The sequence below is a fragment of the Chlorocebus sabaeus genome, chromosome 5 (assembly GCF_047675955.1).
Source record: "Chlorocebus sabaeus isolate Y175 chromosome 5, mChlSab1.0.hap1, whole genome shotgun sequence".
In the NCBI taxonomy this organism is placed as follows: Eukaryota; Metazoa; Chordata; class Mammalia; order Primates; family Cercopithecidae; genus Chlorocebus; species Chlorocebus sabaeus.
Window position 1 is genome coordinate 52364970 of NC_132908.1, and position 144179 is coordinate 52509148.

A 144179-nucleotide genomic window follows, 5' to 3' on the forward strand; every position below is an offset into this window, starting at 1 on the left:
TGGCCTTTCCTTCTACCCTGGGGATGACCCCACCAGCCCCAGCTCTGATGACTGGGCCTGCCCTTCCATCTGCCCATATGTAGGGAAGAATCATTCATTTCTTCAACCATTTATTTGTTCAACAGATATTTATTGAGCACCTACTATGTGTAAAACCGTGTTCTAAGTACTGGAAACACAACTGACATTCTAGTTCAGAAATCAATAAAGAAGTCAGAAATTAAAATAACAAGATTGTTTCAAGACAGCAGTAGCTGCCAGAAATGAAATAACACAGAGGTGACTCATTTTAGGGGATGATCAGCCAAGCAAGGCTTCGCTGAGAAGGCAGCACTGGAGCTGAGACCATAAAGATAAGAAGCTTTGCAGTTTCTTATCTTTAAGATGGGAGGTTTCTCGGCTAAGATGTTTCTCAGCTAAAGTTTTTCACTATTTCAGTCAAGACTTTCAGGTTGCAAGTGACAGCAACTCAACCCAGGCAGCTTTAAGCAAAAACAAAACAAAACTCAAGGGTTGACAGGAGGAGATTTATTGGCTCACAAACTAGAAAATGAAGGAACATCTGGCTACAGGCAGGGCTGGGTCCAGGGTTTCCACTGATTTTTTGGCTCTGTTCCCATTGGAGAAACTTCAACCTCGGGAAACCTCTAACCTTAAAGGTAGTTCCAACCTTAGGTCAGACCAACTTCATTTATAGCTGAAAGTGTAGGTGCATCCAAAATATAGGCATAACTCCTAGATGCTGCAAGTTCAATTCCAGGCAGCCACCATGAAGCAAATACTGCAATAAAGCAAGTCACACACAATTTTTGGTTTCTCAATACACATAAAAGTTATGGGCAGGGCATAGTGGCCCAGCAGTTTGGAAAGCTGAGGGGGCAGCATTGCTTAAGCCCAGGAATTTGAGACCAGCCTGGGCAACATAGTGAGACCCTGTCTCCACAAAAAAATTAGCTGGGCATGGTAGTGCATACCTGTGATCCCAGCTACTCGGGAGGCGGATGTGGGAGTATCACTTGAGCCCAGGAGGTAGAAGCTGCAGTGAGCCATGATTGTATCACTGCACTCCAGCCTGGGTGACAGAGTAAGACCCTGTTTCAAAAAAACCCAGTTATGTTTACATTATGTTATAGTCTATTAAGTGTGTCATAGCATTATGTTTAAAAAACAATGTACGTACTCTAATTTAAAAACACTCGATTGCTAAAAAAAAAAAAAAAATGCGAACAATCATCTGAGCCTTCAGTGAGTCATCGTCTTTTTGCTGACGAAGAGTGTTGCCTCATTGTTGATGGCTGCTGACTGATCAGGGTGGTGCTTGCTGAAGGCTTGGGTGGCTGTGGCAATTGCCTAAAATAAGACAATAATACAGTTTGCTGCATCGATTTACCCTTCTTTTCACAGAAGATTTCTCTGTAGCATGAAATGCTGTTTGATAGCATTTTATCTATACTAAAACTTCCTTCAAAATTTGAGTAAATCCTCCCAAACCCTGCCACCACTCCTTTATCAACTAAGTTTATGGAATATTCTAAATTCTTTGTTGTCATTTCAACAATGTTCACAGCATCTTCACCAAGAGTAGATTTCTGTCTCTAGAAACCATTTTCTTTGCTCATGCATAAGCAGCTCCTTATCTGTTCAAGTTTGATCATGAGATTACAGCAATTCAGTCACATCTTTAGGCTCTACTTCTAATTCTAATTCTCTTGTTATTTCTATCACATCTGCAATTACTTCCTCCACTGAAGTCTTGAGCCTCTCAAAGTCATCCATGAGAGTTGCAATTGACTTCTTCCAAACTCCTGGTATGTTGATATTTTGACCTCCTCCCATGAAATCATGAATGTTTTCATGGGCATCTGAAACGGTGAATCCTTTTCAGAAGATTTTCAATTTACTTTGCCCAGATCCATCAGAGGAATCATTATGTATGACAGCTATAGCCTTATGAAATACATTTCTTAAATAATAAGACCTGAAAATCAAAATTACTCCTTGATCCATGGGCTGCAGAATGGATGTTGTGTTAGCAGGCATGAAAACATCAATCTCATACATCTCAATCAGAGCTCTTGGGTGGCCAGGTGCCTTCTCAATAAGCAGTAGTAGTTTGAAAGAAATGTTCTTAAGGGCCCAAGATTTTTGAATTAGCAGGCAAGCATTGGCTTCAACTTAAAGCCTCTAGCTGCATTAACCCCCGACAAGAGAGTCCGTCTGTCCTTTGAAGCAGGCGTTGACTGCTCATCTCTAGATATAAAAGTCCTAGACGGGATCTTCTTTCAATAGAAAGCTGTTTCATCTACATTGAAAATCTGTTGTTTAGTGTAGCCACCTTCATCAACGGTCTTAGCTAGACCGTCTGGATAACTTGTCACAGCTTCTCCATCAGCACTTACTGCTTACCTTGTACTTTTATCTTATGGAGACGGCTTCTTTTCTTAAACCTCATGAACCAACCTCTGCTAGCTTTAAACTTTTCTTCTGCAGCTTCCTCACCTCTCTCAGCCTTCACAGAATTGAAGAAAGTTGGAGCCTTGCTCTGGTCTAAGCTTTACCTTAAGGGAATGTTACGGCTGCTTTGTTCTCCTATCCAGACCACTCAAACTTCGTCTGTATCAACAATAAGGCTGTTTCACTTTCTTTTAATTTGTGTGTTCACTGGGATAGCACTTTGAATTTTCTTTAAGAGCTTTCCTTTGCATTCACAACTTGGCTACCTGGTGCAAGAGGACTAGTTTTCGGTCTCTCAGGGCTTTTGACATGCCTTTCTCACTAAGCTTAAACATTTCTAGCTTTCGATGTAAAGTGAGAAATGTGCAACCCTTCCTTTCACCTGAACACTTAGAGGCCATCGTATGGTTATTAATTGACCTCATGTTGATATTGTTGATCGTAGGATATAGGGAACCCCACAGAAAGGGAGAGAAATGAGGAATGGCCCGTCAGTTGGTAGAGCAGTCAAACACACACATTCACAAGGGTGATTAAGTTCACCCTGGTATATGGATTAAGTTCACCCTGATATTCGCTTTCACTCGCGTCCGTGTGAAGAGACCACCAAACAGGCTTTCTGTGAGCAACAAGGCTGTTTATTTCACCTGGGTGCAGACGGGCTGAGTCCAAAAAGAGTGTCAGTGAAGGGAGATAGGGGTGATGCCATTTTATAAGATTTGGGTAGGTAAAGGAAAATTACAGTCAAAGGGGGTTGTTCTCTGGCTGGCAGGGGTGGGGGTCACACGGTGCTCAGTGGGGAAGCTTTTGAGCCAGGATGAGCCAGGAGAAGGAATTTCACAAGGTAATGTCATCATTTAAGGCAGTGACTGGCCATTCTCACTTCTTTTATAGTGGAATGTCATCAGTTAAGGCAGGAACCGGCCATTGGGATGTATATGTGCAGGTCACAGGGGATATGATGGTTCAGCTTGGGCTCAGAGGCCTGACATTTGTGGCACTTCAAAACAATTAAATAGTGACATCAGAGATCACTGATCACAGATCACTATAACAGATATAATAATAAGGAAACATTTGGAAATATGGCAAGAATTATCAAAATGTGACACGGAGACATGAGGTGAGCACATGCCATTGGGAAAATGACATCAATAGGCTTGCTTGACGCAGGGTAGCCACAAACCTTCAATTTGCAAAAATGCTATATCTGCACAGCTCAATAGGGCAAAGTGTGAATCAAATGAGGTAACCTGTACCTCCAGCTAAACTCCCAGAATTAATTTTCCTTGGCTCCAACGGATTCACAAGCCAGTATCTGAATCATCACCTCGCCAAGATGTCTGGATCTGCTTTTTAGCCCAGCCCGGGTCACATTGCCACTGTAGAGCCAGGAGGGGGGTCATATCTGCTGAACTCAGACCTAGAGTTGGGGAGAAGTGACTTCCCAATGGGAAACTAAGGGGCAGCTAACCAGAAGTAGGAGAACAGGGTCTTGGGAAGGCTTACATGGCAGATGGCCACTACCTCCCTCAATGTTCTGTCCCCTGCTTAGCATCCCGCATTGTCATTTCTGCGTCTTCATCAATAAAACACCATCTTAATGCCACTGTACCCCAGCACCGAAAACAGTGTTCATCAAAAACTTCCGGAATAAATGACAGAATTCATGTCAAATCACGATGTCTTCTAATCACAGCCCACGTAGTTTTCTGGGGCTGCTGTAAGAAAACACTACAGACTGGGTGGCTTACAACAGAAATTTATCCTCTCAGAGTTCTGGAGACTAGAAGTCCAAACTCAACATGCCAGCAGGGCCACGCTCCCTCTGAAGCCTCTGGGGAAGAATTCCTTCTTGTCTCTTCTGGCTTCTGGGTTGCAGGCAATTCCTTGTCTTGCAGGCATTCCTTGTCTTGCAGCTACATTGCTCCAATTTCCGCCTCCATGGTCACATGGAGTTCTTCTCGCTGTGTGTCTCTGTGTCCAAATTTTTGTCTTCTTATCATGATAACAGGCATTGGATTAGAGCCCACTCATCTTAACTTGATTATAACTGCAAAGACCCTATTTCCATGTGAGGGCACAGTCACAGGCATTAGAACTTGAACATATCTTTTTGGGGAACACAATTCTATCCACTAAACAGCATTTTTGCCTCTACATTAAGATTGACTAAAAGATGCTGCAGTAACAAACATATCCCAAAAGCTCCGTGGTTCGTTGTATAAGACTTTGTTTTTCACTTACGAAGTCTGTAGTGGGTCTAGTTGCTTTCACTTTATGACTTTGCCAGATCAACAAGGGGCTCCCAGGGTTACCATGGCAGGGGAAGAGAGATTTACAGGAGTGCACAGGGGCCCTGGAGCATATTGCATGTGCTCACCAACAAGCCCATTATCATCAGATACTGCCTGTTCTCTGCTTGTCCCCTGGGCCATTCTAGGCCCCAAGTGAGGGTTCTTGGAAGTCACACAAGAAGGAATTTGAGGCAGTCCATAAAGTGAAAGCAAGTTTATTAAGAAAGTAAGGGAATGAAAGAATGGCTATTTCATCAGATCAGCCCCAAGAGCTGCTGGTTGCCCATTTTCATGGTTATTTCTTTATTATATGCTAAACAAGGGTTAAATTATTCATGCTTCTCCCTTTTAGACCATATAGGATTACTTCCTGATGTTGCCATGGCACATGTAAACTGTCGTGGGGCTGGTGGGAGTGTAGCAGTAAGGCTGACCAGAGGTTTTTCTCATCATCATCTTGGTTTTGGTGGGTCTTGGCCAGCTTCTTTACTGCAACCTGTTTTATCAGCAAGGTCTTTATGACCTGTACCTTATACCAGCCTCCTATCTCATTTCGTGATTAGGAATGCCTTAACTTGCTGGGAATGCAGGCCAGCAGGTCTTAGCCTTATTTTACCTAACCCCTATTCAAGATGGAGTTGCTCTGGTTCCAATGCCTCTGACATAGTCACTGCTGGGCACAGAAACCTCTCTCACTGAATGCTGCTTCTGCAGCCATTGCTATCTCTGAATGGGCACCAAGCCTGTACACTGGAAACCGATGCCCCTGGAATGCCATAACCACAGAGGCTGTGAAGAGGTACAGTCAAAGCTGCCCTCTGCCAGAGGAGCCCCAAAGCTATGTTATGTAGACCCCAAAGATTTTCCGAAAAGGTTAAAACTCAAATTGGGCAAGTGTAAATGAGCAACACCTAGTGAAGGAAGTCACATACAAGGCAATACAACAGAGAGTGGTGAGGTCTGTGGCAAACCATCTAAAGGGAGCCGTCACTACTCAGCTTCAGCAAATTACTGCCATATGGAAACTGGCATCCAGTATTGCTGGATTTGGGGGAAATTTTTTTTATAAAAGAAAACCAGAAAGTCAGATTTTTACATGAAGTTTCCCAAATTTCAAAATGCTGTTCAGGCTGGATTCAGCCCACAGGCCACGAGTTTGCAGCCCCTGCTTTAGTGAGACAACTTTTTCCATTTTCACTCTCAGCTCTCAGCTCTCCAACTTGGCTCTCTGGCTATTCACAGGACGTGGACACGAGCCCAGTGGGGCTGGGCCAGCAGGCAATCCCCCTTCCCAACTGACCTCAGTCTTGCCCTCTCCAAAACAGCCAAGGTCTCTCACTGGGTCAGGCTGAAGGGCCTGGTTCCCTCCTGCGGGGCAAGGTCCCTCCCAAGAGGCTCCTTTAAAACTGACTCTGGCAAGTCAGCAGCACACACCCCCCTTCAGACAAGCCTGAACTTGTCTGAAGCCCACTGAGACCCAAGCCGCAGAGACTTTTCCAGCTGTGATGATCAAAACTCATAATCGTGACCTCCAAAGGCCTCCACAAGCGTATTGCTCCTGATTCGTTCAGCCCCTGACCTTGCTTCTCAAACGATTCCCTGCTGAACCCCAGTCCTATCTGCCCCCTTCCTAGGCTGGTCCTTACTGACCCCTCCAGCTCCATCCCCTCACCCTGTGCCCTACCTTTTTCAGATGGAAAAAACTTCCTTCTCCAGTGCCTCTTGCTGTTTTTCATCTCTGGGCCATTGTCAATGTTCCCTAGATTGTGCCCAAAACATTTCCCATATTCCGCACCCAGCACTCCACATCTTTAGCTCTTTAGGTCTCAGCTCAGAAGTTACTTCTTCCAGGAAGTCTTCCTTGATTGTCTTTGCTAGTTTAGGGGCTGAAGTCAGGTGTTCCCAATAGCCTGCGAGGGTTTCCCATCGCAGCTTATCTCTCAACTGTCTTTCCTGAGAGAGGGAGAGGACATTCTTCAGAGAAGGTTGTCACGGGGAGAACCTCAAAATTGACATTCAACCTGACAGGCCATGTGGATTCTTGGCTTGGCACAGGAAAGGGTTCAAGAGTGAGTGGGGAGTTCCTGGAACTGAGGGCTCCTCCCCTTTTTAGACCATATAGGGTAAACCTCCCCACATTGCCATGGCATTTATAAATTGCCTTCGCACTGCTGGGTGCTTCCTTTAACATACTAATGCATTATAATTAGCATAAAATGAGCAGTGAGGATGACCAGAGGTCGCTTTCTTTGCCATCTTGGTTTTGGCTGGCTTCTTCACTGCATACTGTTTCATCAGTGGGGTCTTTGTGACCTCTCTTTTTAAACCAGTCTTGACCAATTTCTATCTCATCCTGTGACTGAGAATGCGGACCCTCCTGGGAGTGCAGCCCCGCAAGTCTCAGCCTCATTTTACCCAGCCCCCTGTTCAAGATGGAGTCGCTCTGGTTCAAACGTCTCTAACGCGGGGCCCGTGACTACTCTGTTTCCCAAGGTATATCTAGCATCTCGCACTATGCGAGGCCAAGTTAAGGCTTACACATTTGCAGAAGGAAAGAGGTAGCGAAGCAACCTGGGACGTTCCACTGTTTCTGTTTCCATCTCTCTATCTCTTTCCATCTCTGTTCATCTCATTCCTCTCTGTCCCCATTTCTAAATATCGAAAATTTCTGTCTCTGACCATCTATCAATGTGGCTGATCATCTGTTTCTGACCATTCCTTCCCGTTCCTGACCCCAGGGAGTGCAGGGAGTCCTGGCCCAGCCGGCGTTCCTCCAAGTAGTACCGCTCTCTAACCTCAGGACGTCAAGGGCCTAGAGCGACAGCGCCAGATGTTTCCCAGCAAGGGGTTCTGAGGCTGTGCGCCCAGATCTCGAGAGAGGGAAGTGGGGTGACGAGGTCGTGCACTGAGGGTGGACGCGGAGGCCAGAAGTAGCAGGCGGCCGGGGAAAAGAGGTGGAGAAAGGGAAAAAGAGGAGAAAAGTGGAGGAGGGCGAGTAGGGGGTGGGGCAGAGAGGGGCGGGCCCGAGTGCGCCCCCCGCCCCCAGCCCGGCTCTGCCAGCTCCCTCCCAGCCCAGCCGGCTACATCTGGCGGCTGCCCTCCCTTGTTTCCGCTGCATCCAGACTTCCTCAGGCGGTGGCTGGAGGCTGCGCATCTGGGGCTTTAAACATACAAAGGGATTGCCAGGACCTGCGGCGGCGGCGGCGGCGGCGGGGGCGCGGGGGCCGGACCATGAGCCGCTGAGCCGGGCAAAACCCAGGCCACCGAGACAGCGGACCTCGGAGCGCAGCCCTGAACCGCAGAGCAGGCTCCAACCAGGCGGCGACGCGGCCACACGCACGGAGCCAGCGACCCCCGGGCGACGCACGGGGCCCGGGAGCGCAATGATGGAGGCGCTAATGGCCCGGGGCGCGCTCACGGGTCCCCTGAGGGCGCTCTGCCTCCTGGGCTGCCTGCTGAGCCATGCCGCCGCCGCGCCGTCGCCCATCATCAAGTTCCCCGGCGATGTTGCCCCCAAAACGGACAAAGAGTTGGCAGTGGTGAGTTGCTGCGCTGGCCTCAAGGAACCAAGTTTAGACAAACTTCGGAGGCAAAAGATGGGGGTGTCTCTCCCCCTGCCCTCGGCACTGGGCACACAGTGTGGGGGAGGGGCTTCGGTAAACAGCTTGAGGGGTCTTTGGCAAGCTATTGGAGTGATGTCTTGCAAACGGTGGGGGATCTTTTGTAAGCAGAGAAGACCTTTCATAAACAATTTGGCAACCTTCAGGATACAGCAGTAGGGCGAAAAACAAGCCAGAGAGCGGGAGAGGGGTGACCTGGCAAACTACTGGAAAGGGACTCTTATGTAAATGACGGGGACCTCCTCTAGTATCTGGGACATTTGGCAAGGGGGGGCGGTCTTTGTAAACAATTTTTGGACACATCTGGGCAGTTGCTAAGGGCTCTCGCCAAGCGTCTTGGTAGGCCTTTGGCAGACAGCTAAAGGGGTCGTTTTTGCTAACGTAGGACTTTGGGAACGGGGCTCTGGCACACAATTTGGGTAAATTTATGCGCGCATAAGGATGGGAGGGAGCTTGACCAACGCAGGGCTTGGCAAACTTCTAGGAACCTTCAGCACAGATCCGGAGAGGGGTCTTTAAATAAACAGCTCAAGGGGGCCATTTGGGAAGTGATTGGGGCAGGAGGGAAGCAGAGAGCGCATCTTTTTTCACCTGGCTTAATGGACAAATTGGTCAAGGGCTGGGCCTCGGAAAGTTTCCTCGAACTTCTCCAAAGGGTCGGAGGAAAGAAGGAGAGAGCTTGCCCGGCAGGAGGGAGGAGGAGTGGGGCAGGCGCTGGAGGGCCCGGCGCGTGGGGCGGGGGCGGACTGCGCTCCGCTCGGGTCGGAGAGCGGCCAGCGAGTCCTCCTTCCTGGCTGGGTTCCCAAACTGCGGTTCAGATGTTGTCTTGTGAGCGTGCGCGCGCCTGGCTGGAGGGACACTGAGCCTGGCCGCAGTGTTGCGTAAGTAGGGCCTGAGGAGGGAGGCCAGCCAGGGACCCTTCAAGATGTCCTTTCCACTCCAGGGGATATCTGCTCCTTTGTTGCCTCAGCCACCCTGCCCTCCAGCCTCCCCCTCAACCTGTCCGGGAGAAGATGCCCATGCCCTCTGGTCACCCTAGGAACTCCTTCAGGAGATGACACCTACCCTCTCCCAACTCTCACCCTTTCCAAGCAGCTAGGTCTCAGTCACCTCTGGATAGATGGGTTGGGGAACCTCTATACATTTTTAGAGGGCTACTTTTTTCAAGGGTCTGGAGCTGGCTAGCATAATGATGTGGCTGTTGGGTGGGGTTGAGAGTGGAGCTGTGGGACAATGACAGAGCTACTTGGGTTCCTTACCCTTTTTCCAGCCAATGGGTCACAGGATGAACCCCTAAATTGGGGTTCAGCCTGGGGACCACATGGGTTCTTGGCGTGGAACAGGAGGGAATTCAAGAGCCAGCCAACAGAGTAAAGTGAAAACAAATTTATTAAGAAGCTAAAGGAATAAAAGGGTGATTATTCCATAGGCAGACCAGGGAATGGGCTGCTTGAGTGAGTATACACATGGTTATTTCTTGATTATATGCTAAACAACGGGTGGATTATTTAGGAGTTTTCCGGAAAAGGGGTGGGGAGTTCCTGGAACTGAGGGTTCCTGTCCCTCTTAGACCATATAGGGTAACTTCTCAATGTTGCTATGGCATTTATGAACTGTCATGGCGCTGGTGGGAGTGTCTAATGTATTTAACATCCTAATACATTGTAATTAGCGTATAATGAGCAGTGAGCACGACCAGCCAGCGGTCACTTGCATTGCCGTCTTGGTTTGGGTGGGCTTTCTCCAGCTTCTTTACTGCATCCTGTTTTATCATAGGGGTCTTTGTGACCTGACCTGTGTGTTGTGAAATCAGTCCTGCCAACCTCCTGTCTCATTCTGTGACTAAGAATGCCTGCCCTCCTGGGAATGCAGCCCAGCAGGTCTCAGCCTCATCTTAACCAGCCCCTACTCAAGATGGAGGTGCCTGGTTTGAACACCACTGACAAATGGAAGTCTGTGTTGTCCAGAGGCAATGCAGTGGGGGCTTAAGAAGATAGCTCTGGACTTAGACCGCTTGGCTTCAAATCAAAGGGTGCATGAACTAACTAGCTGGCCTGGTGATGATCTTGGGCAAGCGACTTCTCAGTTTCTTCATCTGCAAACTGGGAAATTCCGTATCTCAGGGTTAAAAGAAAGGTAATCTTAGGTGCTTACCTAGCACATGGTAAGTACTCAATAAGCACTAGCCATTATTCCTATTATATTATTATTATGTCCTTGATTTCCCCTTTCCTAACTACTTCCAACAAGGCTAGGACTATTGTCAGAAGATCTCCTGGCTCCTTTCACCGTTCCAACAGGGCACTTATCACATGCTTCATTTTGGTTTTATTTGTGATCTATCAGCCTCCCTGCTAGGATTGAACTTTAGAGACAGAGCTGTCTATCTTGTTCACCAATTTATCCTCAGCAGTAGCACTGGGCTTGGTACGTGGTAGGTGCTAAAAAGTATTTGTTGACTAAATAAATGTGTCCGTTGCTCCCTGAACCTCTTTGCAGGGACCTGCTCAGTTTTGGCCTCAGTTTGGGCAAGGTCAGTTGTATGGCTCCTGAAGGACAGCACTGCTTTATTTTTGCAAATGGCTGATTCAGGATTTGAACCCAGGTTTGTCTGCTGCCAGAGCCCATGCACATAGTCTTTAAATCTCTTTAGAAGAAAAAAGGAAGAAAAAAGTCCCCAAGTCACCAGCTGCAAGGTAGATAAATGAGTTGATAGAGGTAAAGGAAGGATGCTGGAGTATCACGTTTCATAGCACAGGCTCTGGACCCAGATTGCTTTGTCCCAAATCCGAATCTACCATTTGTGAACTGTGTGATCGTAAGCAAGTTTCTTAACCTCTCTGTGCTTCAGTTTCCTCCTCTATATAATAGGGATAGTATATGTACATTATAGAGTTTTGAGCATTAAATGAATTAACATATTCTGACTTTCGTGCCTGGGCATATAGTCAGCACCCAGCACCAACAAGCGGTAGCTATGCTCTCTATAGCTGTATGTCCTGTCGCTCAACTAAGGGGTGCCAGTGCTGATTTGGGAACCCGGTACTCCACCCAGTGCTCTGGGACCCCTGGCTTATATCCTGTCTGGACTATGGCACTGGGTTGGGGGCTGATTGCTACAGCCTGCTTTGGTTAATACTGTGCCATCCTAATGTGGCTGCTTGCCTTGGGGGTGTGCATTTCTTTCAGCAATACCTGAACACCTTCTATGGCTGCCCCAAGGAGAGTTGCAACCTGTTTGTGCTGAAGGACACACTAAAGAAGATGCAAAAGTTCTTTGGACTGCCCCAGACAGGTGATCTTGACCAGAATACCATCGAGACCATGCGGAAGCCGCGCTGCGGCAACCCAGATGTGGCCAACTACAACTTCTTCCCCCGCAAGCCCAAGTGGGACAAGAACCAGATCACATACAGGTGCCAGGGCCGGGCTTGGGGAGGCAGGGCCATTGGGCTGAGGGACACGAGTCTCCTTGACCCATGCATTCTCTCCACTCAGGGGATCCATGAAGTATCTTTTGTAAAGGCTTGGCATCTTAGGGAGTTTCAATACACAGTTCTTAGAAAATGAAGTCAGACAGACTTGAGTTTCATACTTGCTAGCCATCAGACATTGGGTTCCTTTTCAGTGCTGTGAATGTTGGCTTTCCAATCTACAAAATGGGGCTTTAAAAATGCCCTTCCTCACGTAGTTGGTTGGGGAACTAACCTAGACTGAACTAATACAAACAACTTCTATGATTTTTGACACAGAGCAAGAGTGTAGTAATGCTAGCCATTGTTATTGTTTTTAGATGAGGTCATTGGGATGGGCAGAAGGAATGTGATGATTGGTAGCTAATTGGGTTTAGCAGCCCAATTGGGTTATAAATCGTTGCTAATTGGGCTGAGAGCTGTGCTCTGTATGGCTGCTGCTGGGTTCCAATGGTGAGATCTTTGCCTTATGCCCCATAATGCACTACTTATGGCCCTCCCTCACCAGCCAGAAGTGACAGATGGAACTCCTGAGCTGGGACCTAAAAATGTTGGCTGGCCTGGGACTCCCTGGGTCTTCAAGGTATCCTTGGAAGTTTGTTCTTGGCAGTGAGCCCTGCCCAACCTACACACACATACATGCAGGCATATGCTCACATATACATGCACATACTTGTGCACCCTTCCCATGCTTGTACATATACTTGTATGTTCACATACACACACACTCAAACTTTTTCACATATCTGTGCACACACACATACTTGCATATGCACACACTTATGCCCATGCATACACACTCACATGCATTTCTACCACCTCCAGGATCATTGGCTACACACCTGATCTGGACCCAGAGACGGTGGATGATGCCTTTGCTCGTGCCTTCCAAGTCTGGAGTGATGTGACCCCACTGCGGTTTTCTCGAATCCATGATGGAGAGGCAGACATCATGATCAACTTTGGCCGCTGGGGTAGGCGGAAGATGGGGCAGAAGAGGGGTCAGCAGGGAACAGCGTCGAGACTAAGGGGCGAGATGGACATTAGAGGGGTGTGGGGATCCTGAGGGCAGCTTAGATAGGACAGTAGATGGTGTGGACCCTGGGGGTGGTTTAGATGGGGGCAACACAACACGGAGTGGACACTGGAGAGCCACGTTGACATAGGGGCAGATGGTGTCCTGTGGTGTAACCTGGAGGCCGTCTAAACCCGAAGCAAGTGGCCTACTATGCTGTCCAATATGGCAGCCATTAAGTAGAATATACATGGCTATTTAAATTTAAATTAGTTAAAAATTTAAAATCGGTTTCCAGGTCACACTGGGCACATTTCAAGTGCTCAAAAGACACAGGAGACTAGTGGCTACTGATTTTGGACAGCAAAGACAAAGAATATTCCTCTTATCACAGAAAGCTCTGTTGGATGATGCTGGTAGATACTGAGGAAGTGTAGATGTATGAGAGTGGTTTGGAAACAATGGAGCAGTGTAGACATGAGAGGAAGGGTCATAGAACCCGGGGCCAGGTGGCCATGTGAGTTTATGATGTGAACATTGCCAGTAGCACAGACATAAAGGTAGGTGGTATAGACACCGAGTGGTAAGTGATGAAGGTAAAGAGCATGGGAAACAGTGTAGACAAGTGGATGGGTGGTACAGGCCTTGGTGACAAGGTGGGCATGAGGATTCGTGTTGTAGATATTGGTGACAGTGTGACATGAAGGCAGGATTGTGGTTAAGAGGGCGGTGTTGACAAGAGGGTGGATGGCATAGACACTGGGGATGATGAGGATGGGGTGAGGACACTAGTGTGGTAATGTGTGTATGTGGTAGGTATAGTGTCATGGTGGTAGTGTAGACAATGAAGGTAGCGGATATGGATACTGGGAGTCATGTAAACCTGGGAGAGCAGTGTAGACCATAGGATGGTAACAACCGGGTCAGCAGATCTCTACTGAGCCCCTGTGTTCGCAGTCCTGGATAACCCCACTGGGATGAGGGAAGGGGACAGATGCTGGGTGGACCGACAGGCTCCACATGTAGATGGGGTGGGAGGGGTTTCAGGGTCTAGGTGGCACAGCTAGAAGCTAAGACCCAATGTGTGTTTCAGAGCATGGCGACGGATACCCCTTTGATGGTAAGGACGGACTCCTGGCTCATGCCTTTGCCCCAGGCACTGGTGTTGGGGGAGACTCCCACTTTGATGACGATGAGCTATGGACCTTGGGAGAAGGCCAAGGTGAGAAAGGGGCCCTCTGCATGCCCCAGACCTTCTCTCCTGTCCTCTCTCCACTCCATCTGCTTGGACCAGGGAGGTGGGAGGGGAGGAAAGTCACACATCTGGGTGAGTCAGAATCTTGGTCTCCAAAGAAGGCATGGAGAAGTCCAACCTCTCCCTTCCATGTCACCCTTTAGTGGTCCGTGTGAAGTATGGGAACGCTGATGGGGAGTACTGCAAGTTCCCCTTCTTGTTCAATGGCAAGGAGTACAACAGCTGTACTGACACTGGCCGCAGCGACGGCTTCCTCTGGTGCTCTACCACCTACAACTTTGAGAAGGATGGCAAGTACGGCTTCTGTCCCCACGAAGGTGAGCATCCACTCTAGTCCCCAAGACTTTCTACCCCAAGCTTCCAGCTTCCCTGGCTCCCCACTGTGCTCCACCCTCCGCACTCTCCAGTACTGGCTGGCAATGCCAGTCAATGAGCATCCCTCCAACGTCCTTCACTCAGTTCCCCCCCATCCTGATCTGAGCCATTGCTGTTTCTCTCCCACCAGTACCATGATGAACATAATACTTTAATTAAATCAAGTCGATTTTTTTTTTTTAAGTTTCACCATTAGCAATCATTTAGGAGTCACAGATTTGATGTACTAATTATTTATTTCTTACATATATTGGAGTAAACTTAGAACTACTACAATGCCCAGTGGTTCTCTCTAGAACCAGTCTTTATACTTCAGTCAAGATTGATACTTCAAGGGCATGAGGAAAGGCTTGCTGGTAGCTGGAAACCTAGCAGTGTGATAAGGAGGCAGGACTCAGACCAGGGCTGGACTCAACCTGGTTTGCGAACTCCATCCGAGGAATTTCACCTATTGCTCCAGCCTTGGTCCTGGTGCTGCCTCTGCTAATGCGTGTGTGTGTGTGTGTGTGTGTGTGTGTGTGTGTGTGTCTGGGCACAGGGGCTATACCATCTGCCTCTCTTGGGCACTGTCTTTTTCTGTCTTCTGTGTAGCTTGTGTCTGCATCTCTGTGTCTTGATAAATACTTTAGGCTTGACTCAGTATTTGTGTTTGTGTGCTTGTCAGTGCCTGAGACACAACATTTTCAGAGATTTTGAAGCCACATGGGGGAAACCTTTTAAAATGGGGTATAGATATTGACATACACACTCAATCCTTTCTAAAAATATCCTTAACACACTTCATAGTCATGACGGTGTATGTAACTTCATAGTCTATGAAGTCATCATATTTGACAATTCTGTAGATTGAAAGCCCAGAAAACCTGGGGAAAATGGAAAAAGGTCCAAAAATTTTTAACACCATCTTCTTTCCCATCTCACAAAGACTCTTTAATCTACATAGACTAAAGACTGTCTTTTTGTCTGTAATTTTACGTCTGTGAATCTCCCTAACCCCATTGTAACTGAAAACTAGGCACCAACCATCTTCACAGAACAAAAGAAACAAAGAACTAGTTAATCCCCTTCCTGTTTACGCTTTTATTACCAGAGCTAAACTTTATATTAAGTAAGAGTTTAAGCCATTCACCATTAATAAGTCAGAAATTTTGAAATAAAAATATTTTTTGTATCTTGCGTTTCCCGGTAGGGATTACATGTGGCATTAACCCTTCCCTGTGTCACCCTTCTGATAGGAACAGAATGCTTTGATGATAGATAGATGTGGAAACAGCTGTATTTCATAAGTTTGGGAAGGGTTATTCCCTGTATTGGACATTAGTTATTTACTTTGTGCTTAGCCAGATGCAAGTACGCACAACACGCACGTGTCTGGGTCTCGAGGCAGAGATTCTTGTTACTCAGCCCCTGCTGACTGCTGAGTCAGTGTCTGATTCTTGCCATCCTTGTCAGGGGAATTTGGGAGGAGACAGGGGCTTCCTGGGTGGTAGAAATGCGGCTGATGGGAGGTCAGAGGCAGGGGGCTGGCATTGGTCAAAGTTAACACTTTGCCTTTCTCAACTCTGAGGCCACTAAGGTATCTGGACTCAGTCTTGCCTTTTCTCTAGGTGACATTTTTTTCTGGCATTGCAGGACAAGGTCTTTTGGTAGAGAGAGGAGCAGTGAGGATACAGGGCTCCAAGTTCTGTGGTGGGAGGCCAGGGACTGGGCTCCATTCTGGCCATGGTGGAGTTAACGGGGGCTGGTGAGGTCACCTCTGGCGCCGTTGTGCACAGATGGTCCTTGTTATGGACTTGTGGTTTTGCTAGTTGGCAATTCCAGAGACACACCATTTTTTAGCTTTGGGTGGATGAGGGGAAGACGGGGAGAATCCAAGACACACAGGCCAGGCTCTGAACCCCACTCCCTCCGCCAGCTTTCCAGTTATGGCCCCTGTCTTGAAGATGTCAAAGTAGAAGCCCAGAGTGTTTAGTGAAAGGAACCTGAAGGCACCACCTCCCTCTTCCTCCCTCCTCCTCTTCTCTCTTTCTCTCCCTCCTACAGAGACTGCAACAAGGCCATCCAGGAAGGGGCCTGGGGTTGACAGGAGGTAAAGCTTTCTTTCTGTGTATGCGTGTGCACACACACATCTACATGTATGAGAGTGACAGACTGAGCAAGAGAGATGGAAATTGGTGTGTTTTGTGTTTTTTAGTTACAACCTTCATTCACTTGTTTCATTTATGTGACCATGAGCAGTTTGAGAACCAGCTTTGTCCTAGCCTTGATTTCTCCACCTATCAAACGGAGAGAGATTCTCGTGGTCCTGCCTGCCATGACTGATATATTCATGGCATACATCATTATTTCATGAAATTTGCATGGTACAGGCATGGACCAGGCAGTGTGGACAGTGACCTTGGGGCTGAGGCAGGATTCTAGAAGCCCTTGCTATGTGCCCGGTGTCAACCATTTTGTTGTTGGGTGGTCCATAAGATCCCAGGGGAGGGATTGGGATAACCAGGGAAGCAGGGCTTCTCTCTGGGAGCTCAGAGAAGCAGCTCCTTACCAACCAGTAGAGATGTTTTCTTAATATTTTAACAATGCATCAACTTCACTGATGTGAACCGGCAGATGGGCAGCCAGCCAGCCCTATGCCCATGGAGGTATGTCTCATTCATATCCTTCTCTCTCTCCCCTACCCCTAGCCCTGTTCACCATGGGCGGCAACGCTGAAGGACAGCCCTGCAAGTTCCCATTCCGCTTCCAGGGCACATCCTATGACAGCTGCACCACTGAGGGCCGCACGGATGGCTACCGCTGGTGCGGCACCACTGAGGACTACGACCGCGACAAGAAGTATGGCTTCTGCCCTGAAACCGGTGGGTGCCACTACCTCTCCCTCCCTCAGGGCCCAGCACCTGCTGTCTGATAAAAAACCCATAAGACTCCCTGTGCCAACCTCCTTTCCCCAAGACAGGGATGCTAAGACATCTGTGCGAATGACATCCACACCCAAGATGTCCGTGCAGCTGGTCAGGATACTTGTCGCCTGGTATGGCCTGGACACTGAAATCAGAACAGACACTGGGTATCAACAGTTGAATTGGTGACACCTAAATGTCGGGCCTGCTCAGGATTCTCTGACTGACCTGCATCCCTTTTCTCGCAGACTCTCTGGCAGATACTTCTCTCTCCTCCTCTCTGACCCTGCAGTCTCTCTTCCCTGCCTTTCCTGGTCTGTATCTCCACCTTTTAGTCTGTTTTTTATTAAGAGCTCCTTGCTTTCTTCCCTGTCCCCCTCCGTTCCTCCTCTCCATTTCTCCCTCCTTTCCTTCTTCCCTTCCTCCAACAGGAATTTACTGAGTGCCTGCTTTGTGCAGCAGATACAGAGGTTGGTCTCAGAAAAGCCCTGCCCAAGGGGGCTCACCGTTGAGGAGCGTGTGCTGGTGCCATCAGCTTCATCCAACTCCCTTTGCCCCTAGCCCATCTGCCGCTTTCCATGGGAGGCTCATTAGAACTCTGGAATCTGGCTTCCTGGGTTTGAATTGCAGCTGATACTTCCTAGCAGTGTTGGCTCAGGGAAATTTCATCATCTCTCTGATCTCCTGTTTCCCATCCATGAAACGGGGTGCCATTCAGTCCCTCCTGCACAAGGCTGTTGTCAGGGGTGGGGTGAGATGAGTCTAAAGATACAGTGCCTGGGACTGAGTCTGATTTAGGTGTGGCTTGCTAAGGTCAGCATCATGTCATTGCTTCCTGGTGGTAGCCTCAGACTCTTTGCTGTGCCTTGACCTGTATCCCTAACCCCACAGCCATGTCCACTGTTGGTGGGAACTCAGAAGGTGCCCCCTGTGTCTTCCCCTTCACCTTCCTGGGCAACAAGTATGAGAGCTGCACCAGCGCTGGCCGCAGTGATGGAAAGATGTGGTGTGCGACCACAGCCAACTACGATGACGACCGCAAGTGGGGCTTCTGCCCCGACCAAGGTACGAGGCCCTGGTCATTGGACAGAGACCCTGGACATCGCCCTTGCCCCTAAACTTGCTCCCAAAACCTTTCTGAGACCTCACCCACTTCAAGCATAGACACTGCCCCCCAGACACCCACCTACCCAGACTCGCCCACCTGGGCTGAGACAATGCCTGTCTCTGGTGGAGCCAAGGTCTCTGCTTAGATACTGCCCATCCAGGTGGAGGCACAGCCTCCAAAACCAGACCCTGGCAGACCAGATGCTGCTACCTGCCTCCTGGGCAAGAACCGGCCTTCTTGAGGAGTCACTGCTCTTGCCTTCCCCTTCAGCCACCCTCCAGGTGGGCTTGTAACTACCAAAAAATGGCTGAGTTCTGACAGGTTACCAGAGAGACAATTCTCCTGAGACATTCCCACTGCACAAAGAGGTGCCTTCAAGGATCTGTGGGCAGCAGAAGAAAGGAAAAAAGAAACAGCCTCATGCTTGAGCTGACCCCATGGTCCACGCAGCCCTGGGGGAGCTCCCAGAGCCCTCCCTCCCCCATCAGTCAGCACCATCTGTTACCAGGTGTAAATGGTGGGTCCTTGTCAGTCCTGGGTGCTGAGGATGCAGCTGGCTGGGACAACTCTCTGCCCCCTAGGACTCACAAGCTGGGGGGAGAGAGTGCCCAGGAGACAGCTTGTGACCTCACTGTGTGCTTGGTTCAGTGAGCAGGGTGCTTGGGGCCCTGTGCCTACTCCAGGCACAGGGCCCAGGGTTACAGGGTTACTTAAAGCTCCCTGATGGCCCACAGTGGCCAGGTGAGTGGGCAGGTCCAGGGCCTGTCAGAATTAGGCAAGCCTGTCTTTGTGTCACTTTCGTTCTTTATAATCATCATGAGATGGAACTTGGCAGATGTCAGTGGACAGAGGCTGGCCAAAGGATGTTTTCTTATCCGCTGCTAAATTCCTTGCTAGGACACATTCTGATTTTACCAGCCTTCTACCTAAAGGTGGGATTCTCCATCTTCCTGAGTAGTTCAAGGATCCAGAGCTCAGTGACTCACCCAGGGTGAATATTATAGTCTCCTAGAGTTGCCATGACGAAATGCCACAAACTTATGGCTTGAAACAAACTCCATGTATTCTTTCATGCTTCTGGGGGCTGAAGTCTAAAATCAAGGTGTCATTAGGGCCATGTTCCCTCTGAAGGATGTGTCACTCCAGTCTATGCTTCTGTCATGATATGGATGGCCGTCTTCCCCCTCTGCCTGCCTCTCCTCTTTTATTTATTTATTTATTTATTTATTTATTTATTTATTTATTTATTTTTTGAGACGGAGTCTTGCTCTTGTTGCCCAGGCTGGATTGCAGTGGCATGATCTTGGCTCACTGCAACCTCCGCCTCCTGGGTTCAAGTGATTCTCCTGCCTCAGCCTCCAGAGTAGCTGGGATTACAGGCATGCGCCACCATACATGGCTAATTTTGTGTTTTTAGTAGAGACGGGGTTTCTCCATGTTGGTCAGGCTGGTCTTGAACTCCTGACCTCAGGTGATCCACTTGCCTCGGCCTCCCAAAGTGCTGGGATTACAGGTGTGAGCCACCGCACCTGGCCTCTCTCCTCTTCTTATAAGGTCACAAGCCATATTGGATTAAGGGCCCACTCTGATCCAATCTGTCTTCATTTTAACTTGCATCTTAATTACATGTGCAAAGACCCTATTTCCAAATAAGATCACATTCACAGGTCCCTAGGGTTAAGACTTGGGCAAATCTTTTCTAGGGGGACACATTTAACCACAACAGGGTGTGACAGGTTTTGCTCGCTGGCTGTGGCTCAGCCTGTGCAACCACGCTAAGCGGGAATGGTTTCTACTGCTTTCACTTGGGCAGAAATGGTGGTAACATGGGGCCAGCCTGTCCCCACTATCTTACCTCTTCAGAGAACCTGAGAAGCTGGGTTTGTAGAGCTCATCTTTTATAGAGAGACACAAAAAGCCAGGAAGCAGGATTTTAAAATGAATGGGGTTTTAAATAAAAAATTCACAGATACTACTTGTCCTCTTCCTTTATAGCACATCTGTCCTGATACTAACCTGGAAAGAGACAAGAGGACTTTGGCTGACCCCACTTGGAGGCAATAGGCACTAATCCCAAAATTGTGTATTAATCCTAGAAAAAGCAAATCAATACATGCCGCTTCCAGGGCTCTCAGCCTTACTGTGGGGCTGTCCTCAAAAGTCTGCTTCACTGGGTCAGGTCCTGACTTCTCTCTCATCTCTCCTCCTGTCTTTCAACCCTCTCCCCTCCCTGCAACCCTCAGGGTACAGCCTGTTCCTCGTGGCAGCCCACGAGTTTGGCCACGCCATGGGGCTGGAGCACTCCCAGGACCCTGGGGCCCTGATGGCGCCCATTTACACCTACACCAAGAACTTCCGTCTGTCCCAGGACGACATCAAGGGCATTCAGGAGCTCTACGGTAAACCTTAGGGGGTGGGGGGTAGGATGGGGGGAGGTCATGTAGCCTGGGATGGAGGCCCAGGGGTTGGAACCAGCAAGATCTCATCCAGCCAGGAGTGCTGGAGACAAGGGCAGGAAGCGGGAGTGTTGACCTAGTCCTGGAAAGGCAGAGCAGCTCTGCAAGGGAATACTTGGATAACTCTTCTCTATCTGAACAATGCTAATATCCATGTCACTCTTAGCTCTCCATTTCTGGGTTTCTCCCATTTTCTAGGTGAGTAAGGTCACCTGGTGCAAGGTTACACAGGTTTGAGCAACCCAGTGGAGTTTAGAATCCAGAAGAATAGCCACGTACAGGACAGAATTTTCCATCATGTGGAATTACCTTAACAATAGGCGGGTGGAAGCTTCTGGTTTTCATAATAAGCTTTGATTTTAGTATGTAATAGAAACAGAACAACCAGTGCCTTAAGCCAGTGATTTACTTGTTGTTGGTGCTTACAGTGAGGCTAGAGTTTAAAAAGTCTGTTCATTTTTTTTTTTAATGAAATATTTAGCCGGCCAGGCGCGGTGGCTCAAGCCTGTAATCCCAGCACTTTGGGAGGCCGAGATGGGTGGATCACGAGGTCAGGAGATTGAGATCATCCTGGCTAACACGGTGAAACCCTGTCTCTACTAAAAAAAAAAAAAACAGCCGGGCAGGTGGCGGGCACCTGTAGTCCCAGCTACTCGGGAGGCTGAGGCAGGAGAATGGCGTAAACCCAGGAGGCGGAGCTTGCAGTGAGCTGAGATCCAGCCACTGCACTCCAGCCTGGGTGACAGAGCGAGACTCCGTCTCAAAAAAAAAAAAAAAAAAAAAAAAAAGAAATATTTAATGGTCCTGGTGATATCTGAGCCAGGCCAAAATAGTGAAAATGGTGCTTGAGTGATGAAGTTTGGGGACCGCTAGACTCAGGAAGAAGCCCAAGGTCTACCGTGAAGGGTGCTGGGTTCAAGCGTGGCCTCTGCCCCTCACCAGCTGCAAGATATTGTGCAAGTCTTTATACCTCTTTGGACTCAGTTTCCTCATCTCTAAAAGAATTGCTTGCCATGAAGAGTGCCCCACTCTCAGTGCTGGACACACCAGTGGCCCCCTGACTGCCCTGACTCTTGTGGGTCTAAGAATCTGAGCTTTGGGTTTGAGTCCTTGGGCAAGTCACTCAACTTTTCTGGGCCTCAGTTTCCTCACCTGTGAAATGGTGCAATAATGATACCCAACTCTCAGGGATATAGAGAGGACTGATTTGGGTGACATCAGTAAAAAGCGTATCTAAAGTACAAAAGGCCCCAGGACTCCCAAAGTCCAGGCATCTTCTTGTTATCTTACGGAGCTTACACTAAGGCCAGAAGACAATTTCTTCTGACTCTTAGCAGATTGGGTGGGCACCCCTGGGGACTCAGCCTGGTGGGGAAAACCTTTGCAGCTGCAGAGTCTAAGGTCAGGTGTTCTCCCCCAGGGGCCTCTCCTGACATTGACCTTGGCACCGGCCCCACCCCCACGCTGGGCCCTGTCACTCCTGAAATCTGCAAACAGGACATTGTCTTTGATGGCATCGCTCAGATCCGTGGTGAGATCTTCTTCTTCAAGGACCGGTGAGTGCAGGAGCTTGCTTCTTGTCTTCCTTGTCTCCTGTCCTCTGCTCTTATACCATTATTCTTTTCCCTCACTCTTTGCTGAAGACCCCACCAAGTGCTTCGCAGAATGAGCTGTATTAGGCAGTTTCTGCTGTGTATCAAACAACCTCCAGGTTTCAGTAGATTTTTTGCACCCAAGCATTTTGTTTGCTCTCTCATAGTCTGTGGGTCTACTAGTTATCTTGGCTTCCAGCTTCAGTTTGGGTTCAGGTATGCTCTGCCTGTTGTTCTCATGGGATTAGCAGCTACACATGGCAGATGACATGGTGCTAGAGGCCAAATTGAACTACACAAGTGCATTTAAAGCCTCTACTCACATCTTGTCCGAGAATATTCCACTGCCTGAAATAAATCACATGAAAAATCCCAACACCTACCCTCGAGGGTGGTACTGCAAAGTCACATGGAAATGCACATGAATACATAATCCTAAAATAGAAATGGAGGGAAGAATTGGGAACAGTAATTCAGTCTACAACAGGCCTTCTTCTAGAATGGCGTTGCCCTCAAATGGCCAGATTACTCTGTGTATGGGTGGTGAGTGACTGCAGAGTAGAAAGAGGTGGTATTCTACCTGCTATAGATAAAAATCACCACTCAGTTGACTAACGGCTGAGGTTTACCGTAATGTCCTAGCTCCCTGGAGAATGGCAGGCAGTATCTAGGACCTCATTAAAGGGTCTGTCCTTCCATTCTTCTATCATCCATCCATCTACCCATCCATCTATCCATACCTGTATCTTTCCATCCATCATCCAGCCAGCCAGCCAGCCATCTATTATCCATTATTTATGATCCAGCCATCCATTATTCATTATTCATCCATTTATTCATTCATAGAGTGTAGTAGTTAAGAAAATGGACCCTGAAGCCAGGTTGTCTGGGTTAGAATTCTGTACCTGCTACTTACTGGTTATATAATCATAACCACGTTAATTAAGTATCTTCTTTGTACCTTGGTTTCCTCATTTATAAAATGTGGCTAATATTCCAACCTATCTCCTAGGGTTATTGTAAGGATTAGATGAACTTAGCGCTGAGAACAAAAATAATGCCTGACACAGAGTAAGTGTATTCATATTAGCTATTATTATTGACAAATAATTGTTCGACATCTACTGTGCCAAATACTTTGCTAGGCTTTAGTAGCTGGAGGAGGAAGAATGATGTTCTTGGGACAGTGGGGTTGGGGGCTGCTAGATCAGTGTTCTCAAAGACAGGAGTGTGGGCCTCCCATAACAGAACCACCTAGAGTGTGAGTATTAAAAGGTGGGTTTCTGCCCCCAGAGTGTGAGTATTAAAAGGCAGGTTTCTGCCCCAGCTTCAGACCCTCCTGACTGGAATCTCTGGGGATAGGCCCCAGGAATCTGCGTTGTAGCAGATTCTCCCAGTGATTCTGATGCACATTGAAGTCTGCATCACAAGTCCAATTTGAGAAATAGGTATATAGAGAACTGAATGGCAGGATCAAAGAAAAGTGATCGCAGAGGCATTAGGTGCTTTTGTGGGCACATCCCAGTCAAGGAAGGCTTCACAGATGCAGCAGCATTTGAGCAGAGCCTTTAAAGGAGAAGCAAGAATCTGATGGGGGTGACAAGTTAGGAGGTTCTTTGAGACAGAGGGACCTGCAGAGCCAAGCCATAGTGATGTGAAAGTTTCTGGATTAACCAGCGAGAATCTGGTGAAGCTAGAAGATGTTCCATAAACTTTCAGGAAGGATTTCCTCTACTCTAGGCACTGGGCCAGATTCTGGGGTGCAGATGCTTTGCCCTTCACAGGGTCTGCTGGCCAATGGGGAAATGGCAAGAATGCAATGAGAGATGAGACTTAGAATGTAGTGAGAAATCAGGTCCCATCAGGCCTCGAATGCCCAAACCAGGGTATGTAACAGCAGATGTCAGCGCTGCTCCGCAGTCCTCACTGTAAGGATCTGGCAATGTCCTTCATCTGGAGCACCTCCCACTAAGAAAACTCTGACCACACACGCAGATCTCAGATGTGTGGGGCCTCGGAAAGGATGCAGAGCCCAGACCCAGGCTGGAGCCATCCCTGGCCTACCACATCACAGTTTTCTTTCAAAAGGATCTTGATGAATGTTTAATGGGCTTGTTTGATTAACCAGTAAATATTAAACATCAACCACGAACAAGAATTGCTGCTAGACACTGGTGAGGGTGGGGGTCGTGAAGGACAGTATCACAGGGTGATTAAACTCAGACTTTGGAGTCAGATCTGGATTTGAATCTTGGTAATAACTAATTTACTTAATCACTGATGTAGTAATAACTAAGTAATCTGAATCTTGACCTCTCTGAGCTTCATTTGCTAAATAAAAATTGTGACACCTTCCTATGTTAGGATGTTTTGCTGCAAAAACAGAGATGATCCCTCTGCAAACTCAATCCAGCCTAAACAGTAGAAAGAAATTGCTTTCATGTGGTACAAAGTCCAGGGGTAGAACTGCCTGCAGGGGCAGAGAGAGGGTCAGTGACTTGATGTCTTTGTCCACTGCTAGCCTCTGCACTGAATTCATCCTAAGGCCGGTTCCCCGTTATGGTCACAAGAAGGCTACCAGTGGTAATTGGGGCTCTAATCCCTCCCCTCTCCCAGGAAGTGAGAGAGAAAGAGACACGCACAGATACGCACACACAGACCCCCAGATGTGAAATAAGTCTGTGTGTTCCGTCTTAACACTACTGTAAGTCATATGGCAACTGCTGAATCAGTAACAGTGCCAGGGAATGCTAAACTCTGACTGGCTTAGACCAGTTCTCAAACTTTGGCATGCATTAGAATCATCTGGAAGGCTTGTTAAAACACAGATTCTGGGCCCCGAGCCCAGAGATTCTTATCTGTAGATCTCTGGAAGGACCCAATCATTTGCATTTCTAGTAAGTTCTCAGGTGCACAGATGCTGCTGGGCAGGAGACTGCACTTGGAGAACCAGTGGCTTAGACCAATCAGTATCTACCCCTAGAATGGGAGTTGGGGACCCAGGGTCTGAGGAGGTGAAGGCTGGATCATAAATGTGGAGTTTTTGTGAGGAAGGATGGTGGGGAAATAGATAATAAATGCTAGGTAGACCATCCAGAGTGCATGCTGTCTTATAAGATTGTGAGGATTAAATTACAAGGCACAAAAAGCGCATGGCACTTAGCAGGACCTCAATAAATGATAACTCTTACTCTTGACAAAGTACACAAATTCATTTCATTTTAATTCAGGAAATACTTGAGTGTCATCAGCTACTGCCCCAATTGGCTTCTAATCAAACAGGAGAGTTAAGACAAACAGACACTACTGTTCCAGGCACTCAGAGTTGATGATTTTGAGAGGCTTAGAGAGGGAAAACACAATATGGACAGAGGTAGTCAGGGAAGGCTTCCTGGAGGAGGTAGAGGGAGAGAACAACGTAGGAGGATGTTTTTCAGCTCCGGCAGATTGCAGACAGAATCTCTGCCCGTTCTCCAGTCCTTCCCCAACCTTCCTTTGATCTTGCCTCCCACTCCCATCAAGGAATCATCTCTGGGATGTTTCTGGGTGGGTTTGGGGGGTGCGTGTGGTTCGAGCTGCAGGGTGACTGAAGATGTGGTTTCCTGTGCCCCCTTGCCTCCTGCCAGGTTCATTTGGCGGACTGTGACGCCACGTGACAAGCCCATGGGGCCGCTGCTGGTGGCCACATTCTGGCCTGAGCTCCCGGAAAAGATTGATGCAGTATACGAGGCCCCACAGGAGGAGAAGGCTGTGTTCTTTGCAGGTGTGTGGGAGGCACCCTTCCTTGGCCCTCAGCTCCACAGGACTCTGCACTAGGGCTCCTTCGTGTCCCAGGCTCACTCCCCCTCCCAAACCACTGTTCCTATGCACCTGTGGGTGCTCCCTCTCCTTTATGGATTCACTCTTTCAACATCATTTCCCAAAGTGTGCAACTCATCTGGGAGACTGGTTCCGACACCCAACATCAGATAGCATTAACCCTCAGTGTACACATTTCATTTTCTTAATTCTTTCCAATCATCTCCCTTCTTTTCTAGAAGAAAAAAAAGTCACAGTTTAGTGCTGGTGTGTCCCTAACACCTTTGTAGTGATACAGTCTTTGGCAGGTAACAGTTTTAGTTCGAATGTTTTAAAGAAGATTTGTTTTCATTTTTACTTTTAAACATAAATTGATTTTAACAGAGGTAGTTAGTTGTAATAGGGTGAAGTTTCAAATCAGGACAGAAATGGATTATTCAGTAACGGATATTTTGACAGTCAAAAAACATTTTTTAATAAATTTGTTTTTAAAGATTTCCAAATGAATTCACTGAAAGCCGAATGTTAAGTAAATAATAGTACAGAGAGTCCCTAGAAGTGGTAAAATCATCAAGGTGAGGTCTGTATGGCTAAGGTTTGGGAAGCCCTGCTCATTTAACATTTATTGGAGCATTTCCACGTGCTGGGCTTTGCCAGAGCCTGGGGATACAGGCTCTGCCCTCACGTTGCTCACAAACTACTTGGGGAGACAGACCGCTGGGGGTTATGAGGGGGTAAAGAAGGACTTAGGAGGTCCCTGCCCTGGTCTGAGGTGGGATCCTAGAGAAGATAAAGGCTCAGCCAAGACTATGGGTACTTATTGTCTCCACCACCTGGCTCCCATCTCCCCCATCCCACCATAATCATGGGTCCTGGCCAGGACAACTGCTGGCTCCTACGGCACCTTTTTGCAAATTAGCAAAAGGTGCCTCTTCATGGCAGGCAAGGCCCTTAGAGTGCACGACTTGGTGAGCAGAGTGTGAGCTGGATTTATCCCCCAACTCACGTCCTTGACCAGGCACCTTCTGTAATTGACTTCTAAAGTCCTCTGTGTGAGCCCTGATTCTGGGCACTGCAACCAGGAGTGAGCAGGAAGTTGCACTCTGTTGGGAATGGCTGCAGTGGGGCCCGAGGACAGACAGATGATGGGAGGAAAAGGCTGGCCTAGGGCATGTCAGCACCAGCCAACACACCCTTTGCTTCCACCCTAGGGAATGAATACTGGATCTACTCAGCCAGCACCCTGGAGCGAGGGTACCCCAAGCCACTGACCAGCCTGGGACTGCCCCCTGATGTCCAGCGAGTGGATGCCGCCTTTAACTGGAGCAAAAACAAGAAGACATACATCTTTGCTGGAGACAAATTCTGGAGGTAAGGGAGGGTGGTGGGTAGGACAGCAGCACAGTTGGCTGTGAGAGACAGAGAAGCCGTCCTGAGGCTTCAAGCCTCCTGGGTCGAGTTCAGAGGTCGGTGGGCTCTGGATGCCCTCTCTCTGGTCTCTAACCTCTTTGGTCTCTAGCACCTCTGAGATGTTGCCACAGGTGAACCATTCTTGTCACATTGCTGATATAATTCTGGTTGGAACATCCTTTCCCTTTGCAGAATTCCTTTGATTGGCCCATGTCTGGTCCGGACCCCCACATTTTGAAATGACTCACTGAAGAAGGGGGTAATAAAAATAAAGATAGTAACTGCTCCTACTGACACTGTGTGCCAGAGACTGTCCCAAGGGCTCTGTGAGGTGGGAATTATTACTCCTCCCATTTTACAGATGAGGAAACTTGGGTTCAGGAAGGTTAGGTAACCGTGGCTGGACACAGTGGCTCATGCCTATAATCTCAGCACTTTGGGAGGCTGAGATGGGCAGATCACTTAGGTCAGGAGTTCCAGATCAGCCTAGCCAACACGGTGAAATCCTGTCTCTACTAAAAATACAAAAAATTAGCTGGGCATGGTGGTGCATGCCTGCAATCCCAGCTACTCAGGAGGCTGAGGCAGGGGAATCACTTAAACCTGGAAGACAGAGGTTGCAGTGAGCCGAGACCATGCCACCGCACTCCAGCCTGGGCAACAGAGCGAGACTCCATCTCAAAAAAAAAAAAAAAGAAAGAAAGAAAAAGAAAAAAAGAAAGGTTAAGTAACCAGCTTGGAGTCACACAGCCAGGTAGGGACAGGTTGGGATTTGAACCCTGGCATTCTGTCTCCTGGGAAAACATGTTAGTCTTCACCACTATTCTGTATCTGAGATGGTGGGGTGGGGGATTCCAAGAGATGGGGGAACATGATGGCAGAGGACAAAATATGAAGAAGACTTACAGATGGGTGCACCAGTCATCCATAGAAGCCAGCATCCAAATCAGACCTTTTGGAAGGAGCAGGCACCCTGTGGCACGGCCACAGCAGGCCCGTGGCTGTGGGTACAGGTTGGCAGGGGAACAGTTTGGAGCAGGTGGTTCTGTGCTCCGGGTTATCTACAGGGAAGGGTCCAGTTCTGAGGGGCTATGGTCATGACCAGGGAACCTAATACCCAGGAGTGGCTGGTGAGAGGTAGCCCAAACCTCAGGAGTTTGACTGTAATTCTTCACACTTTCTAGAAAAGGAAACAGAGGTCCAAAGAAATTAAATAACTTGTCCAAGCTATTGAGATATGTGTGTTTGCACGACGCCAGGATTATAGCTACTTCTCTTGTATTCTAACCGAGTGCCCCCTCCACTATACCTGCCAGTCTGTTTGATTAGTGGGGAAAGAGTGGTTGGGGCACAAAGACTTGTGGTGTGTCTTTCTATCCCCTCCCTCCTGGTATCCCCACATTCCTTCCGTGGCTGCCACTGCATCTGGGCTCCACCCAAGAATTTCAGAGGGCACTCCCTGAGGCCTTTGTCTGCCATCCCCAAAACAATCCCATTTACTTCCCAAGGCCTCTGTCTTCTCCCCCTTCCCTCCTCCCCACTCTTCTGCCCCCCAGCTGCCCTGCATTCAGAAACTCTTTATATCCCAGGCCTGCCCATGTCAGGGTGGAATTCCAGACATATTGCTAAGACACTTAGCAACCTAAGCTGATTGATATCTCAAGCCTCAAGAAAGAAAACAGGCAGGAAACCACAGAGCAGGCTTTCCACCCACAGACTCCAGACACTAGCAGGCGCGTGTGCACACACACACACACACACACACGTACTGCGAATGACATCTCAGCATTGTAGGAGCCCTCAATCTCCAAATCTTAGAATTGTGGCTGGTGAGCGGCACACACCCACAGAAACGTGAATCTTAGAATCCTAAAGCTCTGATGTTTTAAGATTACGGTGTTGGAAGGACTTTTTAAATCACTTTCCCAGGCACTGTATCTATGTAAACACGCAAAAACAGACCTGTTCCCAGCATATAGGAGCATGATTGTGTGCACACGTGCACGCGCGCGCACACACACAGAGGCATGCAGGTTGTGGCAGTGCCTTGCTGGGTTTCCAGGCAGAGTTACTTGCCTCCCAGTCCTTTTCCATACAAGCCCACCTCCCAGAGCCAGAGCCAGGACAGACAGCCTGCTCTACAGAGGAACCACCCTGAGTCTTCCTGAAAAGGGGCAGAGCTGAAAGGCCTATCAGAAGCTCCGGGCTGGCTTCCAAAGGAGACAGATCTCTATTCCAAGAGAAGTGGTGAGGAGTCTGCAGAGGCCCCCGAGGCGTCTTTGCTGGAGAAGAAGAGAGAGCCCCACAGTGACAGAGGCTGAGCAGCTGTCTTCAGCATGCCAGGAAAGGCTCAGGCCCTGCTTATAGAAGCTTTCACTAAGCCACAAATATATGTTCAACATCTGCTGTGTGCCAGGCACTTAGCTAGCTGCTGGAGAGACGGAGTCAAGAAATCATCCCACCCTGCCCTCATGTAGTAGAATGAGAGAAAATTATGTAAACACATTGGAATCAGATAATGATGGCTGTCAGTATGGGGCCTCTACCACAGCCCAGCCTGAGACTATGCATATCACCTATATTTCTCAGTTGAGGTAGATACTGTTAGTTCCTTTTCCCAAGTGTGGAAACTGAGGCTAAAGTGGCTGAAGGAAAAGCTGGGACACAAATGTCTGTGTTCTTAACACCTGCTATACGCGGCAACTTCTAAAGCTGCAGAGAATACCACATCTTCGGACACCACAGTGCTTGCATTCTTTCTGGATGAAAAGAACTTGGAAGCAAAATAGTTCTCTTATCTGAGCCTCAGTTTTCTCATCTGTAAAAGCGGGCTTGACTTCTGCCATCCCCACCTTCTGTGGGTAGAATGAGAAAGAAAGAAAGTTCAAGCGTGGGACACACATCTCCAAACCATCCTAACACTAGGGAATGTAGTTTGAGGGCTCAGTGGAGGTGCCTCGGATGGGAGTGTTGGGATTTTGAACTAGGGAACTTGGTTTTGGTGCCCCAGGCCATGAGGAAGCATGCCAGATTTTGTAAGAACGAGTCTAATGCTGCAGCTGGGATTAAGGAAGGCTTTTCTGGCAGTTATTTGGGGTGATGGCTGAGGGAGAAGTTCCCTCTAGAAGGGAGCACATAGGGAAAGCTGCTGTTGGGGTCCAGGGTGGAGGTGGTCAAGGCTGGCTGCAGAGAGGAAGAGAGCCCACTAGGAGGCACTGTGGAGCAAAGGGTTGCTGCTACCAGGATGGGATTGAAACAGATCCCTCTAGAAATAGCTCCACTTTGGCAAGACTTGATCTTGTTTACTAGGATATCCATAGCTCCCATAGTGGGAGCTCAGTAAATATTTACGGAATAATGAAGCGGAGAAGCAAAGGAATCAACGTGACAGCAATGTTTAAAAAGTTCTCCAAAAATCTTAAAAAACAGAAGGGTTGCTAACCAGGGAGAAGAACATACCAACTGGCACCCAAAGTATCTACCTAAATTAAAGGCAGGGCCCAGGATTGCTACGGCTGGAACTGAGGTGGCACCCTGTGACTAACAGGCCTTGGACTCACACATACCTACCACTTTGCATTGTAACCTCACTGCCCCAGCCGTGATCATCTCCCAGGGCAGGGATTGTCATCTCCCTTGATAGATGAAGCAGCAGCAATTTTTCCAAGCCACCAAATGAAAGAATGGTGGGGCAGGTTCCCATCCCTGGGCTTCTAGTTTAGCACTCCTCGGATTACAGTAGGGATTTGCTTGTAAGGGAGCTGACATTTCTTAAATACCTACTAAATATTTATGAGACGTGGGGATAGAGGCTCTGCATGTGCTATTTTATTTAATGCATGCATTAAATTAAATACACTAAATTAGACACAACCCCATTTTACAGCTGGTAAAACTGAGGCTGTATGGAAAGTGGTTAACACACTGTTTGGCATGTAGTAAGTGCTTTATAAATGTTAGCAGTAATCATGAGATTGTTTTTATGGGGTCATCCAAAGTCATATAATTAAAAGTGGTAGATTTGAGGTTCAGACTCAGGTCTGATTTCATGCTCTTCCTTCCACTGCAGCCGGCTGCTTCCCTGAAGGGCTAGGTCTGGTTTCCCAGGCCTACCCAGGAGCCATCAGCTGGGTGCTCCCATGCAGGCTAGGGGGAAGTGTCTTTTAGGGAGGCCCTGCTGGTTCACTGTGTCTGTTTCTTTACAGATACAATGAGGTGAAGAAGAAAATGGATCCTGGCTTCCCCAAGCTCATCGCAGATGCCTGGAACGCCATCCCGGATAACCTGGATGCCGTCGTGGACCTGCAGGGCAGCGGTGAGCCACCCAGGACTGTCTCCGCTTTCTAGGACTCCCCGCCCCTAGCCAGGCCCCAGCTCCTTGCAAACACACACTTCTTCATTGTGCAGGGCAGGCAGGCAGGCGGCGCCCGGGAAAACAAATCAACTCCTTCATCCCGGTGCTGGGAAGGTTTCCAGATCCCTGACCTCTGCTCCTTGGCCTGGCTCCAGGCAGTAAGACCCAGAAAGGCTTCTCACAGCTGCAGGGCCTGGAGCCAGGGCAGGGGAGGATGGAAGGCCTGGGCTGGGGGAAGAGGAAGGAACATGGGCTCCGTGCTGTGGATTCATTCTGGGGTTTGGTCCAGGCCCTTTTGGGTTTCGTAGGCCTGTGACCACCTCCCATTAGCAGAAGGATGGCTCCATTTGAGACAAGGCAAACTTTGTCATGCTCTGTTGCTCATGTGGCAAAGATCCCCTCCTCAGCCAGTTTGCCCCTGGCCCCTTGCTGATTAAAACACAACCAGTAGCAGCGAGGGATAGAATTTGGAGTTTGAAAGTCATACTCTTGAGGCCATACATCCGTGAGCTCTCTAGGGTCCTGGAAATGGATCCAGTTTGGCTTTTTTAGAGGAGATTTTAACTAAATTCCACAGAATTTTTTTTTTTTTTGAGCACCTACTGTATGCTAAGCACAGGTCCTGACCTTCAGTAGCTGAAGGTCTTATATGTCCAAGAAAAAGCAGTGTACAATCAGATGTTAGATTAGGGATTATCTTCAAGAATAAACATCTATTGAGCACCTACTGCATGCTAGCATATTAATAGTAAATGAATTATGTATGTCAGGAGTCATAAATTCCAACAGCTCCATGAGTCAGGCAGGTAGTACAAATGAGTAAAGCAGGCAGGGGCAGACAGTGGGGAATTGTGGAGTCTGCGCTGAATCAGAGAGCACGTGCCTCATTTACAGGAGACAGTTGCTTCTCACCTTCACATAATTATTGGCGGGCAAGATTAGGGGCTTAGGCCAGGTGCCATGGTTCACACCTGTAATCCCAGCACTCTGCGAGGCCAAGGCAGGAGGATTGCTTGAGCCGAGGAGTTTGAGACCAGCCTGGGCAACACAGTGAGACTCTATCTCTGCAAAAAAATATTTTAAAAAACATTAGCTACATGTGACGGCACACACCTGTAGTCCCAGCTACTGGGGAGGGTGAGCAGAGAGGATTGCCAGAGCCCAGGAGTTTGAGGCTGCAGTGAGCCGTGTTCATGCCACTGCACTCCAGACTGGGCAACAGAGTGAGACCCGGTCTCAAAAAAAAAAAAGAGTGGAGTCTGGTGTTGTTAGATATTCTATATTAGATATTCTATTTTTAAAAAAAGAAGCCGGAAATCTGTATTTTTGTGTGACTTTTCTGGATGTTTACATGTTGGCAAGTTATTCAGATTTAAAGACAAAACAAAACAAAAAAACTTGTGAGAGTCAAATAAAACCCATCTGTGGGCCTGATAGGACTGGACGTATCCAGTTTTGCCACCTCTGGTACATGGAATGTGCTTAGTTTGATGTTTGTGTTAAGTGGGGTTATTGTTTTTAATAATAGCATATGTTATCTGACTTAATGCTCACTGCAAGCCCTAGAAGGTTGATATCTTTATCCTCATCTCAGAGATGAGTGAACAGGGAATAAGAGAGCTTATTTCACAGCCATTTCCCTTCTTCCAGTCCCAGAGTGGGCTCTTCTGGGCTTTTGTTGTGTTTTGGTTTTGTTTTTGTTTTCTTTTCTTCTATCAGCTCAGGCTGAAACAATTGAATTTTGTTTTTTTAGAGACAAGGTCTTGCTCTGTCACCCAGGCTGGAGGCACAAACATAGCTCACTGCAGCCTCGAACTCCTGGGCTTAAGCGACTCTCCCACATCAGCCTCCCAAGTAGCTTGGCCTACAGGAATGCACCACTATACTCAGCTAATTAAAAAAAAAAAAATTTGTAGACACGGGGTTCTCTCTATGCTGCCCAAGCTGATCTCGAACCCCTGGGCTCAAGCAGTCCTCCTACCTCAGCCTTTCAAAGCTCTCTTCTGGTTTAAAAACTTCTTCCCTATGCCAGGCAGAAATTCAAAGTTCCTGGGAACCTGCCTGAATGTCAGGATAAGGGGGTCACAGTCTCTTCTTTATCCCAGGTCACAGCTACTTCTTCAAGGGTGCCTATTACCTGAAGCTGGAGAACCAAAGTCTGAAGAGTGTGAAGTTTGGAAGCATCAAATCCGACTGGCTAGGCTGCTGAGCTGGCCCCGGCTCCCACAGGCCCTTCCTCTCCACTGCCTTCCATACACCGGGCCTAGAGCACTAGAGAACGACCCTGAGGGGCCTGGCAGCTGTGCCTTCAGCTCTACAGCTAATCAGCCTTCTTACTCCTACCTGGTAATTTAAGATTCCAGAGAGTGGCTCCTCCCTGTGCCCAAGAATAGGTGCTGATTGTACTCCTCCTCCTTCCCCCTCCAATCCCACCAACCCTCAGAGCCACCCCTAAAGAGATATGTTGATATTTTCAATGCAGCCCTGCTTTGGGCTGCCCTGGTGCTGCCACACTTCAGACTCTTCTCCCTCCACAACCTTCTGTGGCTCACAGCACCCTTGGAGCCAATGGAGACTGTCTCAAGAGGGCACTGGTGGCCCGACAGCCTGGCATAGGGCAGTGGGATGGGGCATGGCCAGGTGGCCACTCCAGAGCCCTGGCTTTTCACTGCTGGCTGCCTTAGAACCTTTCTTACATTAACAGTTTGCTTTGTATGCACTTTGTTTTTATCTTTGGGTCTTGTTTTTTTTTCCACTTAGAAATTGCATTTCCTGACAGAAGGACTCAGATTGTCTGAAGTCACTGCACAGTGCATCTCAGCCCACATAGTGATCGTTCCCCTGTTCACTCTATTTAGCATGTCCCTACCGAGTCTCTTCCTCCACTGGATGGAGGAAAACCAAGCCGTGGCTTCCTGCTCAGCCCTCCCTGCCCCTCCCTTCAACCGTTCCCCATGGGAAATGTCAACAAGTATGAATAAAGACACCTATTGAGTGGCTGTGTTTGCCATCTGTTTTAGCAGAGCCTAGACAAGGGCCACAGACCTAGCCAGAAGCGACAACTTAAGAAGTCTGAATCTCTGCTCCCTGCAGGGCACAGGTGATGGTGTCTGCTGGAAAGGTCAGAGCTTCCAAAGTAAACAGCAAGAGAACCTCAGGGAGAGTAAGCTCTAGTCCCTCTGTCCTGTAGAAAGAGCCCCCAGGAAACAGCAAGTCTGTTGCTTTATTGTGGCATCTGTTCAAGGTTTGTTTCCTCTTTCAGTCTCAGTTTCTTCATTAGCAATCATATCAGTTTTAATGCTACTACTAATAACAATGAACAGCAAAGATAATATCCTCCTCCATTAATAGAGTACTTTCTATGTGCAAGGCACTTTTCTTGTATCACTTAATTTAACCTTTCCAACCACATAAATAGAAAGAGGCTATTATTAGTTGAATCTTATTGATGAAGAGACTGATGGCTCAAGAGAAGTGATTTTTCCAGGGTCCCATAGCTATTAGGGACCTACAAGGCCAAAGGATAGCCTAGCAGAGGAGCTTTAGCCCTCAAACCAGAATCTCCACCACCCTCTGCCACCCTCAAAACCACTCCTGCTACCCTCCCCCACCCCTACAACCACGCTGGGTAAACACCGCTAGGGGAGAAATAACGTGCTTGCTTCTAAACACAACTGGTATTAATGGATAAGCTCCTTACTCCTTCCCTACCAGTCTACCCACCCCTAATCTATATAGAAATTCTGGAGCTACTGCTGAACAGAAATGGAAGGCCTGGGGTTTTTCTGAGGCCCTTTCTGGTTCTGATAGTCTGATTGATAGTATATTGCTTCTGGCCTCTTATGATGGGGCTGGTGAGGAAGGTGGGTAAGGAGTGAACTCTACAGGTGACCTCCTCAGTGAACCTGATGTCATTGTTTCTCTCTCTGTTTTTCTTTTTTTGAGTTGGAGTCTCTGTCGCCCAGACTGGAGTACAATGGCGCAATCTCGGCTCACTGTAACCTCCGCCTCCCAGGTTCAAGCGATTCTCCTGCCTCAGACTCCCAAGTAGCTGGGATTACAGGTGCACGCTGCCACACCTGGCTAATTTTTTTTGTATTTTAGTAGAGACAGGGTTTCACCCTGTTGCCCAGGCTGGTCTCAAACTCCTGAGCTCAGGCAGTCTACCCACCTCAGCCTCCCAAAGTACTAGGATTACTGGCATGAGCCACCGCTCCCGGCCCCATCTTTTCTATCTTTTATCTTCCCATGGCCTGCCCCTTCTGGCTCAGATTCTTTTTGTTTCTTCTTCTTCTTCTTTTTTTTTTTTTCTTTTGAGACAGCGTCTTGCTCTGTCACCCAGGCTGGAGTGCAATGGCATGATCATAGCTCACTTCAGACTCGATCTTCTGGGCTCAAGCAATCTTCCCACCTCAGCCTTCTGAGTAGCTGGGACTGCAGGCATGCAACAGCACAGCCAGCTAACTTTTTACTTTTTTTTAGAGACACAGTAGGAGGGGGGTGTCTCACTTTGTTGCCCAGGCTGTTCTTGAACTCCTGGGCTCAAGGGATCCATCCTCCTCAGCCCCCAAAGTGCTAGGATTACAGGCGTGAGCCACGACACCTGGCCTGGCTTAGGTTGTTGACAGTTGGAAACACATCTTTCTGTGCAGGTATCTGGCTAAAGAGTCTCAAGGGTCTGCCAGTCCCAACTTGAAGACCCCCTAGACTGGGGAATCTTCTGTCATGGCTGTAATACACTGTTACTAATGTTACATTGAGAGAAAAGTCAGTGGCATAATAATGCTTAAAACATGCCATTTCTTCAGTGTTTCTCTATGAACACTACACATGCATTATTTTATTTAATCCTTGCTACAATTCTATGGAGTTAGAATAAATCTCTCATTCCTAGACAAGGAAGCAAACTCAGGTTAAGTGACTGACTCAGGGTCACACATCTATGTGGTCGGGCTGGAAGATTGTGAGATTCAGAGGGTAATTTTGGAGAACCCCAGGGCTCAGACTCAGATTTTCATCCTGGCCTTCCTGCCTGCTGTGAGCAGAGTTGATCAGTAGGGATGAGTTGATTATCATCTCCTTCCTTTAACTCTCAGCCACTCAGGGTTGATCAACTGTCCTCAGATAATGGGACAAACCCCTGCCCTCCCACCCCCACGAGCACCTACATAGGTCCAAACAGGCTTGAACTTCCTCAGTGTGAAATGGAGCCACAGCCCAATACATTTCCCTTTTCTGGTCAGGTTCCTCATCTAGCGAGGAGGGCAACTGTAATTTTTGCCTTTTCCGGTAATAGTAGCTCAGTTTTCCTCTGGAGGACCATCTCTCCCCTGTCAGTCCATTATGTTTTGAGTGAAACAAATTCCACCCCTAGTGCCATCATGGGTGTATTAATATTAGTTCACTTAATGGAACAGCCCAGGGGAAGTGGTTGCTCAATGGCATTACTGGATCCAAGTTCTGATTATCTGAGAATACATTTATCTCCATTTTACAGAAGGCAACTGAGGTTCATGGAGATAGTGATTTGGCCAACGTCACAGGCCCAGTAAAAGGGACTGAAAATCCAGGTCCGCCTGACGCTAAAGCAGGGAACTCTGCCTAGTGTCTCGCTGTGGAGTGTTAGGGATCCTGGGGTACCCTTCAAGGTCTTGGCTCTGAAGGAAAAGCATTCCTCTCCGAGGAGACGGCCTATATTACCAAGGGGGTGGGGCCAGATGCCTGAGGGGGTGTGGCCAGAGCCTGGGGCGTGTCAGAGCCGAAGGGGCAGGGCGGCAGCAGCTGGCTTCTAGGTAACTTCAGCGCCTGCGCAGAGGCTCCCCAGCGTCGCCGTAGGCTGGGACTCTAGTGGGTCTTCGGCTCAGTAGTGGCTGCAGCGCCCGAGGAGGTCGCTTCGGCCGGGTTCCACGCCCGGCTCGACCATGAGCCGGTGCGCCCAGGCGGCGGCAGTGGCGGCCACAGTGCCAGCTGCCGGCGTCGGGAACGTAGGGTTGCGGCCACCCATGGTGCCCCGTCAGGCGTCCTTCTTCCCGCCGCCGGTGCCTAACCCCTTCGTGCAGCAGACGCAGATCGGCTCCGCGAGGCGGGTCCAGGTGAGGGGCGTGGGTTTGACAGGGGAGGTGGTCTGAGGGGGATGTGGGTCTGAGGGGAGAGGTCGTCTGAGGGGGGGCCTAGGTCTGAGGGGGGTCCAGGTAAGGGGTGTGGGTCTGAGAGAGGAGGGCGGCCGAGGGGGGCGTGGGTCTGAGGGAGGGAGGTGGTCTGCGGCGGTCGTGGGTCTGAGGAGGGAGGTGGCCTGAAGGGGACGTGGGTCTGAGGAGGGAGGTGGCCCGAGGGGAGCCAGGGTCTGAGGCAGGTCCAGGTGACCGGTGTAGGTCTGACAGGAGAGGGCGGTCGAGGGGCGCATGGGTCTGAGGGGCGTGTGGGTCTGGGAGGCAAAGGAATCAGAGGAAGAAAGAGCAGTGGATCTGAGAGGAGAGGACTTTTGAGGGACCGTGAGCCTGAAAGGGGCAGAGATGTGCGTCTGACAATTGAGGACATTTAGAGGATGGTCTGAGCGGGCACAGGAGGAGAGAAGATGCAGGGAAGATGCGGGTCTGAGAGGAGGATCCGAAACAGGAAGAGACAGAGCTGGCTGGTGGCGCAGGCTACAGTCCATGCCCCAGAAGGGAGAAGGAATCTGAATCTGTGACAGAAGTTTCAACTTGAGTTTATTAGAGTGTAGTGGGAGGCAGATCTACCACGGGAGAGTAGACTTGAAGAAGCCTTTTTTTTTTTTTTTTGCCTTAGGAAAGAGAGAAGTCAGTATGGGATGGATAAGAACGAGGCAGAAGGTAGAAAGCCCAGGTCTGTGATTAGAACAACAGGTAAGGCTGGAAAGATTTAGCCGAGCAGGAGCATGATGGAAGGTGCGAAGTCAGAATCAAAGAAAAGGGACAACTGAGTCAGCGTAGGTTGTTCAAGAAGTTTTGGTCCAGAATCAGTCATCACCTAAAAATGTTTCCTAAGTAGAAGCATGAGAAGTGGTAGCCCAGAGTGTTTTCCATTGTTAAAAATGGCTATACTGTTATTCACAAAGTTTCCTTTCCTTTCCTTTTTCTTGTAAAGGGTTCCTTTTACCATTGGCAGTTGCACTCTTTGGACTTCCTCTTTGTTGAAATTAGTGATCAGAGAACAAGATAGGCCCTGCTAACCACATTTGTCCTGTGTGTTCTGCAGGGGGGCAGGGGGAACAATTTTGAAGTTTTCATGTCCATCTCACACATTACTTTGGATTTGAAGTCGTATAATATTTGCAATCAGCTTGTATGCACTAACACCATTGTCTTCTACAGTGGGGGAAGGTTAAGTGCAGAGCTAAGCAACACAGGTGGCGGCTTGAGTAATGGTAAATGGGTGTCTGGTGGAAGAGGAATGTGAGAGAGGAAGAAGATAAAGAATATAGTAATACCGCTTTGTGAGGAAATTAAACGTTTAAAAATGTGATCTTCATGTCTTTAAATGAATAGATATTCTTTTTGTGTCTTGACATTCTGAAACATTTGTAAATACATAGACCATTGTTCAAGATTAAATTTAGTCTGATTTAGTTAAATCATACTTAAATGAAAATATGCCCATCTATTTGACTTCATATTTTGGAAAGAATCAGAATGGAATGTTGATAAATATTTATATTGAACCTATAATAAATTATTAAGTTTTTCCATCACCTGGTTTGTTACTGTTTAAAGGTCTCTTCCAAATAACTCTGAGAGCTATAGTATAATGGAATGATCGCTAGTCAATTATAGGACCTGGTCATTTATTAGTTGTGTGACTTTGGCCAAGTCACTTAACCTCTCTGAACTACACTTTTCTTGTCTATTACATTAGAATATTAATAACTCAAAGGAGGGCTAAAATTAAGTGAAATAATCTGTTATTGTTTGTTGATCTTAATATTGATAATATTGATAGTTATCCTATTTATTTTCTAGAAAGTATATACTGTACTTAAAATTTACCACTTGGATTAAATGGGATTTAACAAAGTCTGGATATTAAAAATACTTTTTAAATTTATATAGATCCGAGATACCAAAGAGGTTTCAATGGCTTGAGTCATCTGGGTAAAGGGAAGATTTGAATAGGCATGGTAGAAAAACAATGTCCATATTATCCAGTTTAAAAGATGGACATACTTTCATTTAAGTATGGCTTAGTATAATTAATTTGGGCTAAATTTAATCTTTAATGGTGATCAATGTCTTGCTTAAGGACTGTTGTCCTCACATTTCAGTAAGAAAGTTAAACAAATAAGTACAAAAATATATAATCTCATGTTTTAGTAAGTGTAATAAAGGAAAACCAGAGAATAACACTGAGAGAAGGCCACCCAATAGAGATGACATATTATCAAATGGAAATATGATGGGGAATTCTTTTAATTTGTCAATGAGTTAACTCAAAATTGATTTACTATTAAGCACTATTATTTGTTGCAAACCTTGAAGATGGCACGGAAAAAAAAAAAGTTGCCTAATATTTCGCAACTTGTTCAGTTAAAATCCATATGGGTTGCTCAGTGTAGATATGAGTGACTCTTATGCTAATATACTTTAACCTCATTCCAACTCTTTCTTCAGGGTCTATGCTATATGGTCCTTTATTTCGGTCAAGATTATTTCTTGGTCTTTTAATAATGATACCTCTTCAAAGAGAATCTCAGCCAGTGACCTACCAGAGTGACTTGGGAATTTGAGTCATCTCATCTTTCTCCACAGTACTCTTCCCCAGTATACCACAATACTTCATTGCACCACCATTCAAATAAATATAACATTATCTAAAAGTAGTGTGCTTACCATGTACATAGAGCTTCAAGAAAAATCTCCTGGATCCAAGATCCCTTCTATATTATAGTTCTGAAACTCCTACTCATCTTAAAACATATTCTGTTTTATAGGAAATAAGACTGATAGCAAAGTTTCATTATATTTGTAAGTCAGTTTTCAAGTGAAAAATAATTTAACAGGACTAGTTTTAGTCTCAGGAATGGTGGAGTAGCTTAATGTAGACAAACCTTTCCATGCATAACAATTATAAACTGTAGTCAAAATAGGAAAAACTTCATGAAGGCACTATAGAGCAACACAAATCAGACAGAAACTGGAGGGATTTGCTGCTTGAAATAATAGTTCTGTACTGTGTAACATTACCCCAACCCCCTTTTTTCCCCGAAGGTTGTCACTTGACATCATGTGAAGGGATTGTTAGAAAGCTTCAGTCTTATTGGCCTGATATATCAGAGCACAAAGTTCAGGACTATCAGAGTGGCTAAAAATTGAAGGAGGAAGTCCCAGAAAGGAGGAAGCTAGAAATGAGGGAGCCCCTAAATTGGCATATAAATTATCTCAAAATGTTGGTCAATTCCTGAACTGTATATTTACAAAGGAGCCTTCAAGGACCCTGGAGGAAAGTAACAGCTGGAAGGAAGAAGAAACTGAGCAGACATTTCAACTGATAGACACCACAGAGAAGGCACAGTTAGAATCCCACCAAATTAAGAGGACCTTGGCAAATATCTCAGGCTTTACCCTGAAACCTCACAAAGGTTATACCATAGGAGAAAAGCTAGTCCTATACCCTAGGACTAAGGCTTCAATCTAAGTCTAAGGGCTAGCTTCAAACAAATTTTCCCTTAAAAAGTATAAAACTAAGGCTTCACAAGGTGAATGCAATCAGCCAGAATTTTACCTACCTACTAGGACAGAAATCAACATTCTTGAGAAAAGGATAACAGAATCCAGAATATTTGTAATATACCACGCAAAATGGCCAAAATACTATAAAAACAATATTAGACATTCAAAGAAATAGGAAAATGTGACCTATGATCAAAAGAAAAATCAGGCAATAAAAATAGACCCTAAGATGATCAAATGTAGGACTTTGCAGAAAAATACTTTAAAGTAGCTATTATAAAAATGCTCAAGGACTTAAAAGTAAAGAGTGGCATAATGAATGAATAATTGGAAGGAGCTTAGCAGATAAATAGAAAATGTAAAAGAGAACCAAATAGATATTCTAAAACTGAAAACTGTTATATCTGAAATGAAAAATTCACTGAATGGGCTCAACAACACATTGAAGATGGTAGAAGAAAGTATTAGTGAACTTGATGATAGGTCACTAGCAATTATTCAGTCTAAAAAGCAGAATGAAGAAAACTGAGATGAGACATCAGCAAAACTGATGAAGTAAAGGCCTCTGAAAATTATCTTCTCCATAAAGCAATGAAAACACAAAAAAATTATCAGAATCAGCTTTGTCTTAGCTCTGAAAATTAACCAAAGGCTTTCAACAATCCAAGGAGCATTTATTTAAGAGTGCTGACTCTTAGTCAAAATAGTAGGCTTTGTTACAGTTTAATTTTATTCTCATCCCTCATCCTCAGCTCTGCAGTAGCCTTAAAAACCAACGTCCTACAGTCATAATGAAAACCAGCAACCTGTCAGCCACTTGGGGGGGGGGGGGGGTGAAATAGTGTTAGAGCATTTTCAAAGCCCCATTCCCAAGGAACTGTCATTATTGGCCAGTCTGGTGGCTGCCTGGAAGGCCTCATTTGCAAAACTGTCTTTATTTGGTTTGTCTTGGTGCTTACACAGTGCAAATAGCCTTATCTCAAGGGTGTTTGTCAAAAACAATCAGAGGAAAGCGAATGCAGTGGTGCACACCTGTAGTTCCAGCTGTTCAGGAGGTTTATGTGAGAGGATTGCTTGAGCCCAGAAGTTCAAGGCCAGCCTGGGAAAAATAGGGAGACTCTGCTTCTTAAAAAGTAAAAATAAAAAAATCAAAGGCAATTGCTTAACATCACAGCTGCCTGAGACAGTAACAGTTGGAGCAAACAGTAGGCTAGCCAAAAACCTTAAAAGAAAAGTTAAGGGATGAGATGATCATAGGGGACTTTAAAAGCTTTGACATATTCCTAGGAATCTAGAAGGCTGTCCACCTGAGTAAGGCTTTATTCATGCTCAAGGCTATGCACATGTCCTGAAAATATCGAAAAATACCCTAAGCTTTCACCTCTGACTAACCTTGAGGGACTGTACAAACAGAAAGTGAAGGCTAAGGCAGAGTTGCCATCTGTCACCTGACTGTTTATGATGTGCCCCTATGTGCACAAAGAGACCCTTTGCAAGCATCAGGAAACTTATTGGTTTCAGGTGCTTAAGAAAATCTGTAATCATTAGCTGATTACTAAGCTAACTGGTCAGAGACTTTAACTTTAGTAGCCACAATGACAAAGAATACAAGCTTTACAAATTAGTTTATAAAAGACACTAAACAAACAAATAACAACAAACAGCAACCACAACAAACCCTGGAAAGGGATGAGAATCATTTCCAGGGTTGCCATATTATTTAAGATGTTTAGTTTTAATTTAAAAATTGCAAGGTGTGTAAAGAAAAACAAAGTATAGCTTATAAGTAGTTTAAAAAGCAGTCAATACAAACTTCCCCTGAGGAAGCCCAGACTTTAGTCTTACTATACAAAGACTTTAAATCAGATATTTAAAATATGGTCCAATAACTAAAGGAAACCATGTGTGAAGAGCTAAAAGAAAGTATGGAGCAGGGTATCACCAAATGGAGAATATCAATAAAGATGCAATGCGTGTGTGTGTGTGTGTGTGTGTGTGTGTATTCACTAGAGAGGCTCAACAGCAGACTATATCTAACAAAAAAGGAATCAGCAAACTTGAAAACAGGTCAACAGAGATTATCTAGTTTGAGGAACATAAAGAAAAAAAGATGAAGAAAAATGAACAGAACCTCAGAGACCTGTGGATGCTATCAATTTTACCAACAGATTCATAATGGGAGTTCCAGGAAAAGAGAAAGATGCAGAAAGAATATTAGAAGAAATAATGGTCAAAAACTTAATGAATTTGATTAAAAACACTAATCTACATTCCCAAGGAGCTCAAGGAACTCTAAGAATAAACTCAAATATATCTGTATCTACAGATATATTATGTACATTATGTACATTGTGTACAAAGAATCCTCAACAAGATTAATGACTGATTGCTCATCAAGAGCCACAGAGACCAGAAGGGAGTAGCAGGATGATATATTCAAAGTGCTGAAAGAAGACTGTCAATAAAGAATTGTATAGCTAGAAAACTATCCTTAAAATGAATTATAAATGAGCAAAAACTGAGAGAATTTGTCATTAGCACACATGCCCTAAGATAAATAATAAAGGGAGTCCCTCAGGCTGAGATGAAAGGATACTAGACAGTAACTCAAATTCATGTGAAGAAATAAACAGCAGTGGTAAAGGTAACTACATGGTTAGATGTAAAGGACAGTACAAATGTAATTTTTTTTTGTTTGTAAATCTTTTTTTCTCTTATCCAACTTTAAAAACATCTACATAAAGCAATAATTATAAATCTGTGTTGCTGGACATACAATGTATAAAGACATAATTTGTATAACAATAATAGCAAATAGGAGAAAGGAGGGAACGGATCACAGTTTTTGTATACTATTGAAATTAAGTTGGTTGATCCAAACCAGATAATTATTATAAGTTAACATGGCAACACTGAGGACAATCACTAAGCAAACACATTTTTAAATATAGCAAAAGAAAGAATGAGGGAATTAAAATGATACACTAGAAAATATTTAACACAGGAGAAAGCAGCAATGTAGACATAGAGAAATTTAAAAAGACCTAAGACATATCGAAAACAATTAGCAAAATGTCATATATAAATCCTACCTTACTAGTAATTACATTAAATATAAATTGATAAAACAATCCAATTAAAATGAAGATTCACAGAATTGATAAAAATACGTAACTGCGCGCTTCCTAAAAGAGACACACTTTATTTATTCATTTATTCGTTTACTTACTTAAGGGCAGGCTCTTACTCTGTCGCCCAGGCTGGAGTGCAGTGGTGTAATCACAGCTCACTGTAGCCTTGACCTCCTGGGCTTAAGTGATCCTTCCATCTCAGCCTCCTGAGTGGCTGCAACAATAGGCATGCACCACCACACCCAACAAATTTTTGTATTTTTTGTAGAGATGGGATCTCCTTATGTTGCCCAGACTGGTCTTGAACTCGTGGGCTCAAGCAATCTTTCCACCTTGGTTTCCCAAAGTGCTAGGATTATAGGTGTGAGCCACCATGCCTGGTCAAGAGACACACTTTTGATTCAAATACACAAATAGGTTGGAAGTAAAAGGTGGAAAATGATATACCATGCAAACAGTAGCTGAGAGAGAGCTGGAATGACTGTATTACTATCAGATAAAATAGACTTCAAGACAGAAATTGTTGCTAACGAAAGACATAATGATAAGAGGATTGATTCATTAAGATGTAATAATTATAACCATATATGCATCAAGCAGCAGAGTCCAGAAATACACAAAGGAAAAAGTGACAAAATTGAAGGGTGAAAGACAATTCAACAATACGAGAGACTTCAATTACCAAATAATGATAGAAGGTAGAACAATGAGACAGTATCAATCAGGAAATTGAAGACTTGAAGAACACTATAAACAGACTACATCTAACAGATATGTATGTAGAACACTCAACAGCAGAAAACACATTCTTCTAGTGCCCATGGAACATTTGCCAAGGTAGATCTATATGTTAGACAATAAAACAATTCTTAATAAATATAAAGTGGTTAAAATAATACAAAGTATGTTATTTGACCACAGTAGATTGAAACTAGAAATCAATAACAGAAAAAAATTCACAAATATGTTGAAATTAAATTACTTCTAAATAACCAATGATTCCAAAGTAATAATAAAACAATAGAGAAAAATAACAACTCTAAAAGTTGGTACTCTGAAAAAAAAAATTGACAAATATTTATCTGCACTGACCAAGAAAAAAAATGAAAGAAGACTCAAATTAAGAGAGGACAATATTACTAACCTTTCCAAAATAAAAAGGATTATAAGGAATTATATAAACAAATGCATGCTAACAAATAACTTAGTTCAAGTGGACCAATTTCTAGAAAGACACAAAATACCAAAACTGATTCAAGAATAAATAAAAAATCAAATAGACCTATAATATATAGAGATTAACTCGTTCTTAAAAACATCCCACAGAGAAAATTTGAGGACCAGATGACTTCAGTGGTGAACTCTACCAAAGGGTTAACAAAGAATTAACACCAATCCTTCACAAGCTCTTCCAAAAAATGAAAGAAGACAGAGCACTCCCCAACTCATTCTGTGAGGCCAGGCCTACTCTGATACCAAAACCAAAAAAGGACATTACAATAAAAGAAAACTACAGACCAATATCCATTGTGAATATATATGCAAAAATCCACAATAAAATGCTAGCAAACTGAATCCATCAACTAATAAAATGAACTATACCATGGCAAAGTGGTATTTATCCCAAAAATGTAATTTTGGTTCAACATAGAAAAATTAACATGAGCACCATATTTATTGAATAAAGGGCACAAGAACATCTTAATAGACACAGAAAAATGATTTGACTCACTTTCATGATAAAAACCACCCAATAAACTAAGAGTGGAAAGGAGTTTCCTCAGCCTCATAAAGGGCATCTGTGAAAAATAGCTAACTTTATACTTAACAGCGAAACACCAAAAAGTTTTCTTCTAAGATCAGGCACAAGACAAAGATACCTACTCTTATCACTTCTGTTCAACATTGTACTGGAGGTTCTAGGAAGGGCAATTAGGAAAGAAAAAGAAAAGACATCTATATTGGAAAGGAAGAAGTAAAACCATCAAGAAGGCATGATTTTTTAAACAGAAAATCCTAAGGAATGCACAAAAACACTTGGAGCTAATAAATCAGTTCAGCAAGGTGGCAGGATACAAGATCAATATACAAAAATCATGGCATATTTTTTCACAAGCAACAATCAAAAAATGAAATTTAAAAACAGTTCAATTTAAGTTAGCATCAAAAAGAGTTAAATATATTAGCAACAGAAGACTTCTCCATTGAAAACTACAAAATATCATTGAAAGAAATTAGAGACGACTTAAATAAATGGGAAGACATCCTGTGTTCATAAATTTGGAAGACTTAAATTGTTAAGATAATGACACTCCCCATACTGATCTACAGATTAGTATAACCCTTATCAAAATATCAGCTGGCTTCTTTATTTTTTGCAGAAATTGATGAGCAAAAATGAAATTTTTTTGTACAAATTGATTTAAAATTTGTACAGAAATGCAAGGGACTACAAACAACCAAAAGAATCTTGAAAAAACAAAACAAAATTGGAGAACTCACATTTCTCATTTTCAAAACGTACTGTGAAGCTACAGTAATCAAGACTGTATTGTACTAGTAAAAAGACAGACATCTAGATCAATGAAATAGAATTGACAATACAGAAGTAAATTCATACATCTGTGGCCACTGATTTTCCACAGGATTGCCAAGACGATAAAATGGGGAGAGAGTAGTTTTTGCAACAAATGGTCTGGGACAATTGGATTGACATGTGCAAGAGAAGGAAGTTAGGTCCTTACCTCATAACATATACAAATTAACTCGAAGCAGATTAAACTACTAAATGTAAGAGTTAAAATCATAAAACTCTTAGATGAGAACGTAAGTGTAAATCTTCATGACCTTGAATTAGGCAGTGGTTTTCTAGACGTACAACAAAAGTACTAGCCACCAGAGAAAGAATGGGTAAAGAGGACTTCATCAAAATAAAACACTTTGTGTTTCAAAGTACACTACAATGAAATTGAAAAGATAACTTACCGAATGAGAGAAAATATTTGCAAATTATACATTTGATAAGAGTAGAGTGTTCAAAACATATAAATAACTTTTAGAACTCACCAATAAAAAGATAACCCAACCCAACTATCCACCCATAATTCTATATCTAATGAAAATATTATTCAGAAATGAAGGGAAAATGAAGACATTTTCAGATAAGAATGGAGGGAATTTGTTGTCAGACCTGTATTCAAGAAATGGTAAAGAAAGTTTTTTGGATTGGAGGAAAATAACACCAGATTGAGACTTGGATATACAGGAAAGAATGAAGAACACTGGAAATGGTAAATACGGAAAGAATGATATAAAACTTTTTTCTTTATATTAATTTCATCAAAGAGCTAGAAAATGTAACCATTTAATACAAAAATTATTGTTTTCTTGGGCTTACATATATTTAGTGGTAAAACATATAACAATACTGAAAGGGTGGTGGATGGGATGGAATTATACTTTTCTTACACTTTCTGTGAAGTGGTACAGTATTAACTCTGAGTACTTCATCTTATGCTAAGCACACATTGTAATCTTCAGACCAACTGCTGACTAAAAGTACAAGAAGGTATAGCTAAGGGGCCATTAAAGAAATTTAAATGGATCACTAAAGAAAAATTTCATGAACTCAAGGAAGAAAACAGAAAATGAGAAACAGAAACATGAAACTGATGGGAACTGATGGGATATATAGAAAAGAAATAGCAAAGCAGTAGATTTATACCCAAATACATCAATAATTACATTTAGTATACATTAATTAACATCCTAACTTAAAGGCAAAGATTTTCAGACTGGACAGAAGAATAAGACCCAGCTCTACATTAATCCACAGTACATACACTATAAATGTAAATACAAAGATACGAAGGAAGAAAAGATAATGTGGAAATAGTGTAAGTGTAAGAAGCTGATGTGACTGTATTAATATCAGATAAAGTAGACTTCAAGACATGTCATGACATCAGATATAAGGAGGAACATTTTGAAAGGTCAATGGGAAAACTTAGCAGCACTTAATGTTTATGTACCTAATATCAGAACTTTGAAAACTTGAAGCTAAAATTGAGAAAACTAAGCAAAGAAATAAATAAAACATAATTGAAGATGGTAACACACCTTTCTTGGTAATTGACAGAACAATCAAACCAAAGATTAATAATATAGAAAATTTGAACATTGGTAACCACTTCTACTGAAATGACATTTATGGAACACTATCTCCAAAAGTACCAGAATATAATTTCAAGTACACATTTAATGCTTACCAACATAGACCAAAGGCTGGGTCATAAAAAATCTCAATAAATATCAAAAGTTTGAAATATTACAGAGCATGTTCTCTGAACACAATAAATTTTATTAGAAATCAATAACAAATATATCTGATAAAAATCCACATATTTAGAAATCAAGCTATATACTTTAAAATAGTCCTTGGGTCAAAAATATATTACGAGTGAAATTATGAAATGTTTTAAACTAAATGTGAACAAAATGCAACGTATCAAACTTGTAGGATGCAGTTAAAGCAGTGCTTGCCAGTAAACCAATATATTTAAATACATAGAAAAGAAGAAAGGTTTAAAATTAATGATTTAAGTTTTTACCTTCAGAAGCTGGAAGAACAAATTAAACACAAAGTAAGTCAAAGAAAGGAAATAATAAAGATAAGAGCAATAATCAGTGAAATAGAAAACTACATAGAAAATTAAAATCAAACATTTGTCTAATAGATTAATAGAATAGATTAATGGAATTGATAAATCCTTACCAAGACTGATAAGAAAACAAGAAAGAAAATACAAATTACCAGTATCAAGAATGAAACGGTATATATCATTATAGGTTAAATGGCTAATAAGGGAACATTATTAACAACTTTATGCCAGTAAATTTGAAACATACATGAAATGGACAAAAATCCAGTGTAACAAAAATAGACACAAGAACTGGAAAATATGAATAGCCCTTTATCTATGAAGGAATCTGAATTTATTTTGTATCCACAAATATACATTTAAAGAAAATGTTTCACCAAGATTATTTTACTAGTAAATTTTGTCAGACTTTTAAGAATACAATAAAATCACTCACACAAGCTCTTTCAGAAAGTAGAGAAGTGTGGAACAGTACCCAACTAGTTTTATGGGGCTAATATTACCTTGATACCAAATCTGAAAAAGACATTATAAGAAAAGAAAATTAGAGATCAATATTTCTCATGATCATAGCCATAGAACTCTTAACAAAATATTAGCAGGTCAAATATGGCATTGTATAGAAAGGATGATACTGTATATCACTTCCAAGTTTATCTTATATCAGGAATATAAGGTTGATGTAACATAAAATTCCAATTTCAATGTAATTCGCCATATAAGCAGAACATATGATAAAATGCCTGTGATCATCTCAATAGATGCAGAAATTTCATTAATTCACCTGACAAAATTCAATACCCACTGGTGATAAAAATATTTTCTTAGTAAGATAGAGATGAAGAGAAACTCTTCCATCAGATACAAGGCATCTACAAAACACCCACAATTAATATCATAGTGGTAAAATATTGAATCTGTTTCCTCAAAGGTTTGAGATAAGACAAATATCTTGTTCACCACTTCTGTTCAACATTATGCTAGGGATCATAGCCAGTACAATAAGAAAATAAAGGAAATAAAAGACATATGGATTACAATGGAAAAAGTATAACTGTCGTATTCACAAATGGTATAGACTGTATACGAAGAACTTCCTAAGGAATCAACAGAACAACTAACTACGAAAACCAGTAAGTGAACTTGACCAGGTCAAAGGATAAAAGATCAAAAGTCAATTTTACATTTATATACTATAGGAGCAAACAATTGCAAAATGAGATCAAGTAATCTAATTTATAACAGCAATAAAATGGCATTCAATACTTAGGAAAAACCATATAAGACCACTACACTGAAAACTACAAAATATTTCTGTGAGAAATTAATGAAGACTTACATAGAGAGATATACCATGTTTATGAATTGGAAAAATCAATATTATTAGAATGACAATTTCCTCCAAATTGTTCTGTAGATTCATTTTGAAATCTCAGTAAAAATTCTAACAGGCTTTTATGTATGTGTAAAAACTGACAATTCTAAAACTTATATGGAAATGCAGAGTATCTAAAATGCCTTCAGAAAAATGATGAAGAAGAATGTATGGGCAGACATACACTACTTGATTTCAAGACTTACTTCAACACTGTAGTAAATATGGTAGCAGAGTATTGACAGAGGTATGATGAACAGATCAATGCAACAGAAAGAAAATCCATACATTAATATTCAATTGATTTTTTGCAAAGTTGCCAAGAATATTCATTGAGGAATGTCAAGTCTTTTGGTGCTGCAACAACTGGATAAATTTATGGTTAAAAATGAACCTTAATCCACACTGCATACCACACAAAAAAAGTCATTTAAGATTGACCACAGATTGAAATGTAAAAGTGAAAATCATACAGCTTCTAGAAGAAAAGAATATAGAGTATCTTTAGGAACTTGAGGTAAAGATTTTTTCAGAAGGACACAGAAAATAATTAAACATAAAATAAAAGTTGATAAATTAAACTTCATCATAATTAAAATTGCTTTAATCAAAAGATACCACTAAGAAAATGAGAAAGCAAGCCACAGAATGAGGAAAAAAGTATTTTCAACGCATATATTGACAAAGGGCTTGTATACATTTATATAAAGAACTCTTACAAATTGATAAGAAAAAGACTAACAAACCAGTAAAAATGAGCCAAAGACTTGAACAGACACTAATATTAGAAGTTAAAGGAATGACCAAGAAGTATATGAAAAATGTATTCAGCATTATTGTTCATCAAGGAAATGTGGATTAAAGCCACATGAGATATTCTTTTATACCCACTTTAATGGCTAACATTAAAAATAAAAAAAACTCCAGCACTTTGGGAGGCCGAGACGGGTGGATCACGAGGTCAGCAGATCGAGACCATCCTGGCTAACACGGTGAAACCCCGTCTCTACTAAAAAAAAAAAATACAAAAAACTAGCCGGGTGAGGTGGCGCCTGTAGTCCCGGCTACTCGGAGAATGGCGTCAACCCGGGAGGCGGAGCTTGCAGTGAGCTGAGATCCAGCCACTGCACTCCAGCCCGGGCGACAGAGCAAGACTCCGTCTCAAAAACAAACAAACAAACAAAAAAATAACCATACCATATAAGGATGTGGAGCAACAGGAACTCTCATACCTTGCTGGGGATATAAACTGGTGAAGTCACTTTGGAAAACAGTTTTATAGTGTTATATAAAGTTAAACATGCCCTATGCCCCAATGATTTTATTTTCAGTGAAATGAAAATGTATGGTCACACAAAGATTTGAACATTAATGTTCATATGAGCTATAATAGCTGAGAACTTATAATAGGCCAAATGTCCATGAACAAGTAAATAAATAGATTGTAATATATTCATACAATGGAATAGTACTCTCCAATTAAAAAGAGTAAGTACTGATATATATGACAATATGGTTGACTCTCAAAAATATGAAGTGATCAAGCCAGATATAAAAGGGTAAATAAATGCTATGTGATTTTATTTATATGAACATCTACAGCAGGTAAAACTACAGTGAAAAAAGCCTATCAGTGGTTGCTTAGGTTTGGGGAAGGTGTATTAATTGCAAAGGGCAAAAGAAAACTTTTTGGGATGATGTAAATATCTTGATTGTGGTGGTCATTGCATAGGGGTATGCATTTGAAAAACTCGTAATCTATAAACTTAAAATAGATGTTTTTTCTTTTATGTACATTATACCTTAATAAAGCTTTTTAAAAGTCTGCCAATACCAAATGCTGGCAAGGATGTACAGCAGCTGAAAATTCTCACACATTTCCACTGATACTTTTAAATGATATAACTTTGGAAAACTGGTGGTTTGCTATAAAGTTAAATAACATCTATGAGCCAGCATTTTCACTCCTAGGTATTTACTTAAGAGAAATGGAAACATATTCACATAAAGGCTTGTACAAGAATATTCACAGTGGCTTTATTCATAATAGCCCACAATTGGAAACAACTCAAATGTTAATCAGTAGGATAATCAATAAGCAAATTGTCATATGGTCACATAGTAGAATAATACTCTGCAATTAAAAAGAATGAATTACTGATGTATGAAACAACATAGTGGAATAAAAAGTATTAAGTGGAAGAATGCATAAAGTATGATTCCATTTATGTGACATTTAAGAACAGATAAAACTAAATTATGGTGATAGAAATCTAGCATTTGTTACCTAAGAATATAGGGTTTGACTAGAAGAGGCACAAGATGACTTTCTGGGAGTGGTAAATATGTTTTGTGTCTTAATTGTGGTGGTGGTTACATGAGTATATATTTATTAAAGCTCACTGAATTGTATACTTTAGATCTGTACATTTCCTTGTGTTACTATTTAATATTCTAAAGATCAGATAATTAGAATATTTTGGCATTTTTTTTCTAAATTATTTGATGGTGCTCAGAATCATGTAAGGGCTAGTAGAGACAGAAAAAGAAGGCTACTGTTTGAGTAATATAATTGGCTTATAGAAAAAAAGACAATGTGTCATACATAAGCACAATCTATTTTACTCAAATGGCAGTACAGTAAAAGAATTAACCAAACTAAGTTCAAATCCTGGTTCTACCACTTGTGATCTTAAGCAATTTAACTTCCTCTGTGTTACTCCCTTCTGGTTTGTAAAATTTGAAACTTAAGGTTGTAAAAACTAAATAAGTTACTACATGCCAAGTGCTTAGAATGGCTGGTATATTACATAGTAAGGATTCATGTATTATTTGCTATTCTTATTTATTTACTTTTCATTTCTTCTTAATTTTTTTATTTTCGCATCTATCTTATTGTTATTGGTTATAAAGTTCTGGCAGGTATATAAAACAATGTATTTACTTCTTCACACTCTGATGCCTTTACTCTTCTACCTAAAGCTCTGAAAAAGCAATTTCTCCTTCTTACCTTGCTAGCTCCTACTTATTGCAAGATTGTTCAGGCTACAATTCCTCCAGGAAGCTTTCCCTGGCTGCTAAATCAAATACACCTTTTCTTTGTTCCCCCAACATTCTCTATTCGCTTTCATGGGTATGCAGATCATTTGTCTTATGGTCTTCTTTAGTGTTTCTCTTGCTACACAGTAGGCTTTGTGAAGTCAGATATAATTTGTTTTTTTCTTTGTGCTTAAATCCTTGTCTGGTACAGGGTAGTAGTCAATTCATCCTTGACTAAATGCATGAACACCATAAAAGTCTCCTGTTACATGTTTCTGTTTGATATGAATTAAAATAATGTCCATTCATTTATTTTTACCAAATTTGACTTTCAGATTTTTCTTCTTGGGATTATCCTGCTTCCAATTCGTGTCTTATTGGTTGCTTTAATTTTATTACTTGCATGGCCATTTGCTGCAATTTCAACAGTATGCTGTCCTGAAAAGCTGACCCACCCAGTAACTGGTTGGAGGAGGTAAGAAATGATTTTGTCCAAAATATTAGGACATAATATTAAATTAACATATATTAAATCAATGTAAAAAGAGTTCATCATAGTTTAGTCAGTGATTTTATCTGCCTACTCAATAATAAATTTTACAGTTTTATCAGCCTACTCAATAATAAATAATTTATTTTTATTTCTCATATGAAATATGTAGAAAGTACTGCCCAAATGCCAACTACATTATGATAATCTCCTAAAAGTTGTAATTTCCTAATGTTAAAATATTTTGTTTTCTGAGTTATTGCCAAATGCGATACATCCCTAGTTCAGAAAGATACCCAACTACTGTACTTGAAACCACTGAAGCTACAAAATACCTTGCTCTCTTCTGTTCTTCCTCAGTTTTCACATTTGCTTTTCTCCCTCTACAGGTTTCTGCAGTGGCATAAGTGGATTAGTTATATTATTTATTAATTACTTTAGTAGTAATTTCTATTATAACAATTATTAATAATAATTATTAACCAATATAGTATAGTTATTTTAAACATTAGCATGAGGCAGAATGGAACTGCTTTTCAGGCATTATCTAATTAAGATGGTGATAGAGGAGAAACTGATCATGAGTTAACAAAGCTACTGGTGAAAGTTTATTTTTGTTGAACAGAACCAAATTGTTGTGATCTGTATGCCTTAAAAGTGCAGCCTCTTATGTGGACTCCACGGATTCCATGTGAATTCCAAATCTGTACATGGGTTTTAGGGCATTGTCAAACTCTTTGAAATTGTTGCCCAATTTTTATACGCAAGGATATTTTTGTATTTAAATCTCAAATGTGAATGCATCCTCCAAAAATTTTGAGAAAGACTGTTCTAGAAACTTTTAAAGAAATATGTAGTTTGCTGTTCAGTTCATGTTCCAGTGAACAAATGTCACTATCAAAGTGGAAATGGATTCAATGTTGGCAATGCCCCAGAGAACTCTCAGTTCTTGCAAATCATACTCCTTTGTTTTATAACTCAAGGTTGTGTAGTATAAAACAATGCTTCAAGGGATGTTTTTATGACTCAACAATTCTTTTCAGATTACCTCTTTGGTTTTTATTGTCAGTGGCTTATGAAAACGTAGGATGATAGAAGGAATGGTCTAAGTAATCCAGACAATAGATATAATAAATGTTAGAAAAGAAAGTTTTACTTTTGTCAATTAAAGCAGTATCTCTTTCTCCTCTCAAACAGGTAATGTCGAAGTTATTATGTGGGACCAGACTTAGAGCCATTCTTTAAATATGTTAAATAGGAGTGTTTAATGGCTCAGAATATGGGATAAATATAGTTATCAGAAGCTACATCACTATGGATAAAAAATAAGAGGTGTGAAAATTTGATAAAGGAATATACTTCGTCTCATTACATTAGTAGAAATCTCATCGCTAAACTAAAGGAGAAGAAAGGGAGGTACAGTTTCTGTGCCTTCTGGAAAAGTATTGTGGCTTTCTTTATCTCCTTCTTGTGAAATAAAAGTCACAGAAACTTCTTTGGAGCTAGTTGCTAATAGCTCCTCACTATATTATTACAAAAATGTGGAGAGAATTAGACGAGAATCCTATTTTAAAAAGCTGAAGGCCGGGCGCGGTGGCTCACGCCTGTAATCCCAGCACTTTGGGAGGCTGAGGTGGGTGGATCATGAGGTCAGGAGATTGAGACCATCCTGGCTAACACGATGAAACCCCGTCTCTACTAAAAATACAAAAAAATTAGCCGGGCGTGGTGGCGGGCGCCTGTAGTCCCAGCTACTCCGGAGGCCGAGGCAGGAGAATGGCGTGAACCCGGGAGTCGGAGCTTGCAATGAGCCAAGATCGCGCCACTGCACTCCAGCCTGGGCGACAGAGCAAGACTCGTCTCAAAAAAAAAAAAAAAAAAAAAAGAAAAGAAAAAAAAGAAAAAAAAAAAAAAAAAGAGCTGAAGCAGGCAGATCACTTGAGGTCAGGAGTTCAAGACCAGCCTGACCAGCGTGGTGAAACCCCATCTCTACTAAAATATACAAAAATTAGGCCTGGTGGTGGGCGCCTGTAATCCCAGCTGCTCGAGAGGCTGAGGCAGGAGAATCACTTGTACCTGGGAGACAGAGGTTGCAGCGAACCAAGATTGTGCCACTGCACTCCAGCCTGGGCACAAGAGAAAAACTCCGTCTCAAAAAAAAAAAAAAAAAAAAAAAAAAAAACACTCTCATTAGATACCTCCTGGATGATGTACATATTTTATTTTTCATAAAAAGCTATGTGCTTATTCACATACCGAGATATCCCTCCTGTGTTTGCACTTCTAGGAATACATTTTTGTTTCCCTGCTTAACTGGATCTTGCCTTGTGTGTCTGGCATAGTTCCTGACACAGTTTGATAAATTAACTAATCTATAATGGCAGAATCTTTTTTAAAGGTTTTTTTAAAAAGTAGTTTCTGGAATTGCTTAAGTGCATCTCTGTTCCAGGGAAGTGAGATGATGAACTCACTTCTGATGATTGTTGATGATATCTAAAAACTGTAACAATATGGATTACAAGACTTTTAAAAAAAATTCCTAAAATAATTCTGAGAACAGTTTCAGTGTGAGAGTTCCAAAAGTGTTTTAGGAGATAGTAGCATCTTCATTACACAAATGTGGATTCCCAAGATAACCACTTTGAAGGACAATACTGATTTGGATATCTCAGTAGGGGATGTGTGTTGAAAATTCATTTTTAGTACTTTATAGTCTCAGAATGATGGAGCTGTTTCTTAGCCACACATATCTTTGGGCAAATTACTTCTCTGTGCCTCAGTTTTCTCATCTATAAAATGGGACTAATAACTTCAAAATACCTACTTCAAAAGATTAGGCTGAGGATTAAAGAGATTAATCTGTATGTAAAGCATTTAGAATAGTGCCTAGCACCTGGCAGAAGGAGCTCCATGTAAGTGTTAGCTATTATTCTCCTCAGCTCATATTTTCATATGAAATACTCTGACATATTTTGGTTTTCTTATTGTATTATAGAGTAAAACCTTGCTGCTAGCTTTAATTAACAAAGCTAATTATGTCTTTTCTATATTTTCAAAGGAAAATTACTCAAACAGCTTTGAAATTTCTGGGTCGTGCTATGTTCTTTTCAATGGGATTTATAGTTTCTGTAAAAGGAAGGATTGCAAGTCCTTTGGAAGCACCGGTTTTTGTTGCTGCCCCTCATTCAACATTCTTTGATGGAATTGCCTGTGTTGTAGCTGGGTTACCTTCTATGGTATCTCGAAATGAGAATGCACAAGTCCCTCTGATTGGCAGTAAGTACTTGTAAGGTAACGTAGATAAAATATTTTCATGCTCATGCTTTAAATTAAAATAATTGTATATAGTTTATTGATAAACTTTTTAAAAAGTTTAAACATTTCAAACATATTTACTTTATTGTAATAAGTTACTACATGGAAATAGTATATTTATGAAAAAAGATTAGACTTCCCTTTTATAGCTTCATAACTCTTTAAAACTTTTTATCACTATATCATTATGTCTTTCTGTTCTTGTATATAGCCAGAAAGACTAGTTTTCAGATACTACTCATGCTTGATTTGAGAGAATTTAACCCATGTTTGATTTGAGAGAATCTGTGAAAACACAGGTATATGCTGTTTCATGAATTTATCTTCAGGATGTTAGGCTGCTAAATGCAGTAAGTGATTTCTCCTCACTCTGTTTTCTTCATTATTGCCCCCCAAATCTCCATGAGGGACCTATGTGTAGCTCTTTGAAAATTATGATGTGGAACAATAGGTACTTCCTGCCATAAAAAATAATGACGCAAGTGAAGTGTTTTTCCTACCACATGCTTTGGTGTCCCTCAAGAATTGTCTCCAAGTAACTACTCCCTGTTGTCCCAAGGTTATTGCAAACATCAGATGATGAGAGAGTGTGAAAGTTCCCTGATGTTGCCTCAGTGCTCTGGAAAAGTAATAGTAGTTCTTGCAGCTTTGTCATTCAGCTAAGACACTTTTTTTTTTTTTTTTTTTTTTTAATGTAACTTCCATGCTTTGTGTAATGTGGCTTTTTCCTGAAAAATTGTGTAGCAATAGATTTTTGGTAAATTGATTTTTCATGTGCTAGGAAGCTATTTCAAAAAAATGTTGTGCTGAAAATTGCAGTATTATGAGTAATGGTTACTCCTACTTATGTGTACTATGAATTCACTTTTCAAGGTATTCCTAAAGTAAAACAATAATCTTGTAGCATATTCCAAAGGTTTAATGTCAATTGAGGAAGAAGACCTTTAGGAGACCTTTAGGGAGAAAATTATATTTGTTTCTTTTGTATTTTTGCTGCTTACTTCTGTTAAATTAATAAAATGTTTTTAATTGTAAATATCCACTTCTCCTTTCAAAATTAGAAGCTAAGTTCTAATAAATTGTTTTTGAATGGTTCTCTTTGATTTGCTCATTTAAATTTTCCATACAATGTGTTATATATCCAGCATTATTGCTGTGGTTGCTTTAGCCAAAAAATGGCTTGCCTGTGACTTTTCATTTGTTTTAAAGGAATGTTACGGGCTGTGCAACCAATTTTGGTGTCCCGTGTAGATCCGGATTCCCGAAAAAACACAATAAATGAAATAATAAAGCGAACAACATCAGGAGGAGAATGGCCCCAGGTAAAACATGGTAGATGTTAATTTAAACATATTGGGAATTTGTTAATTGTATGTCTGTAGACTTATTCATTTGGATCCACAGATATTGCTATCTGTGGACACCTATACTAGGTATCTTTAGCATAATAAGTGCAGAATAAATACAGTAGCAAGTATTAAGAAGTCCTCTTCCCCATGAGATACTCCATGGAATTAAATGTATCCTTCTTTTTTATTCTCCAAACTCTTTGAAGCAATTTTCTCTTTGTGTTATAAAAATTTGATTCTCTAACTCTAAATTTAATTACCACTTTAAAGATGAGATAGGAAATACCTTAGTATCTATTACTATTATACTAAAGTATCTCCTATTTCATGTTTTAGAAGCTTAATTATATAAGCTCAGTTATACTCAATATTGTGGTGGGTAAATGATTAAGATCTTTAATCTCACCTGAGGTATATTTAGATAGTGCTTTTCAGTTCAAGGGGCATATCAAAATCACCTGTAGAACTGTTTTTCAAACTTTACCATCTCACCATCCCCTTCCCTTGAATGGGGGGATTGGGGGGGGTAACATTTACTGCAAAATAAGCCAAGGGTGATTCTAATAGGAACCCCTTTATCTTTGCCCAGTTGAAAACAACTCATCTCTAGCAGACTAATAGTCCTACAGTTATCTGGCCACACATGATGACATGAAGATGTTAAAGTCCAAGAGAAAGTATGTGACCAAACAGGTTGTTTTAGACACCAAGGCATGGAAGGAATGATTAAAAAGAGGATTGAGAATAGGTGGCATTGGGAGTAGGGTTTGATTTTTCTCTGTGGATCCAAAGAATATATCTAGCAGTGGTAGGTGGGAGATAACAAATAGATAAATTTCAGCTCATTTTGCTCATCTTGAGGAAGAACTTTCTGTCCAGAAGTGGAATGGTCTGATGTGGAATCCTTTTCTAGAATTTTCAGGCATTGGCTGAACTACCACTATTGTAGAAAGAATTAAAGCATTAGAGATGCTAGGTGACTTTTATGGCCCCTTCCAGCTCTGAGATTTTACAATTCACTGTATATCCATTAATTGTTAGTAGTTTAGTTGTTGAATTTTCACTGAGTAAAATATATTTGATATTGTATCCCCTTGTTATAGGAAACCCACTTTTAAATTGGAAAATGGAATTATATCTATTCATAATTTTTATTTTATAAATAACCTGTTATTGTGGCAATGTAGCCCAATAATGTTTTCCCTATCTAATTATCATAAAAACACTTTTCTAACTGCTGTGAGTGCAGGATTTTACTTTATTTTATTTTATTCACTTAGCAATTTATTCATGGCTAAATTTTAAAAGCATCAGAAAATTAAGTTGCTATTTTACTTAGTTAATGGGGAAGCTAACATGCTGCTTATCTTTTACTTTGAAAACATGAAGAAGTATGTTAAAAGCTAAAAACACTGCCTCAAAAAGAAAAAAAGATATTAAGTTGTATTCCATATGTCAACTAATTCAAGTAAATATAAAGCACATTGTACACATATCTTTTTTCCTTTGTCCTCAAGACATGCCTGAACTATATGTTGTGGGAGTAAATATTAATGGGAAAACTGAAACAAAATTGGAAATTATTTGGTTAAGCATATATAGCAGAAGAAAGAATTTAATGTAGCCTAATGCACACTTTGACCATGAATTATGCTCTACATCTTTTAAGTTTATTCAGATCATTAGTTTTATCATTAAGAGACATTTGTTAAAACTTAAATCCATTTTCTAATTAAATTAATAGACAACACTTTCTGTACAAGAAAATTGAATAATCTGATGGTAGCTTTCATTAGAATCAAGTGTTAGCCTTTTATTTCATTTTTGTTTTTTAAGCATTGGCAGCTGTTTGTGAAGTCATAAGAAAGCAAGTAAAGAGGTAATTTATTAATTAGATTGAAATATTAAATCTATTCCTTTTTTCCCAAGATACTAGTTTTCCCAGAAGGTACTTGTACTAATCGTTCCTGTTTGATTACTTTTAAACCAGGTGAGAAAAATTAAATTATGTATTCTAACAAAGTAATATGGAAGATTTTGCAAATGATTTTATAGAAATACACAAAATAACTCTTGAGCTTGCTCTGAACATTTTTTTCTTTTCTGATTGCAACTTTTTTAACACTGTGGATCCACAGAACTTACTGCTTTGCTTTCTCTTTTGGTGTCATAATTCCTCTCCCCTTGGAGTGTCCACTCCATGCATGTATGCTTAGGATGTGTGGCTGTGTGTATGTTTGGGAACCCTCACAGACAGGTGAGGTTCTATGCCATCAAGTAGAAAACCTATCTCATTATCATTATAATGTCTTCAGTTGCTTTCTGAGGTTCATTTCTTTTTTAACATTAGAAGTCAGTGAATGCAGCTTCATTATAATTTGTAATACTTTAAAATGTTTTTGTATTAGCTGCTAGAATGCTCAGCAGCAAAGTTATGACTCACTTCTAGCAAGTATGGTAGTTCTTGCTTCAAGCATTTGGTTTCATGTAGGCTTTCTTATTTTTTCTTTGTCTCGATTTTATCATTACTTAAAAAATTCTGTTTAATATTAACACTTGGAAAATGAAAAAAAGTGGACAAATAAATCAATGAATAAACAAATATTTTAAGTGACATAGGCACAGCATTTAATATTTTGCTTCAGTAGTTCTTAATTCAAAAAAAATCCCTCATTTTGGTAAGTACTAGGGATTTATCAACATTTAGCAAACGATTTGTTATACATACTCTTAAAATATTCAGTCTATTTATACTATTTATTAATTTTGTCTTTATCATAAAACTTTTATTCATATAAAAACACATTATAAAATTTCAACATGGTTGCAGGAGCCTTCATTCCAGGAGTTCCAGTGCAGCCAGTCCTCCTCAGATACCCAAACAAGCTGGTAAGCATAGTATTTCACCACAGGATGAATTTCAGTATTCCAAGTAGCACAGATTCTCTGGAACCCCTTTTAATATATAAATAAGGCTGTGAACAGATAAATGGTGGAAGCAAATGGGAGAGCTCATTCTGCTCACCACATCTAGTTTTTAAAATTTTGCAAGATAGGCACATATCCATTGATACTAATATTAAATATTATTTTGCTATTACTGAACTTCAGGAAGATATTTTCTTAGCCTCTACTCTGTTGTCACCATGTTGGCGTGATTAATTCCCAGATTAGGGTCTCATTAGAATGAATAGTTACAAATTTGTGATTTTCATTAACTCTAGAAGGAAATTTTTCTTGGTTCAGTGTTCATTGCTAGTGAAGAAGTATTGAAATAGCAGGATAAATATGGAAGAGGCTTGGTCCTTCATTATTGCCTCAGTACTTACTAATTGTGTGAGCCTTGGTAATAAGTAGCTTAATTAAATAAGAAAACACCTGAGAAAACTTAACATCTTTTTTTGTTTGTTTTTTGGGTTTTTTTGTTTTTTTGAGACAGTCTTGCTCTGTCATCCAGGCTGGAGTACAATGGTGCGATCTTGGCTCACTATAACCTCCACTTCCTGGGTTCAAGTGATTCTCTCTCCTTTCTCAGCCTCCCGAGTAGTGGGGATTACAGGCATGTGCCACCATGCCCAGCTAATTTTTGAATTTTTAATAGAGACAGGGCTTCACCATGTTGGCCAGGCTGGTCTTGAACTCCTGACCTCAAGTGATCCACCTGTCTTGGCCTCTCAAAGTGCTGGGATTACAGGCATAAGCTACCATGCCTGGCCTAACTTAACATCTTATATAAAGTCCAGAGTTGATTCAGGAAATGGTCTCTTCTATTCCAGTTGGATACATTGTTGTCTTCTAGATATTGATTGTACCACCATTTTCCTAAAGAAAGATTTTTGAGGGGATGTTTTGGTTCTGTGAGGAACTTTCTTTATGAGAGAATTTATATTAAAAGCCAGGATATAATTATTAGTTATCTCTACTATGTAAGTTTAAGGGTTATTGATCAAATCAGTTTTGTATTTAGAGGCTGGTTTTTCAACCTTGGACATCTATGGTTAAAAAAATAATTAAAATCTATAAAACTTTTATTCATTGTACTTCTGCCTATAGGTTTGATTTATTGTGTGTTCATATTATTTTATTTCCCCCAAATAAGCTTTTTTTTGAAAACTGATATATTCTGAGTTTTTTGTAAGCAAATTAATTATCCAGTTATATTCATATTAGAAGAAAAGTGGCTAAGCATGTAAAATAGTTTTTAAAAAATTAGAGCAAGTCATTTCATCAAAAGTTGTTGACATTAGGAAGATCTTTGCTATGCAGATATGTAATCCAAGAATTCATAGGTCAGTTCACTGTTCTTTAATAACAATGTATTTACATTTTACTTCTCAACGTGTTGCTTTTAGTTTCAGAAAAAAATAAATGAATCCCCATATTAAAATAAGATCTTTATTTTATATAGTGTTTTTCCTCCAGACTAACAGCTAAAATAGTTTTGTTATTATAGGATACTGTGACCTGGACATGGCAAGGATATACATTGTAAGTCACTTATGTCCATTATTAGTTTATATACATTTTATTTTAGTGAAGAAAAAGCAAGATCATTTATTCATTCTTTAAAAAAGTGTTATTTTAAATTCTTATTATATTTAAAAACATAAAGATTTCTGATCAGAGCCCTAAGTCTTATAACTGATAAGTCTCTGTAGAGAGCATCACTGTCTTGCACTATCTTGACCACTGACCCCTCAAGTCCCCTGTATGCAAAATTCTAGTCATCTGTCTCATTCAAATGGGTCTCAAGTGTTTGTCTGCTAGTTTGTAAGTGACCTAGTTTGCATCATAGTTAGCTTTAATTTTGCAGTTTTATTTCCATTGCAGATTTGGCATTATCCAGTGTCTCTATCCTTACTTACTATGTTGGTTTAAGCCATTCAGAAAAATTTAGTCATATGGCCTGAAATAGCTATGATGTGTCTGATATGAGTTGAAAAAATAACTAACCAAGATTTCAGTTCTGTTGTTGGATTTGAAAAGCATTGGAATCAGCAGTTTCTATAAGCACTTTACTTAAGAGAGAAGAGGAATACAGTTTCATTATTAAGCAAGCTGATGTGAAGTAGGCCTTTAAAAAGAACAGAACATGTAGGAACTTGGTTTCTCTCAAGATCGTTTGTTTAGTTCCCTCTAAATAAGTGAGCCTGTTTAAATTTTGGTGAGAGCCATATGAAACACCTGGATTTGAAGACTTCCTTTAGGGTCTTACCCAGTTTTCATATTGTTAAGCACAAAGCTCAGATAACATTGTTGATGGATAGGTGACAATCACTTGGAAATATTTAAGGAAATCATCAGTTGTCTTAGGCCCATTGTAGGCTTTTTTTAGATACCTTCAGCGTAATCCAGCCAACTTCTGAAATCAAAACTGCGTAATTTCTCCACTTTGTATATATATACATTGCTTTGAAATAATAAATTTAAATCAGAATATGTAACTGATAGGACAATAGAATAAATATTAACACATATGAAACATTTATATTCTTGTTATGCTCCAGTCCTTGATAATTAAAGATAAGCAAATAACACCAAAAATAAAGAACATAAATTGTAAAGGATATCTAAACAGCATATTATCCTTCACTTACCAAGAAATCAATTTATTCATTTAACTAAAATACATGTTTCATGCCATTACTTATTTTGAATTCCTGATTGCTTTTAGACATGGGATAATTGGGAGAAACAGGTAGTATGAAAGTATTTGGGAAAACAAAGTGCCTTAACAATGGATGCGTAGCATACTTCCACTTCCTGAGGTGTGCCATCCTTTGGGCCTTTACAGGTTAAGTTCCTTACAGAGATAGTGATGTGGCCAACAAGACTTTTTTTGGTTGCCCAGGAGTCCAGATTAATGTGTTGATCAAATAAGAGAAAGCTTTTCTAGAAGAGTAACTGAGAATAGAAAATATAATAGACAGGTTTAGTTAATCTAGTCTTCTCAACTGAGAAGTATGTGAAAAGAGGAAAAGGAAATTAGGAGAAAGAATTCAGGAATGAAAGGCAGAAAAAATATTTCAAAAGTCAAAAAATTTTCAGGACTTGTAAACAAACACAAAATCTTTAAAAGGCACAACTTTGTGTTGTTCAAATGTCACATTGCACCTATCTATTGCAAATCTCACGTCCACTTTTGTCTTCTCATCTACTTAATATTGTTAAGCACTGTGTCTGTTACTTCTAAATCTGTTTTCTCCATTGCCCTTGCTCAAAGTGCTACTCCAGATACGGATTCTAAGAAACAGATTTTATACCAAAACAAATATCCCAAGGGAAAGGAAACTTGGAATAAACTTAGAGAAGTTTTGTATCAGTCTAAGAAGTATTTGGTCTGTCTGTAGGGTGGACAAGACAGGTTAGATTTTATGTGTGGTTTCATATTTTGTACAGTATTCAGAATTTTCAGAATAGAATATGCATCTATTAAAGTAATTGAATTCTACAGCTCCATTTAAATAATTAAAAACAATTTATGCAAGATAGTGTAGATTGACTTTAGAGTTTATAGATAGTAAAAAATGTTTTTCTTTCAAATGGAAGACTTGTGAACTGACACATTAACAATTTATAATTAATTATGAAAGTGATATATCTACTTTCTAAATTCTTTCTTTTAACTAAATTCTTAAGCTCCTAAATTCCTTAAATAAGTCGCCTCAGGTAATTTTTACAGATAAATTATATTTTAATTTCTTAACGGTGAAAAGAGATTGGTTGGTTCTTTTCTTAAATGTGTAGTTTAATCCATTCTGCCTGGTTTCTGGGTCAATTGTCTAATGAGACTAAACTAAAAATCCAGTAGAAATCTTATCCAGAGGGTCTAAATATGTACTGGAAAGCTATAAGTAGGAACAGCTATTTCAAACATTATCTTTGAGAGGGTTGCTTAACTACTTTGAAGACAGCCTTTGTCTGCCTTTACAATGAAATTTGAAACTTTCCAGATTTCCTCATAACTAGAACATTTATTAATAACTGGACAATTTTGATAAAGCTTCCGCTTTTACAGAAAGGCCCATTGATTTAATGTCAAAAAAGAGTTCAGAAATGTAATGATCTACCTAGGAGTTTTCTTATAAACACATTTACGTACCTTAAAATGTGGCCTTGGGTGTATTCTCTAGGGACTTGGGCCTTTGAGTCTGTGTTGTCAAGGAAACTTCAAATTTGTGGTTTAGTCTGTTGAGCTGAGGGTCTGACTCAAATATGTATTTGGTATTCATTTGGTGATTTAACTTTTGAATAATAATTGTCAAGAATATTTGTCTAAGCTGGGCACAGTGGTTCACACCTGTAGTCTCAGCTACTTGGGAGGCTGAAGTGGGAGGCTCACCTGAGCCCAGGAGGTTGAGGCTGCAGTGAGCTATGATTATGCCACTGTACTCCAGACTGGGTGACAGAGTAAGACCCTGTCTCAAAAAAAAAAAAAAAAGATTAGTTGTCTAGGCCCAAAAAGTGTTATAGCTGCAGTGTAGCATTTATAAATGCAAAATATGTATGAAGTGTGATGTGGGGGTATTTGTGTATAAAGAAATGGTTGTTGAATAATGTAAGGTGATACTTGCATTACTGTATAAAAATAGCCTTTTCTTTTTTCTCTTCAGCATTCAGCTTTGCATGCTTACTTTCTGCCAGCTCTTCACAAAGGTAGAAGTTGAGGTAAGTCATTCAAAATGTAGCCTTGGAACTTGAGATTTGGCCTTGCCTTTAATTTTGAACTTCTAGTCTAGAGAGACCAGATATAAAGGTCCATCACCCATAACATAAACCCTGGTGTTTTACAAATTGTGTATATAAACCTAGCCTGTCAGATTTAGCCCTTGAAATCATGTTAGAAAACACCTCTAGATTCTGAAACATGTAACCACCCTGGCTGGCCAGAGGGGCATCACCTTGCTCTCATCTTTTTACTCCTTTAAGGCTGACACCTGCCAAATTGAATGATGTATTTTCACATCCTGACAAAAGGAGCTGACCATAGCTGATAGAGCCCCATACCTCTTTAAAGAAAATATTTTATGAAAGCTAAGAGATGCTACTTGGGGTCTAGGGGAGAGACATAGAGGTCAGAAGACTTCACTGTGAAATCACCCTGCACATGAAAAGTCCAAGGAAATTCTGTCCAGGAGGCAGCACGTATTATCATTCACAGGACAGTCTTTTGGTTTGAGTTACAGTGGCAGGTAGTGAGAGAGGAGTTATTATAACATTCTGAAAATTTCGACCAGGTTTTTAAGGCTCTAAAGGTTGGTTCCAGAGCTGTTCTTAGTTTCTAGATATGATGTAGAATGGACCCCTGAATTCAGAATCCAGTGGGTTTTAGCAATACCCTCAGGTAGTCCCTGAAGAGAGACAGTTTGATCATGGGTCTCCTGGATTTTCTAATTGCATCCATGGATTGTGTAATGAAAACCTTAAGTTTGCCTGTGTCATACAGAGTTCTGAGTGGGATCTAGTGCCTAAGTGACAGGACTGTGGAATTTAATTCACAAGAATACTATTTTGCTCTGTTGGATAGCTTAGTGATTTGGCCATTTAGAGATTGTTAGCAATACCAAATGATTTAGGAGGGCAAATTACATTTCAGAATGAGTTTAGTGAAATTTTCTTGAGATTTGCATGTTTTCTGCCTGTCTTGAAAATATCTGTTTATTAATTATATTTCACACCTCCCCACTTTTAAAACCAGCTCAGTATCTCTCACTGTGGCCAACAAACAAACAAACAAACAAACAAAAAAACAGAAAACAAAACACACACTTGTTCTTGGGTTTTTCTTAGAGGTTCCTGGGGAACAAAAACTAATAAGTTTAGAAAGTATCAAGGTAAAGAAAATGATTTTTTTTTTTTCTCAAGACTACTCAGTGCCTTTGAAATGTCTGACTTACAGAACCTTTTTCTCTGGATATTTCCCGGAACCAGTGTTCTATAGAATACACTTCAGGAAGCCTTATATCATAATATTTCTAAATACTCTGAGCACTGCTCTTGCTTTTTCAATAGCTGCTCAGGTAGTCTAGGCCTGTTTTACTTTTCTTAAAAAAAAAAAAAGAAAACTCATACTTTAAAAAAGCCATGCTATCTTCTCTGCAAGATATTGTCTCTTCCTCTCAATGCACCCCTCTGTAGCTAAAACAAGATCTAGCAGCACATATAGAAATGTACACAAAGCTGTCTTTTTTGCCGTAGCATGTCAGTGGTCAAACTGCATTACAACAGAGGTATTCAGAGTCCTCTTTTTGTTTTTTTGTCATGACCATTATTACCACATTTCCTTTCTGTGTCATGGCTTTTTTCTTTCTTTCTTTAAAAAAAAAAAAAAATTACAATATTTGCATTCTCCAGCCAGTTCTGAGACCTGTTTGGATCATATTTTTCTGGCAAAGAAAACAATGTATTATTTGTTCCATAACTTCACAAATAAAATGACTTTCAGCGGCTTGAAAATAGCCGCATCGACAGAGATTTGATGAATTAGAATTGCGGTGCAGAACAAGAGGATGGGAATTTGTGGACTTCAAATTTAGTACAGATATTCTTATTTTAATTACTTTTACTTTAAATTTATGACTCCCCCTTTCACCCAGGTGACTCCTGAATACTTTATGATATTTTAATATTTTAATACTCACTGTTGGATTTAACCGAAATGTATCCCAGCAGCCCTTCAGGCACTAAGTATACCACGCCCTGGCTTGAAGCTCTGTAAGAGCTGGGCCATCTCTGAGGTTCCAGCTTTGCACTATGTCTGACGAGGCCCCACTTGAGATTGGTTTGTGGTCTCAGTACATTTAGTTGCTCCAGTTTCAATTGTTTTGGTTGTTCTCAAGTAACCCCCTTTTTTCTTTTTCTTTAAAATTGATGGAAATCCTTGCTACTATCTTATTTTAAACATGGTTTTGGAACTTCTTGAATATTAGGTAAACCTAATGTAAGATGTATTATTCAAGAATATGGTATAATTTTATGGTTTTTCAAATGAACTTTGAATGAATTATTAAAGTGCCCTTTTAGACACTCTTGCTTTTGTGAGTCACATGACACCCCATTATGTTGACTGCCATATCCTTTAGTTTCACACGTTTCCTCTCAGTAATGATGACTACCAAACTCTTTAATTACCAAAATCATTAGATATCTAAGATGTAATGAATCTAATATTTAGGAATATTTTCTTACCACCTCTTCCCAGCCCTCTCTGCTTCCCACCATAGAAACATACAGTGTTTTTGAAAAGGTTATTATATTCTCGACTCTTGGATCTTAAAAATATAGTTAGTTCTAAACCTCATGTCCTGTGTAACTGTTCTGCTGGCATCCTTGAACAATGATGAAGACGTCTGTCTACAGTATGGTTCTACTAAAAGCTATTCTTTGAATTGTAATGTGGCATAATGGGTGTTCTTAAAGTATCTTTTAGTCATACTTTTATTAACCAGCTACTTCACAAGTATATGTTTATAAGGATATGGCTTAGGGCATAGGGAATAAAATAGCTAGTAGGAAACATTGCAAAATGTGACATGAATTAAGAGTCTGCTAGTTTATCTCATGAGAGAGAATACATGCTAAGTCACACTATAAAGCACTAAGTGGGCCTCTGCTAGTTTATGAATGGAAACAAGCCATTTACACTGACTGTGCAGTCAGTTTCCTTCATAGGCTATATCTCAGTTTGTATTCAAAGCATGTTGACTTTAGAAGCCATCTAGTATATATTATAGATACATAAAAATTGTCTGTAGTGGGCATATTAAACATATAATAAGTCCCCCCTTATCTGTAGGGGATATGTTCCAAGACCCCCCGTGAATGCCTGAAACTGCAGAAAGTACCAAACCCTGTATATACTCACTTTTTTCCTAAACATACGTACCTCTGATAAAATGTAATTTATAAAATAGGCACAATAAGAGATTAACAGTGATAACTAATAATTAAATAGAACAGTTATAACAATATAGATAGGAGTTGAATGTGAATGTGGTCTTTCTCTTTCTCTCTGTCAAAATCTCATTGTACTATACTCATCCCTCTTCTCCTTGTGATGAAGAAAGGGTAGAGCAGGAAGGCATGAAATTTCATCACCCTACTCAGAATGGCATGCAATTTAAACTTATGAATTGTTTATTTCCAGACTTTTTCATGTAATGTGTTTGGACCATGGTTGACTGTTGGTAACTAAAACCACAGAAAGTAAAATGCCAAATAAGGGAGACTACTGTATTTTCATTAGGAAAATTCATTTACAAAGCTTATAGTGAGCTTATAGTAGCTAGTTTTAGGCCTAAAATGCTCTGTGATGGGCAATTCATTTCCTTAAAATAATAGAAAGGTTTTTTTTTATTTAAAGAGAATTTCTGATTTAGGGAAAGATTGCAATTAATGATGAGTATTATGATCAACAGCTACATGTATATATCACTTTTAAAATCTGTAGAGAGTTAATTACTTAAGGAGGATTCAAAGACATTTATATAGTTTATTCAAGTATCCAAATGCACTACAATTATTTGTAGTTTTTAATCTAAAATGAGCCTTTTAGAAAACCTCAATCACACAACTACACACACACACACACACACACACACACCCCCCTATATATATACTTGTTCTAACAAAGCTAATTTCTTCTGGAACTTGGTAAAGTTCTGGAATGTGTGAATACTAATAGAGAAATAAAAAGGGTATTAACTAGAGTTTTTGTTCTAATCCTGTTACTACCTACCTGTATGTGCTTGAGAAAATGAAACCTTTCTAAGCCTGCATTCTCACTGACAAAAATGGGTATAATGACACCTAATTTATAGAGTTTTGAGGAGTAATAAGGTTACTTATGTGCTGGCACATAGTAAGTGTTCAGTAAGCACTAACTTTTACTTTCTGTCTCATCTGGATGTTTCTGTTCTTTTGGGAAGGAAGCAGTAAGCATTGTTTATAAATATCTTCCTTATTTTGCATTTTTTCTCTTCGAAGATTTAAAAGAAGAATTATAGAAAGAACTAGAACTGCACATTTGTTAAGATTGTCCTTTTAAAATTCTTTTCTGTTTGTTGCAAGGAAAAAATAAAAGATTGATTATAGTGTCATAATTCCTCAATCTTCCTCATCATTTTTTTTTTTTTAGTAGAAAGGAATGTTCTTGATGTGGTCAAGAAAAAATGAATAAACTAGCTTTAGTGATACGAAGCATTTATGTAAGTGACTGGCTTTGGTTGATGGATGTCTTAAATAGTAGGCTGAAGAATTTTGTATCTTGCTTGTATGCAATTTAAGGACCAAGAGGAAGTGGGGGACTCTGGGACCAAAAGCACAAAGAAGAGATGTTAATCTGAGAAACATGTCACTTAGTCTGCTCCTCATCTGGGACAGGATGGTGCAAAGTTAAGTATGGTGAAGGTACAGAGAATACTGTATTTGAAAGGAGAGGGGAGTGGAGATATGAAGCCAGTTTCAGGTGCAAAAGAAGGGAGTAAGTTTACATAAGCTGTCTTCTTTATAAAGTTGAAAGTGAAATGCCGTTTGTCCAGGGAGAGTGAGGTAAAAGTGGAATTGCAACTTGAAAAGCATGGAACATATTTAACATTTTTAACATCTCTCAGTGGTCCCTAACAGGAATATGAAGGCAAGATCAGGAGAGGTGGCTGAGGATGTGTGATTGGCACTGTGGGCATGGCAGAAGTGAAAGATTCTAAGTAACAGGTCATACAGAAGTATCCGACTCCGACTCCCAAGTCCAGTGTAGATAGGCAGGGAGATGTTGCCAGAGAGAGTGGAATGATTAAAGAGGGATGATTAGATCCAGATGTGACCATTAGGTTGTCATGGTCTATGCAAGACCAGATTAGGGGAGAAATAAACACTAATGGATAATGAGGGGAAACTGATTGAAGAACTTATCAGAAATTAGAGTCATAAGTTTGTTTCCATGGCTGAAGTAGAGTCTAGAAGAATATCTGTGGCCAAGATGTCAAGTGAGTCGTCAATGTGAGAACTGAGGATACTGAGAAAAGATGAAGTTAGAAAGGAAAAGTTCGGGGCTTGAAGTCATTAGGGTATATAGGTGTGTGTTGGGAACCATAAAAGATAGTGGCAATCATGTTCCCCTTTCTTTGATTGATTTTCCTTTCCAAATAAAGGATACATTCATACTGTGAGTCTTGAATGACTGTACAAAATGGAAATGTGATATAGAGGGCAAGGTCTTATCCTAGGAGAGGTGACTTTTTATTAGAATTTCCATTGAATTGCTTCTTAGGAGGAATAGGGCCTCCAAGGCCCATGGGTGTCAAATTTAGGATTTTAATTATTTTGTACTCTCAGTGGATCTTTATTCCTCAAGAATAAGATGCCATGCCAATATGAGAGTTATTAAAAATCATTTTATGAAAAATACTACTTGCACTAATAGAAACCAAACCTGTATTTCCCTGTATTATGTTTGGTTAACAGTGTAGCAGCAATTTATTTTTCAAGGTTTTCAGTATGTGCTTTTATGACCTACAAATCAAGTGTATTACAAATGGTTGTTTGGCTTTTTTAAAAGATGAAGAATTATATGGCAATTAAAAACTTTAATTTCTTACACTGTTTTGTTAGAGATTTTGTGAACATTAATTTCAACTTACTGTTTTTTTCTTGGATTTTATACTAAGAAAGTTCAAGAAATTTTACTAGATCAGGATGCAGGGAATTTTTAGAAATATTTCTTTGCAAAGATAGTTATTCTAAATATATAAGGATGTGGGGACCTCTGGTGGCTTAGTTTATTTTTCCATCTTAAAAAACAACTATGCAAAATAGAGAGCCACACACAGAATTCCAATGGGAAGGACTTCAGAGATCATTTAGTTAAATGTTTTCATTTGACAGGAGAAGGCACTGAGGCTCCTAAAGGCTAAATGACTTTTCCAGGATCACACGGCAGATCTCAAGCAGCAACCCAGTCCAAGAACTCTATTTGCAGCTTGCAGCTGCCCCTTTAGAGAGGAAATAATCAGATAAATGTGAAAAGTAAAAATGTCCTATAGCACATTATTCTATAATTCTGTACATTTTCTCTTAAAAATGCCACTTGCATCCATGTCATCCTCCACATCCTCACTCCCTCTACTCAAGGTCTTATTGTCTCTCCCACGATTGCAGCTGCTTCCAGACGTTCTCCCCACTCTTAGTCTCTTCTTTGATGCATCCACTCCTTACTGCTGAAGTTACCACTCAAAAACTTGGACCTGGTCATGTCATTCCCTTGCTTAAATGTCACCTCTGAGATACCAATGCTCACAGGTTTCTTAATATGATTGACAAGACGTGAAAACAGGTCCATTTGGGAAAAAAAATGGTATTTTCAACTACATCTAGTTACATTCTTTATTTATCAAATGGAAGTGGTGGGATTTACCTCAAGGAATTGTTTAGAGAGTTAATCATATAAAGCCCCTAATATAAAATACCCGGCACACAGTAGATGTTTAATGGATGGTAACTCTTATTGGTGGATTTAGCTCATTGTTTCATAAATTTCTACCCTACTGAATGGAGAGCTTCCTGAGGGCAGGGACTTTGTTGTCATGTTTTTAGGGCTTAGTGCAGTACCTGAGCACCTATTTTGGGGAAAAATTAATGAAATAAAATAATGTATGTAAAACACCTAGCAGGATGCCTGGTTTCTAGTTATAATTCAATAAACAGTGACTATTGGCAAAAATCTCACTTATCCTTAAAAAGCCACCATCAGGTATTAGTTCTTCTGTAGAGCACCCTTAACCGAATTAGCTTTCTTGTGTGCACTCTCTCCCTAGGCACCACCTTCCTCTTTGGCTGCATTTCCTTGGCCCCTGACAAAATTAATCCTTTCCTACCTCTTGCTCTCATACTCCAGGAAGGATGGTTAGTGGAGAAAATAAAGTTTTTTTGAATCTGACAAATCTTGGGCTGAATTCTGGCCATGTGACTTTATGCCTTTAGGTAAGTTAATTAAACTATTGAGCCCCATCTATAATTGGGGGCAGTAGAGGTAATAACACTTAGCATATGGGGTTATTAATGTGTTGTTTTATCTTATTAAAATATTGATCTTCTTTAGAGCAGGCAATAGGGTCCTACTAATCTTGCCTGGTATATAGTAGGTGCTGAAAAATATGTAATAACTTGAATATGGCACTAAAACCTTGTTAATGTTAGAAAACCATAAATAAAAACAAGAACAGTACAATTGAGGCATCACAGAACATCAAGTGGAGAAAAAATATGATTAAAAATGCTAAAGCAAAAAATGGTGGTAAGCAAAAAGCTGTAAAGCCAATACTAAGAGTTTTTTTAAAAAAGCAGAATAAATGACTAAACATAAAGTTCAACCAAATAGTAAAAATATGGTTGACATTAGAATAAATAGAGAAGATGAAAGACAAAAAGAAAAGAGAAAAAAAGTTTTCACATAAAGGGATGGGAGTAGTTGAAAATGCAGCTCGAGGAGAAAGATTTTAGTAGCTATAGTTTTACACTTCCAGAATTTCAGACACTGGCTTGTTTTACCCTCACAGTCACCAGGGAAGTAGTGATCACAGCCCTCTTTTTAGAGTTGAGGAGATGGTTCAGCAAAGTTAAATGACATACTAGTTAACACACAAGCAGACCCAGGGCTTAGAAACAGATCTCCTGAATCCAAGCCCAGTGCCCCATTACCTCATATAAGCTATGTTCTGGAAAGGTAGATGATTTAATATATTGATAATGTATAAATTAATTTACTTGGCATTTAATGTCTTAGGCTTAAGACATCGTTATAGAAAGGTATATTTGTCTTTCAGTTTATGCCAGTTCAAGTACCAAATGATGAAGAAAAAAATGATCCTGTCCTTTTTGCTAATAAAGTCCGGAATGTAATGGCAGAGTAAGTGTCTATATTTGATCATAATTTGTAAATAATTTGAAAATTATTTGTACATGTTGTTTAACTCGTTTTAAGGATTTTTTTCTTAACCCCTGAAGGCCTCGTTCCCCAACTCATTTTGATACATAAAATAATGTGCCCAGGGATGAGGTCAGTATAACAATCTATAAATATTTTCCCCAGCTGCATACCACAAATAAGGAAATATGTCTTTACTGGGAAGACTGGGGAGGGTTCAATAACCAGAAAAGACCAGTCAGTGCCTTGTACAGGGTGGATTCTCCTAAGCTGGCCCGCCACTGTCAAATGAGCCTTGTGATGATCTCAGTGGTTCCTGACGTGGCCCATCTTCTATTCCTTCAACCTTCATATAGCTGCCCAAGGCTGAGTGTTTCTAAGGTGTTACTGACTGTAGCACCAAAAAGGAGAAAGTTTGCCATGTAAAAAGATGCATAGAAGAGGGAAAAACTCACCTCTTCATGGATGGCTATAAATTAGGATTTAGAGACTCTAAAACATAAGGTTAATATTTTCCTGCATATAAGAGAGTTGTAACTGGCCATTATTCTGACTAGATAAATCAACCCCTATCTTGTAATGAAAGAATGTTTTATACTATACCACCACCCAAGCAACCTCAGAGCCCTCCAGGTGTGCACCCTCTTCCCACATACCACCTCTGTCATTCCCAGTAGTAAGTTTGGAGCTAATAGACCAGCAGTGTTTATTCTCTTAGTAAAAATTCAATGAGAACTCTGAATTTAGCTTCATAGCTGAATTTAGCTTTATAGCCAGATTTCATACATATAGCCAGCCATGTATATATGTATGTGTATGTGTCTCTATATGTTTTATTCTAATATATGTATCTTAATATTTTTCTGTAGAATAACTATTTTCAAAATAGAATAAATGTTTGGCAAAAAATTTGCTATTAAGTGTATATAGCTGTGGTTGTTTTATCTAGTTTCTAGATGAGCTACAAAGTTAGTTTTTATGTTGTTTTCTTCTCTTCCTATGTTTTCATGCCAGCTTATATCCAAAAGGTAGAAAGCAAGATAATTATCAGAAATTGAGAGAACTGGGCCAGGCGCGGTGGCTCACACTTGTAATCTCAGCACTTTGTGAGGCCGAGGTGGGCGGATCACAAGGTCAGGAGTTCGAGACCAGCCTGGCCAACATGGTGAAACCCCATCTCTATTAAAAATACAAAAACTAGCCAGGCATTGTGGCACGCACCTGTAATCCCAGCTGCTCAGGAGGCTGAGGCAGGAGAATTGCTGGAACCTGGGAGGTGGAAGTTGCAGTGAGCTGAGTTTTCATGCCACTGTACTCCAGCCTGGGCAACGAGCGAAACTCCGTCTCAAAAAAGAGAAAAAAAAAAAATGAGAGAACTTATATCAGATATTTTGGCTTCCCAAATTGTGCTTAGAAACAAGAGAAGGGATTTGTTTAGACAGCCTTTTTCTGAATTCAAAGGTGTGGAGGTAATAATGACTTGTGATAAAGAGTAAGAAAGACCTTGATTAGCTGCACAACCTTGGACAAGTCTCCTCCAAATCCCCTTCTCCTCACATGTGAAATGGGAGTTAAAATCATTGCCTTGTCTTTCTCATGGTTTTGATTATTAGGAGACTCAAGTAGGAAAGTATATGATAAAAGCATTTGAAAACACAAGTACTGTGGTAAGCCCTCAACTTATTTAACATTATCCTTACATCAACTCTATGGTACAAGTAAGAAAACTGACTCAGGGAGGTGAGTAGTTTGCCCAAAGTCACATTAGGTAGTGACTGGGCTAGAACTCAAATCCACATTTCCTGTTACCAATGCCCAAGCTCTTAACTATTATACTGTACCATTTATTATTATAAGTCCCAAAATATTTTAAAATTTAATTTTACATCTTATATATTCTTATACCAAAACACTTATTAATCAAAGAGCTTAGAAAAAAATATTTTAGACAGAAAAATTTGTTGTTGTTGTTGTTGTTGTTGTTGTTTTGAGACAGAGTCTTGTTCTATCACTCAGGCTGGAGTGTAATGGAGCGATCTCGGCTCACTGCAACCTACACCTCCTGGGTTCAAGTGATTCTCCTGCCTCAGCCTCCCGAGTAGCTGGGATTACAGGTGCCCACCATCATGCCCAGCTGATTTTTGTATTTTTAGTAGAGACGGGGTTTCGCGATGTTGGCCAGGCTGGTCTCGAACTCCTGATCTCAGGTGATCCGCCTGCCTTGGCCTCCCAAAGTACTGGTATTACTGGCTTGAGCCACCGCACCCAGCTGAAAAAAATGTTTTATTCTGATTGTATTCATTCAAAATTTAATGTTTCTAGCAATGATTCAACAAAATCCAATACAGTTTAAAGACATAATTTTATGATTTTCACTGAATATTTGTGAATAAAAATTTAGTGAAAAGGAATCTTTATCTCATGCACTGCATTTTTTGTTTTTGTTTTTGTTTTTCGGTATTCAGTGTTTTTCCAGTTCTTATAAATATGTATTTTTTTTCAAATTTAATTCACTATCATTTAATCTGTGAGCAGTGAAGTAGGAACTAGGAGCTATACTTTCACTTAAGGATGGAGGATGTTTAGGTTTAGAAGAAATATTAACTTATCAATTTGCTTCAGTATTTTTGGAAGATTGCTATGTAGCAAGAAGGTGATCTCTAGCTATAAAAGATGAAAAACATAGACAGCTAGCAGTTTGGATAGACTGTTTACTTACACTATATACAAATGCCATGTATATGTTTCTTTTATTTATTTTTTGATATGGGGTCTCCCTCTGTCACCCAGGCTAGAGTGCAGTGGTGCAGTCTCAGCTCACTGCAACCTCTGCCTCCTAGGTTCAAGCGGTTCCCCTGCCTCAGCCTCCTGAGTAGCTGAGACTACAGGTGTGCCACCATCATGCCCGCGTAATTTTTGTATTTTTAGTAGAGTTGGGGTTTCGCCATGTTGGCCAGGCTGGTCTCAAACTTCTGGCCTCAAGTGATCTGCCTGTCTTGGCCTCCCAAAGTGCTGGGATTACAGGCGTGAGGCACTGCGTTCGGCTCCATTTATCTGTTTAAACAGTACCTTCCACAGGCATTCTCTTTTTGTCCTTACAGTAACCATTTGGAATAAGGACAGTATTCATTCCTATGTACAGATGAGAAAAGTGAGGCTTCATCCACAGCTGGTAAAAAACTCCACTAGGACTCGAACCTAAGTCTTCTAATTACTTTCGATGAGATTGAAGGCAACTATTATCATTATAGTTAAAGCACAAAACAAAAATTATCAGCAACACAGACAGAAGCATGTAGATATAAGGAGATTAACCTGATCCTTAGTAAGTCTGCAAAGAAATGGAGAAACATGTCTCTTTGTCAAGAAAAGAGAAGGTTACTGGTTTAAAAAGTAGTAAATACTTTTTCGTTTGCTGTTGTTTGGAACCAGCTAAAGCCTAATGAAATATGATTACTTTTTTTTTAAAAAAAAAAAATGAATTTTAGTTTGCTTCTTAATACTTTCAGAGCTCTGGGAATACCCGTAACAGATCATACCTACGAAGATTGCAGATTGATGATTTCAGCAGGACAGCTAACATTGCCTATGGAAGCTGGGCTGGTGGAATTTACTAAAATTAGCCGGAAATTGAAGTAAGTGTATTTTAAAATGACTGTACTTTCATAAAGTTGTTCAAAGGGGATCTGAAATCCTATCTGTTTATTTTCTCCTGCTCTAGTTCCCACTTGGTGTTTATTAGGAAAGTCGGAGTTGTGAATTTATCTCACATTTTATTCATCTACTTTTGCTTTTTCAAGAACAGTTAACTCAGAGATATGTGCATTGGTCACAGGAGGAGACCAAGGGATAATAAATGTGGATCCACACAGATCTGCCTCCTTCCTCAGAGGGAGTTAGTGACTCAGAGAAGTTAGTCCTGCCACCTTCTTACAAGGACAGCATCATTAGATGATACTGGCATGTGGTAGTCAAAACTTCACATGTGAAACATGAATTGATTTGTATAGTTGCAATTCTTACCATCACTGAATATTAAATACTTGCCCTAGATCTACCTTTTTTTCTGGATACCTATTTTTAAAAAAGGCAAAAATTCTTCTTTGTGCTCTTATGATCTAGTTTGAACCATTGAGAACTTTCTTGTTGAGCTATTTGCTGTAAAAGGTGTAACCCTCAACCTCCCTCTACCCTTATTGCAGTTCATTCTGTTCTCAACCCTATCTGGAATTTGCAGAATTTACTAACATCCTGTCTATGAAGGAGATGAAGAACCAGTTACTATATCAAAGTTCAGTATTAAAGTATAATATTTTGATAACTGGTATAGAAAATATTATTTATATCGTAAGATAAAAATGTTTTGCTTTTTTTTGCGTATTATGGTCACAATGTTCTGTAGATTTAAAAAGTTTAGATAGTCACTGAAATTGGGCTAAGAAGTATGTGTTAGCTCATTTGTTTAATTCAACAAAGCAGAGATAGGGTATGATGTAAGCTACAGTACATTTTCCAGTGTTTTATCACAGTGGTTTTTCATAACTAATCTTGGAGGACATGTGTATAGTCTAATGAATCCCCCTATCATAACGTTTTGTGAAATATGAATTCATTATCAGCCTGAAAGCTTCTTGAAAGCAAGAATTGTTATTTCACCTTTAAAAACTTAATAACGTGCTATGGACTCACTAAGTCATGTTTAGATTTAAAATACTTGCTTTCTTATTTTCTTCTCATGAATAATTTATTATTCCACTACAATGTTCTTCTTTTTATTTACTTTTCTTTCCCTGAGATATTTAAGATAATTGTCAGTTATATAAGTATCCTTTAAAAGATTAAATGCCTGCATATATGTTCAATATGTGCTTTTAAGTACCTATTTTATTCTCCTTTACAAATTTAACACTTAAAATATTTTTCTCTCAGATACATTAGTAAAATAATGCCCATAAAATGTCCATGTGAATTGTAAAGGGCTAACAACATGTATCTATAATTCTTTGTTTGTTTAGATTAGATTGGGATGGTGTTCGTAAGCAATTGGATGAATATGCATCTATCGCGAGTTCCTCAAAAGGAGGAAGAATTGGAATTGACGAATTCGCCAAGTATTTAAAGTTGCCTGTTTCAGATGTCTTGAGACAACTTTTTGCACTCTTTGACAGGGTATGTTAAAATTTAATCTTTCACATTTTACTCTGTCAGTCCTACAGTGAATAAATCAATATGGTAGACAATTTGAAAAACATGATAGGTCAGTGTTAGAAGAATCAAGGCTGAGCCTGTGGTTTAATTGCATGATTTTGTTTTTTTTCTCCTTCATAGCAATATTAATAATTATGTGCGTGTATTGTAACATTTATTATAGTGTCATATATAATATATGTATCTATTATTTTAGTGTAATATAATATAATATATCTATTATTTTAAATACCAGGTCAGAAATAAATATTGTGGCCATATAACCACATTTGTGGTATGGAATTGAAAGAGTTTATATAAATTGGCAGAAATTTTAAAGTTTATATCAAACTCATGTATTGATGACATGAGTGTTAGAATTTTATTCTGAAGGTTTTAGACTTCCACAAACCTGGATGAAGACCAAATAGATTTTTATTTTCAAGTGACGTTTTGTAACAAAGATTTTAATTAAAATCTGGCCATTTGCCATTATATTGGGGATACAGTTTGCTGCTTATGAATATTTAAGTACATGCAATTAGATAACTGAATTGTCAAAAAGTTTCCCTAGGAAAACTGTATCATGACTTCAGATTTTCTATTTTTTAATTTGTATTTTAATATATAAAATTGATAGTATATAGAAATTAGCCAGGCATAGTAGTGCACACCTGTAATCCCAGCTACTCAGGAGGCTGAGGTGGGAAGATCACTTGAGCCCAGAAGGTGGAGGTTGCAATGAGCCAAGATCATGCCACTGCATTCCAGCCTGGGCAACAGAGCAAGACCCTATTCTCAAAAAAAAAAAAAAAAAAAAGATAGTAAAATGCACTCTTTTGGTTACAGTTCTATGAGTTCTAACAAATGCACAGAAGCATGTAACTACCACTGCATTCAAGACACACAACAGTTGAAAAAAAATATATATTTTCTTGCAGTTATTCCATTTGTAGTCAAGCCCTTACCCCAGTTTTAAGTCCTGACAGCCACTGATCTGTTCTCTATCTCTATAGTTTATCTTTTTCCAGATGCCATATAAATGGAATCATACAGTATATAGTTTTTTTGAGTATGGCTTCTTTCACTGAGTATAATGCATTTGAGATCCAGGCATGGTGTTTTATAGATCAATAATTAATTCCCTTTCACTGCTGAGTAGTATTCAATTGTATGGACGTACCATAGTTACTTTATTCCCTAGTTGAGGCAATTTGGTTTGTGTACAGTTGGGGACAAATATGACTATAGCTGTCATTCTAAGCATTTGTGTATAGGTTATTATATAAATGTAGGTTTTCCTTTCATTTCACTTGGGTAAATACTTAAGAGTAAGAACCCTTTATTTTATCTTATCTGAGAATTAGCTTATTTTGCATTCATTCTGAAGGATATTTTTGTTGTACAGGCAGGTCTTGGAGATGTTTAGGGTTTGGTTCTAGACCACTGCAATAAAGGGAGTATCACAATAAAGTGAGCCATATGCAGTTTTTGGTTTCCCAGTACATAGAAAAGTTTATTTATAATATAGAGTAGTCTAGTGAGTATGCAATAGCATTATGTCTAAATAAACAATGTATATACCTTATTTTAGAAATACTTCACTGCTAAAAAATGTGAGCAATCATCTGAGGCTTCAGCAACTTGTAATCTTCTTACTGATGGATTGTCTTGCCTCAATGTTGATGCCTGCTGACTCATCAGGATGGTAGTTGGCTGAAGGCTGGGCTGGTTGTGGTACTTTAAATAAATACGACAACAATGAAGTTTGCTGCATTGATAGACTCTTCCTTTCATGAAAGATTTCTTTGTAGGCTGGGTGCAGTGACTCATGCCTGTAATCCCAGCAGTTTGGGAGGCCAAGGTGGGTGGATCTCCTGAGGTCATGAGTTTGAGACCATCTTAACCAATATGGTGAAACCCTGTCTCTACTAAAAATACAAAATTAGCTGGGCATGGTGGTACTTGCCTGTAATCCCAACTACTTGGGAGGCTGAGACAGGATAATTGCTTGAACCTGGGAGGCAGAGGTTGCAATGGGCCGAGATCATGCCATTGCACTTCAGCTGGGGCAACAAGAGCGAAACTCCATCTCAAAAAAAAAAAATTTTTTTTGTAATATTCGATGCCATTTTATAACATTTTACCACTGTAGAACTTCTTTCAAAATTTCGGTCAGTTCTCTCAAGCCCTGTCATTGCTTTATCAACTAAGTTCATGTAACAGTCTAAATCAATTGTTGTCATTTTAACAATGTTCACAGCATCTTTATCAGGAGTAGTTTACATTGCAATAAACCACTTTCTTTGCTCATCCATAAGAAGCATCTTATCCATTCAAGTTTTATCAAGAAATTGCAGCAATTCAGTCACATCTTCAGGCTCCATTTTTAATTCTAGCTCTCTTGCTATTTCTACATCTGCAGTTACTTCCTCCACTGAGGTCTTGAACCCTTCAAAGTCATCCATAAGGGTTGCAATTGGCTTCTTCCAAACTCCTGTTAATATTGATATTTTGACTGTTCTTAATGGCTTCTAGAATGCTGAATCTTTCCCAAAAGGTTTTCAATTTACTTTACCCAAATCCATCAGAAGAATCACTAGCTATGGCAGCTATAGCCTTATAGCATTTCTTATGGCAGTTATAGCCTTATAGCATTTCTTAATAAGGCTTCAAAGTCGAAATTACTCCTTGATCTATGGGTGGCAGAATGGATATTGTGTTAGCAGGCATGAAAACAACATTAGCCTCCTTCTATATCTCCATCAGAGCTCTTGGGTAACTAGATGCATTCTCAATGAGCAGTAATATTTTGAAAGGAATCTTTTTTCTGAGCAGTAGGTCTCAACAATGTTCTTAAAATAATCTTTAAATCATCCTGTGAACAAATGTGCAGTCATCCAGGCTTTGTTGTTCCATTTATAGAACACAGACAGAGTAGATTTAACATAATTTTTGAGGGCCTTTGGATTTTCAGAATGGCAAATGAGCACTGGCTTCAACTTAAAGCCACCCACTGTATTAGCCCCTAACAAAAGGATCAGCCTGTCTTTTGAAGCCTTGAAGCCAGGTATTGATTTCTCTCTAGCTATGAAAGTCATAGATGGCATTTTCTTTCATTAAAAGGCCATTTCATCTATGTTGAAAATCTTCATCAATTATGTTAGCTAGATTTTCTGGATAACTTGCTGCAGCTTCTCCATCAGCACTTGCTGCTGTACTTTGTACTTCTATGTTATGGAGACAACTTCTTTTCTTAACCTCATGAACCAACCTCTCCTAGCTTCAATCTTTTCTTCTGTAGCTCCCTCACCTCTCTCAGCCTTCACAGAATTGAAGAGAGTTAGAGCCTTATTCTGGATTAGGCTTTGGCTTAACAAAATGCTGTGACTTTGACCTTCTATCCAGACTATTCAAACTTTCTTCATAACAGCAATAAGACTGTTTCACCATCTTATCATTTGTGTGTTCACTGGGGTAGCACTTTTAATTTTCAAGAACTTTCCTTTGCATTCACAGCTCGGCTGTTTGATGCAAGAGACCTAGCTTATGGCCTGTCTGGGCTTTTGACATGCCTTCCTCACTAAGCTTAATCATTTCTAGCTTTTGATGTAAAGTAAAAAATGTGCAACCATTTCTTTTACCTGAACACTTAGAGGCCATCGTGGAGTTGTTACTTGGCCTAATTTCAGTATTGTTGTGTCCAAGGAACAGGGAGGACCAAGGAGAGGGAACAAGACTGGGAATGGCCAGTCAGTTCATGGAACAATCAGAACACACACATTTATCAATTAAGTTTGCCATCTTACATGGGCAGAGTTTGTAGTGCTCCAAAATAATTATAAAACAGCATCAAAGATTGCTAATTATATATCACCATAGCAGATATAATAATAACAAAATTTTTTGAAATATTAGGAGAATTATCAACACGTGACACAAAGACATGAAGTGAGCAGGTGCTGTTGGAAAAATGGCACTGATAGATTTGCTCATGGAGGGTTGTTACAAATCTTCAAATTGTTACAAAAAATACATTATCTTTGAAGTTCAGTAAAGCAAAGAACAATAACATGAGATAAGCCTGTATATAAAATTCTGAGTTGACTGTTCTTTTCTTTCAACAGTTTAATAATGTCCTACTTTAAGTTGCCTCCATGGTTTTGCAGCCCTACTAGTTGTTCTTCAAGTTTTGACTTTCCTCACCAATCCTCCTCCTATGCTATTTTGTCCAGAGGTAGTTGCTTTTTGTATTTTGTTCAAAGTTTCCAGTTATAGTCGAGAATGATATGCTGGCTAAAGATTCCATCCATCTTGGCATGTAACAAAAGTTCCAGCTTTATATTTACTATTGGAAAAAAAAAGTAGTTTGTAAAGAAAACATTACTTGATGACCAAAATAACCAGGGCTTTTTTCTTTTTTCCCAGAGCACAGTACATTCTTCTAATGACTTATTCTGTGATCTCATAGATGAACTATTCTTTAACAAGATGCTGTTAAGCCACCTTCTTTTAGGTGTAGTGCCTGGACCTCTCTTCTGGGCTTGCATGCAGCATACAAATAATCTGTTTTCATGTATTAAATACTAATGTATGACTGCAGCAGTATTACTAAAAAGTACAATGAAGATTTAGGGGAAGAAATAAGTAAATTATTGTTTGTTTGTTTGTTTGTTTCTTGAGACTGAGTATCACTCTATCTCCCAGGCTGTAGCTCAGTGGCATGATCTCAGCTCACTGCAACCTCTGCCTCCCAGGTCTAAGTGATTCCCCTGCCTCAGCCTCCCAAGTAGCTGGGATTACAGGCATGCACTCCTACACCTGGCTAATTTTTACATTTCTAGTAGAGACAAGACTTCACCATGTTGGCCAGGCTGGTCTTGAACTCCTGACCTCAGGTGATCTGCCCACCTTGGCCTCCCAAAGTGCTGGGATTACAGGCATGAGTTACTGCACTGGCCACAAGTAAATTATTGGATGTAACTGTGCAAGTTGGAAAATTAGAGGTACCTTTTTACTTGTATGATTACTAATATTTCTGAGATTTATATAGAATTTTCCACTATGTTTTTGGAAACCATGCGAGTAATTTTAAATAACATTTCTATATATATGAAACTAGTAATGGGAAAGAATATGGCAGGGACCTACAAACCAGGACAGGAGGTAGGGAAATAGGAAGGGACATGAAACAGGGAGAAAGGACGAAGTTTATAGCTTATCTTAGACATTGTGCTCATAAGGAGTTTCAATCAAAATTAAAAATAATATCTGTAGAGCTTTCCCTGTCCTTCAGGTGTCAAACTATAGCTAGCAGTTACAGAATTGCTATGACACCAGTTCTGTCTTTTGATGATTGATGATACCTGCCAACACCCTCATTGTTTGTACAGCACTGTTGAGTATAGGAAGATTTGAGTGGGGAAGGGGATATAAACCAAAGATTAAAATAACTGCCAGCTAGCTGATTGACTAACTCAGACTAGAGATAACAATTGGCCCACGCAGTTGGAAGACTGGTGAGCCTTTGTAGCTTGTTTGGTTACCACAGTTTCACATGAACTGATTTGGTAGGCTGACATATTATTTTATAATCGTGGGGTTTTTTTGGTTGTTTGTTTGTTTTACTTCTTTGTATGATATGTCTGAGGTTTAGATATAAACCATAACTGTTCTTCAAAGCACTTTTCTTTTGATCTCCAGCATACTGGAAGGTAGAGAAAATAGTCTGGAGAATTAATGATTAATGCATTTTCACGTTTCTTTCCTTCCTTTTTCCTCTCTCTCTCTCTCTCTCTCTCTTCCTCTCTCTCTCTCTTTCTGTTCTGAACACACCTGAATGTCTGTGCCTGTGAAGATTTACTTTGTTTTGAGAAGCTGAATTGTGCAATTGATGCCACACCTTATACACATACCCACTTTCCATGCTAGGCTTGTTTTCTCAGTCTCTGTAAGTGATTTAGTAGAGGGACGTTTGATGGGAAAGGCAAGAAATTTCAGCAGCTCCATAGCTTGTTTCTCTCAGGGTAGATTATCTTGCTAAACTAAGTGCACAATGGGAGGAAAGGGAGGAAGGATGGGAAAGAGAAAAGGTAAGGTGACCCTGTTGCTCTTTCAGCAGGTAGAAATTCCTGCAGTGGAAAATGCTCCCATACGCCCTTCCCTTGTTCCCTTCCCACTTTATCCTCCTTTCTCCCTTTCTTTTTTTTCTCATCTTTTCTCAAGTCTAATGCTGTTGTGGTTGGCATTTAGGGGATGGAGGGAAAACCTCAATATCTCTCCACCACTCCCTTACTTTTTCTTCCCACCTACATTCTTGGTTAGTCTACCAAAACTTCATAATGTTTTTTGTCTCAATTTATCCTACAAAAATATGCTATTAGCTCCTTCTAACATGTCTTTAGATTCTCAGATATTTGATGGCAGACAATTTGAAGGTCCAACAGAAATGTGGTATTCATGATCCAAAGCATGGCATAGTTCACTAGTTTGGGATAATTTCCTTTGGAAAGGTCTCATATCTTGGAAAAACAAAAAAGACCCTTTTCAACTTTAGGTTTAAGTTAGCTTCTTTATTTTCGTGAATGTGTTCTTAACTCTGGTTCAGAAGTTCATTGGGGATTAGGTAAATGTCCAGATGAGTGAGAGCTAAGGGCTTAAACAATGGTTTAAAACAGTGGCTTCTCAACATTTTGTATGTTTATAATTCAGATTAAGAGTAGATGTTATGCCAGCACACTTAAAGGGATTCAAAGACACTTAACAAGATTAGGAAAGTTTTACAGTGACTAAATCAGAATTAATTATAACACAATCATTTTTACAGTTATAACAATGTCTTGCAATGTCCATAACAACATCATTCTTCATTTCATCATCCTTCAGCATGGTGTTATTCAGCAGTTGTGTGCTGCTCTGGCAGCAGTATCTTCTGTACCTATAAAACAGTTCTCACATATTTGTGTAAGCACATAATTTTTTTTTGCAAGCTTGCCAATATACCATATTATCTGCCTCTTACCTCCTACCACAAGCAAGTCATGTCTCTTCCACACTACATCTCAAGATGCATTCATCTTAATTTTCTATCTAACACTGTCACCATACTCACTAGCAGCAAAGCTGTATTTCAGTCAGGAAACTTTTTCTGCAAAGGACCAGATAGAAAATATTTTTGACTTTGCAGACCATATGGTGTCTGTTACAACTATTCATAGTGCAGAAATGGCCATAAAAATACATAGATGAATGGCATGACTGTGTCCCAATAAAACTTTATTTACAAAACAGGCACCAGATTGGATTTGCCCCTCCAGCTGTAGTTCGCTGGTCCCTACTGTATTTCCTAAGCTGATGAAAACAAAGCATGCTTGTAGGTTTAAGAACTGGATTGAAGGATTACTATAAGTCACTATAAGTCTGACTTATAGTGACTGTTATTAATTCGTGGGTATTCTACATCTGATTTAAAGGGATCACTAAGACTCTTTATTATTGACTAATCTGTCTAGCTCTTGTTACTATCCTCCCATAGTTGTAAGTAGTGGTGTATCATTCATCTTCACAGATGAGAGGAAAAGAGTGAGGAAATTGATTTCTTATTCTCAGCTGTAGCCTGGCATGAGCTCACTTTCTCTTTTTACCAACACCATTATATGCATCATAGATTATTCCTTAGTAAAATTTAGATAGATGGTTATGATTTCCATTCTGTAAAAAATTTAACAACGGTCATGATTTTTCCCATTTCTGCCTCCTAACAAGTACTTAGTTCTTCTGGCATTACTATGTACTTTGTTTAAATATTAGACAGGAAAAGTTTGTGTATACTTTAGCACTTTGGCAATCCAGCCTTCTTGGCTATTGTAAACTTCTGTAGATGTTTTATTACTGTTTCACATTATGTGGAATGAATGTGTTTCTTTATTCCAAGTTTTTCCTGTCTGCCCTGTTCTTGTTCTTGGTATTAGTTCAAGTGTTAAATCTTGAGTGCCAATAATAACAAACATTCTTGCCTGCTCCTTCCTGTTAGAGAAGGTAGGGTGCTATAGTGTGCAGGTTTTCTGCTCATGCTGCGAGTTAGGACAGGGCACTCAGGTGGCTTAAATGACTGGAAATAAACAGTGAAGTCTTCTATCTTTTAAGTTTCCAGTTAAGGTTTTATATGTAATACAGTATTTCATAATTCACATGAAAAGAACCATTTTGATTCCAATCCCAGTTAATCAGGATTTGCTATATGAAGTCTACTCCACAACTTATATGATATAGTTTGCAAAAAAAAAAAAAAAAAAAAAAAAAAAAAAAAAAAAAAAAGGCTATAACTTTCTGGGTGGGACACATAAACTTTTCTATTCGGTTACATGCCTTGAAAGTTTGGTTCTATATGTCTGAGTATTTCCCTATTCAATTCTCAGGTTCACTTAGTTCCTGCATTTAGTCCGTCATAGTATTTTCTATGTCCAAGTGTAGTTAACTAAAATGTCCATTTAGACATGAGAATTATATGCTTTACTTTTGGCTTCTCAGTGCAAGTATACTTGGGAGATGCATAGAGGAAACAGAAAGGAGACTGTAAAATTAAAATGTAAGTTTTTAAGCTAGAGCAAGGTAGTAATTACTGGCCTCCTCCAAGAGCACAAGGAAGTAAAGAACAAGGTTTTGTAAAGAGAAAATTGTGTCAGATCAATTCAATTTCCCTCTATGACAGAGTGACAGTCCAAGATGATAAGGAAAACGAAATAGATTTCATCTATATGGACTCTAGAAAGGCTTTTGATTTCATCCAACATGACATTCTTATCAACAAATTAGGAAGGTCTGGTCCAGATCATGTTGCAGTTAGATGAAAGCCCCACTTGACAGAAAGGCTTCATCTAAAGTGGGAGTTGTGATTCCTTCTGTTATTCTAGATGAGGTTCAGTTCCCCTTGGAATTCTGTTTGGAAAGCAACATACTTAATAGGTTGCAGTCACCAGACAATATGTCAAAGTGGGAATAAGGGTAAGTGAGCATGTCTTTAAAAGTTGTGGAACCAGACCGAGATAAAGAAAGATTAAATTAAATTAATATATAGCATAAAAATGTCTAGGCGCCAGAAGGAAACTAAATACAAGAATGATGTTGCTGTCACAAATCTAGATTCACAGAATTGTAGAACTAAACAGACCTTTGGGTATCAAATTGCCTATCTTCTTTATTTTGCAGAAGATTGCCAGCTCAAGAGAGGAAGTGACATGCCCAAGGCCACACAGCTGGTTAATTGCAGGACTGGGACTAGAATTCCTAGTTTGGTATTCTTTTTTACTACAAACTCTCACTATTGACTTTTTAAAAAATAATTCTCTTGAGGCATATTTTACATATCATAACTCACCCAAGTATACAATTCAATAATTTTTTTTGTGAATTTACCAAGCTGTGCAGTCGTCAACTTTCAAGCAGTTTTAGAACATTCCCATCACCCCAGTATGATTTTTTATGTCATTAACTGTTAGTTCCTGTCACCTAGTTATCCCCTAGCCCTAGGCAACCACCAATCAACTTTCTATCTCTATAGATTTGCCTTTTCTGGACATTTTATATAAATGGAATCCTATAATGTATGTCTTTTGTGTCTGGCATCTTTCACTTAGCATAATGTTTTAAGGTTTATCTATCTTGTAGCATATATCAGTCATGATTTTATAGCTGAATTATATTCTTTTATGTGGATATATCATATTTTGCTTATCTGTTCACCAGTTGGTGAACATTTAGATTGCTTCCACTTTTGGACTATTTTGAATAATGTTTTAAATAACATTGTGTCTCAGTGTGTACTTTTTAAGTCTAATAACTTAGTTCCCCAAATTGGGACTAAATTATTCATCAGATGTGGCTTCTTCCCCTCCTACACTTTTTTTTTTTTTGCAGATATGGATGGTAGAGTTCCCACAGACAGAAATTAAGGTTGCTATTAATGTTCTAATAAATAGCCATAGGGGATTAAATCATCCAGAGGAGAAAAAGCTTGTTAATCTAATAATAGTCTTTTATTCTATGATGGCTTATGAGAAATTGTTAGCCAAATGCCCTCCATCTTCACAGAAAATAAATGAGAAGAATTGAATTTAAACCACAGCAAAAAAACACTTCAGACGGGCACAAGGAGGCACATTTTATGTGACAGTCGATATTATCAAGTTAATTTGCAATATTATAAAAACAAAGTTCATGTAATTTTCTCTGAGAGAAGCTTATATGAATGTGTTTAAATCTGTCTAAAGCCAGATGGCCCCTTGTGATTCCCTAAAAGGAAGACAGTTCTTTTGTGATACTTTTGCTGAGTAGTTAAAGAAGACATTTGGCTTTTGGTGTTCACAGAAGCCATTTCATTGTGCCTATGAGAAATAAAATCAGTTGTTGGAAAGTTTTATACAAACCACTCAGTGTGGCAGAAGACAGGACATTGCTCTCATGTCCTGGACAGAGCGATGTCCCCTTGCTACTATTCTCTCCCTAATAATAGCTAGAATAATCATTATTCAATTCTAGAATTACATAATTTCCAAAGTAATTTCACATCTAATCTCCTTTTGACTTTACATTTGAGCTGTCAGTAGTTTCTACAATTATTTGTGAGAGAGACTCTGCCACATAGTAGTCAAAGCCCTTTCCAATTTGATTCCATCTTATTGATCTCTCTTTATCTCTCATCACTCCTAGCAATAGAGTCTCATTACATTGTACTGTTCACCATCTCTTGAATACCTCATATCCTTTAGCTCCTCTGTATTTTTGCTAGACTGTCCTTTTATATCCCTTATCTATTTGGAGAACTCTGACTCAGTCTCTAGTCAGGTCTACACATGATCTCTTCTATAGGTAAATGTTCTCCTTTCCTTTGCCTCAGTGGAATTCACTGATTCCTTTTTGCGTGCCCATACTGGTTTGGTATCATAGGACAGTGTTGTAGCTACATGACCTTGGATAACTAGCTTAACTTTTCTTGAATTTTTCTTACCTTATCTGAAATACATTTGTATCTTTCAGAGGAATTCAATCAAACCTAAATACTAAAATATATTACATGCAAATACAATAGATTAGCATTAATAGTAGAAATGTGAACATAGACTTCATATTATAATCGTAACAGTTTCCTATAGTTCTACTTGATTCTTGAGCACAGCCATCCTGCTTTATTCACCTCTGTAACCTAAGTACTGAGCCCAAGTCCTGATACATAATAAATAAGATTGAATCATTTAAAGTAAGCAAGGGAGATATTATTATTATCATTTTGTAGATTTGAAATTGAGACCCCAAATGCTAAGTAATATAATGACTTAATCATTAAGTCCTAGCTGCTTTTCCCCAAGTTCACCAATAGAACTTCCAACAACCTCTGGAGGATTTGTACTCTGACTATAACTAGTATTAAAGGTAGGATTTCTCAAAGTATTATCTGGGCTACCTGTTACAGACTGACTTCTGAAGATGCTTATTAAAAATATAAAATCAAATCTCAAAAATACAATGTTGAGGGGGGGAGGGGTGGAAAACCAGACACATAAAACCTGAAATGAAAGAGAAGACATTGCTACCAATTTTACAGAAATAAAAAGGATGGTAAGTACTATGAACAACTGTATACAACAGATTGCATAAGCTAGATGAAATTGTCAAATTCCTACACAACCTACCAAGACTGAATCATGAAGAAGTAAAATATATGAATAGACCTATAATTAGCAAAGATATTGAATCAGTAACCAAAAACCTCCCAACAAAGAAAAGCCCAGGACCAGTTGACTTCACTGGAAAATTCCACCAAACATTGAAAGAAGAACTAACACCAGTTCTTTTCAAACTCTTCCAAATAATTAAAGAAGAGGGAATACTTTCTGATTCATTCCATGAGGCCAAAGTCAGATAAAAACACTAGGAGAGAAGAAAACCACAGAACAATATGCTGTATGAACATGGATGCAAAAGTCAACAAAATACTGTCTAACAGAATTCAATAGCACATTAAACAGAATTCAACAGCCAAAGTCAGATAAAAACACTAGGAGACAAGAAAACCACAGAACAATATGCCATATGAACATGGATGCAAAAGTCAACAAAATACTAGCAAACAGAATTCAACAGCACATTAAAAGTATTATATACCATGATAAAGTGGGATTTATTCCTGGAATGCAAGATAGTTCAGTATATGAAAATCAATTAATGTAACACAGCATATTCTCAGAATGAAGGGGAAAAATCACATGATCATCTCAACAGATGCAGAAAATGCATTTGACAATATTCAGTACTCTTCCCTGATAAAATCACACAACAAACTAGAAGGAAAATGCCCCAACATAATAAACACCATATATGAAAAGTTGATAGCTAACATTATGTGCAGTGATGAAAGACTGAAAGCTTTTCCTCTAAGATCAGGGAGGAATAAGACTAGGATGCCACTCTCATGCTTCTACCAACATGGTATTGGAAATCATCACCAGAACAGTTAGGCAAGAAAAAGAAGTAAGAGGCATATGAATTAGAAAGGAAGAAATAAAATTATCTCTGTTAACAAATGATATGATCTTATTTGTAGAAAACCCTAAAGATCCCCCCTCACACATACAAAAAACAGAACTCATTAAGGGACTTAGCAATGTTACAGGATATGAAGTCAGCACACAAAAATCAGTTGCATTTTATACACCAACAATGAGCAATTCTGAAAAGGAAACAAAGAAAACAATTCCATTACAATGGCATAGAAAAAATTAAAATACTTCGAATAGACTTCAAGAAGGAAGCTAAAGACTTGTGCACTGAAAACTACAAAGCACTGCTAAAAGAAATTGAAGAAGAGACAAATAAATGGAAAGATATTCCATATTTATAGATTAGAAGACAATATTAAGAGTCAGTACTTCCCACAGTGATCTACAGATTTAAAGCAATCCTTTTCGAAGTCCCAATGTTTCTTTACAAAAATAGAAGAATCAATCCTAAAATTCACAGGGAATTTCAAGGGACCCTGAATAGCCAAAACAATCTTGAAAAAGAATAACGAAGTTGAAAGCCTGACATTTCTTCATTTCAAACCTTACTTCAAACCTACAGTAATCAAAACAGTGTAGCACTGGTTTCAAGAAAGACATATAAGCCAATGGAATAGAATAGAGAACCCAGAAATAAACCCTTGTGTATATGGTCATATGATTTTCAGCAAGAATGCCAAAACCATTCAGTGGGGAAAGGACAGTCTTTTCAACAAATTGTTCTGGGAAAATTATATATCCACATGCAAAAGAATGAAGTTACCTTACACATATACAAAAGTTAACTCAAAATGGATCAAAGATCTAAGCATAAGAGTCGAAACTATAAAACTCTTCAGTGAAAACAGAGGAAAAACTTCAAGACACTGGATTTCTCAATGATTTCTTGAATATTACACCAAAAGCACAGGCAGCTAAAGAAAAATAGATAAATATGACCACATACAAATTTTAAACTTTTATGCTTCAAAGAACACTAACAACAGAGTGGAAAGGTAACCTCCAGAATGAAAGAATGAAAGAAAATATTTACAAATTGTATATCTGATAAGGGATTAAAATCTAGAATATTTAAAGAACTCCTGCAACTCAACAACAAGAAACCCAACAAATAACCAGATTTTAAAATGGCCAAAAGATTTAAATAGACACTTTTCCAAAGATCTTCTTTGGCCAGTAAGGATTAATACATTAAAAGATGTTCAACATCATTAATCATTAGGGTAATGCAAATCAAAACTACAATGATATTCCACTTTACACCCATTAGGATGGCCATTATTAGAAAACAAAACAAAAGAGAAGATAACAAGTATTGGCAAGGATATGGAGTAACTGGAACTCTTGTGTGTTGCTGGTGGGGATGTAAGTGGTATGGTCAATATGGAAAAGCATATGGTAGTTCCTTAAAAAGATAAAAATAGAAGCATCATATGATTCAGCAATTCCACTTCTTGGTATATACCCAAAAGAATTGAAAGCAAAGACTCAAACAAATATTTGTATACCCATGTTCATAGCAGCATTATTCCCAATAGCCAAAAGGGCAACCCAAGTATTCACCAATGGGATAATGGAAAAACAAAATGAGTATATTAATGCAATACAATATTATTCATCATTAGAAAGGAAGGGAATTCTGACACATGCTACAACATGGATGAATCTTGAAGAAATTATGCTGATTGAAATAAGCAAGTCACAAAAGAACAAATACTGTACGATTTCACTTATATAAGGCATGCAGAGTAGTCAAATCATAGAGATAGAAAGTAGAGTGATGGTTACCAGGGGTGGGAGAAGGGGAGAATGGGAGTTATTCTTTAATGGGTACAGTTTCAGTTTTGCCAGATGACAAAAGTTCTGAAGCTAGTTGGTGGTGATGGTTTCACAATGCAAATATACTTAATGCCACTGAACTCTATACGTAAAAATGGTTAAAATAGTATATTTTATGGTATGTATATTTTATCACAATTTTAAAATATTTAAAATTTTTATAATGAAAAAGTAATAGATGAAAGAGTCTGTACTTTCTGATTTAATTTATTTAAGGTGCAGAAATAAATCTATAGTGTTAGATGTCAGGACAATGGTTATCCTTGGAAGAAGGAAGTAACTGGAGAGAAGTATGAAGAGGTCTCTTGGGTGCTGGTGATGTTCTGTTTCTTGATGTGGATGCTATAACATGTATGTGTTCAGTCTGTGAAATTCTTTGAGCTATCCATTTGTGATTTATATGATACATTTTTTACATGAATATTACACTTCAAAAAAGATTTTAGCAATGTCGATCACAGACCCCACAGCAGACCTATGGAATCAGAATATCTGGGAGTGGGAACTCAGGACCTTGCATTTTAAAAATCTCTGTCCTAAGTTTTTCTTAGGACTACTTGATTTTGAGAATCTTTGCTAAAGGAAGAAGATTAGATAAATATTCTTCCAATGCCCAAGATTTCTTCAATTCTATCCTAACAATAAATATTTCTTAGAAAAGAAATTTTTGATTTCCTTGCATCATTTACCTTCTTCCTGTTAGGAAAATGCACATCATGTTTTAGGTGCTGAGACACAGGACTAAGAAATCAATGACATAAAAATGCAGAGTTTAATATTTTTTCTTTAAAACTATTATTCTAAGGTGTCATACATACTATAATTTATGAATATCTGGAAGAGTGGAAACAATTTTATTGAGGCCTTGTAAAATATGGCAGGTTCTAGGACCTCATGGAACTCAGGTATCTTCAGGAGGATGTGAAACATCACATCATGGGGCGTGGTGCAGTGTGAGCAGGTAAAGAAAAGCCAGTTCTTCCACATGTAAACACTTGAACTCCATTTCATCTTTTTTCATACCATCCCTAAGATTGCGGCAGCTTTCACATTTGCTTGTTAAACTGAAAGCATGTTTCTTGCAAAGGCTCTATTGGAAGGAGCAGATCGAGGTCTTGGAGAAGCTCTTGGAGGCCTGTTTGGAGGAGGTGGTCAGAGAAGAGAAGGAGGAGGAAGAAATATTGGAGGGATAGTTGGAGGAATTGTGAATTTTATCAGTGAGGCTGCAGCGGCTCAGTATACTCCAGAACCGCCTCCTATTCAACAGCATTTCACCAATGTGGAGGCCTCAGAAAGTGAGGAAGTTAGGCGATTTCGGCAACAATTTACACAGCTGGCTGGACCAGATATGGAGGTGGGTGCCACTGACCTGATGAATATTCTCAACAAAGTCCTTTCTAAGCACAAGGATCTGAAGACCGACGGTTTTAGTCTTGACACCTGCCGGAGCATTGTATCTGTCATGGACAGTGACACGACTGGGAAGCTGGGCTTTGAAGAATTTAAGTATCTATGGAACAACATCAAGAAATGGCAGTGTGTTTATAAGCAGTATGACAGGGACCATTCTGGATCTCTGGGAAGTTCTCAGCTGCGGGGAGCTCTGCAGGCTGCAGGCTTCCAGCTAAATGAACAACTTTACCAAATGATTGTCCGCCGGTATGCTAATGAAGATGGAGATATGGATTTTAACAATTTCATCAGCTGCTTGGTCCGCCTGGATGCCATGTTTCGTGCCTTCAAGTCTCTGGATAGAGATAGAGATGGCCTGATTCAAGTGTCTATCAAAGAGTGGCTGCAGTTGACCATGTATTCCTGAAGTGAGCACTGAGAAGTCAAGAGGAGGACAGGAGGACAGGACTGAAAACCTTGCCATGCTGTACGCAGTTGCTGATACCCTGTGCAACAGCTGTCATTTCCTGGCGAGCTCTTTCACAACCCTACGTATTTCTGATTGTGTGCTGCCTTTTACTGCTGAATTAAAACAGATATTTCATGAAAAATGTTCTGAGTGGTTTGTATATCAGCTTTTTGAGATTTGGATTTATATAGACTTACATATATATGATGGGGAGGTTGTGCGGTAGAGTTCTAACGGAGTAGATTTTAAAAGGTGTTGCTTATTTGGTGAAAAAATTCAAAGGAGTAGGAACTTTATTATTGTTGTTATTGTTGTTAAGAATGAATTTTTTAAATCCTGGAATAAATCAAGAAAGCCCTCAGGAGATACATTTTCCATTTTAAGAAGTTGGGGAGAGAGGTTCAAAATCTGTTTTTCTTGTAATTTTACACCTGGTCTTTCCATTATGTAAAAAAAGGAAAAGTGCTTTTTTGGAAACTTATTTAACCGTAAAGAAACAGGTTCAGACAATGAAATTAAGCAGTTTTATATAAGGGTAGCATTTTTTAAAAATGATGGAGCTACTACCTAAAATTCTAAAGTTCTTTAATTCTGTTTCTTTAGTAAAAAAAAAAAAAAGCACATAGCAATTTTGTTTTGTTTTGATACATTGGTAAAGAGAGTCAAAGACATTGGGGAATAAAACAGTATACTCATAGTTCAAAAATGTCTCTAGCTGCCTTAATGAATCAAAATGTTCGCTCTTACACGTACTTCATACAAAATCAGGCATGCCTTGCTGATGTTAGCCAGCTCTTGTCGTGTCTTGTCCTGCCTTAGAGCAAGGAAAATTCTTTCGTTCATCTTTGAAAAACTACAGGCAGGAAACAAGCAGCAAACAAAGAAGAAAAAAGAAAAACACATGAACAGTAATCAGTTAAATGGAATGTAAACCAATATAGAGAACAAATATTACTGACTATTGCAATTGTTCTCAGCCCTGGCTGCAATTTGGAATCACTGGGAGAGCTCTTTAGGAATACTAATACTTGAGTCTCCAAATATGTTAAATAAGACTTTTTAGAAGTGGGGCCCAGAGATGAATATTTTTAAAGCTCCTCAAGTGATTCTGATGATTAGCCAAGGTTGGCAGCCTCGATTGCTTTAAAGTAGGGCCGCCTCACAGTATTTTTCAAGCCTGTCTCAGCCAAAACTAAGGCCAAACAGGAGAGTCAGTGTTGCCAGCATTCAGGAGAAGGAAGATAGAAATACCAAGAAATTGCCACCCAAAAGCTGGGGTAGTTGTGCCTTTCTTGTGTACAGACCTTGGTTTGGCTTTATAATTTTGATAACAGGCTATTATAGCAGAGCGAACAGAATCCAGAATCCCGGTGCCAGTAGACACAGCCAGAGAGGCTGCATTGTAAGTGCTCAGTTCCTATGTCTGCTATTTAATTGGTCTCCACCCATTCTGCTTCTCTAATTTTTAATGCATTGTCTCTATCCCAGGCTACTTTGGAGGGTCATCCCGAGTTTGCAGATAAATTCTTCCTTCCTCTTTGGACTCATTTAGAAGAAAGTTGTAACTATGGAAATGATGTAACTAGCCTGTTAACATCCTCAACTTCCTGTTAAAAATCCCTAGTGAAATGTGGAGAGGTTGGCTTTTGGCCTTTGTGTTCACCATCATCACCATCATATAATATTTATGAAACACCACACACATATAATTCTGAATGGAGCCAAGCACAGAGATCACATCCACTTTCCTCAAGGGACTTATAATTTAACCTTAGTCTGGTATGCTACTTAGACCAGGTGTGGTTACACAAGAAGGAGGCTGCTGCCAGCAACCACACATTAATATCAATCTCTCTATTTTAGAATAAGTCCAGGAATATGTTAGGCATGGATGTAGTAAAGTAGCCAAGAAAGGGGAAAGCTGCCAGACATCTTTTAAGGTCTCAGCATATTAGGTTTATAATTTAACCTTTCCACAGGATGGTTGTGGAAAGAACAGTGTAACCACATTTTTGTTCCTCACTTTATTGTAAATGTTTCATAAAAGTTAAAACAATCATCTCACACGAGGAGTAGTATTATTGCCCTTGTTCCTCAAGTTAAAGGATTACCTACTTTTACGATTCTCTTCTAGCATGCTCATGGAAAAACATCCCGAAATTACCTAAGTTTCTCTCCTGTTCTCTTCTGAATTTGTGTAAGTAACCTCAGATATCAGAGTGGATACTAGAAACTAAAAAATCTGAACTTTTCCCAAGTAACCAAATATTTAGCATTGTGCAGAACCAATAGCCTAGCAAGTGATTGAATTTCTTAGTTTTCATTCAATATTTGTAAAGGCACATTTTTAATGTTAGGAGCAATACTTAACTTGACACCTTTTTAAAAATTTGCCTGTTCTGTATGCAAGACTATTTATAGCCTAAGATTTATATAAGATAATTCATATAACTCCATGCCATTATTTTCAAATTTCTAACATTAAGTAATTTAATCAGTGTAAATTGAAAATCATACTCAGTGATAAAAAGATGTGAAATTATACATCTACATTTTAAAATTTCAAAATATCCCATGTGATTTTGAAAAGTAACTTTATCTTGATATAATCCACTAAATTTTATAACCTATAAAAAAGGAAAAGAACCATGTGCTCTGTAACTATGAACAGCAAACTTCCAAAAACATTCAAAATTTGTATGTGATCTTAAAGGTCACTTTAAAAATATTTTTGTGTAGTGGTGCATGTGTTTTTAAAAGTTGGTTTATCTAGCTACCCCAGTCAGAAATCTTATCAGTACTGGCTAGACACGGTAGCTCAAGCCTGTAATCTTAGCACTTTGGGAGACTGAGGCAGGCTGATCGCTTTGAGCCCAGGAGTTCAAGACTAGCCTGGGCAACATGGCAAAACCCCGTTTCTACAAAAAAATTTAAAAATCCCCACAACTAGCCAAGCAAGTTGGCACACGCCTGTAGTCCCTGATACTCAGGAGGCTGAGGCGGAGGATCGCTTGAGCCCGGGGGGTCCAGGCTGAGTGACACAGGGAGACCCTGTCTTGAAAAAACAATTATTTAAAAAAATCTTATCAGTAGTATTACACAACTACACATATAGTGGGGACTTAAAAAATATTTGTGGAGGCACTTACGACGTATGGATATTTAATGTGCCTACTGATCTTGAAGAACCTTCTGAATTGCTTTTTAAAAATATTTAAGTATATTAAAACAATTTTATTCCTAGAAAATTGATACAATTTATATGGTTAGAAATGTGCTCTTAATCAGAATATTCAGTTAAATAGAATACTTCTTCCCATACTCTTCTGCATAACTGAGAATTTACTGTATTTTAATACTAATACTCCTTTCGATTTATAGAGTATCTTTCAAGATGTGAAGACTTTTTTTCTGTTGGTTGCTATCAAGTAAATTCTGTTTTATGTAAACATTTTAAAATTATTTTGATGACATTGATTATCTCTCATTTACAGGGATGATATATATCAGTTATAACACAACAAAGAAAAATAGTCCCTCTTCTTGAGAATTTATCATTGCAAAATGTATTCAAAACCATATCCTTACATTTTGCTGAACATAAAAAGTTATAAATAGTATCTAATTCCACATGAATAAAGATGTTGAATAAATTCAATGGTGACACAACTGGAAGGAACTGATACCTGAGAATCAGACACATGAGAATCACCACTTAGTTTTTCAAGAGTTTTAAGTGGACAATATTTGAACAAGTAGCCTAGAGCTTCCTGCTGGCCCTGAAAGCTGGTGTTGTGTGACTGAGCAGATGAAAGGTGCTGGGGGGCCATGAGCTCACAGTGACCTCCCCTCACACACACTTCCATGCTTTTCTGATCCTGCTGACTTCCAGGAAAGGGATGGGGCCCACTCTCTGGAGTTTCCATGAGACCATTAACTTTTCTATTTGCATTATTTTTTCTATTTGCATTATCCAATGCAAGTCCTTAGTTCCAACTCTGGAATTCTCTGGGCTCCAGATTAGGACAGGTTATGGAGAGGGATTATGGCCTCCCTCCAAAGAGCTGGTCTCCTTTGAAATGTGGCCCTGAAATATTTTCAAGTCTAGATTTCTTTTTATTAAGTTTATAATTCTTCCTGGGGACCTCAGTAGGTTTTTAAAGAAAAGAACCAAAGATTGTGGAATAATTCTTATCATGATACTGATTCAATATTTAAGAATTAAAAATAGTATATTTTGCTGTATAATTTTTATCTGTTTTGGGGTATATTTTATCAAGCCCTTTGCTTTAGTAAGCAGCCAGATTAACTAAATTTTAATTGCAGCTATGGCAGTAGTTAGTTTTGTGACCTCAGAGAAAGTTTTGTCTCATTTTTTTCATTGGTAAAAATGAAGAAGTTGAATGGATGATTTATAAGATTCCTTCCAGTTCTAAATTTTGTTATTCTGAATTTGGAATCTTAACAGTGTATTGATTTACTAATCCAATAATATAATCTCTCAGAATAATTTCCATGCTGCTTTTTCCTTCACATTACTAGGATGAAAACATTCATATACCCTCTCTTGTGATCATCTGCTTTAACATTCTTTGTCATTCAGAACCACTCATATGTTAATGAAATTAGAGGTCCAGAATATTACCTTGTTCTGTGACTAGTGGTAATGTTAAGAGTTTGTCACACTGCTATTTCTCCATCTGCAAAATGACTTAATGATGCTTGACCTGTGTTACACATAGGGTTTGGTAGTATAGATAAAAACTGGATGTCTCACAATAAAGATACAACATAAATTCAAAGGAGTATTTCCAATTATTCAGACAATCTGTGATAGTAACTTCAGTGTCCATAAATCATTCTTGGCTCTGTTCTTAAGAACTTCTATTTAAGACTTCTATGTTGCTTAGTGGAAAAAGTTAATTGCAGATGAAATGTATCTATGTTGAGCAATATAGCCATGTTTCAAGAAGCTCCTCAACCTCTAAGGCTCAATAAAAACAGCCCTCCAGAGTGCATAAGAAAATTAAATGGTGGTGGCAAAGATGGAAAAGATTTCCTTTAATACTCTGCCTTCTCTGAAACTTCTAGAGTGATGAAAATGTAGATACTGACTGTGGTGCTGGTTACCATGGTGTATACATTTGTCAAAACACATCAAACTAAGCTGGGTGTGGTGGCACATGCCTGTAGTTACAGCTCCTTTGGAGGATGACGTGGAAGGATCTCTTGAGACAAGGAGTTCGAGCCTGTAGTGCGCTTATGATCGTGCCTATGGATAGCCACTGCACTCCAGCCTGGGCAAGAGAGTAAGAGCATATCTTTAAAAAAACCAAAAACCAAAAAACACGTCAAACTCTACATTTAAAATGGATGCATTCTGTTGAATGTAAATGTAATCAACACAAATAAAGCTGATTAAAGAAAAGGAAAAACAAACAAACAAACAAACAGAAAAAACAGCTCTCTGACAAACTGGTAATCAGACAAAAGGAAGTCAGAGGACCTGAATGTTTGTTTCAGAAATAAACCTTGTTCCTTTAGGGAAATTTCGCAACCTCTGTTTCTACCTTCTCTGGTGGGAAAGTGAGATTAAATTATTGCTCCTTTTAGTTTCCGCCCTGCAGTAAGATAAAGCAATATGGTGAAAATGATTCTTAACTTTTTAAGTTTGGGTTGCTTTGAGAAGCTGATAAAAGCTACATTTTTCTCTAGAAAGATGTCATAAAAATTGCATACCATTTCAGGGGCTTCACAGCCCTCCCTTCCCCAAATTCATCCATGAAACTCCAGCAAAGAATTCTTGGCTTAGTGTTTTGAAGTGAAAGTTCTATGAACCTAGAGTAGTAGGTAAGGGTAGATGAGAAAAAGTTTGTTCTTGTTTTTTTTTTTTCCCTTAGCCCCTGTCTCTGCCGCAGAATGAGAATACACTGTTACACAAAGAAAACAGCCCTTGCTTTTAAGAAACTTTTGATTGAAGTGTAGATACTTCATCACAGACTCTTATCATACTCTTGTGGTGTCAAATATTATTATTAGTCTATCAAATTAAGTACTGCCCTAGCTTTGTTGTTACTAGCTCATAGTTTATCTGGGAATGTATCACTTGAAAATTTTGCTGCCAAAATGATTCTAACACCTGGTATTATAATCAAGTACTTACAGTTCTCTTTCTTTCTCCTTCCTCCTACACTCCCTCCACCTCTCTATCTTTTTCTAACACTTCCATCTCATTTGTCTGTTCTCCTCTTCTCCGTCTTTCTTTTTTAGTTCTCTGTCTGGTCTCTCTTCTTTCAGTCCTCCCTATTGTCTGCCTTATCTCTCTCTCTCTCTCTCTCTCTTCCTTTTCTCCTAAGCTTTCTTCTCTCCATTTTCATATTCTTAGAGCTCCTGTCTAGGTAAACAGTTAATGTACAGGGAAAACTCTGTATTTAATCAGCCCGAATTACAATGATCAATTTCTTCCTTTATATTGCCATCAGGAAATGCCTCCTAAGGTGTATTATACTAGTTATGCTTTATTTTCATTGGCTTAGAAGTGCAAGATCTTCTGGGGTGATTGATGTCCCCCAGGGCTATTAAAGTTGCCTAAGTTTGCTTCAGTTGCTCCTGGTTTACTTCAGATTAAGCCTGGAAGAAAGAAAAAATGTAGCTGTGATTATTGCCCTTTTTCTTTTCTTTCCATTTTCCACATGTGGAAGATTGCTTAGTAACCCTTTAGGACCCTTAATGACCGTTTGATGTTGGTCTTTATGGCAGGACCACCAGTAATTGTGGAATGAACACTTCACTTCCACAAAGGATGAAATTCACAGGTCCTGCCTCCCAGAGGGGCTCCAGTCATGGCAAAGCTGAGCTCAAGAACCCACACTGGGTGAGATTGAGCCATGATAAATGGCCCCAGTCATAAATAGTTTCTATTTATTGCTAAACAGAAAATATATTTTTCTTCCTTCTTGGGAATAGTTGGGCTACTTGCTTGCTGTTCCTTCTCAGTGAGACTTTTCTCCAAATAGGAACAGTGAATGATGATGTTGAGCTATAAGACATACCTGAATTTCACCTTGTAGTAGGATTAATAGTAATTCCACTAGTGGCTCTTCTAATTGATTTCTCCCATCCTTTCACAGAACCATGACGGCAGCATCGACTTCCGAGAGTATGTGATTGGCCTGGCTGTCTTGTGCAACCCTGCCAATACAGAGGAGATCATCCAGGTGGCATTTAAGGTAATGTCAGCCCCACTGAAAGCATCTTGGTCTGCCTTGTAAACAAGTGTTGACTCTAAGTGTATTATTTGGAAATCAGTGAATCTATTACATGATTTTATAGATCTGCTGTGACATGTACAGGACAATAATGTGATTAAGTCAGTTGCTACTGAGAATAAAGAAAACACAAGCATTTGTTTACGCAAAAAGTCTCTAGAAGTAGCCTAATTAACAGCATCAAGATTGAAGAGCAGGAGATTTCACAAGCTAACTTAAAAAATTATTTCTTTTCAGCTTCCCCATTTTGAAGCCCCAAAGGGGAAATTTATAAATAAACACCACCTGTCACTAGTCATCCTAATTCACTCTCTGGAAAGTTCTCATCTATCCTTATTTTCTCATTCTGTATGTCAGTGATATTTTCAGTGGTACTTTTTTTAAATGACATTTGTTTTGTCATTGTGGCATCAAGTGAACACCATCATAAATGTCCCAATTTCCCACCCCTCATGGCTTCCTGTAGTATCACATATATTTTCACAGCAATACAGGGATCTAAATTGGGAGCTGATGAATAAAATTCATATCCCTGGTTCCCACAGAGCTTGATGAAAGTTTGAATTTTGAGGACCATTTACTTACAAGTGCAAAAGAAGAGGGAAGAATACATTCCCAAAATGTGGGTTCTGTTCAGAGAGTAAAGGGGCTTCATCTAATCAGTATGTTTAAATATGATATGCCCTTTTAGTTCTAAGGTCGTCTCTCAAGTAAAAGAGAAACTTGATTTCTCTTGTTGTCTTGCTAAGCTGTGTATATTTGCCCTTGTTGTACAGCCACGTAGTTCCCTTGCTTTCATCCAGCAGGAGAGCTGCAGACCTTCTCTGTTTCTGTTTTCTTTTTTTCTTTTTTTTTTCTGAGACGGAGTCTCACTCTGTTGCCCAGGCTGGAGTGCAGTGGCGCAATCTCGGCTCACTGCAAGCTCCACCTCCCAGGTTCACACCGTTCTCCTGCCTCAGAGTCCCGGGTAGCTGGGACTACAGGTGCCCGCCACCTCGCCTGGCTAATTTTTTGTATTTTTCGTAGAGACAGGGTTTCACCATGTTAGCCAGGATGGTCTTGGTCTCCTGACCTCATGATCCGCCCGCCTCGGTCTCCCAAAGTGCTGGGATTACAGGTGTGAGCCACCGCGCCTGGCCTTCTGTTTCTGTTTTCTACTCATCTTTTCCTGCCTTTCTTGGAGAAGAATGTCTCCCTGCATTTCCAAGAAGTCTTTTCCCCCTCTATTATCTAGAAAGACTTTCTTCTTCCAAGAGTTCATTTCTTATGTCTTAGAGGCCACTTGGGATAAGCCTTAGGAATTTTCATGTGCACTACCATTGATAGAAGAGCCCCTGAGTTTACTTTTTATTTCAGATTGGTTTAAACTGAGTTAACTGCTACGCCTGTAAAGAACCTAAATGGTTGATGCTTAGCAGATGGTCATAAGGCAAGGGCCAGACTTTTTCCAAAGTTTAAATCCTTCAGCTTTTACAGACTTATTCATCATAAAACCTAAAATTACACACATAGCTAACTTATTCTGATCTAGATATTTCTGTTTCTGTTTGGGGATTGTATGTGTAATTGTAAGTTTAGTTGAGCAAATGGTCATTTTTGGTTTACCAATGAAAGACCTGATATAAAATTTGGCCCTTAATCACAGTAATTACGTTTTGAAAGAAGCTGTGAGATTTTTATCTAGCTTAGACCTTGGTTTGGGGAAGGGGAAGGGAAGAAAGGAAGACTTAAAACTATAATTACCTTTTTTTTTCAGTAAGGCAAGAATTATGCTTTACATTGGTTATTTTTTAACCCTCCTTTTCAAGTGTATTTTATGTTTTGAAAGTGTTTTTGCATACTTTTTATTTAGTAGTATCCTTTCATATATAGGATTCTTTTACATACTTTTATTTGGATAGCACTTCACAGTTAATTTCCCATCTTTTATCTTATTTCACCTTCACAGTGACACTTAGAGGTAGAATAGTAGTCAGGATTCTTCATTTGCAAGCAATAAGATAGACTGGCTGACTGACGCCAAAGTGGAATTATTTGTAAGGCCAGGGAGTAGACTCAAGGGAAAACTCACAGCCAGGCAGATTCAGAGGTCCTGGCTGCAGGAACAGCCTTACACCCTCCCTGGGCACTGCAGTTAAAATGAGCAAACTTCAACTCTGTTCATAATACACATTTCAGGGAGGGTCCAGCTGGTCTTGGGCCATGTGCTTGATGGGAAAGACAGAATGTTTTCATTAAGATTCCACATTATTCTGTGCAATGGGGAGATATCAGTCCCCATTTCAAAGGAAACTGAGGTGTTAAACTTTCTACCAGAGTCCAGATCATGCATGGGGTTTACCTTAGATCTAGGAACTTTGTAGTGGGTAGTGACGAGCAAGTGAGGGAAATTGAAGAGTTTAGTGAGGGGAGTTATGGCAAAGGACACATATAGAAGAAATAAAAGTCTCTAGTATGGACCATATAAAAGGAACTTACACAGAAGTGAGAGACACCAAAGCACGAAACCTGGCAAGAATTTAGACTGTTCAGATGAGTTGGTGCAAACTGTTTAGAAATGGAAGGCCTCTGAAGAAAGCTTAGAGCTTGTGAGGAGGGAGCTATGACTGAGTCCCAGCAATTACTGTGTGAAGTCCAAGGCACATGAAGAGCCTGAGGTCTACAGTTTGTGAAAATAGATGCCAATTCACTTTTCACTTTTCAACTATTGTATTCCCTAACTAGGGACTGAGTGGTAAGAAATGGAATTGAAACCAGAGCTTTGTCTGCTGGGGCAACAAATCTCAATTTCAAGTTACATTTTTTTTATCCTCCTACCCTTTAGGGACCATTAAAACATGATTCAGTATTTGCTTATTATTTTTTTCATAGTTATCACCCCTTATCTAATATCTGTTTTTCTCCGTTTTTGATCTTGTATTTGGTCAGAAGTAGAAATCTCAACATCAGGAACTCTAGGTATTATCTGCCTGGATTTGGATGTCCCCTGTACTACTTGCAGGTGGTGTGACCTTGAGAAAAGTTACCTAACTTCCTTGTGCCTCAGCTTTCCCATCTGTAAGATAGGACTGACAGAGGCACCTACCATAAGACTATTGTGAGGGTTGAGTGAGTTAATACATGTAAAGTGATTTGAACACTTTTGATCAGTACTTATAAAAAGTAAGTACTCATATAATTAAAAATTCTTGAGACCCAGGAGAGGATTTTGAATATGGAATATTAATTATTCATCAGTTATCCTTATTTTGCTGCATGACTTTCAGTCTACTCCACTCTACTGCCTTTTCCCCTCCTCCTAAAACATATTCAGTCTCTCCCTTCCTAAAATAACCTCTTTTGTGCTTGCGTACTACCCCGATTATCTCTTTCCCTTTGTTTCATAATTTCTTAAAATGAAGAGTCCATACTTCTTGCCTGTGCTTTTCACTTCTATTCATCTCTTGATTCCTATTACAGTCTGGCTTCTGGTCCCCTGAAATTGTTTACTAAAGTCATCAGGATCCTCTGATAATCAAATCCAACAAACGGTTTTGCTTCTTGCTTGGCCTTCCTATGGCATTTTGCTCTGTTGGCCCTTACCACTGTTAGCATCTCTTTCTCTTTCCTGAACACACCCCCTTAGCTTCTAAGATGCATGCTCTTATTTCCTGGTTCTCCTGTCTGGCTGCTGCTTCTAAGCCTTTTCTGTCAGTTCCTCTTCACTACTCATACCTCAGCTGTTGCTGTTCCCAGGCCTTGCTTTACTTTGTGCATTCTCTACAGATAAGCTCAAACATGCCCATAGTTTCCATTTTTACCCAAATTCATATCTCAAGACTCCTCAGTTTTCTAAACTGATATTCTGAATCTCTTATTTACTCCTGGAACCTCTGATTCAAATTTAACCTATCTAGGTCTAATTCTTGATCTCATTGGCACTTGTTCTGTTTTCCCACTTTGGTTAATGTAATCAGCTTTCACCCAGTTGCCTAAGCTAGAAGATATCATTTTTACTTCTGTCCTTTCCATCACTACAGACCCCTTATTGATATGCAAGTCTTGTCTTTGCTTTTTATGAATTCTATCCCTTCCTATCCTTCCTACATCTCAAAACCAGACTCTTAATTGGTTTTCCTGCCTCTAGTTTTATCAACCTCTTGCTCCCAATTCATCCTCCATACTCTGCCTCAAAGTTTTCTCAGTTCTCATGGGATCACACTACCTTCACTCCCATTATACTCCTACAGGATTTGGTGAGGAATTATATACACACCATGATCTGATTCCTGTTTGTCTCTATCTCCTGACTGGAGCCCCAAGCAATCACTTGCCATTCCCTGTATATTCTGGGAACTTCTCTTAATGTTCTAAGACCCAACTCAAATGTCAGCTCCTGTGAAGCGTTCTTGGACCTCTCTGGGTAGGATTCATTATGCTCCCCATGGAGCTCCCCTGTTATGTACCATCGGTATAGCTCCTGTTTTAATCCTGTCTCTCTCAACCATCAAGCTACAGGTGTTGTGAGGGTAGCAGAGATGATATTTTCTTAATATACATATTTATAGCCCGTGCCACAGTAGATGTTTGAATTATTAAAGACTTTATTTTCTAAGATTATTCCCTACCACTATGACTCTGAGGGAACTAATTCTTACATTTTATTTTCTTCAGCTCTTTGATGTTGATGAGGATGGCTACATAACAGAGGAAGAGTTCTCTACCATTCTACAGGCTTCCCTTGGAGTGCCTGACCTTGATGTTTCTGGTCTCTTCAAGGAAATAGCCCAAGGGGACTCAATTTCCTATGGTGAGTAGGCAATTTGGCCTCCTGACTTAGTTTACAAGGAGAGCATCCAGACTATGGACTGATGCTCAAGAGTGCTGTTTGTCTTAACTAATTACATTAATAATAGACATAATAGTAATAATGATGACCACAGTAATAATATTAGTAATGGCATAATAGTAATAGCTAATTATTGAGGACTTAAATGCTAGGCACTCTTCTAAACATTTTATATATATTAACCCATTTAACCTTTATAGCAAGCCTATCTAATTGGTATTCTTAATTATTCTTATTTTACTAAGATACAAAGAATGTAAGTAACTTATCTAAGATAATTTAGCTAAAGAACATCAGAACCACAATTCAAAAACCAAAACAGTTCGGCTTTGGAGCCTGCACGATTGACTCTACACTTTAGTGCTCTCTGCTGTCAGTGTGGCCAGGCAAAACTGAACAAGTAAACCAAATAGGTTGCAACTATAGTAAAGGAACATGGACTGAGGCACCAACAATAATAGTAGCTAAACCATTTATTGATGTTTACTATTAGTGACCTATGTAACTTTTCACATTCCTTGTCTCATGCCATCTTGCTAGCAGCTCCTGTGAGTTAGGATCTATCAGGGAGAAAGACCTTGTGGCAAAGTGGCAGGTCTATCCATCAGTAACTGTCTTTTCTCTTGATGGCTCAAGTCCACCCATCAAAACAAGTTGCACTGGGCTGAAGTTTCTCTATATTCACAGTGTAGTTGTTGAGAAACACACCTCAATGGTGAGGGCAAGATAATTGTTTCCCCATCTTGGGTTTGATGTGGTCATGGATGTCAAGCTGGCTTATCTTCCCCAGTCTTTTCCCTGAGGCTGGAGGGAGACTCCTCTTTAATTACTCTTTCCTTATGGTGTTCAAGAGTTTCAGCTTGTTAACTTTCATGGGATGGGGAAAGTAGATTGCATACTTCTCTTACTTTTAATTACTGTCATTTAGATAATTAAATGCCTAGAGCACTTAATCTATTGAGTTCATTTGAAAAAATAGCATAAAATGGGAAGTATAAATACTGAAATGAAACTTATGAGTCGTAAACTCATTTGTACTAATTCTTCCCTGGCTATTTTCTTTTCATAAGTAAGACTATTACTCTAAACTGCTAAATTTTGAAAAACTATTGGAATAACTACTTCAATGGAAGCTAATACTAAAAATGATTTGTAGAAAACCATTATAACCTGTTGATTTAAGTAATTTTGCAGGGAAATCTGCTTTGTTTTTTAGAGTTCAACCTTTTTCTTTGCAGAATACAGAATATCTCCCCTTATTCTGCAAATAGGCAAATCTGCTATTTTTTTCAAGCATGTTTGAAGTATTTAAGTATAATTTTGTTTAAAAAGTAGATATTGATATCTGTCATGAATGTGACCATTTAAATTGTTTAAATGTGATCCTTTAAATCAGGGGTTCCCAACCCTTGGGCCATGGACCGGTACTGATCTGTGGCCGTTAGGAACAGAGTTGCACAGCAGGAGGTGAGCGGCAGGCGAGTGAGCATTACTGCCTGAACTCTGCCTCCTGTCTGATCAGTGGAGGCATTCGATTCTCATCGGAGTGCATGAACCCTATTGTGAACTGCGCATGCCAGGGATCTAGGTTGCATGCTCCTTATAAGAATCCAGTGCCTGATGATCTGAGGTTGAACAGTTTCATTCTAAAACCATCTCCTCCATCCCCTTTACCATCCATGGAAAAATTGTCTTCCATGAAACCGGTCCCTGATGCCAAAATGGCTGGGGACTGCTGCCTTAAATTAATTTATTTTCAGTTTTCCGTTATCTAAATTAATACTCAAATTCCACGTAGAGTCAATCACAGGACTTCTAGAAATGAGTTACTCTTTAATGCCACTGACATCCCAACAGAGAATCTTGATCTTTTGGCCATAGCACAAGTCTTGAAATTAAAGTTCTTGGTTTCAGTAGATCAACTGTCATGCTCACTTATCTTCGAAGTCACTTAAGTCTTCTATGTGTCTCTGTCATTGAAACAGACTCATGTAGATGAAACTTTATTTTTATTTTTTTCTATAATGTATTCCTAGAAACTAGCAACTTTATTTTGGAAGTTAATAAAGAACAATTAGTAGTTTGCCTGATTTAGAAATAAAAAGTGGTTTATTAATGCAAAACAACATTGCAATTGCAAATAATGATTTGGGTTCAATCTGGTGACTTCCTCATCACTAAGACCTGTTTGTATATTTGTTTTTTTTTTTGAGATAGGGTCTCACTCCGTTGCCCTGGCTGGAGTGCAATGGCATGATCACAGGTCACTGCAGACTAAGACCTATTTTTATATTCAAGAGTAAGGTAGTCTAATGTGTCATGACGCAGACCCTTGCTTATCAGAGAATTTTTAAAAAGTAAATGGATAGAAATAGGACATTGAGTTAAAATTATTTTATTATAGAGCCAAATGGCAACTAATCCAAAGACCATGCTGTCTTTGCTGTAATAAGCCCAATAAAGTTTTATCCACTCAAAAGTAGAGAGTAGAAGGATTTGAAAATAGAAGACAGAATAATATTTCAGAAACTCCAGGTTACTGGAGGATTGAGGTTCAAATCCTGATAATTAACTGAGTAAGCCTTTTATATCCCTATCCCAGCTTCTAAAACACTTGAGATTAAAAAGAACTCCTCTACTTGGAGGTCTTGTGGTATGATTATTATATATTGTACACTTTCCTATCCATTATTGATTATAAATCAAGGCTCAGCTTTTTAAGACTATTTTTCTGTACCAGAGTTAAGGGCTCAAATAATTTTAAAAACGAGTTATAGAAAGTGGTGGGTAATAGAATTTTTTTTTTTTTTTTGAGACGGAGTCTTGCTCTGTCACCCGGGCTGGAGTGCAGTGGCCGGGTCTCAGCTCACTGCAAGCTCCGCCTCCCGGGTTTTACGCCATTCTCCTGCCTCAGCCTCCCGAGTAGCGGGGACTACAGGCGCCCGCCACCTCGCCCGGCTAGTTTTTTGTGTTTTTAGTAGAGACGGGGTTTCACTGTGTTAGCCAGGATGGTCTCGATCTCCTGACCTCGTGATCCGCCCGTCTCGGCCTCCCAAAGTGCTGGGATTACACATTTTTTAAATTGCTAGAAATAACAAAAATATAGAAAACTAAATAAAACATATAAAGCACAATGAAGTTTTATAAAGTGAACACCTGTGTAACTACCATTCAAGTCAAGAAATAGAGCTTTTCCACAACTCCAGAAACCCCTGTGTGCCCTTTCCCAACCACACCTCTACCTCTCTCTTAAAGAAGAGGGTTGTTATCCTGACTTAAAAAGGAATCTCTGCCTTGCTTTATTTTACTTTAACAGTTCACCCCTAAAGTATGTCTCTTTAAATATTAAATTTTAGTTTTGTCTAAGTTTTTGAACTTTATATAAATAGACTCATACAATTATGTGTTACTTTATATCTTGCTTTTTTCATTAAACATTATGGCTTTAAGATTAATCCACATTGTGACTACTAGCTGTTCATTCATTTTCATTGCCTTATAGCCTTATGTTCCATGAGTATGACACAATTTATTTATGCATTTCTACTGTTGATGGACATCCAAGTTGTTTTTATTTTTTATCTATTATAAATAATGTTGCTGTGAACATTCTCATGCATGTCTCTCAGAGTACAATATGCACAAATTTCTCTAGGATATATACCTCAGAGTAGAATTAATGGGTCAAAGAGTGTGTATATCTTCAACTTGACTAAATAATGGAAAAACTATCTCCCAAAGTGGTTGTACAACTTTTATTTTCATCAGCAATGTTTGTGTGTTGAGTAGTAGGATTTTGTAATAATTGCATTGTTAGAGTCATTTATTAATCTGCATCATGTCAAAAGAAGATTCACCCCAACTTACTGGATTTTTTTTTCTTTCTCTTCTAGAGGAATTTAAAAGTTTTGCCTTAAGGCATCCAGAATATGCTAAGATATTTACAACATACCTAGACCTCCAGACGTGTCATGTGTTTTCATTACCAAAAGAAGTCCAGACAACCCCCTCCATTGCCAGTAATAAAGTCAGCCCTGAAAAGCATGAAGAGAGTGCCTCAGACAAAAAAGATGACTGAAAGCAGTATTTCTAATAAGGAAAACACAGTAGCTTTTGCTTGAAATTGTAAAGGCACTTATTGATAATACTTTTAATGTGTTGGTAATGATGTTTAAAATTGAAAGATTTTTTTTAATAAAAATGATAGATTTTCTTACTAAAAATGTTTTTATTAACCTTGCTTTTATTGGAAAAAATCAAGCAATATTTCTTTTTCTTTTATGTTATATCGTACTTTACTGATTTGTTTACTGGTGATACATATGTTTTTATGGATTTTCCGGTTTAATTTGCACATACAAATGAGTGCAATGGTCTTACTATTGGTGAGGATTGAGCAACCTTATATAAAGTTTTAAAAATATAAACACTTTTTAATCTACTTTCCTCTAAAAATCAATAATATTCTATTATTTCTAATCCTTTTCCATTTGGGAAATAAGAATGAAGAATCTCAGAATTTTACATCTATAACTTTAAAGATTCATTTTCCATTTAAATTTCAGTGTCTTGGATCACTGAATATGGGAAGGGAGAGCTTCATTAATTAGATGCAACTTCTTAAGAACTTATATTCTCTTTAACATACATCTCTATTGTAGTTTTTTTCTCTTTTGTTTTTTGAGGTGGAGTGTTACTCTGTCACTTAGGCTGGAGTGCAGTGGTGCAATCTTGGCTCACTGCAACCTCCACCTCCCAGGTTCAAGTGATTCTCATGCCTCAGACTCCCGAGTAGCTGGGATTACAGGTGCACACCAACACACCCACTAATTTTTGTATTTTTAGTAGAGATGTGGTTTTGCCATGTTGGCCAGGCTGGTTTCGAACTCCTGACCTCAGGTGATCCACCCATCTCAGCCTCCCAAAGTGCTGGGATCACAGGCGTGAGCCACCGTGTCAGGCCTGTTATAGATTTTCTTAACTACTTGCTAAGGAAATCATATCCTTTTACATGAACTACAGGTTTAGAACTTGGTTTTAAGACAACTGCTATGGCCAGAGGGTAAATGGGAATTGCCTTATTGAAGGTAACGTTGATTGGCTAATAAGAAAATGAATTGTTTGCCACAGAGTTGAATTTAATTTGAGTTAGATAGTTCAGAATGTAGCACTTGCCCTATAAATGAATCAGATTTGTTCTATTTATATAATATTAGAATTAATATATTATCATCCAAGTGGGAATTTTATTTTGTTAAGTAGACTCTCAAATTTTAGAGCTTGTGTGAAGTATCTCCACAGAAAACACAAAAGGTTTCAAAGTATCACCCAAAGCTAGGGAATCAAAAAACCTACTTTATTAATGCAAAACCACAATTTAAGACCCAGGCAGGAATCCAACAGCAACATTTTTCCTTTAGGTTAAGCAATAATTTTTCTGAATTGCCATTTTTAATGGGTCTCATACATGCATATTGCTAATATCATTCACGTTTGAGATTTTCAACAAAGAACCAATTTATTAATATAATGTACAAAAATAGTTGGCTTATTTTCTGAATTCAGTCTTTGAAATAAAACTCCTTGTTTTGGCTGTGTTTCTGAATGTATTGGTGATTCACCCCCAAGCTAATTTTTTAAAGTCATTTTTGAAGTTGGGAAGTCTCATGAGAGATGTTGAAGTATGTGTTTAATCAAGAGTCATGATTTCAAACTAGTTTTACATATTAAGCAGTTAGTGTTCTAATTTAATGGGTAAATGTGTGTTTGGATAATTAAATACCTGAAAATTTTATCCTTAGGTATATGTAATTATTTGCCTCTTATATGTCTTAAAGCTGTTTAAACAAGGTGTTCAATGAGCCAAAACAATTGTTTAAGTAATTAGAACAGTACATCTTTATCATGGTGTCTGTCATATGCAATGAATGTATGTAATACTAAAAAATCATAACTTTTATCAAAGAAAAACCACACATTAATCCTATTAATCATGAAAGCATAGCACTGTAAATTAAAGGTTTTCTATGAGGCTCTTGAAAGTGATCCCATTGCTTTCCTGTTTTAGAATAATATTTTATGCTCTTTATTTCCATTTCTGTGAATGTGATATTTCTATTTTGTGATTATGTTACTGAATAAACAAACTTGCTACATAAAATTCTTAGCAATTAAAAAAATTCTGGTTCTGCTATTTTGTCTTGAATGTAATATACCTTTTTAGTATCATGTTTACATATTTATGAATATGATTAATCATTTTTGTTTGCATTAAGCTTTATGAAATGTCAGAAATAGTTTTACTCTAATGAAAAACTCAAATTTTGCCAAAAGTAGCAATATTCTTAAAGATGTTGAATTTTGAACGGTTGAATTTTATATAGTAACACAAGTCATGATCATCAATATTATTGCAGACCAGGACTCTGCTTATATGCCTTGCCAATAACAAAGATTTCTTTCACAGAGGCTTTTCTCCTCTTAAGATTTAAAGTAAGAATTACATTTTATTAAGTCAGTTAAATGCACCATGGTTTCATAAAATAATATAAAAAAATACTCTTTGAAGTGAGAAATATTTTATCCTAAAACCTCTAAACCATAAAAATTCAATTGAAACAGTTCTGTTGAAGGATAATGACATACTGACTGCTTATAGACCCAGTTGCTCGCATTATGTGTGTTTCGTCCTCCTCTGCCACTGCTTTTAGAGCCTTATAAGGCTGAGTGTGATGATAATGCTAGCTCTTATGGATATTTAAAGGAGACTGCCTCCCTTTTAGAAGACATCTGGTCTACTCTCTGCATGAGGCACAGCAGTAAAGCTATCTGATTCCCAGAATCAGAACTCTCACCTTCAGACTATTACCAAATGCAAGGTAGTTCACTGAAGGCTATTAATTGATGTTCAAATAGAAGGGCATTGACTATATTGGAACAGATGGAGTCTCTACTACAAAAGTCTTTGGGTATTTGTTTCTTATATAGAAAATGCTAACATGGATAGAAAGATACTGGTACAAGACCATTCCCGGGAAAGCAGACTTTTTACATTTGTTTCCTTTTCTGCTCATTTGAATGAACGCCTCAAGTTTTTGTTAAATTGTTAGAGTGATAAATAAGTGCTATGGCTTGATAGAGGTGAAACTCTTCATATATATTCAAAATACGTATCACAAACTTTGGCAAATAGGATAGTAATCTAAAGAACTTTTGCCCTTTTTACCTCATTTACTGTAACTCTTGTTTCTAGGTAATCGTTCTCTCCCAACAAACCTCTCAAGTGTCTGTGTAACAACCAACATGTTCTAACAAATTGTCTCCATTGCACTTCAGCCAGCTCCCTATTTTTCATAACGTATTAACTTTATCATTTTCTTATTTTGAAGGAACCTAGGCACATTAGCAAAATTAAAAAGGTAGAGAAAAATATAAACAGAAAAAATTATGTTTACTTCTACCACTTTAAATCAACTATTACCAATTTTAAACATATTTTACTCCATCTTTTTTCAGTTTCTTACATTTTCAAAACAAGAATGTGTATATGCTGTTTTATATACTACTTTTTCACTTATAGCATAACATTTTTCAATGTCATTAAAATTCTCTGCAAATGTAAATTTTAAAAAGTGTACCTACTGTTTTATGGAAATCTGTAACAAACTATGTGTAATCATTCTTCTAATATTAAACATATTGTGTCTAGAATTTATTTCTTCTGGTGGGTTCTTGGTCTCGCTGACTTCAAGAATGAAGCCGCGGATTTCAGGGTGAGTGTTACAGCTCTTAAACGTGGTGTGTCCGGAGGTGGTTGTTCCTCCTCGTGGGGTTCCTGGTCTGGCTGACTTCAAGAATGAAGCTGCAGACCTCACAGTGAGTGTTACAGCTCTTAAAGTTGGTGCGAACCCAAAGAGTGAGCAGCAGCAAGATTTATTGTGAAGAGCAAAAGAATAGAGCTTCCACAGTGTGGAAGGGGACCCCAGCGGGTTGCCACTATTTGCCCAGGTGGCCAACTTTTATTCCCTTATTTGGCCCCACCCATGTCCTGCTGATTGGTCCATTTTACAGAGTGCTGATTGGTCCATTTTTACAGAATGCTGATTGGTGCATTTACAATCTTCTAGCTAGACACAGAGTGCTGATTGGTGCATTTACAATCCTCTAGCTAGACGGAAAAGTTCTCCAAGTCCCCACCCGACCCAGAAGCCCAGCTGGCTTCACCTCTCCATATGAGTTTGACTTTCATTTGGGATCTATTAAAAAATCCAACTCGATATTCCATAGTAGTTCATAATTAGAAATAGTTTGCTAAAACTTACTGAAAAATCTGCTGAAGATTTTATAATTGTTAAAATTGGTTTGAAACTACTTTTATTACAGGAAAATTTTGATATTATTATAGGTTACATAGAGTATGGTAATTTTAACCATAACTTAGCCTGAAGGTAATTTTATGTGAAGTTAACAGGTTCGTGTCTTTTAAAGGTGAGTAGATTTCATCTTTTCAAAATATTTTTTCCTTTGTAAAAATAACAGACAACAATTATTACAATAAGCAATAATAATTATAATGGCTACCTATTTGGAGTGCCTACTGTGTATTAGTCATTGTGCTAAGTGATGTACAGGCATCTTATTTACAGTTCAACTCATTTGAACCTCAATGATTCATAGTTTTGTTTATCCCTTATTTTATTTAACAAAATTTAAAACTATTTCTAAGTCACTCATTAAATGACAAAGCTTAAATCAAATTTTGTCTGATTGTAAAGGCCATACTTTTAATCATTTATATAAAACGATACAGCTGCCTGATTTATAGAATTTATAGATTTAGCTTCTGCCATATATTTTCTTACTGATGAATGATATATATCAAATGTTGACTTAGTTTTTAAATGGAAGACAGAGGCGGTTTAGAATGGCCTATTTTCAGTCAGCCAAAAATGTCAAAACCTTCTATGAGTAGTCCAGGTACCGGAAATCAGAGACAATTTGAACTTCAGGATACTACAATAACTTTTTTCCTTTGTGGGTAGTGGTGGAGCATGAATTCTCTACTTCTTATCAGTCCTTCTGCTGTGATGGCCCTTTCAGTCACACCTCTGTTCTCAAAATAAGAATATAATCAAAAAAGTAGAGTTTGAGGGAACTGAGGACTAAGTCAAAAGTGGGATACCTAGGACTTCATTCTAGTTACCGTGGAATTATCTCCTTTGCTTTTCTTCCTGTTTGTGCTTTTTCTATCCTGTTAATTCTCTTGCCTTATGGAAAGCACAGTGATTATTTCAAAGCATAAACCAGACATCACTTCTCCAGTTTAATTTTTTTCAAAGGCCCCATTGCATTTTGGAAAAAAAATCAAAATATTCAACATGGGCTACAAAGCCCTGTCACCCTTAAATAGGGTGTTGAGTCTGGCTCGTACCCACAGTCTAAATCTCAACTGTCTCCAATCTCCTCGCTCATTAAACTCCTACCAGCAAATCTTTTCTTCAAACTGGCTAATGCCCTATTGTAGCCTCAGAGTTTTGTGCTGCTGTTCTCTTAGCTACAGTGTTACTTCCCCAGGATTTTTATCTGGCTTTCTCTTCTTCATTTAGTCTTTTGAACAAACAGCTTCATTGAAATATAATTCATATACATACAATTTATCCATTTACGGTATACATTTTAATGTTTTTACTATATTCACAGAGTTGTACAACCATCACCACAATCTAATTTCAGAACGTTTTCATCTTGGTTCAGATTTTAAATCAAATGTCACATCATCCAGTAGGAACTCCAATCACTAATTAGAAATGCCCATTATGTTTCTACAGACATTCTCAATCCCACTACCTGTTTTGTTATTACACTTGAACTTACATGAAATTATTTACTTGTTTATACACTTATTGTCTGTTATTCCTAGCACATAGAAGGTATGCCTGACACATAGTAAACACTCGATCTTTGATGAATGAATGAATGAATGAATAATGATAACATTAATTTTTTTTTGCGTATTCTGCCTTGTATTGTGTAAGATTAGAGACAATCTTTACAACAAACTTGAAAACCCAGACTTATGATCTCTAAAACTTCTATGTAAATTAAGGCTCAGAGAAGTTTCATCACTCGCTCAGAGTTACATAACTGGTGAATACCAGGGCTAAATTTCAAAGCCAAGTCTGCCTGACTCTAAATGAAGGGATGTTTGATTCGGCCAAAGTAATCTGAACCCTTAAAATAACCAAACAATTGTTTGACAGGCTTTAACTTCCAGTAACATGGAAACTAGATAACCTGAGAACCTGCTGGGCACAAAACCCCTAGAATACTGAACACAATATCACAAACGTATTTTGAAATGCATAAGATGAACATGCAAAATACTGAGGGAACTCTTCATTGGCCAAAAGTGGAAAGCAGCTGAAAACCAGAACTGTGTAAAAGCCTAAAAGTTACAGTTGTCCTATAGACATTTGTCAATCTCGGTAACAAAGGGGCTTAGTATTTTTTGGCTATGGAAGACAAAAAACAAGCTTTTTGTATAAGGTGGGAATGTTAAACTCAGACCTCATGGGAGAAAAAACAGATGAAGGGTTAGAGGCTCAGTAAAAGAAAGAACTGGAAAAATCCATCTTCTGACAAAAAAGACAAGGAGGAAAGTTTTCCGTCTTGGGCTGGGTGCTTGGTTGGAGCAGGGGGAAAGAATCTCTGATTTTTCAAAAAATTTCAATTAAAAACTGTTTCAAAACTCATTTTATGGCCCAGTTTGTGTATATCTTATTGAATGTCCCATGTGCATTTGAAAGGAATATGTATTCTGCATTTGTTGAGTGTAATGTTCAATAAATATAAATTAGGTTCGGTTAGTTGGTAATGCTATATAAACCCTCTATAGCCTCACTGACTTTTTGTCCGCTTGTTCTATAATTATTGAAAAGGGGATATTGAAATTGTCACCTGCAACTATAGTTTTATCAGCAGTCACTTTGTCTGATGTCCTGCCCTTAGATTCATAATCACTTATGATTTTCATAGTCTTGATGAATTGACCTTTTTATCATTATGAAATATTCCTCTTTAATTCTAATAATGCTCCTAATGTTACCATAGCTACTCCAACCATGCCAACTTTCTTATCATTAGTGTTTGCATGGTTTATATTTTTTCATCCTTTTACTATTAACTTGTGTCCTTATTTTTTAAATACATCTCTTAAATGAACATTTTATGACTCATTCAGGCCTTGATTTTTTTATTCTATCTGACACTTTCTGTCTTTTAATTGGAGCATTTACTCCACCTACATTTAATGTAATTATTGATACAGTTAGGTTTACTACCATCCAGAGTCTACTATCTTGGTTTTTGTTTTGTTTGTTCCATCTGTTCTAGGATACTCTCTCTTCTTTTTCTGACTTCTTTTGAACTAATCATTTTTTTGACATTTTATCACTTTATATTTTCTTTTGACTTATTAGATATAATTACCTATTTTTAATGGTCGCTCCAAGGCTTACAATATCTTTCACATCTAAACTGTATATTTAATGTAATACAGTCTACTTTCAAATAATAGTATACTTTTTCACCTATAGCATGTGAACCTTACAACAATATACTTTCATTTTACTCTACCGTATTATTTCTGCTATTGTCATATGTTATTTGTGTGTTTTAAACCTCACAAGACACTTTAATTATTTTTGTTATAAATAATTACCCTTGAGAGAAAGTAAGGCTTTGATAAAGAAAGGTATTTTGTATTTATCTACATATTTACTGTTTCTGGCACCCTTCATTTCTTTATGTAGTTCCACTTTTCATCATTTTCCTTAAGCATGAGGACCTTCCTTGAACAATTCTTGTAGCACAAATCTTCTGTTGATAAGCTCTCTCAACTTTATTTTGTCTAAATATGTCTTTATTTTGGCTTCATTTTTGTAGAATATTTTTGCTGGATACAGAATTCTAGGTTGATTTTTTTTCCTTCTAGTACATTACAGATTTCATTGTCTTTTTCTTTTTATTGTCTCTGATGAGAAATTAACAATAATTATCTTCCTAGTTCTGTTGTATGTAATTTATCATCAGGCTACTTTTAACATTTTTTCTTTATTACTAGTTTTGAAAAATTGTATTACGATTTGCCTTGGTGTGATATTCTTTATGCTTTTGGGGTTTATCGAACTGCTTGGATCTGTAAGTTTAGAGTTTTCATAAAATTTGGAAAATTTTCAGCTATATTTTTTTCAAATAATTTTTCTGCCCCTAATCTTTCTCATTTCTCTCCTCTAATTACATATATGTTAGACCATTTGAACTACTCCATAGGTCACTGAGTCTGTGTTAATTTTTTTCATCTTCCTTTTTCTGTATGCTTTGGTTTTCCTATATTTTGTTACTCTTCAAGTTTACCAATTGTATCTACTGCAGTATAAATGTTTCATTTCAGATACCACATTTTTTGCTTATTGAATTTTTATTTAGTTTTTTTCTTAGCTTCTATTTGGCTAATGAGAATTCCTGTTCTCTCATTGTGTTCATAGATTTCCTAAATTTCTAGAATATATTTATATGTAGTTTTAAAGTTCTTATTTCCTATTCTATCTTTGTTATTCCTGTTTCTATTTCTATCAGCTGATTTTCCTCCTAGTAATAGGTCATATTTCCTTTTTCTTCACATGTCTGATAATTTTGTGTTATATCCTGGACATTATGGATGCCACTTTATAAGTGTCTAGATTTGGCTGTCATCCTTAAATTGGGTGTATAGTTTTTTTCTGCCAGGTAGTTAATTTACTTGCAGATCAGCCTGGCTCTTTCTAGGCTTATTTTAAGGTTTTACAATAAAGGAGCCATAGTATTCTTTACTCTAGGATTAGATTAGCCTTGTGCCTAAGGTGTAGCCTTTCTGAGGGTCTCTTTTGAATTTCCTGGATATTCAACAAAGTCTCTACGCTCTGGCTCTATGCTCTACATTCTAACCTTATGTGAGCTCCAGTAGTTATCCAATATACAGCTTCCTTTGTAGATATTCTTACCTCAGTACTTTTTGTTTCTTCAATAGATGTTCTTTATCTGGCCTCATGGAGTCTTTCGCTGAGCATATGCGGCTTAGTAGCTATATTAGTCTACTTAGGCTGCCATAACAAAATAACACAGACTGGGAGGCTTAACAAACCAGAAATTTATTTTCTTACAGTTCTAGTGGTTAGAAGTCCAAGATCAAGATTCTATTAAGGATGGTTTCTGGTAAGATTTCTGGTTTATAGACAGCTGCCTACTCATGTAGGGGGAAGAGAGAGAGAGAAAGAGAGAGAGAGAGCGCGATCTCTGGTATCCGTTTCTCTTATAAAGACACCATTCCTATTGCATTAGAGCACAACTCTTATGATCTCATTTAACCTTAACTTACCTTTCTAAAGGCCCTGTCTCCACAGACAGGCACGTTGAGGGCTAGGGTTGCAACACACGAATTTAGGTGAGGGGGATGAAGACACAATTCAGTTCGTAACAATAATTAACCAAAGACTTAAGGGGTTTCCTATAGAGATTTCTGTAGCTCTATCTCTAACCAACTTCCTTTTTCTCAGTACCATATGCCACACTTTCCAACCAATTTAGCCTCCTCAGGCTCTAATCTCTGTCTCCTTAGCTAAGTGACACTTCTGTATTCTGTTTGGGTTCTTGCACTCTACAAAACAGTCCAGAAAATTTTCTAGACAGAATAAGACAGACTGGTCATTATATCACCTCATTTGTTTTCCTTCTCTTGGGAATCGTAGTCCTGCATTGCCTCTTGTCCAAAGTCTGAAAATAGTTTTCATATATTTTATTCATTTTAATAATACTTTATAGCAAGAGGGCTAACCAAGTACTAGCTATCCCATCATAGGTGAAAGCAGAGTTTCCTCACTGTCTCCATCCCAAGCATTTTAAAACATGGAGCTGACCTCACATGTTTTCAAAGTTTGAAATTTACTGATATGGTCTATGAATCCCCAACGCTGAGAATTAAGAATTCCCCGGGATACTAACTAGACAGAAATGTAAATCTTTGGAAGGATACATCTTCAACCTAACATGTGATGGATTGCCAAGTAAAGCCCAGCCAAACCAAAGTTCTAAAATTATGAAATATGCAAGGAAATAAGGCAAGAGTCAGCACAAACAAACATCGGGAAAAATCTCAGAATCTTTGGATTATAGAATTGTTGAATATAAAAATTAAAGCAAGATTTTAAAGGCTGTTTAAGAAAATGATGAAACTATGAGAAGTGAACATAGTACCATAAAAAAGACCAGATCTATTTGAAAAAGGCTTCTAGAAATAAAGCATCTAGAATATAAAACTATATATTACACTAAATAGATTAGTTAAACTGTAAATATTGACACGGCTTTACAGAAGAATTAGGAAACTGACAATAGATTTGAAGAAACTATCCAGAATGCAGCATACAGAGGCAAAGAGAGAAAAATGAGGAAAAGAGGGTAAAAAAAAAATACAAGAATAAGAATAATTGGCACACATTTCATTGGAATTCGAGGAGAGAGTAGTAAGAATGAGGGAAAAAAACATTGTTTGAAGAACTAATAGATAATACTATTCTGGAGTCAACAAATGTGAATCCCTTGGATTCAGAACTGTAATGAGCCCCAGGGAAATGTATAAAATGAAATCTGTACCTCAATTCAACATAGTGGACTGCAGAAACTAAAAGAAGATTTTTAAAGCAGCCAGAAGTAAATATATTACTTACCAAGAAACAAACTTGTCAGTAGCACTGCTAGATTTGTCAGCAGCAACCACAAAAGCCAAAAGACAATGGAATACTATCTTTAAAGTGCTGAGAGAAAATAACTGTTGACCTAGAATTGTATATCCTACTAAGCTAATTTTTAAGTATTGAGAGTAAAATAAAGCTATTTTCAGACAAACAAAAACAGTTTGTAACAAAAAAAATTTATTCAAGAAACATCTTAAGTATATACTTCAAAAATAAAGAAAATGAACCTTGATGTAAAGACCAAAATTCAAGGAAGAATGATAAATAAAATAAGTGGTAGACAAATCTTTTTAAAAAATTGACTGTAAAGAAAAAGAAATAGGAGAAAGAAGAGGAGAAGACAGTGGACAGTGAATAAATATCAGTAACAAAGCAGAACTAAAATACTACACAATCATAACATATAAAAGAGGAGAGGACTATGATCAGGTTTAAAGCCTTAGTCAGGAGTAGGATTGAGATTTGGATTTCTTTAGATTTTATTAATTATCTGTGTTAAGATTTTAAGGGAACCATGAAAAGAACAGAAACAGCTGGTGAAATGTGGGAACTATTGTGGGAATTTTAATTTAAAATTTTAATTTCATTAAAAATCAAGCAACCACTAGTGCATAAAAGAGACAAGAACATGGAAAAAGCAAGGTAAATATCACAAAAACAATATGACTGAAATAAATCCAAATTAACCAATAAGCAAACCGATATAAATGGATTAAATATGTAAACTAAATTATCAAGATAGCTAAAGTTAATCCAGTTCTATGCAGTTTGTAACAGATATAAGAAAAGTTTAATATCAGAAGAAACCCTATAAGCCAAAAGAGATTGTGGGCCTATATTCAGCGTTCTTAAAGAAAAGAAACTCCTGGCCGGGCGCGGTGGCTCACGCCTGTAATCCCAGCACTTTGGGAGGCCGAGGCGGGCGGATCACAAGGTCAGGAGATCGAGACCATGGTGAAACCCCGTCTCTACTAAAAAATAGAAAAAAATTAGCCGGGCGCAGTGGCGGGCGCCTGTAGTCCCAGCTACTCGGGAGGCTGAGGTAGCAGAATGGCGTGAACCCGGGAGGCGGAGCTTGCAGTGAGCCGAGATTGCGCCACTGCACTCCAGCCTGGGCGACAGAGCGAGACTCCGTCTCAAAAAAAAAAAAAAAAAATTAAAAAAAAAAAAGAAAAGAAACTCCAACCAAGAATTTTACATTCAGCAATCTAAACTTCATAAGCAAAGGAGACATAAGATCCTTTTCAGACAAGTAAATGCTAACAGAATTTGTTGCCACTAGACATGCCTTACAAGAAGTCCTTACATGAGGAATGCTAAATATGGAAACAAAAGACCATTACCAGCCACCACAGAAACACACTTAAGTACATAGACTGTTGACACTATAAAGCAACTACACGGTCAAGTCTGCATAATAACTAGCTGGTAACATAATGACAAGATCAAATCTTCTCATATCAATATTAACCTTGAATGTAAATGGGCCAAATGCCCCAATTAAAAGGCACAGAGTGGCAAGTTGGATAAAGAAGCAATACCCAACTGTGTACTGTTTTCAAGAGACCCATCTCACATGCATTGACACCAATAGGCTCAAAGTAAAGGGATAGAGAAAATCCTACCAGCAAATTGAAAAAAAAAAATAGGGGTTGTTATTCTAATTTCAGACAAAACAGACTTTAAACCAACAATGGTCAAAAAAAGACAAGAAAGGGCATTACATAGTGGTAAAGGGTTCAACTTAACAAGAAGACTCAACTATCCTAAATATATAGGCACCCAAAATAGGAGCATCCGGATTCATAAAACAAGTTCTTAGAGACCTACAAAGAGACTTAGATAAACCATACAATAATAATAGGAGACTTCAACACCCCATAACAGTGATCATTGAGGCAGAAAACTAACAAAGATATTCAGGACCTGAACTCAACATTGGACCAAATGGATCTGATAGACCTCCAAAGAACTCTCCACCCCAAAACAACACAATATACATTCTTATCATCACCACATAGCACATCTTATAAAATCAACCACACAATCAGGCTAAAACAATCCTCAGCATATCCAAAGAAAAACAAAATCATACCAACCACACTCTCAGATCACACAGTACAATAAAAATAGATATCAATGCCAAGAGGATTGCTTAAAACCTATAATTACATGGAAATTAAACAACCAGCTCCTGGATGACTTCTGGGTAAACAATGAAATTAAATCAGAACTCAAGAAATTATTTGAAACTAATGAAAACAAAGATACAGCATACCAGAATCTCTGGGACATGGCTAAAGCAGGGTTAAGAGGAAACTTTATAGCACTAAATACCCACATTAAAAAATTAGAAATTTCCCACATTAACAACCTAATATCACATCTTGAGAAACTAGGAAAACAAGTGAAAGCCAACCCCAAAGCTAGCAGAAGACATGAAATAACCAAAATCAAAGCTGAACTGAATGAAATTGAGACACACACACACAAAAAAATTCAAAAGATTGATGAAACCAGAATTGGTTATTTGAAAGAATAAATAAGATAGATAGACTGCTAGCTAGACTAATAAAGAAAAGAAGATCCAAATAAACACAATCAGAAATGACATAAGGGACATTACCACTGACCCCTAGAAATGCAAAACAAACAAACAAACAAACAAACAAAAAACACCAGAGATGAGTACAAACACCTCTATGCACACACATATAGAGAACCTATAAGAAATGGATAAATGGATACATTCCTGGAAACACACCTCTCAAGACTGAATCAAGAAGAAATTGAAATCCTCAAGAGACCAATAATGAGTTCCAAAATTGAACAGTAATAAAAAGTCTACCAACCAGAAAAACTGAGGTGAAAACAGATTCACAGCCGAACTCTACCAGACATATAAAGAAGAGCTGGTACCATTCCTACTGAAACTATTAAAAAAAAAAAAAAATTAGGAGGCACTCCTCCCTAATGCATGCTATGAGGCCAGCATCATCCTGATACAAAAATCTGGCAAAGAGAGGAAAAAAAGAAACCTGCAGGCAATAAGTTTGATGAACAAAGATGCAAAAATCCTGAACAAAACACCAGTAAACTGAATACAGCAGTACATCAAAGAGCTATTCCACCACAGTCAAGTAGGCTTTATCCCTGGGATGCAAGTTTGGTTCGACAAAGGCAAATCAATAAATGTGATGCACCACATAAACAGAAATAAAAACAAAACCACATGATTATCTCAACAGATGCAGAAAAAGTTTTTGATAATATTCAGCATTTCTTTATTTTAAAATCCTCAGTAAATTAGGCATTAAAGAAACATACCTCAAAATAATAAGAACTATTTACAGCCGACATCATACTGAATGGGCAGAAGCTGAAGCATTCCCCTTAAGAACTGAAACAAGACAAGGATTCCTACTCTCACCATTCCTATTCAACATAGTACTGGAAGTCTTAGCCAGAGCAATCAGGCAATAGAAAGAAATAAAAGGCATGCAGATAGGAAGAGAGGAAGTCAAACTATCTGTGTTTGTAGACAATATGATTTTAAACCTAGGAAACCTGATTGTCTCTACCCCAAAGCTCCCGGATCTGATAAACAACTTCAGCCAAGTTTCTGGATACAAAATTAATGTGCAAAAAACCCTAGCATTTCTATACACCAATAACGTTGACGCTAGTGTCAAATCAAGAACACAACCCCATTCACAATAGCCACAAAAAAGAAACAATGCTTAGGAATATAGCTAGCCAAGGAGGTGAAATCTCTCTATGAGAACTACAAAACCCTACTCAAAGAAATCAGAGATGACACAACAAATAGACACAAACAAATGGAAAAATATTCCATGCTCATAAATAGAAAGAATCCATGTTGTTAAAATGGCCATACTGCTCAAAGCAATTTACAGATTCAGTCCTATTCTTATTAAATTATCAATGACATTCTTCACAGAATTAGAAAAAAAAAAAAACAGTTCTACAATTTTTATAGAACCAGAAAAAAAGAGCCCAAATAACCAAAGCAATCCTAAGCCAAAAGAACAAAGCTGGAGGCAACACATTACCCAATTTCAAACTGTACTACAAGGCTACAGTAACCAAAGCAGCATGGTACTGGTACAAAAACAGACCCATAGACCAATGAAACAGAGTAGAGAGCCCAGAAATAAAGCCATAGACCACAACCACCTCATTTTCGGTAAAGTCAACAAAAACAAGCAATGCGGAAAGGATTCCCTATTCAATAAATCGCTGATGAAATAACTGGCTAGCCATATCCAGAAGACTAAAATAGGCCCTCTTTACACCATTTACAAAATTAATTCAAGATGGATTAATGGCTTACATGTAACACCTAAAACTATAAAAACCCTTAAAGAAAACCTAGAAAAATACTATTCTAGATATAGGCCCTTGTAAAAATTTTGTGACAAAGATACCAAACGCAATTTAAACAAAAACAAAAATTGACAAATGGAGGCTAGTTAAAGAGCTTCTGCACAGCAAAAGAAACTATCAATAAACAGACAACCCACAGAGTGGGAGAAAATATTTTCAAACTATGCATCTGACAAAAGTCTAATACCAGAATCTATAAGAATCTTAAATTTACAAGAAAAAATCAAAAAACTCTATTAAAAATGGGCAAAGAACATGAATAGACACTTAAAAAAAAAAAGACATACACACAGCCAACAAGCATATGAAAAAATGCTCAACATCACAAATCATTAGAGAAATACAAATAAAAAGCATGGTGAGATACCGTCTGATACCAGTCAGAATGGCTATTAATAAAGTAAAAAAATAACAGATGTTGGCAAGGCTACAGAGAAAAGAGAATGCGTATACACTGCTAGTGGAAACATAAATTAATTCAGCCACTGTGGAAAGCAATTTAGTGATTTCTCAAAGAATTTAAAACAGAACTACCATTTGACCCAGCAATTTCATTATTGGGTACGTACCCAAAGGAATATAAATTGCTCTGCCATAAACACACATGCACATGTATGTTCACTGAAGCACTATTCACAATAGCAAAGATAAGGAATCAAGCTAAATTGATTATCCAGTAGACTGGATAAAGAAAATGTGGTATACATACACCGCCGAATACTATGCAACCATAAGAAGAAGCAAAATAACATCCTTTCCAGCATAATGGATGGAGCTGGAGGTCATTATCCTAAGCGAACTAATGCAGGAGCAGAAAACCAAATACTACATGTTCCCACTTATAAGTGGGAGCTAAACACTGAGTACACATGGGCACAAAGAAAGGAACAATAGATACTGGGGCCTACTTGGGCATGGAGGGTGGTAGGACGGTAAGAATTTTTAAAAACTGTGTTTTGGATACTATGCTTATTACCTGGGTAATGAAATGGTATATGGACCAAAGCCCTGTGACACGCAATTTATCTATAGATGTACTCTGAAACTAAAATAAATGTTAAAAAAAGAAAAAAAAAAACGAAGCTGAATATCAAAGGAGAGAAAGATATACCATGCAAAATATAAGTTTATATTAAAATAAGTAAACTTCAAAGACATTAGGAAGGATAAAGAGAAGTCATTATATGATGATAAAAGGTATAATTCACTAGGAAGATACAATAATTCTAAACCTACAGGCATCTAATGATCTAACATCAAATATATGCAAAGAAAAAGTGACAATTAACCAGGAAAATGAAGAATCCATAATCACAGAGAAAGATTTTAATACATATCTGTCAGTAATTGATAGATAAAGCAGAGAGTAATTAGTAAGATTGTAAAATATTAGAACAAATTAATTAATAAATTGGAGCTAATGAACATACATAGAATACATATAATTTTGCACTCAACAATTAGAGACTATATGTTCTCAAGCATACATGAAATTTGACCACATACTGAAGCACCAAGAAACACTCTAACTAAAATTTAGCCAAGTTAGAATTCCATGGCAGATATTTACCAAAACCCCCCAAAACACATCAAAATAACATGTGGGAAAGATACAAAAATATATATGTATATGTATCTCTCTCTGTGTGTGTATATATACATACATACATATATATAATATATAAAATGAATTAAAGCCAGTAGATAAGTGGATCAATAGGAAGATGGATAGATAGATACATGAAAAGAGAGAGAGAGAGATTTTAAGAAATGGTCTCACATAATTGTGGAGGCTGGCAAGTCCAAGATCTGCAATGTTGGCTGGCAAGGAGACCCAGTGGAGAGTTTATGTTGCAGTTGGAGTCCAAAGACAACCTGGAAGCAGAATTCCCTGTTCTTTGGGCACCTCAGTCTCTTTTCTCTTAAGGCCTTCAAGTGACTGAATGAGGCTTACCCATATCGTCAAGGGCAATCTGCTTTACTCAAAGTCTACTGATATAAACGTTAATCTTCTCTAAAAAATGTCCTTACAGCTGCATCACACTGGTATTTGACCAAACATTTGAATACCTCGACCTAGCCAAGTTGACACATAAATTTAATCATCAAAGCTCCACTCCTTGGTACCCAAACAGACCCCCTTAAGCCATACTTAATCTCCTCTAGAGAAGTATGCCAAGTGAAAACAGCCATCCCCCAAACTGACATATTACATGATTCCACTTACGTAACATTATTGAAATGACAAAATTACAGAAATGGAGAACCAATTAGTGGTTTCCAGAGACTAAGGCGGGTAGTGTGGATGGGAGTGGGTTGGAAGTGGCAGTGGCTGTAACAAACAAAATGAGGACTCCTCCCTCCTAGTGGTGGAAATGTGCTGTATCTTGACTATATCAATGTCATTTGGTGGTAATATTGTACTGTAGTTTTGCAAGATGTTACCACTGGAGAAACTGGATAAAGGATGCACAGGATCTCTCTGTGCTATTTCTTACAACTGCTTGTGAAGCTATAGTTATCTCAAAATAAAAAGATCAGTTTTAAAAACTTCTAGAAAAATGAATTAAGAGAAAAACAATTTTAAGTATCTAAAAATGGGCACTACCACATATTGAGAAATATTTTTTTAAAATCATAAGCCAACACTATGAAACACATTCTTCAGATGAAACAAAATATTCAGGAACAAGCAATGTTTATTCATGAAACTCACAGCAATGTAGTTTGTTGGGGTGGAAAGATAAGAAGGAGAATGACCTCTTAAAATTAATCTGCTTTGCTTTAAAGGAGACCCCTTTTACATTTACATTTCCTATATTTTACAGAGAAAAAGGTATATTTCTCATCTATTCTGACTCTTAAGGTCATATTTTAATCCAGGGGTGTCAGAATTTCCTGAGCATGAAACAAAGGAACAATTTGAAATAGTGACAGGTGGGAAAATATAATCGGCAAATAATTGGGTAACAAATACTTTTGTAAATCAGGTGGTTTTCATTGTTTTCAACAAAATTGGAGAAGGACTAATCAACTCATGAACTGGTGAATAATTACAAATAATCTGTGATAATTAATCACTATATGATTTTTGGCAAATAAATGTAATGCAAATAAATTTTTTATAACACACTCTTCCATTCCCATCTTTTATATATTTGAATGATTTTTTTCAGGGCTTTTATCTATAAAAATGAAAATAGGAATAATACTAATGATAAACCATGACCTTTTAGCAATAAGTAATATTCATGAACAGATGCATGAACTAATTAGAAAGAAATCCTGCTCATCTCATAAAAAGATGCACTTCCAATGAAAGTTTGCTTTTGTATTTGATAGTAGTAAAATATATAATACATTCCATTCAACACATTCAATACAGAACATGTTTTAATGCTTATGGCCTTAATTTACACAAAAACTAAGAATATCGTGATAGGGTGATAAATAAAAGCGTTTAAAGCAAAAACTTGTGAAATGGAAATACACGAAGAGGGAATATTATAAAACTTCTGACTGAGAAAAGTTTGTTCATGCATTTTTGTTATTTTTATATCTATTTTAATTAAAATATGTAAACAATGGAATGCAAAAATCTATCTGGAAACACTCATGTAAACCACACCCTTATTTCAAAAAGTTCCCTAAAGTCTATTTGCAGCCAATAATCCTCATCACCACAGAGACAACTACTGTTTTAATTTCTATCACCACAAATTAGCTTTGCCTGTTCTAGAAATTCATATAAATGAAATGATACAGTACATGCTTTAAGTACATAAAATATGCACCCTTTGGTGTCTAGCTTCCTTTGCATTATCTATGAGATTCACCTATGTTGATGAATACTATTGCAGAGTAGGATTATATTGTACGAATATATCTCAGTTTGTTTATCTGTTTTCCTAATGATAGATATTTGAATTGTTTTGAGTTTTTCCTATTATGAATAAGCGTATTCAGAGAATCTGTTTTGAACATTCATGTACAAGTGTTTTCTTTTAACTTTTGTTTTAGGTTCAGGGGTACATGTGTAGGTTTATTATATAGGTAAACTCGTGTCACTGGGGTTTATTGTACAGATTACTCTGTCACTCAGGTACTAAATCTAGTGGCCAATAGTTATTTTTTCTGATCCTTTCCCCCTTCTGCCCTCCACCCTGAAGCAGACCCCAGGTCTGTTGTTCCCCTCTTTGTGTCCATGTGTTCTCATCATTTAGCTCCCACTTACACGTGAGAATATGCGGTATTTGGTTTTCTGTTCCTGGGTTAATTTGCTCAGGATGATAGCTTTCAGCTCCATTAATTTTCCTGCAAAGGACATGATCTCATTCTTTTCTATGGCTGCATAGTATTCCATGTTATATGTGTACCACATTTTCATTATCCCATCTACCATTAATAATCTTTGCTATTGTGAATAGTGCTGCAGTGAACATATACGTGCATGTCTTTATGGTATGATTTACATTCCTTTGGGTATATACATAGTAATGGGATTGCTGGGTTGAATGGTAGCACTGTTTTTAGATCTTTGAGGAATTGCTACACTGCTTTCTACAATGGCTGAACTAATTTACACTCCTATCAACAGTGTACATGTGTTCATTTTTCTCTGCAACCTTGTCAGTTTCTGTTAGTTTTTGACTTTTTAGTAATAGTCATTCTGACTGGTGTGAGATGGTATCTCATTGTGATTTTGATTTGCATTTCTCTAATGATCAGTGATGTTGAACTTTTTTTCATATGCTTGTTGGCTGCATGTATGTCTTCTTTTGAGAAGTGTCTGCTCATTTCCTTCGCTCACTTTTTAATGGAGTTGTTTGTTTTTCTTCTTGCAAATTTGTGTGAGTTCCTTATAGATGCTGGATATTAGACCTCTGTCAGATGCATAGTTTGCAAATATTTTCTCCTATTCTGTAGGTTGTCTATTTGCTCTGTTAATAGTTTCCTTTGCTGTGCAGAAGCTCTTAAGTTTAATTGTATCCCATTTGTCAATTTTTGCTTTTTTGTGATTGCTGTAGGCATTTTCGTCATGAAATCTTTGCCGGTTCCTATGTCCAGACGGTATCACCTAACTTCTTATCTTACAGGATTTTTATAGTTTTGGGTTTTACATTTAAGTCTTTAATCTACCTTGCATTGTTTTTTGTAGATGGTGTAAGGAAGGGGTCCAGTTCCAATCTCCTACATATGGCTAGCCAGTTATCCCAGCATCATTTATTGAACAGGGAGTCCTTTCCTTGTCGCTTGTTTTTGTCAGCTTTGTCAAAGATCTGATGGTTGTAGGTGTGTGGCTTTATTTCTGGGCTTCCTACTCTGTTCCATTGGTCTATGTGTCTATTTTTGTACCAGTGCCATGTTGTTTTGATTACTGTAGTCTTGCAGCATACTTTGAAGTCAGGTAATGTGCCTCCAGTTTTGTCCTTTTTATTTACGATTGCCTTGGCTATTCATGCTCTTTTTTTGGTTGCATAAGAATTTTAGAATAGCTTTATCTTATTCTGTGAAGAATGTCATTGAAGTTTGATAGGAATAATATTAAATTTGTATATTGCTTTGGACAGTGTGGCCATTTTAATGATATTGATTATTTTGATCCATGAGCATTAAATGTTTTTCCATTTGTTTGTGTCATCTCTGATTTCTTTGAGCAGTGTTTTGTAATTCTCATTGTAGAGATCTTTCACTTCTCCAGTTAGCTGTATTCATAGGTATTTTATGCATTTTGTTGTAATTGCGAATGGGATTGTGTTTCTGATTTGGCTCTCAGCTTGGCTGCTGTTGGTGTGTAGGAACTTTTTGTATGTTAATTTTGTATCCTGAAACTTTGCTGAAGTTGCTTATCAGCTGAAGGAACTTTTGGGCCAAGGCTATGGGATTTTCTATATATAGAATTATGTCATCAGCAAACAGGGATCATTTGACTTCCTCTTTTCCTATCTGCATGGCTTTTATTTCTTTCTCTTGCCTGATTGCTCTGGCCAGGACTTCCAATACTATGCTGAATAGGAGTGGTGAGAGAGGACATTCTTGTCTTCTGCCAGTTCTTCAGGGGAACACTTCCAGCTTTTGTTCATTCAGTATGATGTTGGCTGTGGATTTGTCATACACGGCTCTTATTATTTTGAGGTATGTTCCTTCAATATCTAGTTTATTGAGGGTTATAACATGAAGAAATGTTGAATTTTATTGAAAGTCTTTTCTGCATCTATTGAAATAGTCTTATAATTTTTGTCCTTAGCTTTGTTTATATGATGAGTCACATTTATTGATTTGCATATGTTGAACCAAGTTTGCATCCCAGGGATAAAGCCTACTTGATTGTGGTGGATTCACTTTTTGATGTGCTGCCAGATTCAGTTTGCCAGGATTTTGTTGAGGATTTTTGCATCAATATTCATCAAGGATATTGGCTTGAAATTTTCTTTTTTTTCTTGTGTCTCTGCCAGGTTTTGGTATTAGGATGATGCTGGCCTCATAGAATGAGTTGGGGAGGAATCCCTCCTCCTCAATTTGTTTGAATAGTTTCAGTAGGAATGGTATCCGCTCTTCTTTGTGCATCTGGTAGAATTCAGCAGTGAATCTGTCTGGTCCTGGGCTTTTTTTGGTTGGTAGGCTGTTTATTACTGATTCCATTTCAGAGTTCATTATTGACATGTTTAGGGAATCAGTTTCTTCATGGTTCAGTTTTGAGAGGGTGTATGTGTCCAAAAACTTATCCATCTCTTCTAGGTTTTCTAGTTTGTGTGCATAGAGGTGTTCATAGTAGTCTCTGATGATTACTTGCATTTCTGTGGGGTCAGTGGTGATATTCCCCTTTGTCATTTCCTATTGTGTTTATTTGGATCTTCTCTCTTTTTGTCTTTATTAGCCTAGCTGTCAGCCTATCTATCTTACTATTTTGTTTTCCCAAAAACAAATTCCTGGATTTGTTTATCTTTTAAATAGTGTTTCGTGTCTTGGTCTCCTTCAATTCATCTCTGATTTTGGTTTTCTTGCCTTCTGCTTGCTTTGGGGTTGGTTTGATCTTCTTTCTCTGTTTCTTTTAGTCGTAATGGTAATGTTAGGTTGTTAATTTGAGATCTTTCTAACTTTTTGACGTGGGCATTTAGTGCTATAAATTTTCCTTTTTTCTCTCTCTCTCTCGAGATGGAGTGTCCCTCTGTCACCCAAGCTGGAGTGTATTGGTGTGATCCTGGCTCACTGCAACCTCTGCCTCCTGGATTCAAGCGATTTTCTTGCCTTAGCCTCCTGAGTAGCTGGGACTACAGGCACACACTACCACACCCAGCTAATTTTTGTATTTTTAGTAGACAGGGGGTTTCACCGTGTTGGCCAGGATGGTCTCGATCTCCTGACTTCATGATCCACCCGCCTTGGCCTCCCAAAGTGCTGGGATTACAGGTGTAAGCCACCGCACCTGGCCTAAATTTTCCTCTTAATACTGCGTTTAGCTGTGTCCCAGAGATTCTGGTATGTTGCATCTTTGTTCTCATTAGTTTCAAAGAACATCTTGATTTCTCCGTTAATTTCATTATTTACCCTACAGTCATTTAGGAGTAGGTTGTTTAATTTCTATGTAACTGAATAATTTTGACTGATTTTTAAATTATTGATTTCTATTTTTATTGTGCTGTGGTCTGACAGTGTGCTTGGTGTGATTTCAGTTCTTTTGCACTTGTTGAGGATTGTTTTATATCTGATAGTGTGGTTGATATTAGCGTATGTGCCATGTGGTGATGAGAAGAATGTATATTATGTTGTTTTTGCATAGAGGGTTCTGTAGATGTCTATCAGATCCCTTTGGTCCAATGTTGAGTTCAGGACCTGAATATCTTTATTAATTTTCTGCCTTGATGATCTATCTAATACTGCCAGTACCAACTTATTATTGTGTGGTAGTCTAAGTCTCTTTGTAGGTTTCTAAGAACTTGCTTTGTGAACCTGGGCACTCCTGTGTTGGGTGCACGTGTTTTTGTGGACCTCCGTTTATACTTCTCTAGAGCAAATACCTAGAAATATCGATAGGTCATTAAGTGACTGTAGGTTTACCTTTATAAGAAACTAAAATAGCCTTACCAATTTACATTCCCATCAGCAATGGATAAGAGCCATGATCACTCTACAGTCTTACCAACATTTGATGGTGTCATCATTTTTAATTTTATAGGTTGTGCTTTTCAAGGAATTTGTTTATTTCATCCAAGCTTTTTATCTTATTGCAATAAAGTTGCTCATAATATTCCTGTGTTATTCCTTTGTATCTGCAGAATCTAAGTGGTAGCCTCTCTCTTATTGCTGACATTTATAAAGTATATCTTATACTTTATGAATTATAACTGTTGCTTATTTTCTTTTCAATAGATTTGTGTTCTTATCTTTCTTATTACCTTTCTTCAAGTTTTAGTTTTCATTTGCTCATATTTTTTCTAGCCACTTTACATGGATTTTAAGATAATTGATTTTAAGCATTATTTCATTTCTGCCAAAAACAAAATTTCAATGAATTGAGTTTAAAGATCTAACTGTAGTGATTCCTGAATCAGGAAGCACCCCATCTATTAAAAAAAAAATAGAAAATTGCTCTGTTGAACATGGCTGAATGGTTATTTTCATAAAGTAGGTTGAACAGGAACAAAGAAACAGAGCAGTACAAAAGGCAAATTGGTAAAAATCAGGTTACTTCCATGCAACTTTCCTTGGAAAGGTTAAAGCAAGGGATTTCATTATCATACCAGCTCAGGTTAACTGGTCTTTCTGATTGGTTGCTGTGAATCTCCTATTTTTAGAAATAACTGGTCTATTTGGAGATTTTCCTGCTTCTTTAACATTTCAGTTTGATTATGTGGTACTCAACAAAAGTGACTCCAACTATTCTACAGTTAAACAATTAACTTCTAAACAAACCAAAAGTCAAAGAGAAAATTAAAAGAGGAATTAGAAAATATTTGAAACTGAATGACAATGCAAATACAAAATTTGTGGAAAGCAATGAAAGTAGTGCTTAGAGAAAAATGCATAAATTTAATTGCTTATTTAGGAAATGTTAAATAAAATTTGTGGGAGGCCATTGTTTTAGACTGAGCTCCTGAACTAGACTCCAACACATAAAACCATTTATCTTCAACCTATTTATGTCTATATGTTTAAAGAATATCTTTTCTAGATATCCTATAAGTGGGTCTTGCTTTTGTATCCAGTATTGACATTCTCTGCCTTTTGAGTGCTTAGTTTATTTACATTTATTATAATTATTGACACAGTTGGATTTATGTATACCATTTTGCCATCTTTTCTTTCTTGTGTATTTTTTCTTTATTTAGATTAAATGAATGGCCTTTAAGATTCATTTTAACTCATCTATTGGATTTTTATCTATTCCTCTTTGTATTATTCTTTGGTGATTGCTGTAGGGCTTACATTATACAACTTATCAAAATCTCTGTATTGCAATACTTCTTGTACAATATAGGAACTCTCAACATTATAGTTCCATTTATATTATAACTCCAATTATTTGTGCAATTGTTATCATGTATATACCTACATTATTACAAGTGTAGCAACTCTTTATAATTTTTGCTGCAAAGAATCATGTCATATACTTGTTTAATTTGGAAATCATAACTGCCTTGAGATCAGTGGGGGTCTCTGCATTTCAGTCCATGATTGAGGGATCTTACTTTTCCACTTGGATATTGGCCTGGCATTCCATATGCACATTAGTGCCCACTGTTCTTTGTTCTTAGAGTTTCTAAACCTGAAGTTTTCTTCCCAAATACTATGTTGCCAATAAGCAGATTAGTTTTTTCTTCAATAAAATAAAATAAAATAGTCACATGTCTTTTAAATAAATTTAGAGGAAAAACTAAATGCAGACTTTTATATTTATCCAGTTATTTACTATTACTCATGTTCTTTATTCCTTCCTATAGATTTGAGTCACCATCTACTGTCATTTCGCTTCAGCCTCCAGAACTTCATTTAACATGTTTTGTAATGCAGTTCTGCATGTGAGAAAGTCTCTGTCTTTGATGATTTGAAAATTTCTTTATTCAATCATTAATTTTGAAGCATAGTTTTACTAAATATAAAATTCTGGATTGAGAGGGCTTTTTGGCACTACTTTAAATATACCATTTCCATTGTCTTCTGGCTTCTATTGTTTTGCATACGAAGTTAGCTGTCATTTTTATTATTGTTTCTCTGTATGTAATCTGCCATTATACTCAGCCTGCTTTCAGTCTTGGGAGGCTATTTAGGCAGTATTTTCCTTGCTCTCTTATGTCCTATTGGTTTCAGCCCATGTGGAGATCTAGCAGGAAATCAGAGGATGGCAAGAGGATGAAGTCAGAATACTTATCACCCTAACTTTTTCCCTATAGTGTTCTTATGCTGACTACATGCCTTTGTTGAAGATCACAGCTCATTTCAAGGAAATGAAATGTTACTGTCCTATCAGAATTCTGATAACCACTTCCTCCTTCTGGCCTAAAGGTAGTAATGGCCTTCACTGTTATTAATCCCAGAGTACTCTATCCCATGTGGTTTCCCTGGATCTTGCAGATATCTTTATGAAGTAGACCCTTTTTGAAATCCCCCATAAGTTACCCTAATTTGACTGTTCAATCGGTTTCTTTCAGGGATCCTTAGAATTCAGGTCATTTAGAATTTAAAATAAGCCCTGAGTGCTCCAGAAAAATAGTCAGTTTTTACTAAGTCTGGCCTTGTGAGAGAGGCCTGGAATATTTTCCTAAAAGAAGCAAAATCCAAACTGAGTCTGGAAGCTTGCATTAGCTATGTACAAGCAAGGGAGGGATCCACAGAGGCTTGGTGGTCTAAGTCCTGCACACAGTTCAGTCTGACTTGGAGTAAATGAGAGCCTAAGAGTAATGCATGAGGTCAAGCATGGAGAGATAAATGGCAGCCTGGTTGTGAAGGGCCTTGTGTGCTATGGTAGTTAGTTGTAATTTGGAACTCAAGAAGTGTGATTGATATATAATGCTTGGTTTCAAAATATATTGCAATTGATAACATTTCCAGGAACCTTGGAACCTTTTGCGTAACTTAAAGGCAGCAAGAGCATACAAACTTTATCTTGTCAGGAAATCCTAAGGATTAACAAATTACTGTCTAACAGGGCAGCAGCAAGATGCCCTAAAGTAATTAACGCCCCCAGGATATTGTACTGCATTTGCATTTTTTACCCTGTTGTCAGACCAAGGTTTATTAGGCACTGGGGAGCCACCACTGCCCTTTCCTTGTAAGATTTGTGTGTGACATCTCTTTCTCTGGCTCTTGTATGTGCCTAATTCCTTAGTGTCTGCGCTGCCAAACTCTCTGTACCACCATGACAAGGTAAACAACTAAAACTTGAATTATCTTCTTGATTCTCCTTCCATTTTATGTAAAACTAATGCCTGCATCCACTTGTTTTGGCAGTTGAAAGAATCACAGAATGGCTTTGCGCCCAGTCCTAAGTAGCTCAGTGTGAAAGTGACAGAGAGCAGTGTCTCCCACATACACCCACGTCACTTAGCAGGGAGTCCCTGTGGTCGGACACACCAGTAAGATGTAGTTCAAACAATATCAAGTTTTAGCCTGTTATCAGTTTATCAAGTAAGTAAAAAGAGGAACAGAAGGAAGATGACCAAATAGGAAAAGCTCTGGTCTGCAGCTCCCAGCATGATCGACACAGAAGACGGGTGATTTCTGCATTTGCAACTGAGGTACCTGGTTCTCTCACTGGGATTGGTTGGACAGTGGGTGCAGCCCTCAGAGGGTGAGCCAAAGCAGGACTGGGCGTCGCCTCACCAGGGAAGTGCAAGGGGTTGGGGGATTTCTCTTTCCTAGCCAAGGGACATCATGACAGATGGTACCTGGAAAATCGGGATACTCCCACCCTAATACTGCACTTTTCCAGTGGTCTTAGCAAACGGAACACCAGGAGATTATATACTGTGGCTGGCTTGGCAGGTCCCATGCCCACGGAACCTTGCTTACTGCTAGCACAGCAGTCCGACATCTATCTGCAAGGTGGCAGCCTGGGTAGGGGGAGGGGCGTCCGCCATTACTGAGGCTTGAGTAGGTAAACAAGGCAGCCTGGAAGCTCGAACTGGGTGGAGCCTACCGCAGCTCAACGAGGCCTGCCTGCCTCTGAATACTCCACCTCTGGGGGCAGGGCATAGCTGAACAAAGGGCAGCAAAAACTTCTGCAGACTTAAATGTCCCTGTCTGACAGCTCTGAAGGGAGCAGTGGTTCTCCCAGCATGGAGTTTGAGCTCTGAGAATGGACAGACTGCCTCCTTAAGTGGGTCCCTGACCCCCATGTAGCCTAACTGTGAGACATCTGCCAGTAGGGGCCAACTGACACCTCATACAGCCAGGTGCCCCTCTGAGACGAAGCTTCCAGAGGAAGCATCAGGCAACAATATTTGCTGTTCTGTAGCCTCCGTTGGTGATACCCAGGAAAACAGGGTCTGGAGTGGACCTCCAGCAAACTCCAACAGGCCTGAAACTGAGGGTCCTGACTGTTAGAAGGAAAACTAACAAACAGAAAGGAATAGCATCAACATCAACAAAAAGGACATCCACACCAAAACCCCATCTGTAGGTCACCATCATCAAAGACCAAAGGTAGATAAAACCACAAAGATGGGGAGAAACCAGAGCAAAAAAGTTGAAAATTCTAAAAACCAGAGTGCCTCTTCTCCTCCAAAAGATCATAGCTCCTTGCCAGCAATGGAACAAAGCTAGATGGAGAATGGCTTTGATGAGTTGACAGAAGTAGGCTTCAGAAGGTCACTAATAACAAACTTCTCCAAGCTAAACCAGGATGTTCAAACCCATTGCAAAGAAGCTAAAAACCTTGAAAAAAGATTAGACGAATGGCTAACTAGAATAAACAGCACAGAGAACACCTTAAATGACCTGATGGAGCTGAAAACCATGGCACAAGAACTACTTGACACATGCACAAGCTTCAATAGCTGACTCAATCAAGTGGAAGAAAGGGTATCAGTGATTGAAGATCAAATGAATGAAATGAAGTGAGAAGAGGAGTTTAGAGAAAAAAGAGTGAAAAGAAATAAACAAAGCCTCCAAGAAATATGGGACTATGTGAAAAGATCAAATCTACGTTTGATTTGTGTGCATGAAAGTGACGGGGTGAATGGAACCAAGTTGGAAAACACTCTTCAGGATATTATCCAGGAGAACTCTGTCAACCTAGCAAGGCAGGCCAACATTCAAATTCAGGAAATAGAGAGAATGCCACAAAGATATTCCTTGAGAAGAGCAACCCCAAGACACATAATTGTCAGATTCACCAAGGTTGAAATGAAGGAAAAAATGTTAAGGGCAGTCAGAGAGAAAGGTCAGGTTACCCACAAGGTTACCCACAGTGGATTTCTCAGCAGAAACTCTACAAGCCAGAAGAGAATGGGGGCCAATATTCAACATTCTTAAATAAAAGAATTTTCAACCCAGAATTTCATATCCAGCCAAACTAAAGCTTCATAAATGAAGGAGAAATAAAATGCTTTACAGATAAGTGAATGCTGAGAGATTTTGTCAACACCAGGACTGCCTTACAAGAGCTCCTGAAGGAAGCACTAAACATGGAAAAGAGCAAGCGGTACCAGCCACTGCAAAAACATCCCAAATTGTAAAGACTGTCACTGCTAGGAAGAAACTGCATCAACTAATGAGCAAAACAACCAGCTAATATCATAATGACAGGATCAAATTCACACATAACAATATTAACCCTAAATGTAAATGGGCTAAATGCACCAATTAAAAAACACAGACTGGCCAATTGGATAAAGAGTCAAGACCCATCAGTGTGCTGTATTCAGGAGACCCAACTCACATGCAGAGACACATATAGGCTCAAAATAAAGGAATGGAAGAAGATCTACCAAGCAAATGGAAAACAAACAAAAAAAAGCTTGGGTTGCAATGCTAGTCTCTGATAAAACAGATTTTAAACCAACAAAGATCAAAAGAGACAAAGAAGGTCATTACACAATGGTAAAGGGATCAATTCCACAAGAAGAGCTAACTATCCTAAATATATATGCACCCAATACAGGAGCACCTAGAATCATAAGGCAAGTCCTTAGAGACCTACAATGAACTTAGAGTCCCATACAACAATAATGGGAGACATTAACACCCCACTGTCAATATTAGACAGATCAACGAGACAGAAAGTTAACAAGGATATCCAGGACTTGAACTTAGCTGTGCATCAAGCGGACCTAATAGACATCTCCAGAACTCTCCACCCCAAGTCAACAGAATATACATTCTTCTCAGCACCACATTGCACTTATTCCAAAATTAACCACATAGTTGGAAGTAAAACACTCCTCAGCAAATGTAAAAGAACAGAAATCACAACAAACTGTCTCTCAGACCACAGTGCAATCAAATTAGAACTTAGGATTAAGAAACTCACTCAAAACCACACAACTACATGGAAACTGAACAACCTGCTCCTGAATGACTACTGCGTAAAAAACAAAATGAAGGCAGAAATAAAGATGTTCTTTGAAACCAATGAGAATGAAGACACAATATATCAGAATCCCTGGGACACATTTAAAGCAATGTGTAGAGGGAAATTTATAGCACTAAATGCCCACAAGAGAAAGCAGGGAAGATCTAAAATCAACACCCTAACATCACAATTAAAAGAACTAGAGAAGCAAGAGCAAACAAATTCAAAAGCTAGCAGAAGGCAAGAAATAACTAAGATCAGAGCAGAACTGAAGGAGATCGATACACAAAAAAACCTTCAAAAACTCAACGAATCCAGGAGCTGGTTTTTTGAAAAGATCAACAAAATAGACCACTAGCAAGACTATTAAAGAAGAAAAGAGAAAAGAATCAAATAGACACAATAAAAAATGATAAAGGGGATATCACCACCAATCCCATAGAAATACAAACTATCATCAGAGAATACTATAAACACCTCTATGCAAATAAACCAGAAAATCTAGAAGAAATGGATACATTCCTGGACACATACACTCTCCCAAGACTAAACCAGGAAGAAGTTGAATCCCTGAATAGACCAATAACAGGTTCTGAAATCGAGGCAGTAATTAATAGCCTACCAACCAAAAAAAGTCCAGGACCAGATGGATTCACAGCCTAATTCTACCAGAGGTACAAAGAGGAGCTGGTACCATTCCTTCTGAAACTATTCCAATCGATAGAAAAAGAAGGAATCCTCCCTAACTCATTTTATGAGGCCAGCATCATCCTGATACCAAAGCATAGCAGAGACACAACAACAAAAAAAAAGAGAATTTTAGACCAATATCCCTGATGAACATAGATGCGAAAATCCTCAGTAAAATACTGGCAAACCAAATCCAGCAGCAGTCAAAAAGTTTGTCCACCAAGATCAAGTTGGCTTCATCCCTGGGACACAAGGCTGGTTTGACATATGCAAATCAATAAATGTAATCCATCACATAAACAGAACCAAAGACAAAAACCACATGATTATCTCAATAGATGCAGAAAAGGGCTTTGACAAAATTCAACAGCCCTTAATGCTAAAAACACTCAATAAACTAGGTGTTGATGGGACGTATCTCAAAATAATAAGAGCTGTTTATGACAAACCCACAGCCAATATCATACTGAACGGGCAAAAACTGGGAACATTCCTTTTGAAAAGTGGCACAAGACAGGGATGTCCTTTCTCACCACTCCTATTAACATAGTGTTGAAAGTTCTGGCCAGGGCAATCAGGCAGGAGAAAGAAATAAAGGGTATTCAATTAGGAAAAGAGGAAGTCAAATTGTCCCTGTTTGTAGATGACTTGATTGTTTATTTAGAAAACCCCATTGCCTCAGCCCCAAATCTCCTTAAGCTGATAAGCAACTTCAACAAAGTCTCAGGATACAAAATTGGTGTGCAAAAATCACAAGCATTCCTATACACCAATAACAGACAAACAGAGAGCCAAATCATGAGAGAACTCCCATTCACAATTGCTTCAAAGAGAATAAAATACCTAGGAATCCAACTTACAAGGGATGTGAAGGACTTCTTCAAGGAGAACTACAAACTACAAATCACTGCTCAACGAAATAAAGACACAAACAAATGGAAGAACATTCCATGCTCATGAATAGGAAGAATCAATGTCGTGAAAATGGCCATACTGCCCAAGGTAATTTATAGATTCAACACCATCCCCATCAAGCTACCAATGACTTTCTTCACAGAATTGGAAAAAACTACTTTAATGTTCATATGGAACCAAAAAAGAGCCCGCATTGCCAAGTCAATCCTAAGCAAAAAGAACAAAGCTGGAGGCATCATGCTACCTGACTTCAAACT

The 144179-nt window shown here is 39.0% G+C and overlaps 3 protein-coding genes across 4 annotated transcripts; all 3 read left to right on the forward strand.

Annotated features, from left to right (window-relative positions):
• Positions 1-7823: 7823 nt before the first annotated feature.
• MMP2 (matrix metallopeptidase 2) lies at positions 7824-35109 on the forward strand. Its single transcript, XM_007993328.3, has 13 exons — positions 7824-8290; positions 11561-11787; positions 12670-12818; positions 13953-14081; positions 14258-14431; positions 17177-17350; positions 18284-18457; positions 20744-20899; positions 22377-22512; positions 26175-26311; positions 27558-27717; positions 31962-32071; positions 34216-35109. Exons 1-13 carry the CDS (start codon positions 8135-8137, stop codon positions 34317-34319), a joined length of 1986 nt encoding a protein of 661 aa, XP_007991519.1. The 5' UTR covers positions 7824-8134; the 3' UTR covers positions 34320-35109.
• Positions 35110-35221: 112 nt separating this feature from the next.
• On the forward strand, positions 35222-113507 carry LPCAT2 (lysophosphatidylcholine acyltransferase 2). Of its 2 annotated transcripts, XM_007993330.3 has the most exons (14): positions 35222-38202; positions 54335-54474; positions 57548-57765; positions 59014-59126; positions 61083-61143; positions 61984-62042; positions 63607-63641; positions 66767-66821; positions 74972-75054; positions 78582-78707; positions 80088-80241; positions 103644-103742; positions 108435-108570; positions 112503-113507. In XM_007993330.3, the coding sequence occupies exons 1-14, from the start codon at positions 38032-38034 to the stop codon at positions 112685-112687; spliced, it is 1635 nt and encodes a 544-aa protein (XP_007991521.2). In that variant the 5' UTR covers positions 35222-38031; the 3' UTR covers positions 112688-113507. The 2 variants fall into 2 exon arrangements, with proteins under 2 accessions (XP_007991521.2, XP_037864398.1); XM_038008470.2 differs by lacking the exons at positions 103644-103742; positions 108435-108570; positions 112503-113507 and adding an exon at positions 89467-89772.
• On the forward strand, positions 89927-100860 carry CAPNS2 (calpain small subunit 2). The gene has a single exon (XM_073015380.1). The coding sequence runs from the start codon at positions 95725-95727 to the stop codon at positions 96469-96471; it is 747 nt and encodes a 248-aa protein (XP_072871481.1). The 5' UTR covers positions 89927-95724; the 3' UTR covers positions 96472-100860.
• Positions 113508-144179: the final 30672 nt, after the last annotated feature.

Bases quoted from the DNA above. Each gene is read 5' to 3' on its own strand.
- MMP2 (XM_007993328.3), top strand. From the start codon at position 8,135: ATGATGGAGGCGCTAATGGCCCGGGGCGCGCTCACGGGTCCCCTGAGG. The intron at 17,351-18,283 runs GTGGGTGCCACT...CTAACCCCACAG, and splicing joins TGGCTTCTGCCCTGAAACCG to CCATGTCCACTGTTGGTGGG. The intron at 18,458-20,743 runs GTACGAGGCCCT...TGCAACCCTCAG, and splicing joins GGGCTTCTGCCCCGACCAAG to GGTACAGCCTGTTCCTCGTG.
- LPCAT2 (XM_007993330.3), top strand. From the start codon at position 38,032: ATGAGCCGGTGCGCCCAGGCGGCGGCAGTGGCGGCCACAGTGCCAGCT. The intron at 59,127-61,082 runs GTAAAACATGGT...TTTTTTCCCAAG, and splicing joins CAGGAGGAGAATGGCCCCAG to ATACTAGTTTTCCCAGAAGG. The intron at 103,743-108,434 runs GTAATGTCAGCC...TATTTTCTTCAG, and splicing joins TCATCCAGGTGGCATTTAAG to CTCTTTGATGTTGATGAGGA.
- CAPNS2 (XM_073015380.1), top strand. From the start codon at position 95,725: ATGTTTCTTGCAAAGGCTCTATTGGAAGGAGCAGATCGAGGTCTTGGA.